The sequence below is a fragment of the Microtus oregoni genome, unplaced genomic scaffold (assembly GCF_018167655.1).
Source record: "Microtus oregoni isolate MIOR12 unplaced genomic scaffold, Mior012 000010F_ref0000083, whole genome shotgun sequence".
NCBI classification, from domain to species: Eukaryota; Metazoa; Chordata; class Mammalia; order Rodentia; family Cricetidae; genus Microtus; species Microtus oregoni.
Genome location: NW_024543069.1, coordinates 20290175 through 20417093, shown reverse-complemented (window position 1 = coordinate 20417093; position 126919 = coordinate 20290175). Strand labels below are relative to the sequence as shown.

At 40.7% G+C, this 126919-nt stretch overlaps 2 protein-coding genes across 4 annotated transcripts; one reads left to right on the top strand and one right to left on the bottom strand.

Moving 5' to 3' along the window:
* Nucleotides 1-5610: 5610 nt before the first annotated feature.
* Nucleotides 5611-80323, top strand: Rnf13 (ring finger protein 13). Of its 2 annotated transcripts, none has more exons than XM_041659342.1 (10): nucleotides 5611-5761; nucleotides 28771-28896; nucleotides 32521-32601; nucleotides 35058-35183; nucleotides 48462-48549; nucleotides 53659-53749; nucleotides 58180-58285; nucleotides 68114-68207; nucleotides 78055-78135; nucleotides 78594-80323. In XM_041659342.1, the coding sequence occupies exons 2-10, from the start codon at nucleotides 28783-28785 to the stop codon at nucleotides 78953-78955; spliced, it is 1143 nt and encodes a 380-aa protein (XP_041515276.1). In that variant the 5' UTR covers nucleotides 5611-5761; nucleotides 28771-28782; the 3' UTR covers nucleotides 78956-80323. The 2 variants fall into 2 exon arrangements, with proteins under 2 accessions (XP_041515276.1, XP_041515277.1); XM_041659343.1 differs by lacking the exon at nucleotides 5611-5761 and adding an exon at nucleotides 20051-20094.
* A 4257-nt stretch (nucleotides 80324-84580) lies between these two features.
* On the bottom strand, nucleotides 84581-90689 carry Pfn2 (profilin 2). Of its 2 annotated transcripts, none has more exons than XM_041659304.1 (3): nucleotides 90281-90689; nucleotides 88110-88302; nucleotides 84581-86219 (listed from the first exon to the last, which is right to left on the bottom strand). In XM_041659304.1, exons 1-3 carry the CDS (start codon nucleotides 90410-90412, stop codon nucleotides 86122-86124), a joined length of 423 nt encoding a protein of 140 aa, XP_041515238.1. In that variant the 5' UTR covers nucleotides 90413-90689; the 3' UTR covers nucleotides 84581-86121. The 2 variants fall into 2 exon arrangements, with proteins under 2 accessions (XP_041515238.1, XP_041515239.1); XM_041659305.1 differs by having other exon boundaries at nucleotides 84581-85898.
* Nucleotides 90690-126919: the final 36230 nt, after the last annotated feature.

Here is a 126919-nt window from a genome sequence, read left to right as displayed (position 1 = left end):
AGAGAATTCATCTACAATGGAGTTGATCTTTATGCTTGTCTTACTAAGACCATCAAATTTTGACATAAAATTGTATTTCCCTCCTGAATTACACAAACCGATTTGTGAAAAGTAGACAATCCATTCCTTGGTTGTTTGATGAACTCACCTTTAAAAGTTTTTGGAATTGAGCAAGGCTTTAGGAGGAAGACTGCAGATTTCTGAGTATGCTGAGTACTGTTTTTGTTGTTGTTTTTAAATCACATACATATATACATATATTCACACATGCATGCTTGCTCCTGTATGTGGTTGCTGGAAATTGAACTCAGGACCTCTGGAAGAGCAGCTGGTGCTCTTAATCACTGAGCCCTCTCTCCAGCCCCTGTACGTGCTTTTTAGGATGGACAACTGACAGACACTAAGTTTGAAAATCTCACTTCCTCTTTTTTAATTTTAATTTTTTGAGGTAGAATCTTAACACATAGGTCAGGATATGCTCAAGTTGCTTAGCTGCCCCTTGGTGGAATTACCAGCATGTGTCCCTTTTAGATGCTGTATTAGTCAGGTTTCTCTAGATAAACAGAACTTAGAGAATGACACACTCTCTCTCTATAAACACAGGGGATTTGTTAGAATGACTAAAAGGCTGTGGTCCAGCTAATCCAGAAAGTCCAAGAATCCAGTAGTCTCGGCTGGTCTTCAGAAGACAGTGGAATTTCTAAGTAGGCTCTAATGCCACTGAAGGCATGGCAAAGAGCAAATGTTTCTTTATTCCATGTCCTTATATAGGCTTCTAGCAGAAGGGGTGGTCCAGATTAGAGGTGGGTTTTCCCAACTCAAGTGATCTGGATTAAAAGTGTGTCTTTTCCTCGCTCAAAGTTTCTGATTAGAGGGCTGGAGAGATGGCTCAGTGGTTAAGAGCATTGCCTGCTCTTCCAAAGGTCCTGAGTTCAATTCCCGGCAACCACATGGTGGCTCACAACCATCTGTAATGAGGCCTGGTGCCCTCTTCTGGCCTGCAGACATACACACAGACAGAATATTGTATACATAATAAATAAATAAATATAAAAAAAAGTTCCTGATTAGAAGTTGATCTTCCTAATTCAAATTAAGATGTCTCCTGTTTTAGATCAAGATGTGAGGCCGCAGCTTTCATAGACTCTAATCCTCTGTGATCGCTATTCTTTGTTGTTAACTTGGCTATATCTGAAATTAACTAAGATGCAAAAATTGAGCATACCTGTGTGGAATTTTTGCTTAACTTGAAGTGAGAATATCGACTTCTCATATGGATCTTTAAGGTGGGAAGATAACACCTTTAATCTAAACCACTTGAACTGAAAAAACCCACCTCTAATCTGGACCATATCTTCTGCTGGAAGCCTATATAAGGACATGGAAGAAAGAAGCTTTTGCTCTTTGCCTCCTTACTCTCGCCTTGCTAACAAGTCCATTCCTCACTGGCATTAGGACCCATTTCTTCAGGATTCTGGTGTATTCTAAAGACCAGCTGAGACTACTGGATTCTCGGACTTTCTGTTTCTGACCAGCCATTATTGGATTAGCTAGGCAATAGCCTGTTAAGTCATTCTGATAAACCCCCACTCAATATGTACAGAGATTTATTCGGTAAGTTCTGTTACTGTAGAGAACTCTGGTGAACACACCCTCTGAAACTGAAAGCCCAGTTTAACAGTCTCTACTACAAAAGTTACTTCGGTCATGATGGTTTACCACAATAACTAAGACAGCCTTATCGTTCCTGAGCTGGCTCCGTATGTGCTGTAAAACTGAAGAGGTCTTTTACTTCTTGTGGTACTTTGATTAGGAATGGCCCCCGTAGACTCCTGTGTGCTGTGCCCAGATTATGACCCCCAGAGAGGCCCAGACTGTAATGAGCAAGGTTTATTTAGCGTAATACAAACATGTTTGGAACTCCTGTCTACCTCATTGCAGGACTACAGTGACAGGTAGTGAGTCAACCTTTAGGAACGTGCATCTAGAAGCTCTGGGCTACTTAGCTCAATGAGAGTGGGTCATAAGGGACTCTGTCTGAATTCAATGGTCAAATCCTCTTGTGGCTCCATAGGCTGATATGGTTTCTGTAGGTGTAGTCCCAGGGTGGGCAGTCAGAGAGTGATGGCACTCCTGAAGGGTCCTTGTAAGACTCGGTATGTCCTAGGGATAAGGGCTTGTGGGGCGATGGGAATGGCTTCCTCCACCTGGAAGACTTACACCCACTGGGACTCTGGTGCCTGGATGTGTTGGTTTCTCTTCTGTCCGCTTCAGGTACTCTGTGTGATCTATACTCTCTGAGCTTTTTGACACTCCACTGTTACAAGTATCCTCTGTTTCACCTATGTCCTATGTAAACCTCTGTGTACGGCAGGGATGCTGACTGCCCAGCACTCTATGTGTGTGAGATGCTGTGCCTTCACCCTGGCACAGCTAGGAGTCAAAACAGCAAAATCCCCCCATGCGTGTGCTCCGCCAGCACAGCCCTGTCCCACTACTGGCTACTTGTCCCCTTTACTATCCAACTCACCCTTTGGGAACCAAAGCCAAGTTCTCCCAATTTTCCCACACCAAACCCAAAACCTGTGACAGACCATTCCTCTCATCATCTGGCAAGAGCTTCCCCAATTATTCATGTTTCTCAAATATCTCAACTTCAAAACCTACCTAAACACCCCCCCCCCCCGAAAAGACTATTCTGATGTAATGGAAGCCTCTCGATTTGTATTCTCTCCAACACAACCAGACCCAACTTTCAGATAACAGTTGTTCTCCAGTTAGCCTTATATATCCAATCAAAATTCCCCTGGCTCCTTGCAAAACTCTCAAACGCCAGATCAGTACTCCTGACAAGCAACAGCCCAAGTCTTCCTGGCTACTGCCTATTTCCAAAGGTGAGATCTCGCCCCCTTTTCCTGGTCTTGGGACTCCTCTTTCCAACTACCAGGACCTAGAAATTTCAAATGTATATCTAAGATAAAAATTTTTCTTTATATTCAACTTTACCCCTGTCTTTATCTCTTTGAACAGATTTCAAATCAGCTGCAGATTGCTCCAGCTGTTTCCTTGCAATCTATATCCTAGACAGTGCCAAAGCATCCAGCCCCAGATAGTGCAGCCACACAGACTGTTCCAACTCAGCCTACACTTCCATATGGTACAAGTGAAACGGGCTGCTCTTCCCAGCCTTGACCAGCAACCCAGTTTCCTTGGGTCCCCTAACAATGATGCCCCAATGTCATCAGGAAGCAGCCAGAGAACGGTGCCCACTTATCAAACACCCAGCGACTGAATAATAAAACAAAAAGGTGGGCATTAATTGACTCTGGCAGGCCCAAGAATGGCAAACACGGCTCTGGCAGGCCTTTCCCTCTTCTCTCTTCTTTGCTAAAAACCAGTACATTACATTCCTAAAACTGGCCATCAAGCTCTATTCTCTTCTTTGGCTACTTCCTCCTCCTGACCTAACTAGTACTGAAGTGTCGCAATCAAAAGTCCCCTTTTGGTCATCCTAATTAAGATGCCCAATCAAAACAAACCAACTCATCCTAATGCAGGGGTTTCCCCTTTTATGTTTATAAACTGCCATTTGTGATCTAATGTACAAGGGAAGTAGAAAAAGACAAGATCTCCTGAGTAAATTGGGAGCCTGGGGACCATGGGAGAGGGCTGAAGGAGAGGGGAGAGGAAGGAAGGGGAGCAGAGAAAAATAAATAGCTCAACAACAACAACAACAAAAAAATACCTTAAAAAAAAACCAAAATAAAGCTGTCATTTGCCTATGGGTTACCTCTGTTTCTTCTCTTTCTTCCCAGGAGCAAATATCCCTTACCCCTATTCCTTGTTTTTTTCCCCTTCTCCCTCCTATTTCTTGTCCTTGTCTCTTATTCCCTGCACTTTGTCCCTCTGGAGTAAATAAATCTTTGGACTGGGAACTTGGTCTTGGGTTGTCTTGTGCCAATGCAGGTCACTTCAGTGATCATATACCCTATTAAACTCTACATACTCGTGAAAACCACAATTAAAAATATCCTATTCCAATATGTCTTCTAATCTGCCTTCACTCAATCTAAGGGGAATATGTATTTATAAACTAATGACTAACAAAACTCATTAGTCTGCCCAAGTGCAACACAAACATATTGCCTTGTTTATTTCTGGGAGAACTTATACTTACCATAGTCTACAGAGGCTGATAATAGAAGCAAAATGTTCCTTCCTTAAGAGCCCTTATTTAAGGAATTAACAGCTGTTTTTTTTTCTGTGCTTTAAAAAACTTGTATTATGCAAGAAATTGGGTTTAATATAGCAAGCCATTTTGAGAATATTTAATGAAAATACATATAAAGAATGGCAAATCTATTTATACTAATTACTTTAGCCCTCATAACAATAGTCTCCTGATCTTTATGACTTTCGTCAGAGGAGAAGTAGGCAGTATTGAACGTCTCCTCAATGAATAAAAATACATTGACTGTACAGGTATGGACTACACAGGTGAAAATGTTTTTGGTGGTCTTTACTTTTTAAATTTGATTCTTTTGTGTTCCCTCTCTTTTCCGTAACCCAGATAGAGCCTAGTGCTTGCTAGGCCAGTGCTCTGCCCCTGAACTAAATCTTCGACACTTCAAATTTGTGTTTTGCTCGTGTGGTATTTACAGTAGGTTCTAATTAAAATGCCACAAAGAGATAGAGAACAGGAAATCTTTCTATTCCCGTTCGCCACCCACTGAGGCCTCCTGAAACAAACGAGGTTATAAACTACTGATCTCTCTTGTTATACCCACCCCAGTATTAAAGAATTTGTTGCTAGCATAGCCCTTATTAAAAATTATTATTTCAAGCCACAGTAGGACCAGTAGGGCATGTCAGGATCCTGCAATCTTTACATCAAACTACATTAAAAACAAACCGCAGCGGTTTAGGAGCTGTTAAAGCCGATGGCTCAATAGGTCTAAATCTAAGTAGTTGGTTTTAAGATTTAGACTGGGGGAGAAAATGTATGATAAGAGCCAAGGGAATGAGATTTTCGTTCCTCAGAATGTGATAAAGATTCTGGAAAGCTTTCGGAGGACTGGATCACGTGGTTTGGACTTTTGCTAGTCAAGCAGTGCGTTGGTGAGCGCGGCTCCCTGCCAGGCCTCAGGGGTTCCAGCCCAGACCTCAGGCAGCTCGCTCCAACCCGACCTGGATTCCAAAGCGAGGCGTCGCCCGGCGGTCCCCGCCCTCGTCGGCCTGCTAGCTGGAGGGCCGCGCGACACTTCTCGGCTCCTCGACCCGGGATGGGTGCAGGGAAGAGGCGCGGACTGCTCTGACTCGCAGCCTCTGCTGGGGCCTCACGCTCCGCACGTCCGTCCTCTGTCAAGCGGCCCGGAGCAGTCCCGGGTGGTTTCTCCACCGCACGCAAGGCTTCCGAAAGCCGGCCCTCCCTCATCTTCCCTTCCTCGACGGGGGATGACAGCTCACGCGGCTTAGAAAGACACTCAACAACTGGGCAGAGCTCCCAGGCCAGCCGGAGCAGGCGGTGCGACTCGGCGAGAGGGGCGGGGCCCTGACGGGCAACACTACAGCCCAATAGCGTCTCTCTACCTCCCAGTGTGGCCCAATGAGGCGCGAGAGGCGGGACTTCCGCTCGCCCTTCTGTTGTCGTCCCTGCTCGGACTAGCTTGGGTAGGGGCTCGGTGCGGATCCTCAGTCATGAAGTCCGGGTAGCGACTTCTCCCGGGTGCCCGCGAGCCTGGGTTCCGGGGCCGGACTTCAGGTAAGAGCCAGCGTGGCTCGGCCTCGGTGGGCGGGGGTTGTCCTCGGGCCTGGCCGGGAGAACACACCCCCTCCGGCCTGGGTGCGGTGGCCCGCGGCGGGGACTTGTAGGGCCCTTCGGTGTCAGTACACGCCCGTGCGGGACACCGGTTCTTAGCGCCCCGTCCTGCGGGCTTGTCGGTCTGAAGTTGTCGGGTCGTGGGTTTTGCTTTCCACGTTCCCTTCCAGAGGTGCCTGTGGCCTGGAAAGATACTTGGAAGACTTCCCTTGACCCAGCACTTGACTCTTAAGTCTTCGGAGAAAATTCTCCCGGGCCAGTTTTGTCTTTGGAAGAAAAAAAGAAGAAGAAGAAGAAAAAAAATTGCGATCGCTCGCTTCCTTTTTTTCTCACCTCTTCCCTCCCCCGCCCCCTTCCTTCCCTAAAAGCTCAGCTTTCAGGCTTAGACGTGACCTTGCTAGAGCTACACACTGCTCACCCCCCTCCCCCGCCCAATTTTTGAAGTTTGAACTTCGGCAAGGACGCTTATGAATTGATCTCTCCCCCCAGAGGGAAACAACTTTGGTAGCCTCTGCTGCGTGTTCTCTGCTGGCTTTTGGTAAATGGCTGTATTTTGTCCTAATCTGGCAGTAGTTAATTTCCGCAACTCCCGTTTTACCCTCACTTTCAGCACCGTGGGCAGCTGCTGTGGGCTGACGTCTGCCCCAAACCTGCCCGGGTGTTGTTCGCTCAGTGATGCAGCAGTTACGGTGGAATCTGCATTCCTTCAGGCAGTGACTAGAAGACAGCTGCGCTTTCTGACCCAACACAGTAAAGTTGGTCGCGCCTCCAAAGAGCCAGTAGAAACAGGCCATTTGCAAATTTCCGGAAGAGCGCTTGAGAGGTTTAATCTGTCATAGGGTCATGGTTTGTTTATTTGAGACAGGATCTCTGTGTAGCCCAGACGGACCGCAAACTGGCTATGCTTCTGACTCAGCCTACCGAGTACTGGAATTACTGGGCCATCAAACCTTGTTTAAAGATAGTTTTTAATGGGTCAAAAAGATAACTCCGTTTTAGGGGACCACAGCTGGACTTGAGTTGAGTGCAGGGCCACAGGGTTTCATGGATTGATTTTTCTTTTAATTTATAGAAAGTCAGTTTCAATTTTTTTTAAAAAAATGTGTGTCAAGAGGAAGTTGTAGAATGTATTATTGTAGATTTTGGGGAAAACAAATATTTCAAAAGACAGGTTGCAAACTGGGGAGTGAGACTAGACTTTACCCCTTGTGTTTTGGGACATCAATAAATATGGAAAGGGCTAGGGAGATGTTTCAGTGAGCAGGAGAGCTTGCTGTGCAAGCCCAGTGACCCGAATTAGATTTTCTAGAACCCTTGTAGACGTGGACGGGGAGAACGGACTCGGCCAAGCTGCCCTCCGCCCTCCACATGAGCCCTGTCGTGTGTGCTTTCCCTCCCAAGTCAAACACACACAATAAGCAAAAGTTAAAAAGTGAAAAAAGTGGGAAAGTTGTGAAGATGAAGTGAAACCCATCGTGTGATGTAGTTCAGCTTCATTGAATCGATTGTGCAGAACCCACAGTTTTCTCTGTGTCCGGAATGACAGTTATCCTAGCAGCGGGTGTGTGCTTCGCTCTGCCTTACTTGAAGTCAGCATGATGTCTGACACGTGGCAGTGTAAATCATGTGTACCAAAGCCATGGTTAGGGGAGTCGATTATGGAAGGGTTCGGGGCTAATTTCTCATTTATCCTTGCTGTTTCTGTGAGGGTTTTGGTGGACCCATGTGACTGGCATGCAGCTTGCTTCCTTTGATGTTTCTACGTCCGAGATGAACAGGTTCTTATCAGATTTCAGGCCCTAATTCAGCCAAGAGAGGGTGGGGTAGGGTTGACTCTAGGGGCAGGCGTATAGTGGCGGGCTGACTCTTTATGCTTTGTAGTTTCATTACAAATAGGTTGTAGCTGGCTTGATAAAAATATTATGGTATACTTACGTTAGTATTAACTAAAAAAATAGTTGGGTTTTACAATAAAAATTATGACTCTGAACATTTTAAAATTAGGAATTAATAATGTACAGCTGAAAGCAAATGAGTAAACCAAACAGTGATTTCCACTGTTTGAGTTGTTATCGCCTTGTGGTGCTGGTGTGGTGGTTTCCTGCAACATGGAAAGAGGAACGCACTTAATAAGCACGAGTTCATGCCTGTAGGAGAATAGATCGAATTGACACCCACTATATAAAGCCAGTCTCTGGGTGACATTCCTTAAAAAACGCACAGCGTGAGACTAAGAAGGTGGCTCAGTGGGTAAGAGCATGTGCTGCATAGGCATGAAGACTTTAGTGTAGATCCTAGCACCCAGGCGAAGAATCTGAGAGTGGCCCACACCTGGAACCCCAGCCTTGGGAGATGGTGGGAGACAGGAAGATGACTGGGCTGGCTGGCCATCAGGCTAGCAAAAAACCAGAGTAAAAGATCCTTTCTCAAGGAAATAAGGTGTAGAACTGTAGACTGATAAAGGATACCCAAATTCCCTTTCTCAAGGAAATAAGGTGTAGAACTGTAGACTGATAAAGGATACCCAAACTCCCTTTCTGACCTCTTAAGTCTATGCACATGTGTACACATGTATATACTACACACGTCATAATGCCCCGTAGACTACTCTTGGGTATTTGAGTTTTTCCTTGCTGGTGACTTTGGGTAGTTTGCTTAACTCTTTACTCATAATGCCTGGGCACTGGGACAGTTTGTAAATCCTTAGAGAGAATGACAAGCCTCAGGCTTGTTCTTACGTGGAGGATGTGGTTGTTTGCTTAATTGACAGTAAATGGAGGAGCAGGGGAGACAACAGACCCCAGGAGGACATTAACAAGGCAGAGGTTTAGAGAAAGAGAACATTTGCTAACGTCATATATTCAAGGAACAGCCTAATGAAGAGAAATGGTAGAGTGTGGAGACCCTCAAATGCCAGATTAAGGATTTTGCATTTGACTTTTTATTTATTTTATTTTATTGATATTTATTGAGCTCTGCATTTTTCTCTGCTCCCCTCTCTGCCCCTCCCCTCCCCCTTCAATCCTCCCCCAAGGTCCCCATGCTCCCAATTTTCTCAGGAGATCTTGTCTTTTTCTACTTTCTACTTCCTATGTAGATTAGATCTATGTAAATCTCTCTTAGTGTCCGCATTGTTGTCCAGGTTCTCTGGGATTGTGGTTTGCAGGCTGGCTTTCTTTGCTTTATGTTTAAAAACCACCTGTGAATGAGTACATGTGATAATTGTCTTTCTGTGTCTGGCTTACCTCACTCAAAATAATGTTTTCTAGCTCCATCCATTTTCCTGTAAAATTCAAGCTGTCGTTATTTTTTTCTGCTGTATAGTACTCCATTGTGTAAATGTACCACATTTTTATTATCCATTCTTCAGTCAAGGGACATTTAGGTTGTTTCCAGGTTCTGGCTATGACAAACAAAGCTGCTATGAACATAGTTGAGCACATGTCCTTGTGGCACGATTGAGCATCCTTTGGATATATACCCAAAAGTGGTATTACTGGGTCTTGAGGAAGGTTGTTTCCTAATTTTCTGAGAAATCGCCACACTGACATCCAAAGGGGTTGTACCAACTTGCATTCCCACCAGCAATGTAGGAGTGTTCCCTTTTCCCTACAACCTCTCCAGCATAAGTTGTCATCAGTGTTTTTGATCTTGGCCATTCTTACAGGTGTAAGATGGAATCTCAGAGTTGTTTTGATTTGCATTTCTCTGATGACTAAGGATGTTGAACATTTCCTTAAGTGTCTTTCAGCCATTTTAGATTCCTCTGTTGAGAGTTCTCTGTTTAGGTCTGTACTCCATTTTTTAAATTGGATTATGCGATCTTTTGGTGTCCAATTTCTTGAGTTCTTTTTATATTTTGGAGACAGGCCTTTGTCTGATGTAGGGTTAGTGAAGATCTTTCCCCATTCTGTGGGCTATCGTTTTGTCTTGTTGACCATGTCCTTTGCTTTACAGAAGCTTTTCAGTTTCAGGAGGTCCCATTTATTAACTGTTTCTCTCAGTGTCTGTACTGCTAGGATTCTATTTAGGAAGTGGTTCCCTGTGCCAGTGCGTTCAAGTGTACTTCCCACTTTCTCTTCTATAAGGTTCAGTGTGGCTGGCTTTAATGTTGAGGTCTTTGATTCATTTGGACTTGAGCATTTGACTTTTAATTGTGACCAATCCGTCTTTTAATTTGGGAACAGAGGTCCAGTGGAGAAGTGGGAGCCTGAGGTGGGAGTTCCATAGAGTTGAGACAAAGTGTGGAGGTTGTAATGAAGGGTAGGTTTGACATGTTTAGATTAACATCGGGAATGGACATGGCTTTGGGCGGATCTGGGGGAGTATTGATGCTAGTAGTGTAAATAAAGGATCTTACGATAAACACATTTAGTGGATGGGTTCTAGGGAGAGATGGAATGATGGAGAAGATGCTGAGCAGTGCAAAGGTAAAATGGATACTGGAAGCTGTTCCATGAGCAGAGGAGTGAGGCTCACACCATGAGGAAGTGGCCCAAACTGCCGTTCCTACTTGGGGCGCTGGCAATACCTCAGGCCTGAGAGTTCCCCACGTAGTAGGAATGCGCTGACGTTTTCCTGTAGCATGTCTCATTAGTGTTCTGGGGCGGCAGGAAAAGTGTAAACACACAAGGCTCCCATTTCTCAGAACAGTAAACTGGAGACCAGAGATTCTCACGCTAAGAATGTCGGAAGATGTTTTGAGTTTTGTATTCTGCAAGGCTCAGCAACATTTCCATGTTAGATCTAATTATTTCTTTGTCGATTAACTTGAATTGCTCATAGCAAAACCCTTATTCAGAGATGGGGTGAGACTTTGCGGGACAACAAAGTGGGTACACAACTACAGAGGGTACTCTGTTTCTTCCCAAGTTCACACTGGAAGAACTGCAAAGGGAGAAAGGCTACCTGGGATGGCGGGCAGAGTGAAGATCTGTGAGTAAATCCCTTTGCCTTCCATCCTCTGGCTTCCGTTTTCCCCTTCTGTGAAATGACGATGGTAACAGTTCTGAGTCGGAGTTGTTTGGAAAATTAGTCAATATGTGGAAAGTGGTAGAGAGTAATTGGGATGTTTGTGTTGTGATGGGACCTGTGGTAAAAAAGAAGGAGCAGTGTCTCAGAGCCCTCTTTACATCGAAAGGGCTCAGGATTAAGTAATAGAAGGGCCTGTAGGGTTTTTTATTTTTCCCCTTAGCAAGCAGATTTTCTAGGCTTACATGCAATTTCTTGATTTTAAATTATGCTGTGAACTTTCTCCCTGAATTATTTTTAGTTCTCTGATGTCATGTTAGGCCTGAGTGAGTGGCCAGTCGAACAAAAGTGTGTTTGCTGGTGAGCATGGAGAGAGAGCAGGCCTGCACATATGTCATCTCAGTAGAAACAGTACTCGAACCCCGCTGCTTGCATGGCTTTCTTCTTTTACCCAGCATCCTTTCACCCAACAAGTATTTATTCATTCCCTTCTTTGTCATGTGCTAGGCACTTAGTCAGCATCACTTAACTGAAGGGACAGGAGCCCTGTCATTCTGAAGCTGGCCTTTTTGTGGGAGAAACGGGTACCTTTTTATTATGGTAATTAGATTTTTTTTTCCTACTGTATGTTCAAGCCATACTACTTAAGCAGATAAGAATAACGATACCAGATCCTGGTGGGTTGTGAGGAGCACTCTGAAGGAAGGAATGGATCATGTCTTTCTTATGTTTCCTCCCCTCTCTCCGAGTCCCCCCTCCCACTACAATGTCTTACCTTTTGAACAGTGCCAAGGGTTATACATATGTTGAATGGTAAATTGTTGTGTCTTCAACTTTGCTTTTGTTATCTCCTTTGAGACAAACGGTTTAAAGTCAGAAAGCTCTTAATGCATGCAAATATAAGTGCACATTAAATGTTCATGATAGACAGGAAGAGGCTGTGCCCAGGCAGGGAGCAGGCTTTGAAGGAAATTTGTAGTGCAGTAAGTATTAAGGACTATGCATTCGCTCGATGAACAAAGAGAGACCTGCTGTGATTGTATTTCTGCTGATCTAGGAGACCAATAGAAATAAGGTTGTTGGAGACAAAAGCTTCAACATTAAGGGAACCTGGGTATTATTGTTCACTAACAATAACGATTTTTTTTACCTTCCAGTTAATTTTCCCATTGGTAAGGTAATTGGAATTTTTCAGCTTAAAAAAAATCAGCTTTTGAGATGTCTTGCAAAAATGTTGCATTAATATTTTGCTTTACTAACATAGATAAAATAGAGCTGATTATAAAGTTCCTTTGCAGCCGGGCGGTGGTGGCGCACGCCTTTAATCCCAGCACTTGGGAGGCAGAGGCAGGCGGATCTCTGTGAATTCGAGGCCAGCCTGGCCTACAAGAGCTAGTTCCAGGACAGGAACCAAAAGCTACGGAGAAACCCTGTCTCGAAAAAATCCAAAAAAAAAAAAAAGTTCCTTTGCATACAAATGAAGCTAAATAACTGCTTTTGGTTAATGACATAGGTTTAAGAGTGGATTTTTATCAAATCCACATTATGTTTTGGTGCTATTTGCTAATGACTGTTGTGTACACTTTAAAACAGAGTACAATGTAGTTACTATACAGTTGTCGGAGGAGAAGGAGCTGAGTGCTTCCCATTGAGCTTCAGTGCTAGGCCATAGTGAGTGGTTCCTCACCTTTTCGTGTTTACCTTTGTACACTGGTCCCTTGTGTTATTTCCTGGCATGAGATGCGAGACATACAGAATCAGAGAATGTCAGTTCCTAATCTGTAGATGTTTAAAGAAAAAGGATCCCTAGCATGAGGGGGTAACACAAGAATGATGATCAGTTGGTTTGGTTACCTTGTGGTGGTACCGACAAAGCAGAATGAGAGGCTGCTGGACAGTGTTTTCAGTGAGAAGAAGGGAGTATGGAGGATGGCAAGGGACTGAGTTCAGAGAGAGCGAGTGTAAGTAGATCTGTCTTTGACATCCGTGTGATCTGCCAAGGAATTTTACACAGGTCGTAGCATGATCAGGCATTTCCTTTTTTCCCACCATATATTAATTATGACATTTTCATTCATGTTTATTAAATGTTTTGAGCATATTCATTTACTTTCATTCTCTCTTGTGCTCCTCCTCCTCCTCCTACTTGTTGAGACATTTTTGTGTGTAACTTTGCCTCCTCTTACAAGAGGATGAGGCTGGAAGAAGACAGTTATGCTATTTCAATCGTGATCATAGATGTTGATGAAATCAGTGTTTGAAGGACAAAGTCTAAGAAACATTGTTAGTATCATGTTTTTTTTTAGGGTACTGATAATCATGAAACATATGTACATTAAGACATGTAAATATTCATAGCCACATTTATATAATTGAATGAGCAATAGATTTTGGGATAATTCTGTTCACTGATTTATGAGAACTTCTGGTTGGGTAAAATAATTTGAGAATAATTTCTAAGGAAGTTAGGAATGTGTTAATGTTTTATTGCTTAAGTGTTGTCTAGTTCAAGTTCAGTTTTTAATGATTGAACTATCCACTTAAACTTTGCAGAGGGAGTGAATCTCAACAGAGGGAAAGAGCTCTAATGAGCTGATGAGAAGTGAGTGTTTCTGCGCGGAGCCCTGGGAGAGAAAGCAGTCATTGATCTTTAACTCTTCTTACAGAAAGCACCTGTCAATGTTGAATTTATCCGGTTACTTGTCTTACAATTTCCGTTTTTGACCTTTCGAAAGAAAGTACTATATGCTCATGAATTATAAATACTAATTGATTTTTTTTGGCAGGGTAAGAATTGATATTAACCTAACAAATTAACTGTTTAGGGATTGGGAAGTTGATGTAGTGGATAAGAGCACTTGCCCTGCCACATGAGGACCTGAGTTCGAACTTGTAGCGTCCGCATGAAAAGCTGGGCAAGGCTGTGAATAAGGCGCTGATGCTGAGAGCTGGCTGGCCATTCTAGTGAGAGGCCCTGTCTGTGGCAGGAAGTCATAGAGTGATAGCGGAACACATATTCTCTGCCGGCCTCATATATGTGTGCGCATGCGCCACACACTCACAATGCCCCCCTTACACCAAAAAGACCTAATCGTTTAAAAAGTAGCAAGTCAGTGGCATTTTGTATATTTCAATGTTGTTTAGTTTTGAAATGTTTTCACCACTTCAAAATAAAAATCCTGTACCATTAGCAGCTACTTTTCTTTATTTCCTAATACCCTTAGCCATATCAACCGGTAATTATTTTTCTTTTTATGTATTTACTTACTCTGGTATTTTATAGGGAATCAAATGTTATATGGTTGTGACTTAGTAGCATTCACTTACTGACATACAGTAACATGTACTAGCACATTTAAACTACTGTGTAATATTCCTCTACAGACACAATTTATTCAGTCATTGATGGATATTTGAATCGTTTTAACCCTTTGCCTGTTTGTGTTTAGTGTTTTTGTTAGCATTAATCAATGAGGATGTGTTTGGGTACCAGTTTTTATTTCTTTGTACCAAGATTGTAATTGCTTATGGTAAGCCTGTGTCTAGTTTTTTAGGGAACCTGCGTAACTGTTTCCCATAGTGTCTAGAATAACCGATATTTACGTTGGCAGAGGGTGAGGGTACGAATTTCTCCGTGTCTTTGTAACAGTTCCTCTTTCTTTTTCTATTTTTCGGTTTGGTGTATGTCTGTCTGGTTTATGCCCATGCATGTGTGTGCATATGTTCGAGAGTGAGTGTGTGTGATGCTGGGTGTCTTCCTTGGTCTCTTTCCTCATTAAATTTTGAGACAGTCTAATCTGTAGCTTGCTGTTCAGCAAGCCACACTGGTCCTCCTGTTCCTGTTTCCTCAGTACTGGGGTGACAGCTGTTCACACCATGACCAACTTTCCGAGTGCTGGGTATCTGAACTCGATCTTTATATTTGTGTGGCAGCAAGGACTTTATCTACTGATTCTTCTCCAGCATCCTGTTTTCTGTCTTAAACATTATTATTGTTACTCTTGTGAGTGGTACGTACCTGTGGTTTTTGTTTGTTTGTTTGTTTGAGGCATGGTCTCACTATACCTGGAGCTCGCTATGTAGATGAGGTTAGTCTCAAACTGTCAGAGCTCTGTCAGCTTCCCAAGTGCTGGAATTAAAGGTCTGTGCCACTATCTATGCTCAGCCCTACTCGTGATTTTGATTTGTGTCACCCTGTCACCAGTGACCTTGAGCATCTTTTCATGCACTCATTTGCCATTTGCACGTTTTCTTGAAGACTTGTTTAAGTTCTTTGTCTCTTAAAAATTATCTTTTTGATACTGAATTTTTAAAAAGTGGTTTATATGGCCAGGCAATGGTGGCAAACATGTTTAATTCCAACACTCAGGAGGCAGAGGTAGACAGATCTCTGAGATTGAGGCCAGTCTGGTCTGCAGAGCGAATTCCAGGACAGCTAGAGCTACGCAGACAACAAAAACAACAACAACAAAAATGTGGTTTGTATATGTTGAAATTTATTTTGTTTCTATTGTGTATCTGTGTGTATATGTGTGGATCCCCTTGGAGGATAGAAGAGGGTGTTGGTGAGCTGTCTGAGGAGGATGCTGGGAACCTGGAATTGAATCCTGGTCCTCCGAGAGAGCAGTAAGCAGTCTTAACAGCTGAGCCCTCTCTCCAGCTCCTTTCTGTACTCCAGGTATTAGATCCTTATCAGATATACAGATGTACAGATTTTCTTTCCTTTTGTGTGTGGTTTCTATCTTAATAATGTTCTTTGATACATAAAAGTTTTCAATTTTGAGGTGCCGAATTTATATCTTTTTTACTCATGCTTTTGATGCCATTTCTAAGAATTCATTGCTAATATGGAAACTTACCCCTTTCTTTCTTTCTTTCTTTCTTTCTTTCTTTCTTTCTTTCTTTCTTTTTTGAGATAGGGCCTTAGTATGTAGTACTAGCTGGCCTGGAACTTTTTGTTTCTGTGTAGACCAGGCCGGCCTTGAACTCATAGAGCTCACCTGCCTCTGCTTCCCAGCTTCTTAGACTATAGGTGTCCCACTTTTCCTGGCTTTTTTTTTTCTTTTGAAATAGTATTTCAGTAACCGGGGGAAGCTATATGAATTTTGATGTTTCCTTCATCTTCCTGATTGCTGGTATTTACAGGTGTGTTCTGTCAGACCTGGTCCTGTATTTTCTCTAAAGTCTTTTCTCATTGAGAGCTCTTATTTTTTTTCAGGTCATTGATCCACTTTTCTGTTATTGTTTTGGTGTGTGTGAGTTTAGGTTACAGCTTCATTGTCATGTATGTTTGGTGTTTGCCTTCAGGGATGTTAAACATGCTGGAGTTTCCAGGTTTTCTTTAAAATTTGAGCTTTTATGACTTCCTACTTATTGCATTCTGCAATGCTGTAAAACTTGCAACCCATGGACGATTCCATTGTCTTCCAGGTTAAGCAGCAACTTGGCCTGTTTGTACAGATGGTTGCAGTTACCACTGATTGCTTGGGTACTAACCCTGGGAAGCACTTCCCTAGGTGGCCTTGTGCAAGCAGGCATCTTTGAGATCTCTTCTTCAAACAGAGGCTTTCAAATGAGTTCTTTTTTTACATGGTGATCGTGTGATGGGGGGCAGTATGCAAAACCTGAGATCTTCCTGTTCTCTTAAGTCTGTGGCTTCTTTGTGCTTGGGATGCTACCACTTCGACCTCACCTTCAGAAGTGCTTCTTTTCTGGCCAAACTGCAAGCTTTCCAATCTGTTTTACTTCTTGTTCCTGGTTTTCACTATCAACTTAATAAGCAAAGCTTCATATTTCACGTAAATGCTGTGCTGTATTGAAATTGCCTCTGCCAGGCCAGTTAATTTGTCTCCTTTAAATTAAGCCACAAGCACACCCAAGGCATGGACAGAGTGTAGATGAGTTCTTTGTCAGAATATCACACACGTCCATTTTCCAACCGAGTTGGTGTTCCTACCTGAAACCTCACGAGCAGTTTTCGCTGTGCACCTTTGTGTTGGCATCTGAGCAGTGAAAAGAAGCCATGTGCTGGTGTTTGGTAGCTTTTGTATCCTTCAGTCGTGACACCAATGAGTGAAAGCAGCAGGTAGGTGGGTGTAGTGGCAGGTGACATCGTCTAGTATTACAGCTCTCATGCAGGCCTCGGGTAGCAGGATGCTTAGCTTTCTACAAGGCCCTTAGGTCTTTGGAGGCCTAGGAAGGGGATTCTTTAACCAGTTCTCACAAATACTCCACATTCCATCTGTGTTGTGCAGCAATTCCTTGTTGCTATCCGTACACCAGAATTTTCTTGCCTGTATCACAAACTCTGGCTGTGTCTTGCTTTTTTTTTTTCTCCTGCGTTGGATCAGCTCTATCTGGACAGCCTACTGAAATTATCTGTGCCTAGTTTTCTTTCACCATACTCAGTTGAGGACTGGATCCCAGCTGTGGAAAAAGGATCCCTTTTCTATGTTTATCTTTTTGGGAGCCTCAGCCTTTTTTCTTTCTATCTATCTATCTATCTATCTATCTATCTATCTATCTTTAATTTATTTTTAAAAGAAAACAAACTATCTTTTTTTCACTATACATACCAATCCAAGTTCCTACTACTCCCCGCCACTTATCCCCTTCCCCTCACTACTCAGAGAGGATAAGAAACATTGCTTTGGGGAAGGTCCAAGGCCCTCCCTATTATATCTAGGCTGAGCAAGGTATCCATCCAAAGAGAACAGGTTCCAAAAATTTCAGTACAAGCAGTACGGATAAATCCTGTTGCCACTTCCAGTAGCCCCTCAGTCTGCCCCAGTCATGCAACTGTCAACCACATTCTGAGGGACTAGTTTGGTCCTACGCTTGTTCCTTCCCAGTCCAGCTGGAGTTTGTGAGCTCCCATTAGCTCAGGTAGACTATTTCAGTGGGTGTATCCATCATGGTCTTGACCTCTTTGCTCATATTATCACTCCTCCCATTGGACTTTGGGAGCTCAGTCCAGTGCTCTGATGAGGGTCTCTGCCTCTGTTTCCATCAGTTGTTGGATAAGGTTCTATAGTGATATTTAAGATATTCATCAGTCTGATTACAGGGCAAGTCAAGATCGAGCCTCTTCTCCCCTATTGCTTAGGGTCTTAGCTGGGGTCATCCTTGTGGATTCCTGGGAATTTTTCTAGAGCAAGGTTTCTTGCTAACCCCATAATGGCTCCCTCAATCAAGCTATCTCTTTCCTTGCTCTCATCTCTGTCCTTCCTCCATTTTGACTATTTAATCTCTTATCATAGTTTATCTATCTATCTGTCTGTCTATTTATATTTTGAGGCAGGGTTTCACAGGTAGCTCTGACTTGCCTGGAACTTGCTATTTAGATCAGAATGGCTTTGAACTCACAGAGATCTTCCTGTCTCTGCCTCCTGAGTGCTGGGATTAAGGACCATTTCTGGCCATCTTTTTCACAATATTAAAAACAGAGTTTTGACTAGTTGATTGAAAAAAACTTACAGATATTGAGTATAAACTCTGATAAACACTGACATTTTCGTAGCTATGAAACAACTACAATAATGAAGTTGACAAACATGTCCATTATTCTCAGCAGTTTCTCAAGCCCCATAGGCTTTCTACTCTCCTGCCTCTGTAATGTATATCTGTATGCTTATACCATAGTTTAGCATATTGTGTGGTCCCTGTTTCCTGATATAGCTCCCTGCGGCTACAAAATTGCTATTCGTACCTGAATAGTTCCAGGATGCTTAAAAAATTGAGGTAGGTTTGTTTGTTTTTGTTATTCAGTTTGGTTTACCTTTGGGTCCAAGGACAGTGCTGAGCCATTTGCCAGTTGGGACTGAATGCTTGCAATCACAGCATCACAGTTAACTAAGCTATGGGCTGTAGCTGATTGAGATGTATTGTCTACTGATGCACATGCCTGCTGCTTTTTCACTTTACAGCAATCATACTCATTGTTAAAGCTGCTGCATGGGACAGAATATTTTGGGAGCAGAGCCAGGGTTGCGGCTGAGCCCTTGTCAGTTGCAGAGGACCTAAGTTTAGTTCCTAGTACCCATAACTCACTCGTACGAGAGCTTATTGCTGTCAGTGTATTAGCTACTTTTCTGTTGTTGTGATCAGACACCATGGTCAGAAGCATCTTATAGAAGAAAGGGTTAGACTTAGGGGTCCAGAGGGATAAGAATATGCATAGCTGCAAGTGGCAGGCGGCAGGAACAGGAAGCTGAGAGCGCAGATCTTCAACTGCAAACATAAAGCAGATAGAAGTGGCACGAGCCGTTTAATCCCAAGGCCAAAACCTGTCACTAGCAAGGTTGCACCGCCTAAACCTCCCCAAACAGTGCTACCAACTGGGTTAAAATGCCCACATCTCATTCAAACCTCTCATAGTCTGTAACTCTAGTTCCAGGACATCTCGTACCCACTTCGGGCCTTGGTGGGAAGCAACAGTATTTGTATATATGTGAGCACTTACATATACACATAAAAATAAGTAATCTTAAAAAAGGGAATATTTTATGTGCAATCGAGTGCTTATATTGAAAAAAAAACATTTATTTTTCTTCCCAAGTTCTGTCCTTTTTTTAATTTTTAAAAGTATTAAAAATATTTTTATTTACTCATTGATCATTTCATGCATGATCATATTCACCCCAAGCCATCCTCTTATTCCTCATAGAACTCCCCCAACAGGTCCTTCTTCTCCCTCATGTCCTTTCTGTTTGTAAACTCATTGACGATTCGTGCTGCCTGCTGGTGCATGGGTACAGGACCTCCATGGAGAATGCACAGCCTACCAGCAGCCACATACCTGAACTATCATCATCATTTTGATGGTTTTTGAGACAGCATCTGTGATGTAGCCCTGGCTGTCCTGTAACTTCCTGTGTAGGCCAGAGTGGCCTGAAACTCACAGAGGTCAACTTGCTTCTGTCTCTTAAATGGTAGGATTAAAGGCAGGTACCACCATAAATTAATAGACTCTAGAAAGTTTTTCTCTGAAGCATGTAAATAGGTGTGAAGAACAAACTGAAAATGATATAAAGACCTAACACCCAGAGATAACATTCTAATCTATTAGATTATCTTATTGTTTCATAATAGTTAAAGAATTATTTATTTTGTATGTATGTGTGTGTGACATAGTATAAAGATGCATACCACATATGTGCAGGTACCTTCAGAGGCCAGAAGAGGGAAACCAGAAGAGGTTTGTGAGCCACCTGACATGGATGCTGGCATCCAAACCTGGGTCCTCTGCAAGATCAGCAACTGCTTTTAACTGCTGAGCCATCTTTCCAGCCTCCATAGTATTCAATGTATGTATATTAATGTGTATTTCTAATATAGGCATAAGACATTTTTCACTTAGGAATCTGAGACAGTATCTCACTATGCTGCCTATGTTAGTCTTGAATTCCATTGAGTAGCTGGGACTACTGTTGAAACCACCACACCCTGGTTTTAATGGAAACAGGATTTTTATTAATTTTTGGTGGTACTGGGGAGTCAGTGCCTCTTTGAGGCCCATGGTAGGCAGCTGCTCTGCTATTGAGCCTTAAGACAAGTTTAATGTTAAGTCTTAGAACTTTTTAAAGAGAGGTAAACCGGTAGTCACATTTAGAGGTTTTGTTGAAGATAATATAAAGAGAAGTGTTATGTAATTTGTTTTACAAATGCTAAGCATCCAGTTTTTGTCAAGCACTGTTGTCAAGCACTGTTTGCACATCTGTAAAGTAAATATTGATGTCCTTGAGAAGTACATACTCTTTCAGCAAATAAGGACACTAAACAGTAAAAATGAGAATTAAAAATTAAGATAGGAAGAAGTGAACATTTAAAAAAGCAGGAGATTAAAGGAGTAACTCATGGTAGATGTGTAAACTGACTGCAAACACTTGCCACAGGTGGGGCTGGCATCTAGAAAAGGAAGTCAAGAACGTAGCTGGAGAAACACTGTAAAGCTGGTTACCGGGCCTGTAACTAGCTCCATGGGGATCTGGTGTCTTTTACCTCCTTGAGTGCAGGCTCCTGCGCTCAGCTCAGGCCCACCTCTCCCCACGTACACATAACTAAAGTAAACTTAAAGAAGCAGCGTGTGACAATGCGATGATGTGACACGGCTGGCGTGACTGCCACCATGACCACAGCGTGAAAGAGTCCACGTTCATACACCCACACTCGTTGTCCATCATTACCGCATTATTGGTTTCCATCTAAGAACTGTACAAAAATTAAAGGAGGGATGAAGGTAGGAATGATGGGTAAGTAGATTTGTTCGCTTTTCAGTGTGTTAGTTCCTAGTTCTTACATATAGAAGTTCTGTCCCCTGAAAGAGTGACAGTACAAGTCACTTTCTCCTGTTGTGTTTTAAAGGCTGTGTAGAGGGTTAGGGGGAGTAACATTCCCATCAGATCGTTAACACAGAACTAGCATAAAGTCAAGTTTTCTCAGTGCTCGCTATAGTGATAGCATTCACATTTGTGTGGAAACATCGTAAAAATAAAACATTCTGGTTTAGGAGACATACTCTGAAACATGGTGCATGTTTTGATAACTACAAAAACCAGAATTTTCTGCTATGTTCCCTAGTGCTAAAGATTTCAAACCCCCTGAAAAAAGTTTCATTGTCAATTGTTCATTTCTTGTTTTCTGTGTGGTTCTTTGCTGGGGTTGACAGCCTCTGATATAGTTGACAATAGTGGCATTGAGAGAACTATGAAGTGTGTGTTTGTTAGCATCTCTCCCCCACCTTTTCTTCTTGTCTGTTTTGACCTATTGGTTGTCCTTTGACTTGGAAGAAGTTTGTGAATCATTGCATGGTATGTCACTTCTCAGTCTTGATCAAGAAAGTGTCTTCCAAGTAAATTATATTACTGTTTAATGTAAAAATTAGCAAAAAATGTGTTCAACATCTAAACATAGAAATAATATATAAAGAAATCAGGGAAAAGGTTTGCATCGTTGGATTTCTTATGTATGACACCAAAAACAAGGGTAATAAAATCACAAATAGGGGAGTTGGCATTAAAAGTGTTTGTGTATTGAAGGACTTGCCTACTTTTTACACAGTGAAAAAATAATGCTCCTAATGGGAGAAAACATATTTCAGTCCTATACTAGGCAAGGCTTGATGTTTAAAGTGTGTCAGTACCCCTATAACTCAGCAACAGCAATAGAGTTTGATTAAAATGAGAAGAGTGTACAGGGAAGATGTGCAAATGGGCATACAGTGCAAGAAGAGATGCTCAATATTACTAATTCATAGAGAAATGCAAACCAGAACCACAACTCTGTGCACTCTAGGGTGGCTGTGTCAAAAATAGCAGATAGCAGGTGTTATAGCTATGAGAAGTCATAGGAACCCTTGAACATTACTGGTGGGTGCGCAGGTTTCAGCATCTGTGGAAAATGGTCTAATATTCAAAAAGTCATTGTTCCTGCAGTTCTTCTTCTGGTATGTACCATATTAGATTTGGAACCCAGAGGAAAGTGACAAGGCAGAAAGGAACAGAGTCTAACCTCCACACATGATTGCATTTATTAGCGTGCATGGCAAAGGGGTCAGCCTGGAGGGGTCTGCAAAGGGCACCCTTTATAGGTGTGGGGCTTTGGAGTGAGGAACTTGATGCAGCTCTGGGGGGCTCTGTGCAGCTCCGTGGTCTTTCCTTTGTGAATTGTTTCCTTCAGGCAGGGCAGATGCTGTTTTAGCAAACATTCCTGCCTGGGCTGACCAGTGACTGTTGAACAAAGTCAGCTGTACTCTCAGAGGAATTCTGTTTTTACAACTAAGGCAATCTGTCATACCCAACTAAAAGAAGAAACACAATTAAATGTTTCTTAACAAGTCAAGAATAGAAGCAATTTAATTTTTGTTAATGGGTGAGTAGGTAAACAAGATGTGGTGTGTACAAGCCATGGGGCACTATCAGCTTGAGAAGGAAGCATATTTTATACTTCCATAGACACGCAGTGAACTGAGCCAGTCACAGAAGACATGCTGGATGATTCTACTTATGTGCTGCCCCACGTTGTCAAATTCTGACAGGAAGTGAATAAGTGTTGCTAAGGGCTGTGGGTTTCATTGTGTCAGGATAAGAAGGCTCTAGAGATATAAGATGGTGATCTAGTACAGACAGTAAAAATATAGTTACTAAGCTATTTTTGAAATGGTAAGTTTTATATATATATCACACCAAAAATAAGACAGGTGAACTTCTCGAAAGACCTCTCTGTCACCTACAAGATAGTCCATACAGACGTTCTTCACTGAGATTCTTCTCAGGTGATTTTAGGTTTTGTCAAGTAGGCAGTTAAAGCTGACCATCACAGCTACACTGTCCTTGTTGCCCCCAGGATGTCTTTATTGTTGGTTTGATGAAACTGTCATGTATTTAGTGTTTCTTATTATTTTAAAATATTTTATTCTCTTTATTTAAAATTAAAAAGTTTTTTTGGGGGACAGGTTCTTGAGATAAATAGCCCTGGATGGCTTGAATTAGCAGCAATCCTCCTGCTTCTGCCTCCCCAGTGCTGGGATTACAGTCATAAGCATTTTTTAAAACCAAAATTTACATTTTGTTTTTACTTATTGTATGTGTTGGTGTGTGCGTGCTCTAGGATGTGTGTGTAGGTGAGTCATTTCTCTCCTTCCATCGCTGTGGGCCCTGTGGATGGAGCTCAGATGGTCAAGCTCAGCAGCAACTGCCTTTATCTGCCAAATCGTTTCTGTGGCCCTTAACAGGACTCTTCTTACACTAATGTTTTAGGTTAGAATAAAAAGCAGTAGGTTTTGTCACGGTGTCACCATGCATTTGTGTCAGTGTGCATTGCTCCCATTCTTTTTCTCCCCAACTGTTTTATCCCTGCCCCCGCAGCTGATCCTTCCCTCAACTAGTTCCCCCTTCTGCTTTCCATTACCTGTATTTTTGTTACCCTTTCTGTTTCCCACTGATCTCATCCTTCAAGTTTTGTGATTTACATCTGTGCATGCATGCACTTGTACACACATGCTCACATGTGTTTACACACATGCAATTTTAAGTTTCTGCATAAGAGAGAAAACATGTTATTTGCTTTTCTGAGACTGACTTAATTCATTTAAGATTTCCAATTACATCAGTTTTCTTGAATATGTCAGTATTTCATTTTTCCTCATGACCCCATAAAGTTCCATTTTGTACGTCTGTTGATAGAAGTCTAGTCTGTTGACATTTTTTGATTTTGAGCAGTACAGACATAAACATGACTGGTGTATAGTTGGCAGGGATGTTTCTCCATTCTGTAGTCTGTTTCTTGAGTCTGATGATTATTTCCTCCACTATTGGACTCCTGTTCAGAAGTCCTTGTCTCATGCTTATATGGTGATGAAAAGTTTTTCAGGTCTTCAGCGTTTCATCCATTTTGAATTGAGTTTTCAGAGAGAAAGAGAGAGAGAGAGAGAGAGAGAGAGAGAGAGGATCTGATTTTGTTTTTCTACACGTGGAAATACAGAGAGAGAGAGAACAGGTCTGATTTTGTTTTTCTACACGTGGATATACAGTTTTCCCAGCACTATTCATTGAAGAGGTGGTCATTTCTCTGATTTATGTTTTTGACAGCTGTAGCTGTGTGGGCTTATTTTTGGATCCTCTATTCTGTTCCAATAATTGCATGTCAATTTTTGTGCCAGTACCATCCTGGTTATGCTATGATGGCTTAGTATAATTTAAAGATTATTTAATTGATTTTGGCCTTTTAACCTTTTCCCCCCTTTTCATTATGAATGGAATTTCTCCCTTATTTCATTCTTGCCAAGTTTGCTATTGGTATATAGAAAAACTACTGATTTTTTTTCTTTTGGTGTATGTGTCTTGTTACTTTGCGGAAAATGTTTTTTAGGTTTAAGCATTTTCTGGAGGAGTCTTGAAGGTTTTTAAGTATAGGATCATATTGCCTACAAGTAAGCATCGTTTCCCTTTTTCATTTCCTATCTGCATCCCTTTTTTAAAATCTTGTATTGATCTAGCCATGACTTCTTGCTGTGTAGTGACTAAATGGAGTGAGTGGGCACCTTTGTCATTCTAGATTTCAGAAGAAATGTTCTGTTTTCCCCATTTAGAATGTCACAGGCTATGAGTATGTCATACATAACTTACTATATTGCGTTTTTTTTTTTCTTTTTGTTCCTCATTTCTTCAGGGATTTTGTCATGAAGTAATGCCGGACTTGTGGGAAGCCTCGTCTGTAGTGATTGAGATGATAATGTGGTTTTTGCCCTTAGTCTGTTTATGTGCTGAATCATACTTATTGATTCACATATGTTGAACTGAACTTTATGGCAAATGTCATGTTAATGTGTTCTTGAATTTGATTCATTAGATTTTTTTGTGTCTGTATGCATGTATTCCTTGTGTGGTGTGGTGTTTGTGTGTGGAGTCTAGCAATTGATATCTCTCTCTGTCTTTGTCTATTGTTCTCTGCCTTCTTTGTTTATTTACTGTTTTTGAGTCAGGATCTCACACTGACCATGGTGCTCATTAATTGGCTAGACAGGTGACAAGTGAGCCCTGTAATCTGCCTGTCTCTCCCCCACCCCCACTGTTGGATTTCAGATGTGTGCTGCCACACAGACATTGTGTGGGTGGTGATATACTCTCTCTGTAGGAGTATACAAACTGAAAGCACAGTATGCCAATATAAAGTATATGGTCATGGAGAAGTCTTCTGTTATTCAGGTAAAGCTTTCATACTCAGATAGATGATACTGAATGAGAATCATGAGATCAGGTTGTGGAAGATCTTGGTATTTGAAAGGAACAGCTTCCTTTAACAGCCATTTAGTAGCTTCCAGGTTCCCTTGAAAATCATGTTCAATTTTTAGAAATGGTACAAGTAAACCCTTTTTTTAAAAAAAAATGTCATTATCTTTTCTTCTTCCTCCTGTAAGACTGGTATAGGGACTGTGGAGTAAGGGTGGATGCTGAGGGGTGAGAACCTCACTGTGTTGTTGTTCAGGCTGGTCTCTGTTGTGGTCCAGCCTCGATGGGGTTCGCACATTCCAGGGTAGGGGGTGTGTGGATTAGACAAATTAGGTAGGAGGAACAGAGATGAAAGAAATACAGAGACATAGAACTGGGAGGGCTATCTGGTAAATACTGAATAGGCCCGTGTTTATTTTCCATTGCTTTTATACCCCAATCCAAAAAGGGGGGGAAGAAGGCAAAAGGCTGCCTTAATATGACACAAAGTAAAAAGAAAACAATGATTTGTTTCCATACTTGACACATCAAGCCACTATTTCCTGAGTTAAGCATTCTGGTGTTTTAGGCAGGACGTGCAGTGACTATTCTTTAGACTAAGTATCCTGTGGGCAGCCACTCCCTGGGTCAAGCCTCCTGTCTTATCCTTGAAGGAGTAGAAATAGGCTTGAATTCTCTGACTTTTGATCAAGGTGGAGTGGATCCACCTCTGTGGGCCATCTTAATATCCAAAACATTAAATGACCACACCCTAAGTCAGGGTATCTTGTTTGTAGCCACTCCTTAAGTCAGACTTCCTATCAGTACTTTCTAAAGCTAGAGTAAGCTCCAGCTCTCTGACCTTCAGTCAAGGTGGCCCTCACAGGTCTGCAGTCCCCAGCTCAAGTGGTCATCTCACAGCAGCTTCCCAAGTAGCCGGGACTACAGGTTTATGTCCTTGCACCTTTCTTGGAAAAGGTTTATAGCAAACTTAAGAGTCATTTCCTTTTAAATGCTTTTCTCTAGTGAAGAATCATATACAGCTGAATGTTGTCTAGTAACATGATGTATTTTTCTAGTGAAGAATCATATACGGTTGAATGTTGTCTAGTAACATGATGTATTTCTCTTCACACAGTAGGCTAAGTGCTAGGAGGAGCCATTAAAGAATTAAAACTTTTCCCTTTAGAAGGCTTCTTGATGAAGCAAAGTCATTTTAAACTAAAATGTAGAAACTTTCATGCTTTCTTGAGAATGTATTGATCACAAAAGTCATGGAGATGAAAACCATGACCACAAACAACTTGGAGGAAAGGGCTTATTTGGCTTACACTTCCATATCACTATTCATCATTGGAGAAACAGGAACTCAAGCTAGGCAGAACCATGGAGGCAGGAACCGATGCAGAGGCCACAGAAGGGTGCTGCTTACTGGCTTGCTTCCCATGACTTGTTCATGTCATAAGTGCCTCGCTGAATGTTATGATAGATGGAGATACAAAAGAAATAAAGAGACATTGGATAGTACCAGGAAGGCAACTCAGTGAATACTGAATCTGTTTGCGTCTATTTTCCATACACTTACATACCCCAGTACAGAAAGGGGGAAAGAAGACAAAAGACTGCTTTAACAGGACACAGCCAGAACAGTTACTTGCTTCAATACTTGAGACATTAAGCCAGTATTTCCTGAGTCAAGCATTTTGATGTTTTGGGCAAGATATGCAGCGAATACACCTTAGACCAAGTGTCCTGTAGGCAGCCACTCTCCGTGTCAAATCTTTTATTTTAAAATGAAGGAGCTGGAGTAGGCTTGAATTCTCTGACCTGTGGTCAGGGTGGAGCAGATTCACCTCTCTGGGCCATCTTAATGTCCAAGAAACCAAGTAACCACACCCTAGGTCAGGATCTCTTGTTTGTAGCCACACCTGTTGTCAACAACTTTGAAAGAGTAAAAATAAGCTCAAACTCTCTGACCTTTAGTCAAGGTGGAACAGACTCACACCTGTGGGTCCCCACTCATTCAGCCTGCTTTTTATGGAACCCACAATGGGCTGGACTATCTCACATCAATTACTAATTTGAAAAATGCCTTACAGGCTTATGCATGGCTCAGTCTTATGCTCTTAGAGGGGTATTGTCTCAGTTGGGATTCCCTTCTCTCAGATGACTTTAGCTTGTGTCAAGTTGGTAAACTAGTCAGCACAACGAGCCTTGTTCATAGAAACTGCATATATTCACACACACACACAAAGTTAACATTTGCTTCAGATTTATAGTTTTCCTTCAAATTCTTTTTTTTTTTTAAACAAAAGCCTCACAGCATTTATTGTCACCTGTTAATAACACAAGGGTCATCAAAATGAGGTGAAGGTAAATAAATGTTTTAGAAGCACCATCTCATCTCCATTCAGATTGTTTTCTTGACTTTGTTTTATGAATCTGTCCCACGTTGTCTACTGTGAGGGTCATATGCTCATCAAGGCCAGTAATCTGTTGGCACACTCACTTGCTCTCACAGCCACATCTTCGTCTGAGATAGACTGCCTGGACCATCACTGTCTGCACCCTTGACCCCAGCCATTGCACACTGAGGCATCCATATTGACCATATGAATGTGTGTGCTGCCCAGTGTCTGAATAACACACCGGTAAAGCTACTTTATCTTAAGAAGTAATTTCAACAAAGTTATACACTTATGTTTTTTATTGTAGCCCAATTCTCAATATAAAATTTACTTCAGATATACAGTGCAGTGATTTTAATATATTTATAAAATTGTGAAACGAACACCAAAATCTAGTTTAGAACGTTTTGCTAATCTTCCTCCCTGTCCCTGTGAGCAGTCACTCTCTGCTTCCACTTGCCCCCTTGTCTTCACCAAACCTTCTTGTCATAGGCTCTGTCAACACCCAGTCAACTCTAACACATTTTCATCACCAATGTTAATGGATTTGTAAAATGTTGTTTCAGAAACTACGTACAGGTGTTTTGCTTTCAGTGTGTGAGTCAGATTCAGACTTTGGATCTGTCTCATTCCCCACCAAGAACACTCACTCAGTATCATCAATGTTGATTCTCTGTAACTTGTTGGTATTTATTGAAGCAGGAGTAAAGGTGTGCACTACTATGCCTGGCTTCAAAGTATTTCTTAGTTTTATTAGCACATTTATAATTAATTTTAGCACATTTGTAATTAAATGGATATGTGGGAAATGATTTCTTCTAGGGGTGAAAGCACCAGCATTTCCAGTTATTCTTTCTTTATCTCCTAGGTGATTTACGAGATGCTGCTCTCCATAGGGATGCTCATGCTGTCTGCTACACAAGTCTATACCATCTTGACTGTGCAGCTCTTTGCATTCCTGAACCTGCTGCCTGTAGAAGCAGACATTCTAGCAGTAAGTGTAATACAATTTATTTATGTCTAAAAATAGCAATGCTTTAAAAACGCCATGAATGGTGGCTCTTATAATGTGTTTATAAACAAACATGCTGAACTACATACAGTTACTTGAAAATTACTTGAAAATTGAGTGAGTCTTATTTTCTTTTGTTTGCTTAATATCCAGCATAAATTTCTTGTACATTTAAGTGCCTTATAAATGATGTGTTTGTTTCTGAGACTATGAGCCCATACCTACATCCTTGTGTTATATATGAGACAGGGTTTCTTTGTGGTTTTGGAGCCTGTCCTGGAACTAGCTCTTGTAGACCAAGCTGGCCTTGAACTCACAGAGATTTGCCTTGAACTCACAGAGTGTTGGGAATAAAGGTGCGCCATCACCAACCAGCTCTTATGTAGAATCTTACTGGTTTCTTTACTACCTGGTATCTTTTATTTCCTTTTTTTTTTTTTTAAGATGTTCTTGCTATCATAATCCTGGCTGTCCTGAAACCCGCTGTGTAGACTAGGTCGACCTAGAGATCCACCTGCCTCTGCCTCCTGAGTGCTGGAATTACTAGAGTGTACCACCTCACCTGGTCTCTTTCTTTCCCTCTTTTCCTTTCTCCCTCCCTTCCACACACCCTTTCCGCCCTTCTCCCTTCCCTCCTCCCTTCCCCCTTCCCTCCTTTCCCTCTTTTCTTTCTTAGCAAACATCATGCTGTTGCGACTGTAGCAGCATTAAACATGGATGTACCACTGCATGATATTTTGTTAATTACGGTTGAATGACATCATTTTAGCTGATCCCAATTTGCCTTTGATTTCATTGTTTGTATTTGTCAGAGAGGATTGGTTACCTGATGGTCAGCAGGGTGAGTGTCAGAATCACATAGTAAGAAGTGGCAGGAATGGATAGATTATATGTAATGGTAGTCTAGAGCTTTGGCAATAGCGTTACAAGGTGAGTTAAATTCTTGTGCATGTGGTAAGATGACCTTGAGCAAATTACCCAGTCCATAGTTACCTGACAGTGAAAGTGGAAGTATAGTTGTACCTTGTGATTTAAGAGCCAGGGCTCTGACTCCTGCTCCTTCCAGTGGTGTAAATGGTGTAAGTTGTTTTAGTAGTCTGTGTTCATCATGCAGAATGAGGGTGATAGTAATAGTTTATATTATATGGTTGTAAATCAATGAATACCTGTCTTCTAAGCCCCGAAGGATGTTACAAGTACTGTTCAAGAGAGAGGTTTTAGTTCCAAAAATTTAGTCATTAAAGCAATCCAAGAACCCTTATTTGTGGCTTCTTCCATTTCCTCATTTTTAAAGCATACGTTTTAAAGTGCTATCTTTACACACTTGTATTTTCCCTTGCTCTTTCTGCACTATTCTAAATCAATTTCTTCATTTTACATTGGTGTCTTTAGGAAGGGTTAAATGACCTCCTAAGATTCAATGCTGAGTTGAGTAACTAAAATAACGATGCTTTAGGAGATTAAATGTGAATTGTCTTAGTTGATTTGAAAACACTTGGTGTCGAAAGTATTTTGTAAATCGCTCTGAAAGTGTGAACACTGTTGCAATAGGAAGTCAGTGTAGAGCAGTTACCATGTGTATTTGGTGGCTCACAGGTACAATTTTGGACTGGGTACCCAAGTCAACAGAATGAATGATTGTCTAGTGAGAAGAAAAGGGAAAGCTGGGTATATGCAGAGACATTCAGGCACTGGGTCACCCCAGTCCTGTGCTCCCTGCTGTGTTAGCCTGAACTCTTGTTTGCTGCCTGCATCAGCTTTCACTGTGACAAGAGCTGAGGGTGAGGCCGAGAGACTTGGCATCTGGCAGCTGTCCTGATTGAATGGTGCTTATTCTGTAGGGGAGAGAGACACGTCTGTGCCTTGGCATAGCTATGAGGATAATGTTGCTCATCTGCAGTACTCCTTATCTCATGCCTCTGGCAGATGATGCTGGAAGAGCAGGATTGTCCAGTAGGTGATGGATTCAGGGCAGCACACCTGTCCCCCTGGATATGTGACCTCTATGATTTGTAACTCCCAAGGCTTACTTGATGTTTACTTTTAAAAAGGTCTTATTTATTTTTATTTTATATGTATTTGTGAATGTCTGCATGTATGTATATGTGCTGCATAGTACGCATGGAGGCCAGAAGGAGGTGTCAGTCTTCTTAAACTAGAGTTAGAGGTGATTTTAAGCTACTATGTGGGTGTTGCTAGGATAGGAACCTGGGTCCTCTGAAAGTGCTCTTAGCCCCTGAAGACTTTTCTGTCTTGTGATTACTATCAAGTAATTCCCTTACTTTGTAAATATGTTTTCTATTTATGACTTACAGCTTATGAACAATTATCTTAAATTCTGCTATAGCATAGATTTCATCTGTGTTACAAAAGTTACTTGTTATTCTTTGCTTTTTTCTATTATTCTTTTTTTCTCTTGTTTTCTATATAGTAGATTAATCATTTTAAATGATACAGCAGACTTATCTCACAGTTAGGTCGGTACTGTTATCATCTATGAGCTTTTTTGTGGTGTTGGAAGTGGAACTCAGGGCTTCATGCATGCTAGGCAAGGCCCTACCACTGAGCTATGTCCCTAGTTTTACTGTTATCTCCTAAGAGCACACTCCCTTTTATTATAGTAGAAGACTCAACACTGTAGCACAAGAACCAATATCTGTATGGAAAATGGAGATTGTTTGAATAACTTGGGATATTGAGATGGGTAAAGTGCTTACTTCACAAGTTTGAGACCTGAATTCAATCCCTGAAACCCACATCAAAGTGAACGTGAAGAACCATCTCGACAAAATTATCTTCTGACCTCTGTATGTCCTTTATGGCATGTGTGTACCATTCTCAACAATAATAAATCAAATCAAAATACTTAAATAGCTTTAGCTTTCCCTATTATGTGCTCCGCTGGATTTGGTCCTTAAGTCACTGGTTCTCAAATGGTTGTGACCCATTGTGGGGCAAATGACCCTTTCATAGGAGTTGCCGAAGGCCATCAGAAACACAGATGTTTATATTGCGTTCATAACAGCATCAAAATTACAGTTATAAAGTAGCAACAAAAATGACTTTATGGTTGGGGGGTCACCACAACACAAGAAACTGTTTTAAAGTGTCACAGCATCAGGAAGGTGGAGAACCCCTGTCTTAAGTGTTTTTTTATGTAAAAATTGACAGTACATCAGAGTTTGAGTTGATGTTACTTTTGCTGGGAGGAAATGCCATCTTTCGTAGCTTTCACCAGAAATCCTGTAAATTTCTTCTATTAAATGAGACCCTTAAAATATAGAGAAAATAAAAGGGAACTCATCTGCTGGAATTATATATCTAGAAAATTTGTTGCCGGGGAATTATCTTTACCCAGAAAACAGTAGATGTGTAATGTTACAGAAATATTGTTCGTGTTTGATAATACATGAAGTCAGAATCAAATTTAAGTGATTTATGTAAATTATATTTATTCTTGCTATCTTAATTGATGCTCTTTCTATTTTGTGATATGTTGCACTAGTAAATCAGAATTACAGAAATGATAATTTGTGTGATTTAATAAACTTTAAACTGTAATATATAAATTGATTTTAACTTGATTTTTTTCAATTTTATATTTAGTATAATTTTGAAAATGCATCTCAGACATTTGAGGATCTTCCAGCAAGATTTGGCTATAGGCTACCAGCTGAAGGCTTAAAGGTGAGAAAATACTAACATAGAAGATTTATAACATAGGTTTAATAAGGTGCTTTCAATGGTCATTTACTGAGTGAAAACATTTCTTAGTATTTATTATCATAAAAACTGAAGTACTCATTTGAGAAGATGAAGTTATTCAAGCCATTGTGTGCTATGTATGCATTTTATACAGGTATGTATACGTGTTTATGTAAATACTAGTATATACAATAAAGCTATATTTAACACTAATAGAAACTTGCTGCTTGAACCCTGCCCCATAATTTTTTCTCTATCAAGTTTTCTTGCTGATAGGGAAAGATCTTCGATATTACTTTTAATGATTTCTTGGTTTTGCAATATCATGAAATGCTATGGATATTGAACATTTTAACTTTTTGAATTGTATATTTAGATCTTTTAGCCTATTACTAACATTTGCTTTCATGATTTTTTTTCTTTTTCTTTTATTGTTTTTGTTCTTTTTGAGAGAGAATCTCACTATGTAGCCTTGGCTGGCCTAAAGCTTTCTGTGTAGAATAGGCTGGTCTCGAACTCACAGAGATTCTCCTGCCTCTGCCTCCTGAGTGTTGGGGTTAAAGACATGCATTACTGGTCCTTGCTTAATCAATGTTTTCATCCTGCTGAATTTATCTCTATAGGGTATGTCTTGAAATGTAAAATTGCTTTCTTTGTGACATAGCATGTTTTAAATTTTGTTATAGATTTCAGGTTGCTCTATAGAAAGTTAAGGGCAGTTTAAAATTCTATCATTTTATTTGAGACCATCCTTTTTCCTATGCTATCTTCAGTATTAGATACAAAATGTTCACTAATTTGTCAGAAGTATCTAATAAGATTAAATATCTTGGATTTTCTGCTTGTATAACTCACACATGCGTATATGCGCATGCATACACAGACACATTAAGAGAGTTAGCTGACTATAAATACTCTATGCCCACTTAAAAACCAATGCATTTCTCTTTTGCCAGAGTTTATTACATATTGGAAGTATCAATTGTTTTTTACATATGCTTCAGGATATTTTTCTCTTGAGTTTAAGTAATTTCTCTTGAGTTTAAGTAATTGTTTCAGTGATTTTATTAGGTGGTTAAAAATTAGTGTATTTTCCCATTTTCTCTGGCATAATAGTTAGAAATTCCTTCCTCATTCCAAGATAGTGTGCTCTTAACTACTGTGCCCTGGGAGACCAGAAGTGTTGAATCTCCCTGGAGCTGGAGTTGCAGGTGGTTGTGAGCCACTTGGTTTAGGGTTTAGGAATTGAACTTGGGTCCTCTGCAAGAGCAGTGTGTGCACTTAGCCACTGAGATATCCCTCTACCCTCTTCTATATTTTTTTCTCTGTGTAGCCTTGGCAGTCCTGGAACTCTCTTGGTAGGCAAGGCCAGTCTGGAACTCAGAGATCCACCTGCCTCTGCCTCCTAAGTGTGGAGATTAAAGGTATGTACCACCATGCCCAGCTCCTTCTATAATTTTAAAATGATTTCTTGTGCTTTTAGCATAGAATTCTTGTGTGCCCATAATATATAGATTTTTGTGGTGTCCTAATGATTTTACATGTTCTGTTCATGTGCCTTTAAAATGTTATCATATTTTTTTCTGAATATTCAACTCTATCTTGTCTTCAGGTCTCAATGTTGTGTCAGTCACACGTTTCTATTGGTGAGGCTTTCCACTCATCTCAGCTTCTTATTCGACTTACTGAGTTTGTCATTTCTAGCTTCATTTCATTGTGTTTTCTTAAGTTTTTCTGTCTTCTTATTGAAATCTGTTTCTGTGTCCTGAGTTGAGATCTTGATTTCATTAATCTGGTTATGACTTGGATTCATTCAGCAGTTTACTCTTATGCATTTAAAGTTCATCCTGAATGTTTCTCTTGGCCACTTTGAATTTCTCAAGCGCAGTACTCAGGAGGCAGAGGCAGGTTGATCTCTGAGTTTGAGGCCAGCCTGGTCTACAGAGAGCCAGAGCTACACAGAGAAACTCTGTCTTGAAAAACAAAAACAACAACAAAAAAGAAATTAATGTATTTGTACATATGTCTATATATACTCAGGAGAGTACTGATATAGAAAACCATTTTATTTATGATGTAATGTGTGCCTTTTTCTTGTTTGTTAATGTAAAAAGTAAAAACTAACCTAAAAAATTTCTTGGTTTAGAAATGTCATTGTTGGGAAATAGTACCAACATGTTAGGAGTGGCTATCTTTGGTGTAATTGTCTCATGTGCAATCCTAAATATGTTAACATTCTGAAAGGCTGGACCTGTTTAAATGAAATGGTTATGAACACAGATTCTACTTTAAGAGTTCTGGGATTGTGAACAACTGTAGCTTCCAGAAGTAAATGCAGAATAGCGTCAAGCACAGGAGACTAATGGACGCCGTCTGTGGGATAAGCTAATTGACCTCTTGAGTGAAACAGAAATAACTTACTACTGATTCTTTTTCAGGGCTTTTTGATTAACTCGAAACCAGAGAATGCTTGTGAACCTATAGTGCCTCCACCACTAAAAGACAATTCATCCAGCACTTTCATCGTTTTGATTAGAAGACTTGATTGTAATTTTGATATAAAGGTAATATTTTCCTTTTGATATTATCATTATCTTTTGTTATCTAATTTAAATTACTTTCTTTTTCAGGAAAGATTTAAGTCAGTGTATGAAATTATTCAGAGTATAATAAAAATGGAGCCAGCTAAAGGAAATTAAAATTAAAAAACTTTGAAGAGAAGATTAGGAAGAAATGTTACTTAAGTCTCATTTGTTACAAAATGAACTATAAACATTTAGTGGCCAAAGGAGAAAGTAAAAAGTAAAAAGGATGCTTTGTTTTAGCTTTAACTTTTACAGTGCAGACAAAATGTTTACCCTTTGTCTCGATCAACACTTACATTGCGATATTTGTAGTAATAGTCTGTCCCTGAAATTGGGCTTTGTCTCCCTGCAGTTGGGCAAAGCTGACATTTCAGGTAGTAAAGCAGAGCTCCCCACAGAACTTTTCTCACTTTTATATTTATAATAATAATAAATAGTAATAACGTTTTCCCCCTTAGATTTCACCATATAGACAGTCTCAATGGATAAAATTTTAGTTGGTTATACATGTGCACATGTTTTTTTATTTTATGAGTTTTTCTTCAAAGATATGCTTAATGGCTTTTGGTGATTTCCTGATATTATCTTCTTTGTAGTTGTGTTAAATACAGGGGTGTCACTTTAGGGGAAGAAGTGATTATAATCAACACCTGAAAATAGATTACATCCATTTGAATCCCAAATCCCTGCCAGTGCCTTGAATGTCAGATGCAGGCAATAGGTGTTTGCAGTTGGTATTGCATGGTTTTTCCCATTTTAGGTAAATATAATAATCATAAAGACAGCAAAAATGAGAGTTTTAAAGAAATTTAGGTATTGGCAAAGGATATTGATTTAGTGACTTGATATCAGTTATAAAATTTGCTATTGGTTTCAAAAGGCAGTTTAGTTACATTAGGATGTAATGTACAAAATACAGGCTATTACTAATAGTAATAATTACAGACCACCTGTCACAGTAATTTAAGGAAGGGTAAAGTCATCTTAGTTACTGGAGAAGCAAGTGTAATTTCACCTTGAGGAGAATTTCTGATGATTAGGTATCAGCCTTCGATTAAAAATCACTGTACTTCTCTGAGCTTCCAGATTGATTATTATATACAGCTTTATGTTACATTCAGCATCTCATGATTTACAATGTAAATACAGAAACTTTTTCTGAATTTTACATAAATATATTTCAAGTAGTCAATAGCAGTCCATTTATGTCTATTTGTAATTTTGTATGAATGCATTAGCTTAAGCAAATGTTAGGAACCTAGCTTATTTGCACGTTCTTCAAACACAGGATACTCTGATTACTGTGATGTGCCATAATGAATGGTGTTTAGGCAAGAAGAAAACGTGACCTAAGAGAAAGATGACTTATGTCACCTAACTATCAACGAGAGTCAAACATCCTGTTAAAGCTGCTTACAGGGATGGGTCCAATATTCCTTAGGGGACAACTTGTAGGAGTTAGTTCTCTTCAGCACCATGTGGGTTCTAAAGGTTTAGCCCCTTGTCAGGCCTGGCAGCAAGCACCACTCCTTAAGATGAGGTCTTACTGTACAGCCACACTGGCCTGACATTGGCTGTGCAGTCCAGACTGCTCCTGGTCCCTCAGTGACCCACCCCCTGCTTTTACCTTTATCTTGTCTTGAAATGTCTTGTGAAAAGAAACGTTTTTCAGGTTGGGGAAAACCATAACAAGGCATTGTTTGCTTCTTTTTTGAGACAGCGTCTCATTATATAGCTTTGGCCAGCCTGGAGCTCACAGAGATCTGCTTGCCTCTGCCTTTTGAGAGCTGGAATTAATGGCACGTGCCACCATAGCTGGTCCTTTTGTACTTCTTTTTGTGGATAAAGAATATTTTTTGTTCAATAGTAATATTTTCCACCTTCTTGATTGATGCTATCCTAAAAGTCTATGGGTTTTTTTTTCTTTCTAAATTTGGCTTCTTAGCATTAGAGCTTATATTTTATGTAGATCTGGGCATTAAGCCTTAATATAGGGCTAGGACACCATAACAGTGAGAAGCCTAAAAGGACATGTGTGCTCGAGATTTATTACTGGGTGGCACTAAGAACCAACATTCTAATTGTAATTGTTCTATCCAAGTTATTTGTTCTTTATCAAGGACAAGGTGAATCCTTGTCATCTGAGATGGTCCTAGTGGGCAGATAGCAAATACAGATAGATATCTTTCTGCTGTGATAACGTACTTCTGGAAACCATGTGTTCAGTGATGAGCATGTTGGAATGCTACCTCTGCTGTGTTAGGTTGAGAAATATTAAGATTGGTTGGAATACGAATCCTTTCAGCACATGAAAAGTGATATAAAATATCAGCTCAGAATAGACATTTCATTTTCGTGTGCATTTTAATATGCACCGTACCCTAAGGGATGCCATTTTTAGACTTGCAACCCTAACTTGAATGTTGAGGCAGCTTTCTCACTAGAGTTGCTAATTTGAGCTGCTGGAAAATTGCTGAATTCTAAATGTCAGGTTGTGAAAAAGCTTTGTGTAGAGTGTGTGTTGTGTGTATGTGTGGTGTGGCGTATATGGTATGTATGTGTGTGTGGTGGTAAAGAAATATTGATTTAGGCTAACTTTTTGTTCACATCAATGAAATAGACCTGAACAGTTGCAAATTCAAAAATGTTTTTAATCTTTAATTTAGTATCAATTATTACCTCCCAATATTTAAAGCTTTTTGGCCTATGAGCCACATTCTGACTTTAAAGTATGGTATTGGGACATAGCATATGATTTTCACTTTTTAAAGTTGAAAGTACCCCAGTGTCTCTTTTCTGGCTTTCTCAAAATGAATAAATAGGTTTTAGTACAGCAAAGAAGCTTCATCAGTCTTACTGAAAATATGCTCCAGAGAAATAAATTCAGTTTATCTCTGGCCCTTCAAACCATGCGTAGTGGGGACGCCACTTAGCAGCAGACTGAGTCCCACCCAAATCATGACCGCAAGTGAGGGACTATGCGTCAGACAGCCTTTCTTGGGGCTTTCACACACTTTTAGTTTTAGTTTTTTGTTTTTTCCATACAGGGTTTCCCTGTGTAGCCCTGACTGTCCTAGAACTCACTCTTTAGACCAGGCTGGCCTCAAACTGAGGTCCACCTGCCCCTGCCAAGCACTGGGATTAAAGGTGTGCGACACCGCCTGCCTTTTTTTTTTCTTTTCTTTCTAGAAGAGTAATTCTTCTTAAGTTAGTTCTTCCTTTCTCTTCTGCGGAAGAGAGTGTGCGGGTGGAAGGAGTCATGATGACTTAGCAATCTGCCCGCAGTGAGGGCTGAGGTAAGCAGGCTGACATTCAACACTTACTGAAGAGGGCAGGCCTGCTTGTTCACCACGACCCGTGACTAACTGCAGAAGTTCAGGGCATGTTTGGTGCCCTTTACTTGACAAAGCTTGGAAACATCAACATACATGAGGAATATTTCTGTCTACAATGAAAAAAACTTGCTCTGGGCAGAGCAAAATCACATATCAAAGGGAATTTTTATTTTCCTGACTTGTATCCTATAGAATAAGCACTGGATAAATAGTTATCTTAGCTGCAGTTAAGCAACTGTGTGGTGGATATTCTCCTAGAATTAAAATACATACAAATAATCAGGTATTCCTTCCTCATGAAACTTAAAGTCTCATATTCACGGTCCTGCAGGCCAGCTGCAGCTCCGCACCTGTAGTGTCCAGTTTCTCAGGAGGAGTGGTTAAGATTAGGAGTGTGACATCAAATAGGACAACATAGTGGCCTCTCATCTTACACAAAAACAGAAATCCCCAGGAAAGCATCAATAGCAGGGTAATAATAGTTTTGTAGAAAGAATGTGGCAATGTTTTTTTCAGTTCCTATCTTGTGGAATAATTGAGAAGTATTGGAGTTCTTTGAAGGTCTGGTAGAATTACTTTGCATTTGGTCCTGGTTCTTTTTCCCCCTGTTTTTGGTTGGGAGATTTTAATTACTACTTGTTTTTCACTAGAGGTTGAGAACCTGTTTACATTTCTTATTTCATCTTGATTTAACTTAGGCAGGTTGTATATATCAAGAAATCCATCTATGTCTTTTAGGTTTTCCAGTTTGGGGGAATATAGATTTTTAAACTATGTCCTTATAATTTTGTGAGTTTCCTTGATGTCTGTTGTGGTGTCTCTGTTCTCATATGTAATTTTAATCGGGATCCTCTTTCTCTTTCTCTTGGTTAATTTGGCTAAAGCTTTACCAGTCTTGTTGATATTTCTTAAAGAACCAGCTCTTTTTTTCATTGGATCTTTTTTAAAAATTTGTTTCTATTTCATTAGTTTCTGCCCTGAATTTGATTATTTCTTCCTGTTTATTCTTTGAGTGTTATTGCCCCCCCTCCCCCCCCCCCGTTTTCCTGGAGCTTTCAATTGTATCATTAAGTTCCTAGTATGAGAACGTCTCCAGTTTCTCGATGTTGGCACGTCGTGTTCAGAGCTTGCCCCTTAGATCTGCCTCTCCTGTGGCTCATAGGTTTGGGTATGTGGTTTCCATTTGCATTCAATTCTAAAAGTTTTAAATTTTCTTCTTTATTTGTTTCTTGACCCAGTCTTTGTTCAGTAGTGAGTTATTTAGCTTTCATGAACTTTTACACTTTCTGCTGTTTCTAGTGTTGATATCCGACTTTAAGCTGTTGTGGTCAGATAAGATGCAGGGTGTTATTTCAATTTTTCTTTTATCTGTTAACACTGCTTTGTATCCTAATATGTGATCAATTTTAAAGCACCTTCTGCCTGTTAGGTTCATTTGATTTGTGATGCTATTTAATTCTTTCATTACTCCACTTAGTTTGAATGACTTGTTTGTTGATGAGAATGAAATATTAAAATTATCCACTTTTCACTGTGTTAGGATCAATATGTAATTTTAACTGTAGTAGTGTTTCTCTTATGAAATCATGTACCCTTGTATTTGGTGCATAAATGTTTAGAATTATAATATCCTCTTGGTGGATTTTTTCTTTAATGAGATATAGTGCCCTTTATTATCTCTTATGATTACTCTTTGTGTCAGTCTACCATGCCAGCTATAAAAATGGCTTGCTTCTTGGTTCCATTTGCTTAGAATGCCTTTTCCAATCCCTTTGCCCAAACTGATGTCTGTCCTTGCTGGTAAGGTGTGTTTCTTGGAAGGAGCAGAAAGATGGGTCCTGCTTTCTAATCCAGTCTCTCTGTCTGACTTATGGGGTATATGAGATCATTACTATTGAGTTATTAGCCATGTTTATTAGTTCCTGTTACTTTGCTGTTGTTTTATTCATCTCCCCCTTTTTAATTTTAAGATTTAGTTTGCTTATTGATTTAAGAATACATCAATTTTAATGTCCTTTAATTCTTCCTGAAAGGTGTAACAACTCAGTGCAGCACACTTATCTCTTTTCCGTATAATTTCCCATAGATACTAATTTTCTTCCTTTTATTGAAAATACATTATTTTCTTACATAATATATCCTGGTAACAGTTTCCCCTCTGTCTACTTCCCCCAGTTGCTCCCCACCTCCTCTCTCACCTGGATCCACTTCCTCCTCATCTCTCATTAGGTTTCTTAGAGATAATAATAAAATATAACAAAATAAAATATAATAAGGCAAAACAAAAATTGCCACATTGAAGTTGGACAAGAGAAATCAACAGAAGGAAAAGAGCCCAAGAGAAGGCACATGAATCAGAAACCAACTCGTTTGCACACTCAGGAATCCCATGAAAACCCTAAACTGTAAACCTTAATATGTAGGCAGAGGTACAGACCCATGTAGGCCCTGCCTGCTGCCTTAGTCTCTGAGTTCATATGGCTTTGCTCACGTTGATTTAGAGGGCCCGTTTTCTAGGTTTCTCCCATCCCCACGGACTCATATTCTTTCTGCCTCCTCTTCTGCTCCTTTATTTTTTTTAAATTTAATTAATTTATTATTTTTGTTTATTTGTTTGTTTTCTGAGGCATGTCTTCTCTGTGTAGCCCTAGCTGTCCTGGTATTCACTCTGTAGACCAGGCTGGCCTCAAACTCACAGAGATCAGCCTGTCTCTGCTCCTGAGTGCTGGGATTAAAGGCGTGTACCACCACAGTTAGTTTGAGCCTTATTTCAATTTGCCTTTTCTTTAGCAATTCTATTTCTATATTAAATTCTACTTACATCTCTTGCATTGTTTTCTTTATTTCATTCTGCTCTGTTTTCATGGTTTATATTTACATCCTCTTTAAGGGTCTTGAACATACTCATAATTACTATTCTGAAGTCTTTGTCTTGTGCTGGAGCTAAATTGCTTTGCTTGGTATCTATTGCAATAGGGTTGCTGGCTTCTGGAGGAGGCATATTGACTTGCTTGTTCATATTTGTGGTTTTTTTTTTGCTAGTATTTAGACATCTGGAGTTGTAACATTTTGGTGTTTATTGGTGTAGATCTTGTTTTTTGGTCTCACCTTTGTTGGGTGGGGTGTGTAGTTCTTTGTTTGCTGTTGCTGCAATATAGACACTCTTAACCTAAACTTAAGAGTTGTGTTAATATTATAGTTAGAAGAGAGTACATTTAGAACAATGAGTTCTTTGTCAGACATCTTTTTGCCAGTTGTCTGAAGCCCATTGGTCTCAGAATACTAAGCATGTTCTGGGGGTGCATGGATAATGTTCATGGAGTATCACCTGTCTGTCTGAGGTAGTCTTCTGCTTTTGATCTTTTTCTCCCTCACCTGTTACAGTATGAGAAATTATTATCTATGCAACATATTTCAGACAACAGTTTTTTTAAATTTGAAATGTCAACTTGCATTCAAGTAAAAAGGATTCTAAGTTTGTTCAGTCTGACCCAGTAATTGTGCTCTTTTAAAGAGATTCTTTTCTACCCCTGTTATGCTTTTATGATTTTTGCAGGTTTATAATATAGATGTGTATACATGCTTCCTTATTTTTGTCTCTTGATAGAGTAACAAAAATTATATTTAGCTGTATGTATAGCTATTCGAGGAGATTAGGAATGATAGGAAAGATAAAAATGTGGATTATGTTTTTTTGACGTTCATTTTGAAAATTATAGTGAGTTTTATTCAAAACACTGAGTTAATAAATGAATTTATTTACTGAAAATCTTTGAATATTTGCCTCTAGTTTGACTGATGTAATCTTTCACCTAGTAAACCTTGGTGCCTCTCAAATTCAACATGTTCAAAGCCAGTTCTAGTTCCCTCTATCAAGTCAGGCTTAGTTTTTGTGACTTTTGGTCAAAGACATCTTCCAGGTTCCCAAGGACAAAAATATAGTTATGAAAAAAAAATTATGTCATTGCCACCATCCTACTTTGTTAAATCCAACCACAGCTGATTGCTCTGAAATTCCATTGACACCCCATTTATCCTTTTTCAAGTGTCAGCTTGGCATTCACAAGAGGAAACTCCAAGTTTGCTCTTCTCAATGGCCTTCATGGGCTCCATAACCTGCTTTTCCTTTTCTTATTTCTTCTCACCCCTGAGTCTATATCAGTAATAATCAAATGAATTGCCATGCATTAATCATAACAAGAACACATTTCCTGTGTGTCGGAAGCTGTTTGGGTACTGGTTTAAGAGCTTTGTATATATAAACTTGTTAACTCCTGAGAACAATCTTTTCAGTTGAGTGTATTATATTAATTGGTATAGAAGTTACTTATCTAAATTAATACATTTTGTAATAATAAGAGAAGCTTTCAAAGCTAGGTTATGTAGTTATGAGATTCTGTTCTTGGGTCCCCTGCTTTCCAGAGGCACCTTTCTTTTCAAGTAGCTCTTTCTGTTTCTAATTTTGTTTTTAGCATGCTATTGGCTTGTTATTGCTGTCTTCTCTGCAAGAAAAATCTCTTCTCTTTCTACCGTGAAATCAAATTTTCACTTTTGTAGAGAGTCAAGTTCCATAAAATCAGCCATAGGTATTTCATGCCATAGTATTTTCTTTCTTTTTTTTATTAATTTATTAATTATTTATTAAAGATTTCTGCCTCCTCCCTGCCACCGCCTCCCATTTCCCTCCCCGTCCCCTGATCAAGTCCCCCTCCCTCATCAGCCCAAAGAGCAATCAGGGTTCCCTGCCCTGTGGGAAGTCCAAGGACCACCCACCTCCATCCAGGTCTAGTAAGGTGAGCATCCAAACAGCCTAGGCTCCCACAAAGCCAGTACGTGCAGTAGGATCAAAAACCCATTGCCATTGTTCTTGAGTTCTCAGTAGTCCTCATTGTCTGCTATGTTCAGCAAGTCCAGTTTTATCCCAGGCTTTTTCAGACCCGGGCCAGCTGGCGTTGGTGAGTTCCCAATAGAACATTCCCATTGTCTCAGTGTGTGGGTGCACCCCTCGCAGTCCTGAGTTCCTTGCTCGTGCTCTCTCTCCATAAAGGACATTGAGCCTATAATTCGTGATCCTAGAGAAGCTAAATAAGAAGGTGAACCCAAAGAAAAACATATAGGCATCCTCCTGAATATTAACCTTCATCAGGCGATGAAAGGAGACTGAGACAGAGACCCACATTGAAGCACCGGACTGAAATCTCAAGTTCCAAATCAGGAGTATTTTCTTCTCTTGGGTTTCTATTTACTTTACCCCAGTATTTTAACACAGTTTTTCTTGGCACACAGTGTTTATTTAATAAGTTTGGCTTTTCCTGTAGGATCCTAATATTAGTGTATCCAAGTCTTTCTCACTTCTGTTTCCCTTTTCAGCCTTGGTGAGATGCTAAGTGCTGGTCAGCAAATCCCATTGTGCTGTTTAGCTTTCCTTTACTGTTGCTTTAAGGTGCCTATCTGAGATAGGCAGTCTGTGAAGAGAAAAGGCATTTTCAGCCATAGTTTCCAAGGATTCTGCTCATGATTCCTTGACTCTGTTACTTCCGGCAGGGAGCATGTGTCAGAACAATCTGCTTACTTGACAGTGGAGACAGAGCCCGAGGAACAGACTGGTACCTACAGTCCTCCCAAAGGCAGCCTCCCTCCCCACCTAAAACATCCCATTAAGTTTCCACCATCTTCTAATAGCGCCAAACTAAGGACTTAGCATTCAACGTGTCTTTGGGATACTACAGATCCAAACTATAGCCCCAAGCTGCTCTCTAACCTAACAAAATGTTCTTCCATCTCAGCTCTGCCCCAATGTGACTGACTGTGGGGTCAGTCTAAGATGTAGAAAAAAATATCTAGATTTAGAACCATGCTGAGCATTGGAGATAATGACACAAATGTCTAGCAAGTCCTTTTGTTCTTATATGTCATGTTCTAAGTCATGTTAGTGGCTTCCTGACTTCTAATGCCTCTGAGTCCTTCATTCATGGTCATCTTGAGAGCACAATCTCTTCTTTCTTCTTATAAGGTTATGATCAATTTGTTCAGACGGAAAAAAGATGAACTATTGTTTCATTTCCAGAATCTCTTTTACACCCTGTTTCATTGGTGCCACTATCATTAGCAGTGTGTTATCTTTTGACATGCTGCCTATTTATAATAGCAAACCAGCAGTCCCTTGTTCCCTCACAACTCTTTGTCAGATGCCACCTGGTCTACATAATGCAGTTTCATCTAGTTCGTTGACTAGATAGATGAGAAGCGTTCAGTGTATATACTGCAATTTGAACTAATAGCTCTGACCAGTCCCTTAAAAGGTAGATTGGTAATACAGTTCAATAGGTTTTTACTTGCAATTGTAGCTTTGATAGCTGTTTTTCATTTAGGTTTTTGTTTACCATGTGTGCTTTTTATTCATGAATCTTTTCATCCTTTGCTTCCATCTGACACCATGTGTTTGAGGTTGCATTTTATGAATGTAAAACCATGAACATAATTACTAAATGATTTAGGTTTTATTTCTGTCTCATGTGTTCTTAAAAATACCAGCTGCTGCTTAGTTGAAATGTAATTTAATTTGACTGACACTTGAGATTTATAGTTTCTAAACATGAATATATTTTCCTTGTTTGTTTTCATAAGCATTTTGGTTCATATGTTAATGTGTCTCTTGATTTCACTTTTCTTCTTCATCAATAAAACAACAAAAGGAAACCTTGAAGGGAATTGTTAAAATTTTGAAAACATTTTTTTAGAGTTCACACTTAAGCTCACAGAATTCTTTCTCATTTTGGTAGTTTTACATGTTCTATTTTAGGAACTTTCATTTTGTTCACAGCTTCTGATAGGAATATAAAGTTGCATTTTATTTGTGGAAACAGTTGCATGCTAGATATGTGAAGTAAATATTTCTCCTCAATTGCTTAATGGTCTTAAAAACTTAATGGGTGCTTTATTTCTGTGTACACCTAGCATGTCGTTGTTACTGCATTCATTCATGTTGGTGTGTCAATGGCTGACGCAGCAGGTAACCTTACTTGCGAGCCTGGCACCCTGAGTTCCATCCCCTGATCCCATGGAAAGGTGGGAGAGAACTGCTCCTGAGAGTTGTCCTCTGACCTCACAGGTGTACTGTGGCACGTTGTGCACCCACGTTCACACGCAACATCAGTATCGTCACCACTACCACCAACATCACCACCAACAACAAGGAAATCTCAAAAATAATTTTGGAATGAGAAAGCATCTTACAAAACTGATGATACTTTGGCTCTTCTCACCAGAAAACTTCTTAGGTAGATAGCGTCTAAATATTTAAATAGCCTTTGAGAGCCTGTTTTGGAATTGGGATGATACATGTGGCTTGGTTTAAGATGAATAGAACATTAGTACTTAAGAGGTAAATAGAGAGGTTAAGTACTCTAACCTGAGAACAACTGGTGAGGGTGGAGAAGGCGTGTAGATGGGACTTGAGGAACAGAGTCTGCTGGAGACATGGGAAGCAGCAGGACCGAGGCCTCCATAGGGGAACAGTGCTTCTGATCTTTCTCTGTCGCTATTGTGCATGGCATTCAGTGTCTCATTTGCTCTTTATTGTGGCTTCCGTGGTGGCTTTGTCAGCCCTAATGTGCTATCAGAGAAGTAAAGTTAGCTTCAAAAAATTAAACCTTGTATTTTAGATCAGCAGGAAATGGCTTTTGATATTGATTTAATCTTTTGTTTCTTAAGTGTGTCTGTGGTAAAAGGTGTTTCTTGATGTAAAAAGAAACACTTCTTGGTTACTTGGCTAGCTTTTAGGGGAAGAATTAAAATGGTCTCTGAAGTGTCAGAAAAACTAACAGGAACACCACCTACTCATGCTTTTATTAAATAAAACTGTAGAAGTCTGTATTATCATGGCAATATAATGAACGAGTGATAAGTTAACATGGAGTGAGAGGCAGAAACTGTGGTGCTCCTCAGGAAGGTTCCGGACAGCTGCAGCTTCTGTGAGGAAGAGGCCCGCGTGTTTTCTTAGGAACTATTAGTTAGACAGTGAAATTAGGTGGGAATAAAAATCCACCTGAAAATAAGATACTGCACTTGTGTGTAAAAATGATAAACTTTTGTTTCTTTTTTGTTTTGTTTTGAGACAGGGTCTCTCTGTGTAGCAACCCTGACTGACTGGCCTTGAACTCACAGAGATCCACCTACCTCTGCCTCCCCAAGTGCTGGGACTAAAGGTGTGTGCTCCACCACCACCCAGCAAGCTATTTCTTTTAATTAGTTATTCAGATAATCTTTCTGCCCAATATTACTATTTATGTGAACTTTTAATCCAAATGAATGCTTTATTTACTTCACTCATTCAGTGACATTTATTTAATGATGTTCTACTTTGTATTGGGCCATTTTATAGATAATGGGGCCATAAATACGAACAGAGTATTACTGGCTGAAGACACTCATATCTCTCACATACTCAATTTTTAAAAAATGAGATGACAAAATTATTCAGACTTACCCACACATTGGGTAGTTTTAGAGAAGTCATGGGTAGCTCGAAGAGACTTTGCTGTGCAAAGCCGACCTGGCATGCACACATAGCCTCATTCTGTTAGCTCGTTTGTCAGAGTCAGAGAATCAGTAATGGGGCATTGCTTTGACTCCTCAGAACTCAACCTGAGGTTTTCCTTGACGCTTTGGAACTTGATATAAGTTTTATTTCCATTAATTACAGCAGTTTTCAGTATTTTTAGTTCCGCAAACGAAGTAAAACTAATATTAGACCTGGAAATTAAAAGAAATTATTTAACTGTATATAGAAAGCATTAATTATAAGGTGATGTATTTCAAGAGATTCTTGCCATATTAAATATTTAATATATAAAATTTTTGTAGTTTTTAAATGTAATTTATGTGTTTAAACATTCAAAATATTGAAAATATATATAAACATATAGCATTATTATCATGCATATATTTTTCTACCTAATAGGATGGGGACACTTTTCAAATCTTTCATGTTGCAGACTTTTGCCACACAACTAGCTGAATCCTCGTGGTCATCAGTTGCTATTTTAGAGGCTTTAGAAAATATTAAGTAGCTCTCTAGTTTTGGAGGTTATCTGGCTGGAGGTTATTTTTAATTTTTTTTTTGAGAGAAATTTTATGTAACTTGTTGAGCAAGTTGATCTAAGTTACTTTCATATGCCATGTTTCTATGTGTAAAGCATGGTTTTAAGCATTTAAAAATAAATGTAGGAAACCGAGAATTAAAAAAGAGAGTTAAGTGGGTAGAGATGACTCAAAAGATACATCCCTGTCCCCCCCACTGTGAAGACTGATCTTAAGCACCATGCAAATTAAATATTGGGTAGGTGTGGCAGCCAAGGAGGAGACAGAGAATACCCAGGGCAAGCTGACTACCTAGACTAATTAGATCTGTGAGCTCTGGGTTTAAAAAGAGACTTTGCTTCCGAAAGTAAATAGTGATCAAGGAAGACAACGATGTCAACCTCTGGTCTCCAGCGGTAGTCACATAGAGTTATACCTGTGTACATGTATGTGAACATGCATACTGTATCCACCCCCTCAGATACAGAGAAAGTACTCAGCCTGAGTTTATACCACTAGTAAGTATTGTGATGGGATTTGAATGCCTGGGGCCTAGTGATTACTCAGCCTGCTCACAGCAAGGTTCTGTTTTGGAAATAGACTCCTTATAGCTTTGCATCCTCTTAATACTTGTGCCATATCTCCTACATTTATTTGCTGTGGATTCTCCTAACGCCCTGAATGAATTAGGAAAGTATCTAAAAAAACTCTTCAGTGGTCCCTTATAGACATCCACGTGTTTGAAGAACATCTGTGCTTTATTCCCACAGAGGCACAAGATAGGTTTCTAGACTTGTTGTAGTCATTTTTCCTCATCTTATGACTGTTTTCTCGTCTGCAGGTTTTAAATGCACAGAGAGCAGGATACAAAGCAGCCATAGTTCACAATGTAGACTCTGATGACCTGATTAGCATGGGATCCAACGACAGTAAGTACAGGTATCACTTTTCTTGTCTCCTGATTGACAGATCATTTGAAATTAAAGTTAACAGAATTTGTTCTTTCATTTTCTGTTCAAACAGTAAAGTTTCTTTTTTTATTATCAGATAATTCCCAGTTGTTAGCCATCATGGGATTACTGTGGGGTATTCACCAGAGAAGACTGCTCAGACATGGGTTTAAGCCAATAGAATGTCTTTATTAGCCAGCTAGCAACTACACTGAATGTTCAGATCCCAGTGTAGCCCTGGATCTTCCTCAGGATGAGCTTTTAAACACGTAACCCATGTTCTGGGCTGACATATTTCAGTTAATGAGAACAGTTAGCCAGAAGCAGAACTACAGTTAGAGACTTTCCCAGAACCATGGGCTTTGATGGATTAGGTGTTTGTTTTAGTTTTGGCAGGGAATGCTGTCCATGTGCTTAGTTTTACACCCTGAATGACACTTCCATCTTGGAGTCATTTGTGCTAAAGTTTCTAGGCTTACTAAAGTCTGGGGCCCTTTAGAGGATAATTTTAATTCCCAAATGAAGTAGAATTGACTTCTCCTTTTTCTGAACAGGGAATGGTTTTGTTTTGTTTTGTTTCATTTATGTGTTTATTTATTGATTTGTAGATATTTTCTTTAAAAAAGAATTCAAAGGCCATAAACAGTGATTTCATTACTTGTTAAGAATGCCATGGAAGGCCTGTGAGAGCGCTTAGTGAACAAAGACATTGTTGTCAGGACTAATGACCCAAGTTCAGTCTTCTCAAACCACATAAGGAAGAGAATCCATTCCTGAAAGTTGTCCTGTTAACTCCACATGCATGCTGTGGGATACACACATACACACACACTAGAAATGTAATAAAAATTAAGGAATGCTGTATAAGCATTTTTTGGTAATTATTTAGATATATACAGCATTACATTTTAAGATGTATAGAGTATTTACTATATTCTGGTAAAATTTCAAAGGCTTGTACATTATTCTTTCTTTCATATGTTTTGGGCATGTACATGCATTGGTGTGTATGTGTGTGTGTGTTAGTCCAGCAGTCCAGTATCAGGTGTCTTTTCCTATTGCTCCTCACTGTATTTTACCTTATAGATTTGGTGCTTTGCTGCTCGTGTGTCTGTGTACCACGTGTGTACTGTGTCCACAGAGGCCTATAAGAGGCATTGGATCCCCAAGAACTGGAGTGTAAACAGTTTTGAGCTGTCATGTAGGTGCTAGGAATAGAATATGGGTCCTGTGGAAGAGCAGGCAAGTAGTCTTGATTGCTGGGCCATCTCTCCAGCACTTTCATCTTATTTCTTTGAGATTTTCCACTGAACCCAGAACCTAGATTGCTGCCCAGAAAGCCCCAGGGATCCTCCTGTTCCTGTCTTCTGCTGCAGAAACTACAGTACTGAATTAGACTTTTTATATAGGTGTTGGATACCCAAACTCTATTTTTTTTTTTTTGGTTTTTTTTTGAGACAGGGTTTCTCTGTGGCTTTGGAGCCTGTCCTGGAACTAGCTCTGTAGACCAGGCTGGTCTCGAACTCACAGAGATCCGCCTGCCTCTGCCTCCCAAGTGCTGGGATTAAAGGCGTGCGCCACCACCGCCCGGCTCCAAACTCTATTTAGATCTTCCTAAATAAAGCAAACCCTTTATCCATGGAACCATTTTACCAGTCCCTGTGTGGCTGCATGGCTGCCTTCTTCCCTCTGTCCCTTCCTTCTTTCCTCCCCTCTTCCTCCTCCTTTTTTTATTTTTTTGAGACAGGGTCTCTCTGTATGTCTTCCTGGCCATTCTGGAACTCACTATATAGACCAGGCTGGCCTAGAGCTCCCAGAAATCTTCCTGCATCTGCCTCCCAGGTACTGGGATTAAAGGTGTGTGCCACTATGCCCAGCCTCCAATATACTTTGTTGTATCAGTTGGTCTTTTACATCATGTGGACACATTCATAATTTATTTGAAATGAGAATATTTTCTTATTCTGAATATTAGTTCACAGGAAAAATGAGCCAACTTTAAGGAGCTAAAAAGACCTTTGCAATGATTTTGTTTTTTTTGAGATATGGTACTATGTAGCCATAGTGAACTCTTATGGATCTACACCCACCTGTCTCTCCTTCAAGGTGCTATGATTAGAGGTGTGTAACACCATGCTCATCTACCCAGTGAGTTCTTTAAAAGCTGTATCCTTCACTTAATCTGTGACTGCTAAAGCTCTGGAGGGAAAGACATCCTGGCTTGTTGGGAAGTCAGACTGTCCCTGAAGCTGGGGTGCAGTGGGGATATAGCAATCCTGCTCCCCTCCTAGAGAGAGCCGTCACAGCTGAGCTCTGTCCAGTTTCCCCTGTGGGAACATCCTAGCAGAGCTCTCTGTTCCTTCTTCTGCTCCCACCCAAGATGTTACTTCTGTTTTACTCTGCTCAAGGGAAAACCCCTGTAGAAATGTAGCCCTCTCCTCCTGCTCCAGTGATAGGGGAATGCCTCAGCAAAGGTTCTTCTGCTTCGAGCTGATGAAAAACTCTTTTAAGAAAGATTTGTTTGTGAAGGAGGAGTCCAGGAGAGTGGCTACCTCTGCCAGGGTGGGAACGGACACTTCATAGGGGCAGTTTTCCCAGGGAGAAGATTTTTCTGCTCAGATATTGGCTGGTTTAGTTGGTAAGGGGCAGTGTTGGCTCTGGTTTCAGGGCCAAACTGTGTTTCTTTCACTGTCCCTTTGTTGCCTTTTGGCTCTAATTTCAGGACTAAAGCATATTTCTTTCATAGACTTTGGTTCTAAGACGAAGTATGTTCCTTTGGCTCTGCTTTCAGGGCCAGGGTGGGTTTCGTTCGCTAGCTTAGGTTTCAGGGGCAGGGTGGTGTGTTTTGGCTGGCCCTTTTCCCCTACACGATGTAGTTTCCACAATTCAGGACTATCATATATATATATTTTTTATTAAAAAATTTTAAGAACTTCATATATGAATTCTGTTTGCATCATTTCTATCCCTCCCTCTCTTCTCTCCAATGTCTCTTATGTTCCCCTCTCCCTAATTATTTTCTCTCCTCTAATTGTTATTGTTTCACACACACAACCTGCTGAGTCTATACAGTGTTGTTTTTATGTTCATGTGTTTAGGGCCAACCACTTGGGAATTAAATAGCCTATTGACCTCATGCTGGAGAAAACTTATTTCTCTCTCTCTCTCTCTCTCTCTCTCTCTCTCTCTCTCTCTCCCTCTCCCTCTCTCTCTCTGTCACTCTCGGCAGCCATTGATTTCCTACAGCCCCTTGTGATCTTTTCTGATCAATGCTGACACGTCAGCTGGGGTTGGGGTTGTCATTGTGCAGGTCTTGTTTGGACGACCATATTTGTTGGGTACAGTTTTCCTGTCTTGTCTAGAAGATATTATCTTGCATCAGGCATCCCGGTCCCCTGTCTTTTAGAATCTTTCTGCTCTTTCTTACTCAATTTTCTTGTACCTTAGGCATAGGGTTGTATTGTAGATGTATCAGTTGAGATTTGGCATTCCAGTCGCTTGTGCTCTGTGTTTTGACCAGTTGTGGATCTCTGCAGTGGTCTCCATCTGCTGCAAAGGGAACCTTCTTTGACAGGGTGAGAGCTTCACTGACCTGTGGGTGTAGGGATAAGTATTTAGAATGCAGTTAGGATTATGCTGCTTTAGGAAAGTGGCCTTAGTAGGTTCTCCACCAGAGTCCATCACCTCACCAGCCGTGGATGGTCTGGGTTTGCAGTACTGGGCCCGAAGTCTGTCCTATTGAGCAGAAGTCCAGTTAGAGAGCTCTCGTTATCCTGACGCATGTGCCTTTGCTGTGCAAAAGACTGGAGATTTGACTTTTCTTTTCTCTCTTTAAAATTCCCTTCTTTAAGTTTTAAAATCTCAGTTGATACATCCTAACTCAGGTGATATATGTGATTTGTGTACATTATTGAGGACTGTTCTGATTCTTTCTTGATCTCATAGGTCAGTAGATGTTATTACTAACAATTATAAGTCAATAGCTTCAAGTCTCTCTCACACTTTATCACAGTATCTTCATGAAAGAATAAAATCTCTTACAAAGGGAATATAATTCTAAGTTTTGTCAAAAAAAATTTAGGGCTGGTAATGGGGCTCATGGGGTAAAGTACTTTGTCAGCCTGAACAATCTGAGCTCCACCATCAGAGAAGTTCTTGCAGGAGGTGGGACAAATATAGAGACCCACAGTCAGACATTATGCAAAGATTGAGAGACCCTTGGAATACTCAGCCCTAAAGGGCTGTCTTCATCAAATCTCCTTGGAATATTCAGCCCTAAATGGGCTATCTTCATCAAATCTCCCCCTGGAGAAGATTGTTTTTATTTGTGTTTCCAATTATTTTATTTCCAAACCTGAGTAGTAGATAATTTTAAAAACAAAAATCTTTTTTTTTCTTTTTGTGTGACATTTCATTTTGGTTTTAAATACAGAGGTCAGAATCCAGTTTCTGGGAAAAGCAGTCAGAAGCTAGCTCTGCTGTAACCTCTAGGAGGAAGTCGGAACTCCCTTAGCTCTTTGCTTCATGCCAGTTAGTCCCTGTCACCATTTCCCGCTTGAGAGCCAGGGTCATGGTGCTGTCTCTTAGACTCCTTTAAAATGGTTTTACATCAGTGGCTTGTCTCTGTCTTGGAATTGGGTATGTAAAGTAAAAATTTTCCACTTTACTTAGGAGTTAGATAATTTGTGGGAAGGAAGGTTGAAATATTGCCATCTTCTTTGTTCTTTGATAGTTAAAGTTTTATGTATTTAGGAGAGTAAGTAAAATGGAAATATTAAAGATAAAAACTTATGTTTCTGTTCTGTAAGATGTTGAGAGAACTGAGTGTGTGTGTGTGTGTGTGTGTGTGCGTGTGCGTGTGTGTGTGTGTGTGTGTGTGTGTGTGTGTGTGTGTGTGTATGAGCATCATTGCCCTTGTCTCGTCGTGCGGTGCTTCTGAACACTGCTGTGAGTATAAATCTGCAGTCTGGTAGGCCAGATAGTAGGCCGTGGACTCTGAATGTGATTGCTTCCAATTTTATTTGCTGCTGTTAGACAGAACCTTAAATGCTACCTTTTTACAAATAAACTTACTGTTCTTTTACACAGTTGAAACATTAAAGAAAATTGACATTCCATCTGTCTTCATTGGTGAATCATCAGCTAATTCCCTGAAAGATGAATTCACATATGAAAAAGGGTAAGTAATGAATATCAAAAATATCATGTAACTTCACATTGTTCCTTATATTAGACTAGAATTATATAATTTTAGTTACATTGATAATAATTTATTTAGAGATAAGATCTTACTATGTAGCCCTGGCTGGCCTGGAGAAGATTATTTTATTATGTGCTCATAGATTGCACTAAATTATCTCTTCTTAATATAAATCACTGTATTGTAAGCAATTGTTTCTTTTGTATTTGATTATGTATTAAAAATATGTTCATGCTATAGAGATTTGCTGGTGTGGCTAAACATAAGTTTTCCATTTATGGCTTCTTTTCAAGTTTCTGATGAGGTATTTTATTGGTTACAATTATTGATAGACTTTACTCTGTCATTACATTTTCTAAGGAGAGTTTAATTTGCATAAATGAAAGCTTATTTTATATGGTGATGTTAATCTGTGATTGCCAAAATTATTTTATGGTTGATAATAATTTTTCTATTACACATGTGAACGGCTTTGCCTTTCCTTTCTAATTTTTCTACTTGGGGTGCTTTCTGTCATCTAAATGCACTGACAGTACCTTTAACACATGGTAATCAGTAGAGATAGTGGGTATCTTTACTTTGTACGTTAGTGAGATAGTTTGTTTCAAAATAGAAATCTAACTTTTAATCATATTAAGAATAAATTTCACTTTATTTTTTTAAACACTGTCTAATTAATTTAATCACTGTGAAAAATAATAGCACATAGGGGCACTGGAGAGATGGTGCAGAAATTAAGGGGGTATACTGCTCTTGTGGAGAACCTGAGTTCAGTTTCCAGCATGTGCATCTGTAGCCAACATTTGAGCTCATCACAGGTTGTTTCTTTGATAATTGGACGGATCAAAGACTCTGGTGTGTGGTTCTGAAAGCTCTGTACTTTATTGGCTGTGTGTGTCAGCGGGGAGCCTGAGAAATTAGCAATTTGTTTTCACATGTAGGCCTTGACATCACGTTTGAAATTAACCTGAAAATACAAACACAGAATAAACCTTATTTCCTCCATTGCACATTTCTGTGCTTCAAAGGTCAATATTAGCTGCATGGCCATAGAATGTGATGTGGTAAGAAATTACTAGAATTGCTTAAGTACCTCTTTGTTGTTCTTGTTCCCCAAATTGAGATTAATCTGGGGTGAATCTGTAGGTTCACCTGCAATAGACACAAAATAGGAAACAGTTCTCAGCCATAGGTAGTCACTGTCACTACCTCTACCATTAGCAGTCTGGCTAGGAAAGGGCAGTAATTTGAAAGTGTATTGAATTCGTGTCTTAGTTAGGGGCATAATCGCTGTGATAAAGCACCATGACCAAAAGCAGTCTATGGAGGAAATGGTTTATTTTGTTTACATTCCCAGGTAACAGCCCCACATTGAGGGAAGTCATGGCAAGAACCTGGAAGCAGGAACTGAAGCAGAGGCCATAAAAGATCAGTGTTTACTGGCTTGCTCCTAATGACTTCCTCAGCCTATTTTCTTTTAAACCCCAGCTCGGGGGTGGCACCACCAACAATGGTCTGAGCCCTCCCGCATCCATCACTAGTTAACAAAATGTCCCACAGGCTTGCCTATGACCAGTCTTAGAGATTTTCTGGATTGTGGCTCTCTCTTCTCAGATAACTAACTTTTATGAAGTTGACAATGAACTAGCCAGGACAACCTGTAATTCAAAATGCGTAAAATACTTAATCAATTTCAGACTATTTATACTTATCGTAGAATGTCTTGACCATAGCTAAAGTGATTTGAAATGTGGCAGGCTAGCGTGAATAGGACATGTAGAATTTTAGGTTTAGAATCCAGACCACTGAATCCCAGCAGTGCCTCTGGGAATGTCTGTAGTGAATTCCAGACCATGTTTATTCTAACATGTGTTAATTTTACTTTATTGGAACTTCCTGATGTGCTTTTTTATAACTTATTTCTTCTTGCCTAGCAAGTTATTTCTAAGCAAGTCATCATGCTAAATCACAGAACCGTGTTTGTTTTGTCATATGGGGGAATGTTTCTATGTAAGTCATAAACACGAAGAAAAGAGGAACTGGAGTACAGGAAGTATAAGCGAACTGCTGAAAGATGAAGAAGCTGTCATCGGTTAGCAGAGCAGTCCAGCGTTTGGACAGCAGCACTGTTAATTGTAGCATGTCGGTGGGGATGTGGCAGTGACGTACCAGAAGATGGATGGCTCACACAAGAGGCACCATTGGTGTAGTGCAGAGGGTTTGTGCCCAGATGAAATTATTTTCTGAAATGGCCTTTTGCTAGAAGAGAGATGAGGCAGGTTCCAAGCCTGCTGCTGGTTTCTTCTTTCAGCACCAATGCTATTATCACCTAGGTATTTTAAACAAAGCTACAAAAATTCATGTGAAATAATTTATTATCCTCTATTCTGCTGAAAAGTTACACTGTATTCTTGCAATCCTTGCAAGTTTTTGGAGGATATTTGCATTATTTGGGAGAAATCCCTGGTATTGTTTATACTTGTTACAGGTTAATTGAATTCCTTAGATGCAGATTTGACAAATGATAGTAGTAAAAACAGTTTGGAAGTCAAAATAGTTTATTTTTTTTTCATAAGTACTGTGAATCCTAAAGACCTCTGTTAGTGGGAAAAGAAGCCACTTGTTTTTTTTTTTGTTGTTGTTGTTTTATACTGAGAGTCATTACTTTACCTGAACTGAGTATGTGGCATTATTACCTTAAAAAAATCACCTAGCAGTGAATAGTAGGGTAAGATGGCTGCCTCTGCTCTGGTCTAGTACCGCAGTCCTTCCAAAGGAGAGAACATCCACACTGCTGAGTGCTGTAGGCCCCTCCTTAGCCTAGGGGACTTGTAAAGCAATGCTTCCATGCTGTGTAAAGTGTGGCCTCACGTGACATGCACATCAGTGAACTCAACTCTGACCATAGTTTGCATCTAGTAGGGTTCCAGCTGTTTAGTAATAGTGAAGTCACAGCTCCAACAGCACGGTTGTAACAAAGAGGAGTGAGAGATGGAATACCTGCTGGTTTCCATTCCCACAACATACATATTTCTGCAGCCAAACTGTGGAGAACATGGAAGTGTACAAGAAATCACTCCTAGAAATTTCTTGAGATGTTTTCATGGCATATCTCACAGATGAATGCAGGGGCACAGGGACTGTGTGTATTGTCCCAGGTAATTTCTCTAGAGCAGTGGTTCTCAACCTGTGGGTTGTGACCCCTTTGGGTTCAAACATCAGATATCCTGCATATCAGATATTTACATTATGATTTATAACAGTAGCAAAATTATAGTTATAAAGTATCAATGAAATAATTTTTTGACTAGGGGTCACTACAACATAGGAGCCGTATTAAGGGGTCACACATTAGGAAGGTTGAGGATTACTGCTGTAGAGTGTCTGTAAAAAAAGGTGTGTTTATTTTTATTTTATACTCATGAGTGTTTGTCAACATATATGTATGTGCACATGTGCATGTCTGATGCCTGCAAAGGCCATAAGAGGGCATGTGATCTTTTAGCTGGAGTTAGACGTGGTTATGAGTCACCCAGTATAGAAAGTAGAAGTTGAAGCCAGTCCCTCTGCAAGAGCAGCAAGTGCTCTTAAGCACTGAGCTGTCATCTCTCCGGCCCAAGTCTATAGAGTTTTTATGTTGGTGGGAACAATGAATGAGGTAGAGGTTCTTATTATGCATTACTCAGATGCTACTTTTTTAAAAAAGCTTTATTATTTTGTTTCTGTGTGTTTTTTTTTTCTTTGAATGTGTATATGCTCACCATGTGTGTGTCTAGTGTCCATGGAGGTCATAAGAAGGTGTTGGGTCCCCTATAGCTGGAGTTATGAATGGTTGTGGACCATCTTGTGGATGCTGTGACTCAAAACCAGGTCCTTGCCAACATCACCAAGTACCCTTAACCACTGAACCATCTCTCTAGCCCTACAGTTTCTGTTATGCTGATGTTCCAAATAAAATACAACTCTCCTATAGTTCACTACATTCAGTAAATAATATTCCTTCAGGGGTTATTCTGAAAAATATACAAAATAGACTTTAAAAATATAAAAAATATCCTTTAAACCAGTGGTTTTTTAACCTTTCTAATGCTGTGACCCTTTAATATTGTTTAATGTGGTGTCTCACAACCGTAGAGTTGTTTTTGTTGCTACCTCATAATTGTAATTTTGCTTCTGTAATGAATTGTAATGTAAACATCTGTGTTTTCTGATGGTCTTAGATGACCCCTGTGAAAGGGTTGTCTGACCCACAGGTTGAGAACATCTGTCTTAAATTATGTAAGTCATATCTTAGAAAATGAGATGTGCAAAGCAGATTTGAATTTAGTGGCTATGTCATTAATCTTTTTAAAATAGCATAACTTGATAATTGTTACTAACTCTAAATTATTAATTTTTCTTTCTTCTAGGGGCCATGTAATCTTAGTTCCAGAACTGAGTCTTCCTTTGGAGTACTATCTGATTCCTTTCCTCATCATAGTGGGCATCTGCCTCATCCTGATAGTCATTTTTATGGTAGGTCAGTTAACTCCTAATAATTATGAAAAATACTATGGGTAGATCAAAAAACTATTGACAAATTAAGAAAGAGAAATTTTATAAGTACATATGGAATATGTCTATTTATGTAAAGTTCTAGAGAAGGCAAATATAGTGTGAATGAATGAGAGAAAGAAAGAACGAACAAACAGTAAATGTGTATGAGGCCCTGGGGATGGGTAAAGGATTACTGGAACAGTAGGAGGGAACTCTCCCGGGTGAGAACCATGTTCTGTATCTAGATAGAAATTTGCGGTACACAAATGCATAGCATTTGTTTGAATCTATTAAATTGTATATGCGTGCATATTGTATATGTATACACACAGTACTTGGGGGGCATATACTGATATCTATAGCTTAGCTTGAAATGGATTATAAAAACTAAGGAGGACTGGAGAGATGCTCAGTGAGAAAGAGCACTTGTTCTGTACAGAAGACTGTTCAGTTCCCATCACCTATGTGATTCACAACCATCTGTAACTCCAGTTCCAGGGGACCTGATACCCTCTTCCGACTTTCTTGGGCACCAGGCATGCATGTAGTGCATACATACATACAGACAAAACACTCATACACTTAAAAAAATGAAATAATGAAAAAAAACTATGGAGAAAAAAGTAAGATGTATGAATTCGCATACAGAAATGAAGTATCATTTGTAGAGTCTAGGTAGTGGTATATTGATATCAGCAAATTCTCCAAGTTCATCTAGAAGTGAATTTGAGAAAATTCATATTAAAATGTAAAGAAAAAACATTAGGAGGGCTTAAACTAAAGGGATGATGCATGGTTGCTCGAAGACCATCATAAAGAGTATGGTTGCAGAACTCTAGAGGTCCAAGTTATTTTCAAAATGATACTAAAATAATATTGGCCCATGTCATGCTTAATTCTTCTTCTTCTTTTTTTTTTTTTAAAGAAAAGATAGTGTTTCACTGTGTATCCCTGGCTGACCTGGAACTCACTATGTAGACTCAGAGATCTGTGCACCTTTGCCTCCCTGGTGCTGGGATTACAGGTGTGCGACACCACACCTGGCTAAATCCTAATTCTTTTGGGATTATGTTGAAGACATTTCTAGAGGCTCTATGATATGTGATATAAAAGTATTTGAAGAGAAAATAGATATACAATTATTCTATATTCTTTATTCAAATATTAAGAGAAAAATTCAAACAATATAAAAGCCTTTCTTGTTCTTTTAGTCTGTTAGCAGCAGTGGTTACCTGTACAAGACTGGGTCTGTCAGCATTCCATCATGGAGTGTGGTGGTCTCGTCTTGTTGAGGGTTTGTAGGCAGTTAGCAGGTAGGGGAGAGGTCTCATTAGGTGTCACCCTCCCTGAGGTTTGCATGTAGTTAAAAGAGGAAGAAATGTTTCTTCTCAGTGCTATCTCCACTGGTAAGTTGCCCATGCTGCTAGAAATAACCTGTACCCACAACATGAGGAACTGTGTTAAAGAGTTAAAGGGTCGCAACATTAGGAAGGTTGGGAACAACTGGTATTAAAGGGTCAGAGCGTTAGGAAGGTGGAGAACCACTGGGCTAAACTATCTCCCCAGCCGTTTTCCTTGCAAGAGTTTCAGAATTTCAAGTTTTACTTTAAAGTCTTTGATTCAATTAGAGTTGATTTTTGTGCAGAATGAAATCAGAGATGCGGTTTCGTTCTTCTACATATGGATGGCCTGGATTCCTTGCACTGTTGGTCGAAAAGGCATCTTTTATTCCAGTATTGTTTTTAAAACATATGTCAAAAATCATGCAGTTGGTGTTGTGTGGGTTTGTATTTGGTCCTCTGTTCCATTGATGTGTTTGTCTGTACCAGCACCATGCTGTCTTTGTTGCTATAGTGTTGTAGTATAACTTAAAACCAGGGATGGCGATGCCTCCAGCATTATTTATTTTGATCAGGATTTCTTTGGATTTTTATTTTTTGTTTTCATATGAATTTTAAGTCTATTTTTTCTCTTTCTGTGAACACTGAGAATGGCATTAAAATGTTGGTAGGCTCACATTGAGTCTGTAGCTTGCTTTTGGTGGAGTGACCATTTTTCACAATATTGTTTCTCAGTTTCTCTAAGTCCTTTATCTTCACTTTCTTGTGGTGTGCACACATCACATTCCCTGTGCCTTAGTTCTTATCTCAGCCCCTTCCATCCTGTGGACTTTAGGCTGGCCTCTTGAACACTGTCATGCTAATTTGTTTTTTCTCATAACGTTTGAATGTCCTGATTGCTCAACTGCATCCTCATCCTTTACATTCTTTCTTCTGGTTGCTCAAGTATCTTATTGGTGCTTTCCACGGTGTTTTCTTTCTTTCTTAAAAATTTCAACTGTTTCTATTTAGTTTCTGAAATCTAGATTTTTTTCTGATCTTGTTTATCATATTATGACTTTTCATTCATATTGTTAACTGTCTGATCTTTCCTCTCTTGCTGATTTTCCTCCCCAGATTCTGGACTGAGTTAATCTGCACGCTTGTGTGGTATTCCAGGTTACTGATCATCTCCACTACTGAACTTCTGACATTTTCAGTCAGCAGTTTAATTAATCTTTCAATTCAGTGGCTGATGATATAGGATATTTTAATGGAGTCATGCTGCCTTACTATTTCTTGTATGTATGTTATACATTTGTTTGTGTAGATTTCTAGTTTTATTTGGGGATTTTTTTTTCTTGAAGGCTCAAACCTCAGTACCACTCAGAGGAGAAAACAAGCAGCATCAAACCATGTAAGATGTAGACATACACTAAAATAGGTTAAACCCTGTCCACTTGATCACCAATGATTGTGAAACAGTGAATGGGAAAACTAGTTCTGAAAGTACCATGAAAAATTGTTTTAGGTCAGGCGGTGGTGGCGCACGCCTTTAATCCCAGCACTTCGGAGGCAGAGGCAGGCGGATCTCTGGGAGTTCGAGGCCAGCCTGGTCCACAAGAGCTAGTTCCGGGACAGGCACCAAAGCTACAGAGAAACCCTGTCTCGAAAAACCAAAAAAACAAACAAACAAACAAAAAACCCCAAAAATTGTTTTAGGTAATTATAAAAAATTATAGATGAATGAAATGAAGAAGACAGGAAAAGGGGGAAAATGGAGGAGAAGCAAGATTAATTAAAAGGGAAAAAAGAAAATAACGGTTCTAGAAGGGAAGAGGACAGAGCATGAGATTACAAACAACCCAAGAGCATCAAGATTTTACAATAATGGCAAAATTAGATAAAAGAAATAAAATGTAAAAGCTTGGGTGGGCAAGATGACTTATAGAGTAAGGCTACATGTTGTAATACCTGACAATCTGAGTTTGATCTCTGCGACCCATATGCTGGAAGGAGAGAACCAATGTTGTGTGTACACACACACACACACACACACACACACACACACACACCACTTAAATGACAGATACATGTGAGTTTTTACAACAAGATAAAATGGTATTAAAAGTACAGTAGAGAGGGGGAAAGGTGGAAACATGGTAGGAGGGGACAAGATAGGGAAAGGAAAAGATTATTCAACAATGGAAAAAGCACAAACAAAACTTAGAAGAATGTACAATGGGGAATTTAAAAAATGTCAACTTTTACTGCTAAAACTGATGTGAAAAGGAAGGAACTAAAAATAAAAATGGGCTGGGGAGATGGCTTGGTTAGCAGAGTGCCCAAGGTCCAAGTATAAGGACCAGTGTCATCTCCAGCATCCAGAAGCTCTTGCCTGTAGTCCCGGTGCTGGGGGTGAAGATGAGACAATCCCTGAGGTCCATCCATCTTCACCTCATGTGTGAGCTCCAGTTTTAGTGTGAGACCCTGACGTAGAAAAGTAAGGTAGATATTGAGGAAGACACCTTTCTACCTCTGACCTACACACATTCATACATGTGCACCAGGACACATATGCATACATATGAACATGTACATACAGACAAAAAAGCAAAGAAAACTCAGAAGCATGGTGGGGGGAGGGATGAAGTGCTGGAGTTGTAAAACTTGCAGACTACCAGTTAAGTGCATGAGATGTGCAGGTGGGTGGGGAGGCATGCACAGAGGGCCAGGTGAACTTGCCTCTTGTCAGTCATGTGATTTCTGCTGGTGTTAATCTGTTGTTCAAGTGTCCGTTATCCACCAAAAATGTCTCTACTAATAGAGCTTTCTTTATGTACCAGGGGCCTCTGCCGGTCACAGTTAGCTTAGCAGTCTGTGGGCTAGCCAAGTCTTCTCACTCTCTTGAGTTTCCCTAGATTATATCCAAGGGAGTAGCTAATGTTCTAGCAGGGGCCATCTCTCAAATATGTTAAATGCATAAGAATCAGCCACAGCTTTGAGATGTGTACAGACGAAGGACCTGTGTTCTTATGTTTATGATCTAAGTCTTAGTCCCCATGCTGGTGGACTTCAGAGTCCTTGGGTTCTGCAGTTATGGATAGCAGATAGGCAACTAAAGAGTCAGATCCCATGCCCGAGCTATCAGACAGTATGGTTATTTCCAGCAGTGTGCCTGTTTGGGCCAGCAAAAGTGGGCTTATTCATTCAGTGCTCTGAGCCAACCCTCCTGTAGGTTACAATTTCAGCTCGTCAGCATCTGGCCCTCCTGCTTTTTATAAGTGTCTTCCTGCTTTTTATAAGTCTCTTGCCCAAGGGCTGTGCCATGTTAAATTATAACTCCCTGGCTTGTGGTTGCTCTCTATTCCCAGGCCCCTAATCTTGCTCAGTTTTAAACAGATTCCCTGTCAAAAGCTCACCCTCTAGTCGTAGTGATAAAATGGGGTTCCTCTCTACTACACTGGCTACCAGAGGGATCATTCTTACCTAAACCAGAAATTGCACTGCAGGCTGGTGAGGGCTATAAGTTTGTCTCCTAGGACAAGTCTCTTTTCACCATGGTCACCCAGCTTATTTTTAAGAGATGGGGTGGTTGTGTCTTCTCTCCTCACCAGTAAGCCATGATTGGGATTGTGGTTGGTGGAACTGTGTATCTGTGTGTCTGTGTATCTGTGTGTCCCCATCTGCTTCTCTACGTTGTCCCGGGTTCTGTTGCCGCCATTCTGAGTTTCTGAAGCTGACTTCCACTTTCTTCCTCTCTGCTTGCTTTCTTGGAAGCAGCTCTACTCTTTGTCATCCTGATGACTCTCCTTAACAGTCACAGGGAGGCAGCGTAAAGGCCTCCATTTCTCCTGGAAGGCCTCGGCTTCTTACTACATTATATTTTTAGGAAGCTATTCAGTGTAGTGAGACAAAGTGATTTCAGTTCTTCATATACTTCACTAACAGCTTTAAGACAATTTCGGTCACATGTGGAATGAGTTTTGTGTATTCTTAACCATCTGTTGTTGTTAGGTGTTTATGTGATTTAATTGTCTTTCAGAGAAGTAGAGTTTCATTCCACATTTATGATAAACCAGGTCCACACTGCTTTGGGATTTATATATTTATCAGTGAACAAAACACATAAAAATATTTTTTCTTATTCTTTCATTCATTCATTTTTTTTGAGATAGGGTTTCTCTGTGTAGCCCTAACTGTTCTGGAACTCTCTATGTAAACCAGGCTAGTCTTGAACTTGCAGAGATTTACCTGCTTCTGCCTCCCCAAGTACTGGGATTAAAGATGTGTGTACTACCATACCTGGCTTTCCTTGCTTCCTCCTTCCCTCCCTCCCTCCCTCCCTCCCTCTTTCCCTCTCTCTCTTTCTCTCTTCTTTTTTTCTTTTGTTCCTAAAGTCATTTTTTTTTCACTGCCCTTATTTACACTGTTGTCCCTTAGGGGATTTAGATGAAATAAAGTCTTTTTTTTTTTTTAAAAAAAAAGATTTGTATTTTATTTTTGAGATTATAATTTGGTTACATTTCTCCCTTTCCTTTCCCCCTCAAACCCTCCCATATACTCCTCCCTGCTTTCCTTCAAATTCATGACCTATTTTCTTAAAGCTAATTGTTATTGCATGCATATAAGTATGGATATAAGTAAGATATATATATATATATATATATATATATATATATATATATACTCCTAAATATAACCTGTTAAGTTCATATAATGCTACCTAATACGATGTTTTGGGGGCTGTCTGTTTGGTATTGGACAACCAATCAGTGTGCTCTTCCTTAGGGAGGACCACTTCTCCTATTCCCAGCTTTCCTCGGTTGCCTGTAGTTCTCTGTTAGCCTCATGGGCTTTTCTCCATCCAGTTTGGTATGTTCATTGTTGTCATCTTTGTTCAGCTCACATTTGGGCAGTTGTCTTGGTGAGACTTCATGGGTGTATCTTCTGGTGTTACTAGGGAGCAAACTCCCTAATCCTTGGGCTCTTAAAATCTTTCTGCTCCCTTTTCTGCAATGTTCCCTGAGACTTAAGGGAGGGTTTGTAGATAGATCCCCTGGGACTGGGCTGCACAACTTATTTAAGGCTTCATCCCTGTGGAAGACATTTCTGATTGTGTTAATTTCTCTTTCTATGTGAAGGGAACTCAATTCCAGCCTTTTCTCTGTTCTTTTGCCCCTTCTGTCTTAGGAGAGAAGAAAATTATCCCTGTGGTTCATTTGGAGGATTAAGTAGGCGTACTTGGCTGTACTCCAACCTACTATCACCTGTGGCTGTTGTTCAGCTCCTCAGGGTTGGCTCCACAGTAGCCCACACCATCTCAAAGCTACCATCAGATATTTGAATGGTTAAGGCTGTCTAATTGTATGGCTCAGTGAACAGCTCTCTTCCTCCAGTGAGTTAGTGTTTCACCTTCCTCCATAATTCATGGTCTTTTCTGGGCTGCTGAGATTCTAGGTGGTAAAGAGGCTTCACCAGAAACCTGTTACCCATTGTGAGTTGCTTTGTGATTCACGGATTACTTTACTTAAGTTTTAAGCTTCAGACATGTTTTTTTCCCCCCAGTGTCTTTTCCTATACATTTCTAATTTAGTTGTATTAAGGTCAGAAAACATGTTATGAGCTCTTATGTAATTTTCAAACACCCGCCCTGTGGCATCCTTTTGTAGTCAAATTTTATAAATGTTATTCACAGATGTGGAGAATGCCAGGTTACATGTCCTTTCATTTAAGTCTGTGGGTTTGTCTAACTTAAAAACAAATTTCTGTAATATAAAATTGACATATTTAAAATGCACAATTTAATGATTTCGATATATTCACAAACTGTGCAACTTTGACTATAGTTATCTGCAGTTTTACATTAGGTTTTCTAACACAATGCTAAGCAATAGAACACTATTATTTTTAATCTTCTGGTAGCCAGATTCAACAAAGTAAGAAGAAACAGGTGAGATTAATTTGAATACTTTAAGCTTAAAATGTTTTGAGCCCTCAGTCCACATACACAAATGTGGTTTTCATCTCAGTGCTGCATCTTGTGGGCTGCTGTGTGTCTATTCTCAGAGCATACCCTCACTTGGAAGGGTGGCGCTTTACGGGCTTTTTGTGACATGCGGTGACTAGTGCAGCCCTACTATTGGGATGTGACATGCAGTGAGAGCTAGTGCAGCTCTCTATTGGGATGTGACATGCAGTGAGAGCTAGTGCAGCTCTCTATTGGGATGTGACATGCAGTGAGAGCTAGTGCAGCTCTCTATTGGGATGTGACATGCAGTGAGAGCTAGTGCAGCTCTGCTATTTAAATGTGTTTGATTTAGATACAGATCCCTGAGGTTTTGAATTTTCATATGGCTCCCACAGTTTTCAGCATATTCATGAAGAAATATTCTTTTTACTATTCGGCTTTTTTAACCTAATGTGCTTACTGCATAGGTGTATTCATCCACCCCTTTAAACGTTAAGGCATCATTCAGTTTTAATAGTATCTTGTAAATAGTATAAAATTGGATTTTTTTCTTATTATATAGTCTCTTTAAGATTGATGAACTTTTTCGTTTACATCTATTGTATTTATACATAGTTGGATCAATGAATGCTTATTATTCAGCTTTTTAATGTAAATTTGGATTATATAATTTTTTTTATCTTTTTGCTACTTGTTTAAAGCTTATACCATATTGTTGGAGTTTTTTCTTCTTAGAAAAAGAGCCTTGTATAAACTAGTCAACCATTCTACTACTGAGTTATATGCCTAGCCTCATACTGTTATTTTTAATATTTTAAAACATTTATTATTTAAAACACTTAAAATATTTATTAAGGTATGGTTTACATAAAATAAGCCACACATATTTAAGTTGTACATTTTAGTAAATTTTAGCACATATATATATATATGTGTGTGTGTACACACAGGCATAAAAATACCACCATTATAGTCAAGATAATGAGATGTCTATCACCTTAAAAAATGTCCCTATGGCAGCTCAAAGCAGAGCCTGGAGAGGTTCTATAGAAGCCAGAGTTGTCATTCCCCAACTCATGTTACATAATCATCTGCTGATTCTTTAAATCTTTCAAAGTCATACAAAAATTAAAAACTGCCACCCCTTAAGCTTGCCTGGCATGATGCACTGAAACTTCTGTAGATTGTTAGCAGTAAAAACACCAAATAAAAATCTCCCAGATATAACTCTCAAAAAAAAAATGTCTCTGTGTTCCTTGGTAATCTTGATGTCTCTTGACTCTGAGGCCTAGATATCTACAAACCTGATTTTAGTCACTGCAGTTTGTTTTCAGTAGCTTTAAATGGAATTATGAACTAGGTTGTCTTTTATGTCATTTTTGGCATCATTTTTGAGATTCATGTAAATTATTGAATATGTTGATTATTCATTCTTTCATTCTGATTTATATTCCATACCAACTTACTTGGTGCTCATGGAGACCAGAAGAGGGTGTTGATTCCCCTGGAACTGGAGTTACCAGTGGTTGTAAACATGTGGGTGCTGGGAACTGAAACTGGGCCCTCTGCAAGAGCTGCAGGTGTTCTTACCCGCCGACCTATCTCTGTAGCCTCAATTTCCCATTGTTTTTGACCAGTTAAAGTATTCATAATCTGTAGCCTACTATTTGTATTTTTGCAAACACTAGTTATAGACTATTTATAATGTCACTACCAGTAAGTTTGGGATGGCAAAATGGCCCAGAGAGTAAGGCTTGCTGCGGAGCCTAATCACCTGAGTTGGATTCCTGGAACCCCATGGTAGACGGAGAGAACCCATTCTTGCAGGGTGTCCTCTGACATCCACATGCTCCTGTGTATGCCACACCATACAGAACAGATACTTAAGTAAATAAATGTAATAATTTTAAGAAGATAAACTTCATTAATAAGAAATTCAAAGAATAATATGTAAGTTAACTAATCACTTTTAACTTAATTTTTAATTAATAATATTGTCATTAGAATTGAATAAATGAATTGTTTTTACAGCAGCTACCCAGAAATGTAAGTTTTTTTTTTTCTCCAAAACTGTCACTTTTGGGCTTTTCTGTTAGGATCTATCTATCTATCTATCTATCTATCTATCTATCTACCTACCTATCTAATCTATCTATTTTTATTCTTTGTGTCTTTCACATCATGCCTCCCAGTTTCACCTTCACCCCCAGAAAAATAAACAAAACAAAATAAAATTTAAGAGAAAAGGGGTGGGGGAGAAAGGGAAAACCTCATCATGGAAGTTACGGTGGAGAGATTGTCCAGAGGTTAAGAGCACTGACAGCTCTTCTGGAGGTCCTGAGTTCAATTCCCAGCAACCCCATGGTGGCTCACAACTGTTTGTGGTAGAATCTGATGCCCTCTTCTGTCACAAAGGTGTACCTGCAGATAGAGCACTCATATAAGTAAAACTTTTTTTTTTTTTTTATTTCAGTGCCTATTTGTATATGACCTGTCCTTTTTTCACCCTATCTTTAGATCACAAAATTTGTCCAGGACAGACATAGAAACAGAAGAAACAGACTTCGTAAAGATCAACTTAAAAAACTCCCTGTACATAAGTTCAAGAAGGGTAAGTGAATATTGTTATTTTCTAAATAATAACATTTAGTATGTGTCAGAGTACATGAGGGCCATACTTACACTACATTCTGAGTCTCGACTATATACCATGCCCAAGAGTGATTTCTTATTAATAAAGAAACTGCCTAGACCCATTTGATAGGCCAACCCTTAGGTAGGCGGAGTAAACAGAACAGAATGCTGGGAGAAAGAAGCTGAATTGGGAGTCGCCATGATTCTCCCACTCCAGGCAGATGCAGGTTAAGATCATTCCTGGTAAGCCAGCTCGTGGGCTACACAGATTAATAGAAATGGGTTAGATCGATATGTAAGAGCTAGCCAATAAGAAACTGAAACTAATGGGTCAGGCAGTGTTTAAAAGAATACAGTTTCCGTGTAATTATTTAGGGTAAAGCTAGCCGTGCGGGTGGCCGGGTGCTGGGGACGCAGCCCCGCTGCCCTTATTTCAACAATGAATGTTTATGAGAGATATTTTTATCCTCTGGTAGCCTGGTAAAGGCAGGAACAAGGTATGGAGTTGACAGAAAACGTAAAATAGTAAAAATGGAAAAAATATATTGTCACTGCCATGTGCAGTAGTAGATAATGTCAGAGAAAAAGGTAGTCTATCCTCCTACGTTCTCATTTGCTGTGTTATATACTGCATTGTGCTGGTAAAACCATAGGTCGCTGTTAGGTGTTTGCACTTTGCATGCCACTTAATTGTTATGCTAATATGAAATGGGTGCTATCGTTATCCTTCCATAATACACAAGGAAATGGGGCTTTACTGAGGCTTGAACTGTATTGGCAGAGCTGGAGAGGAGTCCAGGTTTTGTGTTACAGCCAGCATAGTTTCCTTCTCTGTGTTTAGAGAGCTCCATATATATATATATATATATATATATATATATATATATATATATATATATAGTGTAGGTATATACCTGTTAATCCTTTTGACTAGTACTTCCCAGACTTCATTCTTTATATCAATATAATGTTTTATTTAACGAGGGTAAGGAACATAAGGTGAAAATAGAAAAGGCATCCAAACATAGTTCTAGGGGATGGAGAGAGATGGCTTATGGATGGAGAGCACTGGCTTCTCTTCCAAAGAACTGGGATTCAATTCCTAGGACCCACATGGTGGCTCAAAACCATCTGTGACTCTAGTCCCAGGGCACTCCAGCACCCTCTGTGGCTTTTATGGGCACCAGGCATTAGACATATGCACAGACAAAATTTGCCCATATACATAAAATAAACAATTGAATGATTAATAAATAAAAAGCAAAGTTTCATTTTCCACATAACTAATGTTTTATTTTCCACATAACATAAATGTTTTATTGTCATTTACAATTTTATCTTGCTAAAAATATAACAATAAGAAAGATGTAAGATATTGCATTTCAATTTTAAAAGGGACAGAGAAGCTGTAAACTGCTAGCATATAAGGTGAGTTATCTAAAAGTTCTTTACAGATCAGACCCAGTATTAAAGACTAGCTTTAGGAATCTCCTTTTAAAGCTCTATTTTATATGCTTAGTTTTGTATTTCTTAATCCCTAGTTTAAAGATATTTTTTTTTCTTGAATAATGTGAGATAATCCAGGTCCTCCCAGAGCCTCCTCACCTCCCCACTGACCCAGCTCCATGCCCTTTCTTTCTTCAAACAAAACCCAAACCAAAAAAACCCCAAGAAACACACACACTGAAAACCCCCACAAAAACACACATGAAAAAGGAAACCAAAATATACAAGCAAAAAACCAATGAGACAAAAAAATATCCAAAGAAAGCAATGTGAACCAAAAAGTCTATGAAAATACCATTGAGTTTGCTTTGTGTTACGAACTACTGGGCATGAGGCCTGCCCTCAAGTATGGTTATATCCATTGAGATTCCATTGGAGAAGACTTTCCTCTTTCAGTGTTCAGACCTACTTTAAATTTTTTTCCCCTAGGGCTGGGGAGATGGCTCAGAGGTTGGAAGCGCTGGCTGCTCTTCCAGAGGTCCTGGGTTCAGTTCCCAGCGACCATATGGTGGCTCACAACCATCTGTGGTTTGATCTGGTTCCCTCTTCTGGCATGCAGACAGAACACTGTATAAATAATAAATAATTAAAAAAATAAGTAAATAAAAAATAAGTAAAATCTATTTGTTTAAAAAAAAATTTTTTTTCCCCTAAAACAAAATATTTTTAGAACATGACATTGAAGGCTGACAAGATAGTTCAGCTGGTAAAGGTGCTTGCTGTCAAGTCTACTGACCTGAATTTGATCCCAAGTACCTATGTGGTGGACAGGGAGCGTTAACTAAAAACATGCATGTTTTACATGCATGCAATAACGAAGAAGGAAGAAGAGGGAAATAAAGACAAGGATATTGAGACTACTTCGGGTTAAAATGTTTAGAAGAGATTTGCAAAGTTGGCTTTTCCTCTCAGAAGAGCAGCCATGTGGAATTTTGAGCAGAAGTAGCACCTTTTTTCCCTTTTCTCTTTTCTTTTAGCATTCCTATAATCTTAGCACTTGGGAAGCAGAGAGAGGCAGGTGGATCTAGATGAGTTCAAGGCCAGTCTGGTCTCTACAGTGAGTTCCAGGTCCAGTCTGGTCTCTACAGTGAGTTCCAGGTCCAGGGTACATAGCAAGACCCTGTCTCAAAAAACACAAAACAAAAAAGTTCTCCCCCCCCCACCCCCTGGCTGTATTAAGAATAGGGGTACAGGGTCAAGGATATAAACAACTAGCAGATAGTAAGTTACTGCATTAATTATAAATGTGCTTGGGTCACCATTAGGGAGGTAAAGTCTTCTAATTTTGGATACATCTGGAAGATGGGATGCAGTCGGTTTATTGATGGACTAGAAGTAGGGAAAGGATGGAGTCTGCTTTTTTGTTGTTGTTTCAGAAAAAGGACAAACAGACCTTTATTTGAGAAAGATCCTTACTGGACACAGGCTGGCTAATCTCTGGCAGGCTGGGTATGGGAGAATATCCCACCGCTTTTATATATTCTCTAATCTCCAGTTTGTTGTTGTTTGTTTGCTTTAGTAAGTAATGAGAAATAAAATTTAGTTTGCAAATGAGAGGGGAAAAAAGAGAATTTTTATATACTCTCAAGAGCCCCTTCTGGATTTGTTTGACAGTTCAGCCCTACACTGGTTTTACATGCTTTATCTGTCATTTGTGAGCTTGTAACTTCTATTTTCATAAGACTGTATTCTTGATTTTATTGTATAATCCTGAATTTCTTGTTTAAAAACCAAAGCCAATTTAAAACTCCCCCCATCTTGATATTTCATATAAATTCATTTACTTTTTGTATTTGGTCTGAAGTGGGTTCTAATTTCATTTTTGGAATATGGAAATCCAATTGTTCAGAATCATTTATTGAAAAGAATAGTCTTACTGAATGAATAGTCTTTTAAAGAGAGGAATATTTTGTTCTTTGAGAATTTTATATATATAAACAATTATCTTGACTGTATGCACCCCACTACTCCCTCTCACATCTCCTAGGCACCCCAACATGTGCATCTGTCCATCATGCTCCCCTCTCCCCTTTTAAAGCCCATGCTGTTTAGGGGCCTCTGGGCCTCCCTGGCCAGTAGCTCAGAGAAAGGTATCCCACTTCTGGTAAGGAATTTTCGTTTAACATTTGATGTCTTCTCGGGGAAGCATTGTCCACCCATGCAGGGTATCTGTATTTTAACTCTTCCTCTTCTTCCCTCCCTTCTTTCCTTTTGTTATTTTCTAAATTTAGTTTAAAAGCACTAGGCTTCTATAAGAGTTTCTCATACATCTTAGCTTGATTGGCTCACCCCACCTTCCCCTCTCCCCATCAATGATTATTTCTTCATTTCCTCAGCCATGTTTTGTTGTTGTTTGTTTATAAAACCAATCATGGATTCTCAACTGTGGAGTAGTTTTTAAATCTAATTTTAAAAAGCAGTCAGTTGTACCCATAAAAGTCAGGCCACTGTTGCACCTGTATGCTCAGCGTGCTTGCTGTGCAGTTAGTGCAGTGCACAGCATCCATATCTGAGCAGAACTATCAGCAACAATTCTTCCCTAGGAATGTGCATAGTCTGCTACTGTAGCGAAAACGGAGGGGACTTTCAGCTTCATCTCTGCCTCATTTCTCTATGTCCTACAGCCAAAGTGTGTGCCATCTTTAGAAATAGGATCTTACCATCTAGTGCTGGTGTGCAGCCAACGGCAGTGAGAATAACTTTATGGTTTGTGGAGTATCAGGGGATTCCTCTGCCAGTAAGCCATAGGAAGACAACCTACTCCTGGGACTTAAGGTTTTTACCTAGCAACCTTATGGCTCCTGGGAATATTTCTTCCTACCTATTCACTTCATTCAAACACTTGAATAGGGACAGTTTTACCATCCTTCTAGGCACCTTTCCAAATCTGTAAGACACACAAGGGTTAGCATTTACAGAAGGTAGGCAGTCTCTGAAGGCCTGCTGCTGTCCTGGGCTGCTATTAAAAAAGTGTTCACAAGATCCAGTACTGCATGGAAAGATCCTATCACTTGTATCAACGGTGTTGTCAAAGAGCAGTGTTCTGTGCAGCAGCATGGATAAGGACACTAATCCATCTAACTCTCGATAACCCACAGTCATTTTCCATGAGTCACTTGATCTCATCATAATGTGCTGCTGCATCTGCCGTGGAGTCTCTGTGCATCCTTCTAAACACCCAGCAGTCTCAGTGAGGCTGGATCAGGCCCAAGGGGAAGCGAGAACAACAGTCTCCTGTGCCTGCCACAGGAGTCGGCTTCCCAGGTCTGATAAGCTCAGGCTGGCACTGTGTCCCTCTCATTTTCATTGGCACAGCTGGCTGCCGAAAGCCCCAGGCTAGGCGATAAATCTCCAACTCCAGTGTACTTTTTTTTTTTTAAATAGGGGAAGAAATGTATACAGAACACTATGGTGTGTGTGTGTGCGTGTGTGTGTGTGTGTGCGCGCGCGCGCGCACGCGAGAGCACACACACGTTTATGGGTAAATACTGTACACCCTTTTCATTTGCACTATTTTTATCATTTATATTTTCTCTGAACCATTGCTCAGGCAACAGTTTCCTGCCTTCCAGAAACTAACACAGTTGTCTTTCTGTTAATGTTTTGTTCAGGAAACCAGGACAGGTCTGACCACACTGATCTTCTGAATGGCCCCGATAGACCCTTCTGATTGTTTTGCCCTTCTCAGCTCCTCTGGATTGCTTCAGGAATTTAAATTCAATTTACATGCTAGACTGCAATTAAGATATACCAGAGCTCCTTCTACCTTACAAAGATTACATCTGCCATGGAGCTTGGCAAGTCCACTAAAGCCCTATCTACTCCCAAGGTCTTTACTGAAAAAAGGAAAAACTTATTTTTTTCTTTTTACATTTATTTGTATTTATTTGTAGGGGGAGTGCAGGTGTCACAGGGCACATATGTGAACATCTAAGTTGATTCTCTTCTTCCACCATGTGAGCTTGAGTATCAAACTCAGGTCAAGTCTTTGGTGGCAAATCCCTTTAGCTGCCTTTATGTCAAACCTGACTGGTATCTTCCATCACTTTTACTATACTCTATTCAATTTTTGGACACCCAACAATAGCTCTTTAGCAGAGAAATAATTTTTATTCTTTTCCTTGTATCCTGCCAACTCTAGGAGATAAAAGGCCAACACGTCCATCTTGTTTTCTCCTTTTTCTACCTTTCCTACCAAAGCAGTGGTTAATACAAGGATAATACATGACTTTTTCCCACTGTAATTCCACTTGTAATCTCACAATGTCCTTCTGGAAGATAGCTGAGCCTTAGTTGCATGTCTTATTGCCCACGGAAAAACCATGCAACTTCTGTCACAAACTGCTTTTGAGTTCATCTCACCTTTGCTTTTAGGGATTGCAACACATTCTTTAGCCTGTCAGCTCTTTGGGGAGAGAGGTGGGCCCATATTCATCAAGGAGGCATGACACTTCATTCCACACAGAAGATCGTCAGTCTAAGTGGCCCACTTTCAGGTGGCTTGGCGTTGGTTTTATATCTTGTCTCTCATTGTTTAGAATTGCCAGTTTAGCACAGCAAGGATACTCTCCATCCATATCACACAAGGAAAATGGCTCTATCAGGATTATCCCACATATGCTACACCCTCAGACAGGTCTACCTCAGTTAGATTTTATCGTCATACCATGGGCCACACAACTTCTCCCCAAGTCATCTTTGGTCATATCAGTCCCTATTCAGGTGCCAATTGTGTTGTGCTTTTCTTGGGAGGTCATGAATAAATGTTTATTTACCCTAGATAGGGCACTGATGACAGACCCAACAAATAACTCCACCTTAGTCTGGCTTAGTGAACGAATGGAGTTATTGAGGTTACCTAAAGGAGTACGGGCAACTCTAGGGAGTCACTTCCCCGAGTGCACCCCAGCATGGGTGATGACTCAGAGGAGCTGCATCCCTGACGTGTCACACACAACCAGCAGAGCTCCACTAAGGTCTCTTCTCTCCCACAGTAGTCTGCAGAGTATATAGAATCTTTGAGAAGGGTCATATGAGTCTTTTAAGTCTTAAGAGCTTCTGGAATAGTATGAGTCTCAGTCTTCATGCAGGGATGTTCCAGTTCAGAGGAAATAGCTACAGAGCACCATGTTTTCAAAACTCCACACATTTAAAGAAATAAACTGACATGGATCTATAAGTATCTTAGTTATTTGCTGTTTCTTTGATAGAATACCATGACCAAAGCAGCTCAAAGAAGAGTCTATTGTGGCTTGTGGTTCTAGAGGAAAGAGTCTGTGATGGCAGGGAACGTGACAGCAGGCAGCTGGCCTAGTGGCAGCAACAGGACAAGGCAGGACAAAGCCCTGCTTTGGACAAACCATCTAAGAAAAATTATTTTCAGGACAGTTGATGAAATTTGAATTTACTTTGAATGATATTAATTCAGATATTAAGAAACTGTCATTCATTATTAGGCATGATAATAGTGTGATTATGCTTTTAAAACTCTTGATATATAGTAATATTTAATAAAATGATATGACTGTATTGTCTTATTTTTTTCAAGACGAGGCCAGTATCACTCGGTCAGGCCCCATCCACCTCTTAAAGTGTCTACCACCTCCCAACAGTGCCATGTTGGGGAACAAATCTTTAAAACATAGGCCTTTTGGGGGGCACTCACTATTCAGATGATAGCATGCCCTTTGCTAGGATGTTTCTACTCGGGTGTTAGTGTTCTCTTCTTAATTTCTACCAGTGCACTTTCTAGAAGGAAATTTAAGTTTGAATTTTTTATAGTTACTTTACCTGAGATTAAACTAAACACACAGATAATCTATCCAATAAGTACAAATCATTTAGAAGCACTATTGCTTTATCCAAGAGTTAATATAGGCCTAGTTCCTCATATGTACTGAAGTGGAGCAGGCTTTTAACTTTATATTCTTATGAGCCACCAAGTGGTGCTGGGATTTGAACCCTGGTCACCTATCTAGCCCAGGATTTGTATAAATTTAGGTGTCTTGAAGTCAGCTCTGGAAGGGATTTTAACCCTAATTTCCTAGATGACTGCTTACGAATACTTCAAAGCTAGGGAGGTGACTCGATGGGTAAAGCACCTGCCAAGCAAGTGTGAGAGCTGTGTTTGGAATCCATAGCCCCTCTCCACCCCCAAGCCAGCATTGAGTCTTGTAATCCTGGAACTTCTCTGGCAAGATAGGATGTGGAGAGTGAAGAATCCTCAGAAGCTCTTAGGTCAGCAAGAGACCCTGTTTCCAATAAGGTGGATAGCAAATACCAACACTCAAGGTTGTTCTCTGACCTCCATGCACATGTACAAACAAAAATATACTACAAAAAAATCCAGGTACTACAAGTCTAAGGGGAATATTTAAACGTGACTAGAAATCTAGGTACATATGCTAGGAGACAATAGAACATAATGGCTGAGACAATGCAAAGACTTTGAAGTATACAGCATTCTGGAATTCTGGATTTCTCCATATATTATGTGTGTGATCTTGTACAGTTCCTTAACCTCACCATACATTTAATGTGTAAATGTGACCAAGAGTACCTACTTTGGGGGGGATTTCTTCTTATTTTAAGTTACCAGGCACCTAACTACTGTAGCTTTAAAATTTTATTTTCCAAGGTAACACAAAAATAAATAAACTTAGAAGATGGGATGAGGCAGTGTTTTTGTCACTTCATAACTAGTCCAGGACTACAAGGGCTTTCTACAAAGTGTATAGAACACTCGGCTCTATTCTGGTCCATGCCACAAACTACATCCTTGAATCTTATGTGCAAAGTAAGTATTGTAGCAAGAAGTACAGGTCACTATGAAGTCATCACTTAGAACTGTTCACAGGACATGAAAACCCAATGACTCTAAAATACCAACTATATACATTTACTGATAACCCAGAAAACAACATTTAGTTTCTTGGGTTACAAATGACAAGCACAGCATCTTAGAACACTACAAATATATTACCTGTAGTTCTGTATAAGCACTCTTGTGACCATACTGAATTCCTGTGAAAATGCCAAGCTATTCTTCCTACCTAGCTTGACCCTGCTAACTACAGCTGTTTCTAAGAGACCTATTACAGGGTGATGAGACTATTTGACATGTATGATAACATCAGTCATGATTTAATTGCTTAATGTATTCAAACTCTACCTTCAAAATTCATGTCAGTGATTCATCTGTATAATTATGTTATCATAAATATGTTGGAGATCTTTAATATTTCTAGTTAAGACCCATCTAATCCATCTGACTAAACTCCACAGGAGAGTCTAACATGTATGCACATGAATTTGTTAGAGTATATTTGGTAACAATAAAACCAAGGTACTAGCAAAACAAAAATACTAATTTTTCTTAAAGCTTTCTATTTCGGATTCTTCGTCCTGTGTTTAAATGACCAGAGGATATTGAATTGAATGACTATCCTCAAGAGTCATTTTCCCTTTGATGTCTAGTGCTCACCCAGACTGTCTTCCCAGGTAGCAGCTTATTTCTGTTACCTTCCAAAGTCATTATACCCGTGTAGCTCAGGCAGTGAAACCCTCTTTGTTTCCTAAGGTTATTTTTTAAAGTAATTGGAAAATACTGAACTAGTCAGTGGTAACAAAGTATTTTTAAATAGACCCTCAAAAGCATCAGTATTTAAGAGTACTGTTTTGCTTCCTTTCAAAATGTAGCCTTTGAATCCCAGAAGAGCTAGGAATTAAGGAAACTAGATATTATAAGGCCATAAACAAGAGTAAGACAAACTAGCATTACTGTCAAGTAGCCATTTGGTGAATACCCATTTACCTGGCTGCTAGCCTTAACACCACCTAACTGGTACATATGGGTTATTTGAAACTAAAAGTATCTTCCCTTCCAATCTGTTTTTATTTTATTTTATTTTGGTTTTTCGAGACAGGGTTTCTCTGTGGTTTTGGAGCCTGTCCTGGAACTAGCTCTTGTAGACCAGGCTGGTCTTGAACTCACAGAGATCCGCCTGCCTCTGCCTCCCGAGTGCTGGGATTAAAGGCATGCGCCACCACCGCCCGGCTCCAATCTGTTTTTAATGAACATATTGAAAGTATTTGAATGTTTTGATATTGTTTGTGAGGGGGGGTAGGATAGGGTAGAGATGTAGGTCAGTGGTAAAGTTCTTGTTGTGTGCCTGAATTTAATCCTACCATCAGCCACAAAAATGGCTCAGAATTTGAGAAGTTTGAAATTTTATTTTTTAGTATAGAATATTTCAGAACATGCTAATGTTTAAGTAATGCTCAAGTCTACATTTTCTGTTTACAATTTTCTGTTACAGGAGATGAATATGATGTATGTGCCATTTGTTTGGAAGAATATGAAGATGGAGATAAGCTAAGAATCCTTCCCTGTTCCCATGGTATGAGTAAACCACATGCTGCCTTGAGTTTGTATAGAATTTGGTCTTGAGTTCTGTCTGTATCAAGGGAGAAGACACAGAAATACAAAACTAATGGATAGATGTGATCTATAAAAATGTACTAACTTTTTACGTGTGTACACAATTTGTACAAATCATTACACTAAATGAACACAGCAAGAAATTAAATATAACAGTCTCTGAATACTACAGTGCTAGGCATAATCGGCTCAAAAGCAGTGTCTATGGACCTTAATTTCTGTATTTCGGTATCATCCTTTTGTGTTGTGATAAAAAGAAAATATTGCATAAAATACCAGATTTCAGCAACTGTTAACTGTGATCATATCTTTATAAAGAATATCTTAGGCTCTGTGGAGCTAAATCAAGTATTGAATTTGAAAATGAGTGCTTTTAACGGAACTGTTGTACTGAAGATGTATATTTTGCTTCAACAGCTTATCACTGCAAGTGTGTAGATCCCTGGCTAACTAAAACCAAAAAAACCTGTCCAGTCTGCAAACAAAAAGTTGTTCCTTCCCAAGGTGATTCGGACTCTGACACCGACAGCAGTCAGGAGGAAAATGAAGTGTCAGAGCACACCCCTTTGCTTCCGCCTTCAGCGTCCGTCAGGGCGCCGTCATTTGGGTCTTTGTCAGCATCCCACTCACATCAGAACATGACCGAGTCTTCCGACTACGAGGAGGATGACAACGAGACCGACAGCAGTGATGCCGACAACGAGGTCACTGAACACAGTGTTGTGGTCCAGCTGCAGCCTGATGGTGAACGGGACTACAACATAGCAAACACTGTGTGACGTTCAGGCGGCTGGTTCATTTCCCTTTCAAATGTTTATTTAGACATATGAGTTGATTCTTCTGCTCCCTTTAGAGGTTTCTGTAGGAATAACTTATTTTTTAGTTTTCTAGTGTAATCACGTTCCTGAAATAGACTGTTTGATCTATGATACTTATTTCCAGTAGTATACATCCATCTCACTAACAAGTAACAGACTGGTGCTGTAACTCAGGCAGCAAACGAGCTCTCTGGGGATGATGAAATGTAGCCAGGACACTTTTAAAATCCTCAGTACAGCTTGAAGTGAAGACCTAGATCACAGTATGCAAATGTCTTACACATGAAGTCGGTTATGGTCATCTAGCATGAGCTAAAACCACTCTCACTTCCATAAAGTTGCCTACAATTGTTGGGTTGGCACATGTCTGTTCTGATATTTCCCGTCATGATTAGTGAGTGGCAATGGGCAATTTAGGATATTTCTTCTTAGAACCACGGAGAAACTAAAAGATGTCATTTTCCTCCCTATTCCCAAGTAGTTTTCCCTTATAGGAATAGTCTACTATAAACTTCAAATATTTTATGTTAAGGTTTTTAAAAACACTATAGTGTTATGAGTTTGATTCCACAGGAACGTCTCTGGATCTTACTTTCCATATTTCAGTATCCTTTTGTGTTGCAATAAAAAATGCTGCATAAAAATACCAAATTTCAGCAACTGTAATATTGAGATTGTATACCTCTTCATAAAGAACATCTTATGCTAGTTAGCCCTACTGAACCATGTGCAGAGGAAATTGTTCAAGTATTGGGTTTGAAATAAGTGCTTTTGCTTAACAGAACTAATGTACTGAGGCAATGTATTATGAAAGCTAAATTATATAACTGTAACTATGTAGAAAATATACTTAAGTATAATCAGAATGCTAAGAATTTTTATATGGCCTTGTATGATGGGAGCTTCAATGTTAATAAATGTTTTCCACTTGAAAAGCCACAAGTATTTGTTCTGATGAACTCTTACCACATTAGCCTTATATGCAGGGTGCTATAAAGGAAAATGATGGCGATCATACATCACCTTAGGATTTTATACAAGGTTACTTACTAGCTACTCACAGGCTTTTAGGCATATCCACCAAAGTTAACACTGTAGCCAAAATTATCCCCTAAATAGTGTAAATTAGGGAACTCTGTTGTAAATTGTGGCACATGCTTTACAGTAGATGTATGTAGTGACATGGGAAACAGAATAAAATTATGTTATAGAATAAGTATATCAGGTGAGCCATTTGTTATTGTTTAAAAATGCTGTATTTTAAGAGAAATGTAACACTAGGAAAAGACACTTTTAATTTTTGAATTCTCTTTAAAAATTTATACCTTTGTTGTTGTTGTTGTTTTGTTTGTTTGTTTTGAAACAGGTTTTTCTCTGTGGAGCCCTGGCTGTCCCAGAATTCACTCTGTGAGCCAGGCTGTCCTCAAACTGTCTTTGTCTCTAGAGTGCTGGGATTAAAGGTGTATGCTACCACCTCCACCCTTTAAAAAAATAATTACTTACAATAGTAATAAAAGCACATGATACTGACACAAAAATATACATAGATGAACAGAGTAGAACAGAGGATCCAGGTATAAGGCTACAAAATTACAGCCACCTGATTTTGAAAAGGATGCTACAAATACACAAAGAAAGGACAGCATCTTCAACAAATGGGCTGAGAGAACGGAACTTGGTATCCACATACAGAAGAATGGAACTAGAATCTTATCTCTCACCCTGCACAAGATCAGTTCTAAATATAGTGAAGCCTGGAGTGTTAGGCCTGCAATTCTGAACCACTAGAGGATGAAGCTGGGAGTAGACTAAATACGGGAGTAAGTAATGACCATGTAGACTCCAGTGTCTCAGAAAATGAGGCCAGGAGAGGAAACCGTCAGTCAAGTGAAGAGGCAGTCTAAGGGATGGAAGAAACTCTTTGCCAGAGATCTGAGAGAGGATTGCTGTATACAGAATATTTAAAGAGCTTAAAAAGCTAAAAATCAAAAATGGAAACAACCAGATTAAAACAGTGATCTAGAGAACTAAACAGAGTTACCGACCAACACAGATAGTAAGTACTTTAAGTGTTCAACATCTTACTCAAAGGCAGGATCGCTATTACCAAGGCCAAATGCTGCCAAACGCTGGCAGTGTTGTGGGGAAGGATGCAATGGGAGTGTAAACTGGTGCAGCCTCGATGAGGATCAGTGTCAGTGTCTCAAAACCTCAGAGAGAATGGTGCTCTGTGCCCAGCTGGACACACACCCTCCAGCAGAGATTCTCGCAGTTCCATCTTCATTGCTGTTCTGCTCACAATATAGAGGAAATGGAACCAGCTTAAACGTCAATGGATAAAGAATGGATAATGAAAATGTAATATACACAATGGAATTTTATTCAATGGGAAAGAATAAAATTATTAAGCTTTCAGGAAAAAATGGACGCATCTGAGAAAATATAGTGGGGTAACCCAGGTCCACAAAGGCGAATACTACATGTTATCCCATATATGATGATACTAGCTAGAAATTTTAGAACAGCGTGCTTAATGTTGAGTCTTGGTAAACTCTGTTTCTCTGTTGAGAAAGAGGTGCATGTGCATGTGTTACGTTATTATTAGTTAAGAAGGATCTAACACAATGGGCATGAAAGTTAAGTGGTCAGGTTACTAGGGACAGAAGGTTTGAACAGGGAGAGGGGATGGGAGCACAGGCAGAGGAGGGTGGCACAGAGAAGCATAACAAAGAATATATAGAAAACCCATATGGGTACTACTTTATAAGGTCTTTTAAAAAAATAAAAACTTTGGTCTTCGTTATCCTCTATGGATGGTTAATGTTCCTCCAAAAGTAGTATGTTATTAAATAAAAATCTCAGTGCCAGATAGGGGCATAAGTTGTTGATTGGGACCAGGGGCTTAAACATTTCAAGGTCACTGAGATTGATTCTGGTTGCCCACCTGAACCTGATTAAGACTATTGCTGGAGATGTGGCATACTCTGGTCGTAGACAGACAGAACCAGGCTGGAGCTGAGCTGGAGATTCCTCCCTTCTGAGTAGCCTTCATAGTGCACGAATGTGCTGTGCAGGCTGCTGGGAAAGAAGTCATTAATGGTGTTACTTGGCTATGAATCCCGAGAGCTGTCATAATGACCTACCAGGCAAGATGTGCTAACCTATGAACTAGTGCCATGACTGCTATGGGCATACTGGCTGCTGTACAAGAGGGAAATTGTTCTGTAAAGCTGGCCAAGAGCCCATGGCTGGGGATGTCCACAGCCCTATGGAGATCCTACTACTATTGTTTAACTACATGGTTATGTTGACAAACTGGTTTATAAATACTCAGGTTCATACCTATCTTAGTGCTGCTCCCAGCCTTCAGAGGTGCTCAGAGCAGAGGTCAGAGGTTAATGTAGACACTCTAACGTAAATGCCACAATGCTGAGGATAAGTGCTAGTGGTGTGCTCAGTCCTAAATGGAACAGCCAACATCACCTCCTTCAAGGGTCAGGGAACACCATGGAAGAGGGTAGAAAGACTGTTATAAACCAGAGGATGGCGAGAGTCAAAGCAAAAAGATGACTTCTGAACATGACACTCTCATGAAGTCACTGCAGCTCTGGCTTATCTGCACATGACAGGCCCACAACATTGTCCTCTGGACGGGGGAGGGGACCCATTGAAGCCCCATCCCTCCCCGAGGGACTATTGGCAACCAACAGTGTTGGAGGAGGTGTAATTTTCTCCAGTGGTGTAGACACTAATAAGTTGCCCTCGCTCTAGTAAGTAGACTCCCACTTATACCTGAGCAAGAACTAAACTAAACTCAGAAGGGAGAGGGGCATGGAAGTAGGAAGGATCTTATTAAGAAGAGTTCCAGTGGAGAAGGAGGGGAAGGTTAGGGAGAACAACTAAGATCTATTATATAAATGTATGAAACTGTCAGGCAGGCAGTGGTGGCGCATTCCTTTAATCCCAGCACTCGGGAGGCAGAGGTAGGTAGATCTCTTGAGTTCGAGACCAGCTTGATCTACAAGAGCTAGCTCCAGGACAGCTAGGGCTGTTACACAGAGAAACCCTGTCTCGAAAAACCAAAATAACAACAACGATGATGATGATACATGAAACTATCAAAAAAAAAAACAACCTTAAAAAAAACACAGAAAGCTAGCTGGGCATGGCATATACCTTTAATCCCATCACTGGGTGGTGGGGTAGAGGCAGGCTGCCAGACAGGACTACATATGAGACTCTCTCAAGATAAGTTTTACCATGAAAAATTAGATTTAGTTTCAAATTTTGAGATCTCTATTATAAAAAAATTTGTACTCAATGTACAAATTTATATACAAATATTCTGGCATTTGGAAAATTGATTCACAGAATTCAAGCCATCAGTCTAAAATAAATAAATGGGATAGAAAACTTACATGAAGGCTACTTGGTTTCAAGACTGAAGTACTCAAGAGGTCTTGATCCTGTTAAGTGTGTGTCTCTTGGACAAAAAAGACAGGATGTGGTGGAGAAGACGAACCATCCAGAACTCCATGTACACAGCTGCTGTACATGGACAGACATTACTAAGAGTGACACACTAAGGCTGAGCACCTAGGATTTTCTAGTACCCTGTGAACTACGGCTGGGCAGTAGCTATACCAGAGCTTTGGTCTCCCTGTGGGGGACTGTACCCATAATACAATCCATCTGCCTTTGCTAACTGACAGCACAAAGTGTCACAGCTAATCTAGCAGACATATTTTGAAGAACAACTTAAATACTCAACCCCTTAGAATTTTAAATTAGGTTTTATAGTGGTTCTTCTATTGACATTTTTACTAAAAATATTTTAATTATGGAAAATGCTATTCAAATTAAATTCCTATACTTACATGATTTTTTTCAAAATAAATTTCCCAATTCAAATTATTTTGTCATAAAATAGTATACTCTGACCTTAGAAATTTTAGAATATGTAAGAAGAACACAAGAACCTAAAGTCATAATATTAAGAAACTAGCATTAAAATACTTAGCTGTGGTCAACATGTTACTCTGAAAACCAGAAAATGTAAAAGTTTCCAATTCTCTTTAAATGCTACCCAAGGAATGGCATCTGCTCTTTTATGAGAGTCACTGGTAACATCACACTGCCTATCTAAAGTCACTGATAGTTCAAATCCAAGAACCCTCAATAACGGATTCCTGCTACTGGGGCCTCCAAGTGCTTATGAGATTGAATTCATATCAAGAAATCAACCTAAGTTATTTATTTCCTTGGAGGCTGGTTTTCTTCATGTAAGTTGAAGGTGATCATGAAATGAATGACCAAAGCCATGTTTAGTACACCAAAGCTTAATGAGAAGAAATCTGTAGGTACTTCTATGTGCTTGCAGATGAGTCTGGCCACTTCTTATACTCCCTTGTGTCAGGCAGAGATGGGTGTGTGCAACATGCCACCACTGTGAAGGCTCAGGCAGGAGCATTCTGAGCTTAAGATCAACAAGGGCTACACATAGAGCCTCCCACCCCATCCCACCCTCAAATCAACAACAGCGAAGCCAACAACTTATAATTTTTAATAACAACAGGAGTCTATAAAGTATTTGGTTGGAATAAATTTATTTCATCTGTCTGTAAACAAGGTGTTTAATAGTTATGGCATTTTTTTAAATGCATATTAAATCAGATGAGTTAGACTGTATCCCAGATGTAACAAAGTGCAGGGAAAGAAATGGACAAATCAGCAACAAGATTTGTTTTAAATCTGTACATTATCCACAATGCCCAAACAATAGAAGCAAATACTAGAATGTCCCTAAAGTAGTGCCATTCGAAAGAAAACCCATCTCACAACAGCAACAGTTCATTTTAACAACAGTATGGCACAGAATACATATGAAAAAAATACATCACAAGACAGCCAAGTCCACAATAATGCAACTTCATATAAAAACCTAAGCTGCAAATAAAAATTGGTCCTATGAAAAATAAACTGGACACACTCCAGATGGTTATGTTGGGAACCTAATATCCATAATGGCAGCCTTTTACAATTTTACTCAAGAAGACAGCTGGTGTGCAAAGAAAAGACAAGAAGTCTGAGCTACTGCAATGACAGAATGTCCCTGGGAATCTGATCGGCGTGGTTATTGTAGTAAGGTCATGGGAGGAAGTGCCTTTGCTCTTGACAGTTGCACTCTTCCTATCCTATAGACACTACAAAGAGTCTGTCTCAAGTGCAATCATAGTATTAAAAGCAAATCACCACAGCTCTCGATAGCTCGTCAACAAAGGAGGTATTAATTAAGTTAAATAAACCAGGCACTACACAAGAGAATGGAAGCAAACCAATTACCTCAAGTTCTAAGGGAGGGGATGAGAAGAGAGTAAAGTAAAGATGCATGCACTTTTTCCTCCCAACCATGCGCTACAAAAGGAAGACTAAATGAGCCAAGTAAATGCTCAAAGTGCTGAAAAGACATTGATCAAATTAGAGATTGTACAACCGGCACCTTGCTTAATATTAACTTATTTTAGTAATCAGTATCCCATTAATTAATTGCTAAGACAAAGTGATGCCCAACTTGGCATGCCCCCTTCCCCCAATTTCAAGGTATCATGCAAATCATTATTGTGCTGCAATTATGATGCCAGATAAAGGTTGGTTACACACAGTGGTTAACATACAAATGACCCTTTGGGAATCATGACATTAGAAAATAGATAAAGAAAAACTAGCTACCATCTACAATCTGGTAGCACTGTGACCGTAATTGGGGTGGTGGTGAAGACAGTTGGTAAGTAGATGGGAGAGGCTGCTTACACATCAGACCTCCTCAGGTATAAAGCGAGTTCATACGCTTTCTTGTTAAGTGTGCCTCCGTGGACACCTTCCTTTCCCATGACTATAACCAATGCTGGAGCACACAAGGAAACAAAACAGAAGTGAACACAATTATTTCAGGGGAAGGGGCAGAAAGAAAGACACCTTTCCCCACCAACAGAGGGATACAAAGGAGACATGTGTTCATATCCCATCACCCTGCATTGCTAATAAAATTTCCAGAATTAAGACTTAAGCTTACAGCTAGGAAAATTTAAGAGCAATTTTCCCCTAATACTTAACAGTCTGCCTAGCAGCTAGAACCCAGAGTCTCTCAAGTATTTTGCCATTGAGTATGCCTTCTTATTCAATCCGCCTCCATGGACCCCTTCTTTTCCCATTACAAAGACCAAGACTGAAAGAAAAAGGAAAAAAGTGTTTCAAAAGAAGTGTTAATCAAGAGAATCACATAAGTTTAAGCAGACAGACCCCCAATTAATAAGTTAACATTAAGTTAGTTTTCCATGAACTGTCAATCACTGAACTCCATTAGGTCTCCAGAATGGAGCTTTCAGGCCAGTGTAACTGAAATCAGAGCGCACTACTGGCTGCACCTGGGATCTCTGAGAGCTAGGAGAAAAGTGATCCTTTACCTTGCAGCCTAGGAAAAATATCCTGGTTGATATCAGTATTTGTTTCCCAAAATATACTTTAAAAACTTCAGTATAATCCATTGACAAATTCTCCCCAAATCTAACACGCTTGATGAATACAAGCTATTGTCTTTAGAGTATGACTATAAATATGAGTAAACATGTCCATTCCTTCCAGAGGAAAATGAAAGCCAAATTTTAAACAGAAATTACAGTGCTGGTCAGAAAATGCTACATTAGCAGTATCTGTCTCATCCAGATGCTTCCCTTTGCTAGGCGTTTTCTGATATAAAAGTCATAAACCTTGTTTGCTATTTCTGGTACCTAATTCTGCACTGAAGTTCAGAGGTCTATCTCAAATACATGGACAGGTGTGTGTCAAGTGTTGCGCTGACTGCCACTAGATGTCAGCAGTGTTCTGTGGTGTACAAGTCTCATTTGGCTTCATATGTGCTGATTTTTTGTAATGCATATGGGTGGTTTTTTGATATGCAGATCTATAAACTGTACTTGTCTGGTGTTCTTGCAGGTCAGAAGAGGGCATCACAGCCGCTGAGACAGTAGTTATAGACAATTGTAAGCTGCGGTGTAGGCATAGGGAATAGAACCCCAGTCCTATAGAAGCAGGTCATTGCTATTAACAACGGAGTCATCTCTCTAGCCCTTCAGCTGATGTATTAAACAAACAAACAAAACCTCAACCATATGCATCATATATATCTGGAAGCAGCTAAAACGTAAGATTTATGTGTTTTAAAGTCATCTTGTTTTCCAGAAACCCATGAGCAAACCACACTTGAATCAGATCCCCACAGGGAGTTGGTAAAGCCACAGCAAGAAATGATAACTCACTGTAGGCTCGTGTAGCTGTAGAGCTGCTCTGTGTGCCAGCTCTGCCAAATGAGGCAGTTATACAAGTCAAATTTAAATGCAGTTACGAGTCAGTGAGAGGTCAAAATAAACTTCAATTTCCAAAGTTCTCTTTGAAATATCAGATTTCCGTATGCAAGGTTGAAACCAGAATTTTTATATAAAGTCTGGAGATTGGCATCAGGGCTGTTGGCCAAGTGTGGGAACTACATGTAGTTTGCCACTGTTAAAGTTGGAATCTTTGGAGGTAGTTCAGTAAATGGAGAATGTGCTCCAAAACCCTCATGTAACTATTCCTCTCTTCAGAAATGTTCCTGGCAGAAGAATCAACCACTGTGATTTTTTTTTAATGATGAGCAGTGAATTGGTTTCAAATCTAAGCAGACATGTAGGGGAAGCTCCACAAGTAAAGACTCACTAGGGATCAAACAGCCAGCTGACTTGGACAGTCCAGCCGCCATATGAACCACAGGATTATGACATACTGGAGTGTTGAAGAGGCGACTTTTCATTTTGAAGTTTACTAAAGCTTATGATGCGGAGCTGGCATTAATAATTTAGAGTAAGTCAGGGTGAAAGAAGCGAGGCTGAGTGTGCAACCATTGTAGCATAGACAAACGAAAAGCAGGACCTCCCTTCAGTGCTGAGCAGTTCACAAAAACCACCTTCACAGACATTATGAACTAATGTTTAATTTAAACCATTAAAGAAAGGCAAGTTGTAATATGGCATGCAACTTTAGGCACACACACACACACAAACAAAAATAATTGCTTGCTTACCTCTACCAGCTCTGCCAACAGCAACATTGTATGTTGGCTCCCCACCTTGACTCTTTGTCCGGATATCCATTGTGCAGTCACCATCAACGTATAGGCTATCTCTGATCACTGAACACTTCTTTGCACCAAGAGTCAAACCGTTGGTAAAGAAACCTTCCCGGTCTTTTCCTACAATCATATCTATTTCTACTGGCTGGCCACCCAAAAAAAAGAAAAGAAAAAACTGCAGTTAATTCTTTTCAGAGTTTGATACAACAAACTGTGCTGATGTAAAATCAAGACAGCATTTTCTGTTATTGCCTGTTCTTACATGATTGCATGCTTTACATTAATTAGTTTGCTTTTGCAATGATCAGTGAGGTCTGCTAAGTAAAAGCTAGTGTACACCAACCATGCAAAAAGCCTCCCTAAATAGTTGGCAGTTGACACTAGGTACAAACGAGTTATTTATAAGCCGTATCACGTCAGGTGGTGCTTGAAGGTGCTTATGTAATTGCAAAGAGTCGGCTATAAGCTCTTCCAACAGCTTGTCTATTATATTCAGCCACATTAGTCATGCTGCAACAAATTTAAAGTTGGGTAAAAAGTCTCCCCAGACAAGCTTGCTCTCGTCTCTCCTTAGAGCAGCTTGAATTATCCCTGGTAGTATGAACCTCAATCATCAGACTGCCGGACATTTCCAAATTCGTATTTCCCTCCTGTTTTTTTGGTCACTACTCTTTTTCTCTCCAGCCTGCTTTGCCCTTTCATTCAGTAATCAGCTTTCTTTCTGGACAAATGCAGACTGGATTCTGTCTACAGCACTGCCGTAGGCGATAGTAAAATTATACAGAAAAATGAAAGGGCATTGGTAAAGAAAAGTGAGGTAGCCACCAGAACCGGAAAAGAGAAAACGTGCTTAGATTCTAACATTCCATGAATAAGAAGGAAGGCGTCGCCCCCATCAGAACTGCAGAGTCATAGCAGGCCCCAGCCATTTCTAAGCACACTCCCGCAATCTTCTTAGCCAGACAGCGGGAACTCACACACAAAGACAAGACTGCAGAAGAGAAAGTTGATCACCAAACGTCAATTCGCTACAGGAACTGCAGTCTTCCACATCGGGACAGGAGACCCTAAAGCACTCCTACCAGGGGCTGAATCGACACTAGAGTGGCAAACCATGTGAAGTAGTAAAATGCTGAGCACCTGGGATGTGAGACTTGTATTCTGCTGTGTGATGGGGAGGGCGTGGGAGTGTAGGGCTAAGGGAATGGTCTAGTGCTTGATACCGGTGTCAACATTTTAAGGAGACTTGCGTAGAAAAGGCCATAACAATTAGCAGTGCTGGGGGCTGATTGACGAATATTCCCCAAATGTATGGCAAGGGAGTCAAAAGCTATCGAGACACATGAATATGAGACAACGTGAAGCATAAATCGGTATTAGTTCTTTTACTACCATCACTAAAGAGGGAGTGACTTGGAGAAGTGTCACCCCCCTCCCGCGACTTCCCAGATAAGATTTTTTTTCTCTCTTTTAATCACCCTAAAACCATCCTTTTAGAGCTATGTTGCGTAACTGGGGATAACGGTATATCGATGAATCTCTATAGGTGGAGAAGAGAAATCAATGGCAGTTCGCCATCTTGGAGGAAAAAAAAAACTATAGAGCCACAGATGAAGTAAATTCACGATTCCACCTACGTGGTCCGCGTCCCCTTCTCGCCAGCCCAGGAGGCCTGGGCACCGGCAAGCCTACGCCAATTCACTCCATTAATTCCCGGGACCCGGCCACCGCCGCCTCCCAGAGCCCGCGCTCACCGCCGAGCCAGGGCCAGCCGGCCGCCCAGGACCCCCGCCCGCACCCGGGGACCCGCACTGCAGCCCACGGGGCTCCCCGAACGCCGAGGGGGCCTCTCGGGGAGACGTCCCCTCCTCCACCCCGCGGCAGCCGCAAGCCGGGGCTCCGCCGGGGCTAAGAGTCCGGCCGCCCCGCCCCCGCGCGGCCTCGGGCAGCATCCCCCAGTCTCAGCGGCCCACATCCAGGGCCCCGGCCGCCTCCGTCCCCTCCCGCAGCCGGCGGCACCCCTTTCCTCGCGCCCCGGCCGCATCCATCCCCTTGCTCGCGGGCGGCGTCCCTTCCTCGGAGGCCCGCCGCACACCTGCCGGCTCGGCGCCCCCGGGCCTCACCGTGATGCTCTGGAAGACGCCCCCGGCCGTGGCTGCCCAGACGTATTTGGCGTCGCAGTAGCCGACAATGGCGGCCTCCTGGCAGCAGCCATCGCACATCAGGTTATCCACGTAGCTCTGCCAACCGGCCATCTTCGAGCCCTTCGCACTGCAGCGGGGACGGCAGGAGCAGAGGCGCAGCGGCAGCGGCGGCGGCGGCGGCGGCGGAGGCGGGGCGGGGGCGGGGAGGAGGCGGCTCTGCGCAGGCACCGACCGCCCCTCTCCGGGGAGCTGCGGCGAGCGGGCGAGCGGGCGGGGACTGGACCCGCAGCGGGGCGCGCCGGGGCGGCCGCGGCCGCGGGGCTCGGGAGCCGGCGGCGGCGGCGGCGGAGCGACGCGGGCAGCGGGGCTGGCGATGGCAGATTCTCACTGCGGCTCCCTCGCTTCTCCGCGGCCAGCGGGACGTGAGCGCGCGTGCGTGCGATCCTTCCGCAGCGCGGCCGGCGAGGGTCCCGGGAAGGGCGGGGGAGCCGAGGCGGGGGCGCGGAGGGATACCGCCGGGGACAATCACGGCGACACGTGCGGGAGGCGAGCGAGCGAGCGAGCGGGCGGGCGGGCGAGCGGCTGGGGCCGGCTGGGGCGCGGCGCTGGAGCCTCAGGCCAGGCGAGGCAGCTCGAGTGGGTGCCGTGGGGTGCCGCTGGCGCTCCGCACGCGGGGCCACCGTGCGCCCTCCTCCAGCTCCGGCTCTGGACGCGGTATTGACAGCCTCGGTGTCGGGTGGCAGGGTTGCCCTGGTGACGGATGCGGAGGGTTTACTCTTTGTGGTGGGAGCGGCCAGTGCGGGTTGCCCACGCTTGGAGAGGAATCTCGGAGAAGACCTCGGCCAGCTACGACAGCACGCTCCTGAAATCAGAGCCGCCGCAGGGGAGCGCGCACCGTGCTCTTTGTTGCCTCCTTTGGGTACCAGGGACGCTAGGGTTCTGTGGAACCTTTTCCCTGAATCCAGTGCTGCTTGCTGATCATGCCTGGGGCTCGTTTGATCGCCCAGAAATTCTAAATGTAACAGGCTTGCGTGCACTTGGTAACTGGGAAAGTTGCCGTGCCAGACATCACTGAGAATACAGAGTAACTGAGCTAGGAAAAGGTTCTAGAGCAGTGTGGTTCTCAACCTTCCTGATGCTGGACCCTTTAATACATACAGTTCTTCATGTTGTGCTGACCCCTAAACCATAACATTTTGCTGCTACTTTGTAACTGTACTACTGTTATGAATCATAATGTGAATATCTCGTATGCAACCCTAAAGGGGTCATTACCCACAAGTTGAGAACCACTGTTCTAGACAGCGAAAACATTTAAGAACCCGAATCTGAGAAAGACTTGTACTTAACAGGGTGGACGATGATTAAGAGTCTCAGAACTCTCTCCTACATCTTTATTAACTTTAGGTGCTGGGTCTAAACCCAGAATCAAATGTTCCCCAACAATGACCAGTTTTAGACGGCAATCCTGACCTGCCTATTAGGGAAAAAAAAGCTCCAATACTTGCCAACTTTTTTCAGTTTTAAAGTTGTCCAGTACACTGAGAATTTTATAACATTACCAAACTTTTATTTTTTTTAATTTTTTAATATAAAAGTAATGTCTCAGTCAGCATTCTGTTGCTGTGAAGAGACACCATGACCAGAACAACTCATAAAAGAAAGCACTTAGTTGAAAGTTACTTACATTTTCAGAGGTTTAGTCCATTGTCTTGATGGCAGGGAGCGTAGGAGGCTGACGTGGTGCTGGCGAAATAGCTGAGAATTCTGCACCTGGATCCAAAATGCAGCAGGAACACAGAAACCTCAAAGCCCACCCAGTGACACACTTTGTCCAACAAGGCCACACCTCCTAATCCTTTTCAAGTAGTGTCAGTCTGGTGACTACCCATTCACATACATGAGCCTATGGGGGCCACAAGTAGGATGAAGGCTGTGGAAATTAGGATGAACTATAGATCAGACAGCTGTCATGTTGAGGCTGTTCTCTCGTGTTGGGAAGACAGAGAATCCTGTTCCTTAAAAAGAAGTCCTTCCACTTCTGCAATGGGTCCTCACCGGCTTTAGCTGCTCCTTTGTATTTATCCCTCTGCCTTTGTGTAGTCTCAACCGTTTTATTTCTTAACTTTTATTATCACCTTAAAAATTAAAGATGGGAGGGGGCCCTGGAGAAACAGCTCAGTGCTTAGGAGCTCCTCTAGAGGACCCAGGTTCAATTCCCACCAGTCATATGTTACAACTGTCTATAACTCCAGTTCCAGGTGATTCATGTCACCAGGTATGTGTGTGGTACACATATACACACACACATATGCAAAATACTCATAAAATAAAATAAATCCTTTAAAAAATTAAAGATGGGATGGGGTGTGGTGTGGTGTCACATGTCTTTAATCCCAGCACGGGCAGACTCAGGAGGAACTCTTACATTAGAAACCATGTCTCCATAGTGTGTTGCAGGCTAGCCAGGCTATGTAGTGAGACCTGTCAAGTTACGGTGACTCCAGTTTGCCAATAATATGGATGTGCTTTACATTGTGAATATTCATAAAGTGATAATGCTTAGTGTTTGTCTTCTTTATGTGTGTTATAACCCAGAAAATTTAAGCATTTAATAAGATAATAGGAAAGATCGTGATAACTTACAGAAATATAGAAACTGGTTTATTCATTCCTGTGGTGCAGGGCAGGGGGTGGGGTGGCCAGCAGAGGTAATGATCCCACAGAGGCAAGAAGGCAGTTCTGCTCAACATGACTGAGTAGCAGGAGTTGGTTCAAATTTGGAGACTCCCACCCTGAGTAGTTTAAGCATATTTAAGCACAGCACAGTTTACCAAAAAATTTCCTTGATAAATAGCTCAATTCTGTGTGAATAATAAAGCTTACTACATAACTACATCGAAACTCTTTGTAAAGTACATGTGACATCTTCCATACAAATGGGTTATATAGATTGACAGGCTCATGGTAAGACTCTGGGAGAATCTCATGTGTTCTCGGCCACACAGATAGTGCAAAGGTCACCAGGCTATCCACCATGTCCACTGCTAGTCTTCTTGGCAGAAAACAGGTTGTATATGCATCCCTGCCTTCAAAGGGACCACCCCGTGTGCTTAAGATTTGTGGTTCCCCTAGTGTTCATCTCTGAGCACAAGGACCTCAGCGACTTCCACTCGCTGGCATTTTTTAAGACCTTATTTCTGGACTTTATTATTTCATTTACATTTATTTGCTGTTGGGAGGATTAGAAAGACTGAGTATTTTGGAAATCCTAATCTACAGATTCTAAAAATGTATGTCGCAAAGACATAAAATGTAATCGTCTCTCAGTTATTTTGTTGTTTATGTTTGCCTAAAATCACGTGTAGAGAAACCTAAGGGTTTAGAGTCTGTCATGTTCTCATATTTTCCAAACTTTAACAATACATTTTAATTAGTTTTACTTTTTCAACGCCATATTTCTATAAAAATGCCTACAGTAAATTTTAAACAGCTATGAAAATTATATTCTGTTAGCTGCAGTTTAAATTGTAGCTCGTATACTCAGAGTCCATTTGTGGCTGTGTTTTTCGTACTATGAGGAAGTTGCCCTCTGCTTGTCTTCTTTAATGTCAGCTTCCCTGGCATGTTGCCTATAGGCTGGATACAACGGTCTGTTCCTGGGTCAGCTCCTGTGTGCTTGTCACATATTTCAAAAAAAATGTCTGTAGAGATAGACTGTTGGGGCTTAGGAACAACAGTACAGGTCAGGGGAGCATCAGTACGAGAGGGAGAGTCACCGACATGTGCCTTCCTCTCCTTCAGAGTACCAGTGTCTGAGGAGAAGCCTATAGAGTTGATTCTGCTGCCGACGCAGACACTCAGAATAGTGTGTGGCTAACAGATAGTGACATGTTTAAGTTTGGTGTGCTTGGCTGTGCTCATTGTTTCCAAAATGCTTTCATGTAGAACAACTGAAATGGAGAAGTGACTAATAATGTAAACTATGCAAGTTCAGAAATTAATAATTAGGCCAACAAAATTGTTATTATATTTCACATATATACAATTTGATAGTAGAGTAAAAACTAAAGACATAGATTCTAATAACCCAATTACAAAATTCAGAGTTGAATCTATTTCAGTCATCTAAAATTTTCACCCCCATTTTTCATTTTAGGGGAATGATAATTATTAAGGTAATATAGTAATCAAAAATATATAAATTAGCTTTTATCAATGTCTTCTGTAACTCCTATAATATTTTGTCTTAAGATCTATTTTTACGATTATTAAGATCACTATCTCAGCTTTTTCTATTAGCTTTTACCTTATATATCTTTTCTCTTCATCTTTTTCTGTTTCATTGGTTTTTGATACAAGATCTCCTATAACTCAGGCTTCTCTCAGACTTGGTATTTAGCCAGTTTCACAATGAACCCAAACACCTAGTCCTTTCTTCCTCATCCCAAGTAAAAGTATTTGAAGAACTGAATATTTTGGACATCAAATCTCAAAAATTCTGAAATGTGTATTGCAAATAACAAAAGCAAAATATGCCTAGTTTAGCTTGTTTTTAACCTTTCTCCCTCTTTACATTATAGATGTAAATTCTGCATAATGTTTTGTGAAAATTTGTTATTTTACGCAGTATGACACTATATCCTTTAGTTGACAAATTTATTCCATTTATATTCATTGTAACCACTGACATATTTGAACGTATGTAAATAAATCTATCTGTGCCATTTTATCTTTTTTTTCTCTTCATTTTAAAAAATGTGTGTGAAGAGGATCTTTTATTTTAGGTATTTTAAAAATTTCATTGGAGCTTATATGCTCAATTTTATTATCTTAGTGTTACTCTGGAGACTTCTACCTTGTATATTTAACATAGTAGAACTGTAAGTACTATTGTCATGGGTCTCTGCATACAGCCCAGGAACTGAGAGTGTCTGAAGTCTGGTTACCCTGCAGACATTTATCTTTACACGCACACACTTGCCATTTACTTCCTTGTCATATCTCAGATGGTCATTATTACCACTTTCCTCTGTCATTAACTACATCTTAAAGTCTGTCTTTGCTGGTAAATTTTGTGTTTCTGTTTTTCATGAAAACGTCTTTATATCATTTTCATTCCCGAAAAGAATAGATTCTCCCAGTGTGCTTTCCCCACTTATACTTCCTGTGACTACGGGCCAATCAGTATTTTAGTAAACCGATATGAGTAACAAATCTTTACAGTGTACAAGAGCATTCTCCCACAGCAAATTGTAGAAATGTAGTAATATGAAAGAAAGTATTCTCTAATTCTACCATCGGCTAATTCATTTAACCTTCATACATATACTTTAGGTTTTTAATGCAATGCAGGTGGGTGCTCTAAGTCGACTTCCAGTCTATCAGCTACATATGACCTTTTAATTCAGCTCCACTTTTCAATTCCTTCAAGGACCTAGTCATTGTTCCGTTGTGCATGGTTGAACCTCCAAGAGTTTGTATTGGTTCTAAGGCTTCTGTTGTTAGCAGATGGAATACAAAGAATTCTTTCAATTTTTCCTGTATTTAATGAGATCTTTGTATCCCGAATATATTATCTACTTTAGACAGACATTGGCTGCTAAGAAAAGTGTGTATTCTTCAGTGTTTGAATAGAGGGAATCTATAGATGTCTCTCTAGTTCATTTGATCTATGATGTAATTCAATTCATATATTTATGCTTTCTCGTTGTTGGGAAGTCACCCAATACTACTGTGCTCCTGTTAATCAGCAACGTTACCTCCAGCCGTACATGTTATATGAAATCGGATGCTGCTGTGCCCAGGGCAGATCTTTAGACTCAGTGTCGTCGTGATCCACTATCCCCAACTGATCATCTTTATTCTTTCTCACTAGTTTTGGTTTGAAGCCTAGTTTGGGGGACATAAGAAGAGTGGCACCTGTGTCCCAGGCCCACTTGCCTGGAATACATTTCCCTACCCTTTTACCTTAAAGAAGCTTCTGTCTTCTGTGGTGAGGTCAGCAAATAGATGACTTCTACTTTTTAGTGCAATCGATTATTTTGGGCTTGATTGGGAAATTAAAACCATTAATATTCAGGTTTTTTTAAAATGTGTGTATTGCTTCTCACTGTTTTGTTGATCTTATAGTGTTTGGATTTTCCTTATCCCTCACTTGTTTGACTATTATTCTAGCATTCTATTCTTTCCTGTGGCTTCCTGGATAGAATTTTTTTCTTCAGTTCCAAGAATCCTGATTTCTGTAGAACTAGTCTAGCAATCATAAACTGTTTTACTCTATTTTTATCATAGAAAGGTTTTACTTTTCTTAATGATGGCGGTTTTGCTGGATGTAGTAGTTGGCAGGTGTAGTCTTTCAGAATCTGAAAGAAGTCTGTCCTGACCCTCTTGGCTTTTAAACTTACAGTTGATGGATCTGCTGGTATTCTGGTGAGTCTGTGTTTTACCTGACTTGGTGATTCTTGCCACTTTCAATATAATTTCTTCTTCTGTGTGTTTAGTGTACAACAAGAGGAAGTTCTTTTCTGGTCTTCCTGTTGGCCTGAATGCCTCTTGTATCTCATTTTCTAACTCTGGGAAATTTTCTGTTGTGGTTCTTTTGATGATTTTTATATGCTTTTAAATTAAGATGATTCTTCTATGCCCATGACGTGCAGACTGTTGGTTTCCTTGCCCAATATAAACTCTTATTCCTTACTAACTGAGATCATGAATTTGGCTTAATGACAACTCTAATTTGAATTATTTCTATAAATGTCATTCTAGGTAGAGTAGGCATTAGGTTCATTGGCCAGTGGACTTGATGAGAAAGTCACTCCCTGGGAGACTCTTCCCGTGTCTAGTCATAGACATAGAGGATAGAGGGCTGTTCTCTGGGAGCCCTCTTTCTGCCCTAGCCCGTCTTCCCCCTAGCACTCGGTGCTAAGGAAAACCAGTCCTTTGTCCCTGCCCTGTCCTGTGGGTCAGCAAGGCAGGAGTCTGTTTTCTCTGGTAGTTCCTCTAGATTTCTGTGGCCGACTGCAGAGTTTTGTTACAAAACTCAGCCTGTGTTATGTGCAAACAAACCCTGTCTGAACCACAATCCTCCCCTCCTCCTCACCCCCGCCACACACACTACTGGTCCATAAACCTTGTTAGTTTATCCACAGTTGCTTTTCTATGAGAAATTAAGCACTTTTTCCCCCTGTTTATTCTATGTGTCTTTTACATCATGTATCTTGATCCCAGTCATTTCCCTGCCCCTTCGCACCCGCTCTCCATCCTGCACCCCTCCCCACAACATAAAATTTAAGAGAAGACACGGAAAAGGAAAAAGAGGGGAGGGGATTAAAAATCTCATCATGGAACCTGCAGTGTGACACAGAGTCACACAGTAAACCCCGTCTGTATCCATATATTGTTACTTGCAAGTGTTAATTGTGGAGTCATTGGTCTGGTTTGAGGCCTCTGGTTTCTATTACACCATCGATGCTGGACCCTCACTAGGTCTCTTCTTGGATATCCTGTGTTGTGGAGATCCTGCAGTTTTGGGTCTGTGGGTCAGGTCCCTTCCTGTGCTCCAGCAGATCACTAGAGAGGAAGATAAATCGGGATGACACAGGAACTCACTCTTTTCGATCTGAAGATTTCATAGAGGTAAGAGCTCTCTAGTGGCTTAGCTGCTTTGCTTTTCTGATTGTCACGTTGATATCTGTCTCTGAATCGTGAAGTTTGATTCCCTCTTTACCAGAAAAATATAGACTTAAGAAAATACAATCACAAAGCATACATTTGACATATTACTCATTTAGACTCTAGAGCTGCAGAATGTAGATAGAAACTTTGGTAATAGAACGTGGTAGATGGTTTTTAAGCCAAATGGCAAGGGCTTTATAAAAGAAGTCCTAAGGCAGATAACTACTCAACTGCATCTGGCAATCAGGAGGCAAATTCACAGCAATGCTATTTAACAAACAATAAATTTTTGGTAAGAATGCAGACAAATTTGAGCCCCAATTTTCTTGAAATCAAGAACTCAAATATGGTATACCATGTTCATGGCTACTGACATAAATAGGAAAACTGCTATGTGCTTCCGTACAATACAATGTCATGTTGCCTAGAAACAAGGGTGCCGTGACACAGTAGATGTCTATGTAGCTTGATATCATTCAAAGTGAAGCCAATCTAGAAGACAATTGTGTGATTCCTACGCCCACCGAGATGAAATACTTCAGAGTAACCAATAGTATAAAAACAGAGTGGTGCCTGGAATTGAGGGACAAATGAGTACTTAATGCTCAGTGTTCCGTGTTGACTTTTCCTGGGATGATCCGAGCAAATGTCCGCTCACCTCAAGTGGGGTACCAAAGTAACAAACCTGCCAAACTCCCAATTTGCCAAACCAACGAGTTTCTTGGATTACTTACAGTGGTGTGGGTGTGAGGGGTGGGTACAGAAACGCAGATAATCCAGAAACCACTGCATTATCAAAAGCAAAAGCCCAAGCCAGCCCAGGAGACAGCTCACAGGCTGTATTTCTGGAGCTCTCTGCACAGGTGGCTGAGAGGTTGGAGAACCCCCTCCAATGGTTGTTGCTGTTCCCATAACCATGAGGAGGGGCCTTGCAAACCATTTAAGAGTCTTCTTTTCCTGAATAGGTGGCCTCCTTCCTCAACCTCCCTCCAGTAGGGAACGTTCCCAGGAAGTTGCCTTCCAACAAATAGGGTAAGGAGCTTCAGTCAGAGAGGAAGAGCGTTCTGTGAACAGGTGGTAGTGATGGTGGTAACGGAAATAGGAATCGACTGTCACTGTTCTAGAGGCCGTGGGACCTGGGAGAACGGAGTCAATAAATGAGGCGGACTAAAGTCTCATGCAGTAGCCGCCTTTGTTCAGAGCCTCAGGCAATTTATACTCCAAGGATTAAAGGTCACATGAGTACAGTTCTCACGAGTTCATGCTGTAGACAGTAACAAGGACAAGCACATGGCAAAATCATAGTTTTCACATTTAAATGAATAACAGCAGCAAGCAATACTGAGTAATCAGAAGTAAACTCACTCCTCTCTGATACGCCTGGGAGGAGCACAAAAACACATTCTAAGAACTTCTGTGTTTTGAAGAAACTGAGGCTACAAGATCCTTGTTTTGTCTTCTGAGAGTGTTCTCACAAGCGTGCAGAATTCTCCTACGAGTCCATTCCTGGGCCATGTTCTGACAACAACACACTGTCCTGTCTGTGTTGGGGTAATGGAGATGCTCCATATGTGTATTTTACTACAGAACTGAAAGCCACCGGACAATAACTACATGCTTATTAGATTGCAAAACCTAATAGTAAAAAAATACTGTTATAAATGGAAAGATGCCCATGCTGCTGTTAGAAGTGTAAGGTAGTCTAGGCCTTTTAGAATGCCGTTCGGATTAGAATGTCCCTCGTCCATTCAGGTGTTTGAAGAGTTGGTGGTTTTGATTGGAGGATGGTATTCAGTAGATGTGGCCTTTGCAGTGGTGGATTTCCAGGGTTTACAGGCTTACTTCACTTCCTCATGGTCTCATGTCCCGTCCCCCACATCTCTCTCTTCTCTTTCTCTCTGCTTCATGCTCTCAGTTGAGAGTGTGATCTCTCAGCTTCTTGCCCTAGCAGAAATGTCTGTCTGCTGCTGTGTCTCCCTGCCGTGATGGACTCTTAGCCTTCTGGAACCATAACCCAAATAAACCCTTCCTTGTGTAAGATGACTTTGGTCATGGTGCTTTATCTCAGCAACAGAAAGGTAGTTAGTTCAGATGTCTGACCGGAGACTACAAGAGTTTTGACAACATCATTCACAATAGCCCTATTCTAGAATTATCCAGCTCCCCACCAACAGAATGCATTAATAAATTATGTATGGGATCTATATTACTGAGCAAAACTATGACTACACCTCATATATATATATTTAGGAAATTGGAGCAAAATAAATAGATCCTTTTGAGGTGGATCATTTGAAAGACGCCCTAGGCTGCTATCACTGTCTGTTTCTTGATCTGGATACTGGTTATAATGGAGTTCTGTGGATTTATGTTTCTTTATGTGTTTTAGTGTTCTGGAACTGGTGTAACTAATTGTTCTATATGTAGTAGCATAAAACACAAGAAGTTTCTTCTCTTGCTATTTTGAAAAAGAGAATCCCAACATTAATGGGTTTTCAGGGCTTCAGTCTTTCTGGTCTCTAGGGACCAGAGGTTTTAGCTTCTGGTGATTCCTAATACAACTATATCAATACAGTCTGTCTTTATTGTTACATGGCTCCCTTCTGCCTCCTCTCTGCCCCCATATGCTCTGTGTGCTTTTGCTAAAGTCAGTTGTCACTTTTCATGTAGACCATTCAAGGTAAGGATTTTGAGTTCTTTATTTTTCTTCCTTCTCTTTATTTTCTTTTTTTTAAAGATGGGATCTCACTGTGTAGTTCTGGCTATCATAGATATACTGTGGAGACCTATTGGCCTTTAATTCATAGAGATATTCCTGTTTCTACCCTATGAGAGTTAGGATTGGTCTGCATCACCACAATAGACAAATCTTTATTTCTATGAAGAATCTCCCTGCCCCCCACCGCCAGGTGGTGGTGGCACTTGCCTTTAATCCCAGCACTTGGGAGGTAGAGGCAGGCAAATCTATGTCAGTTCAAGGCCAGCCTGGTCTACAAGAGTTAGATCCAGGACAGGCTCCAACTACTGGCTAACATATAGACATATATCTTTTGAGTCTTACCAATTGACAAGGAAATATATTGTAAATAATGAAAGCCACATTTCTTGCTGTCAGAGATAAATAAGTGAAAGAGGAAGGCTAAAATGCATTCTGTTGTAGTACTTTGGAAGTTCCCCTTAGTCGTGGGCATTTGAGAACTTGGTTGGTCACCCATTGGTGGTGATCTTTGGGAGGCTTAGGAGGTGCAGCCTTGTTAGAGGATATTCGTCACTGAAGGTGAACTCTGAGAGTTTGAAGATTCATACCATCGTTGAGTTTGTTCACTTTGCTTCTTGCTTGAAGTTCAAGATGTGAGCTCTCAGCTGCTGCTCCAGCCACCATGCCTGACTTCTATTGTCTCCATTTCATGTGGACTCCATCCAATTATCATGGGCTCTAAGCCTCTGGAATGGTAAACCCAATGAAACTCTTCTAGAAGTTGTCTTGGGCATAGTGTTTAAGCATATCAATATAAAACTAATATATCGAAGGTATCAGATTAGAACCACAGATATGGGTACTAACTGAGCATATAGATAGGACCAAAATACAGATAAAAGCTGTGTTGGTTACTGTTAATTACTGTTGCTGTAATAAAACACCATAACCAAAGCAGCTTGGGGAGGAAGGGGTGAGGCCGGGGCTGATGCAGAGGTCATGGGGGAATCTGCTTTCTGAATTTCTTCCCATGGCTTGCTCAACTTGCTTTCTTAGAGAATCCAGGACCACCAGCCCAGGGATGGCCCCACCCACTATGGACTGGACTCTCCCCCATCCATTACTAATTAAGAAAATGTCCTACAAACTTGCCTACAGCCCAATCTTATGGAAGCATTTTCTCAACTGAGGCTCTCCACTCTCTGATGTCTCAAGTTTGTGTGAAGCTGACATAAAAGTAGCCAGCACATAAATACATACACAAATAGATACACATGTATCACCTGCCTCTGTTTCACTAAATGAAGCTAGAAATAATGTACTTAAGTAATACAAGCATGCCTAACACCCACATCTTGGATTAATTAACTGAATGATTGATTTTTTTTAAGATAGGGTCCTGCTGTGTAGCTCTCGGTGACCTCAGCTTTCTGAGTTGTAGGATTACTATTATGTGTTACTATGTCCAGTTTAGGTCTTAGATGTTATTGAATAACATCCTCCTAACAACAAAGTAGTGTTCCTAGAGTAAATGGTCATTTCTAGGATTAAGGCATAGAAAATATGATCAAATCCTGGAGTGTCTTACAGTGCCAGGAGGTAGGAATGTGACCAGTACAAACACATTTATAGAGACAGATTAGTGATTGTCTTGGTATGAGGTTTGGAATGAGAATTCACAGCAGATGGAGATATGATTTATTTGGGGTGGGATGGGGGAATAGCCTATAATTAGACTGAGTTAATAGTTCACAGCACTGTAAATTACTAAAGTATCTTATATCATATATATCATATTTGAAAACTGAACTGGTATATATGTTTAGGGAAATTTTATAACGTTGAAGTTAAACTTCAGTTGATTAAGAAGAAATGTCCAAAAGGAAGCAAAAAAGAGAAAGTTTGCCATAGGCTTCTAAGAACCAACAGAAAGGTCCCAATGATCAAAGTTTGAATAGCTTAGCAAAAAATCAAATGATTATATTGTAATATAATCCCAAAATAAATAAAACATTTTTGACAGTGAGTGACATACATAGATAAACAGAGAAGGCTAAGTCTACTTTGCAGAAGAATTATAAATGTTGAGTGCAGAGGGAATGAAGGAAACAGAAGTTCACTATCAGAACATCACAGTAAAAACTACTGTAAGTGCAGTTATAAAATCAGATGCCAAAGTGTGAAAGCATTTGCATTAAGCAAGGGATCAACTCAAAATATGTATTGCTCATGGCATTTTAACATAAACATATCAAGTCTTCCATTATCTGTCCCATATTGAACATGGGCTAGGCTTAGTCACTTGCTTTTAACAAATATAGAAAGGAAAAAGGAGCAAATTCATTGAAAACTGGCAAACATGGCCATATTGTGTGATCAAAGTTGAACAGAGTCATGCTGAGATTGTCTTCTCACCTCTGTGAGGCAATATGTATGTAACCTAAAGCTGCCGTGGCTGCCTCATGACTTACCCATGGTGGCTTCAGCTATACACACAACAAAACTGTCTTTTAAAAAATAATCACCTGAATGCCTATCAATAATGGGATGAAGATGAAGTGTGCTATCATATCAGACAGTGACTACTCTCTAGTGAAGAGAATATATAAAGTATTGTTCACAACTCACCAAGAAGAGTTTACAGACCAGAAAGATAGCTCAGGCAGGAGAATCATTTGCCTGGCTAACCTGGCGGCCTAGGCTGAGTCTTCAGAACCCACGGTGGAAGGCATGGAAGGCGAGAACCGACTCCTCTAAATCGTTCCACACACTGAAACGTTTTTGAGAGCATCTCATAAAATGATGCTTCATGCAAGAAGTGAGGCACAGGAGAGTACATTCAACGTGGCTTGGTTTCTGGAAGGACAGCACAGGGGAAGCGGTCTTTGTTGTTAGACATGGAGGCAGGTTTCTGGAAGGACAGCACAGGGGAAGCGGTCTTTGTTGTTCATGGAGGCAGTGGCCGTCTTTGTGGGAGGGGACTGGTGATGGGGATGAGAGAAGCTCATCTGGGGTGCTCTTTTTTCCTGATCTGCTTAGTGCTTATACAGGGGCTCCTCTTCGCGGTAACTCATCAAGCTGTTTGTAAGAGGGCTCATTTCATTATGTGCATTTTACTAAATAAAAATGAAAGATTTCTGGCTTTTAGTTAGATACTTTGGAGTGAAAATTACTGCTCGCCGGCTTGCTGGAGATCTAATTCCCTACCACAGCAGTTTCTTATGTGCATGGTAAGGATACATAATACCGAATCAAAAGACTCGAGAGGTAATTAAATGAAATGGCTTATCTAGAGATTCTGAGCATGGAGTGTGGAAGTAAACAGAGAAGCAGAAGCTGTCATTGTCTCCATCCCATCAAGGGGCATCTACATCTCCTTTGCTGCCCGTGTTTCACTCAATGTCTTATAGTCCGCCTTAACTGTTCCCCTTTTTCTCTTCAGAAGTGTTCAGGACAAGATAAGGAGGAAAGATGCCACCCATTTTCTGTACATTGGCACAACGCAAAAGTTCCTGTGTATGTGTGGCCAAGACTGCCAAAAATATCATACAAATTATCTGAAACAAGTGGAGTTTCTGAAGGGATTGGCTTCTGAATGATAACAGAAAATGTAGAATCCCTGAAGAGTTAACCAGGACTAGGGGGTCAGCTGCAACATTCAAATACAAAAAGTGTTCGGCAGCATATTCCCAAGTGGTAAATCTAGATATCCCATAGAAGGTTGCTAGGTTCACAGACTTGATTCCCAGGAAATTGTAGTTCTGGAGGGTCCATTGCTAGTAATAGTAACAATTATGTACACCATTAAGAGTATGATTAGTTAAATTATATTAGGTGTTTAGATTACATACATAGATTTTAATGGTGCCTGTCATACTTAAAAAATGCTTGTGAGTGTATGTTAATGTATGTCACTTTAATCACAATGTTGTTATTCATTGTATAATATCATTAATATGTCGTAAAACTCAAATATACACAATAAAATTTACTTTTAAATGTGCGAGTCCATGTGGAATTAAGTAAACGATTGATAGACAGATATAATGGTAAGATAAATACAATTACTGTGTCCTAGTTCCCTTCCTACTGCTATGATAAAACACCATGACCAAAAGCAACCTGGGATGGAAGGGGGTTATTTCATTCATGATCTGAATTTTGGTTTATGAGATGGGACAACTCTGCAATCATTAGAGGCTTCCTAAAGATGGAGTCAACTCCATAAGGCGACTCTCTGACCTCCACACAGACACACCATGTCACATGTGTTCATACATGCATCATGTGTGTTTGGTGTTTGTGAGGCCAAGTCTTACTTTTTTTGCCTTAGCTAGTCTAAAACTTACTATGTAGGTAGACCAGCTGTCCTGCTGGCTTCTGCCTCTCCCATACAATTACTAACCAGACCCTACCCTGCTTAGCTTCTGAGATCAGACAAGATCAGGTGTGTTCAGGGTGGCATGGCCATAGAGGGCTTCTGCCTCTCTAATGATTAAAGGTATACATTTCCATGCTTGGCCTGTACAGACATCATGTAAACATATGCATAATACATGTGTGCACACACACAAATGGCAATAATACAAAATTTAAAAAGAATTATACATATTAATTATGATGCATGTAATATACACCTTATTAACATTTAAGTTGGATAAAATGTATCAGTATTTTCAGATGTTTATGATTTTTTCATGAACCTTTAAAATATTTTCTTTTTAAAAATGAACAGAATCTTATTGTTCTCAATTGTTACCCTACTGTACAGTAACATGCCACAGCTTCTTACTCTAATAACAAACTTAATACCACTGATAGCTTCTTATGAGGTTATCTCAGGTGCCTCATTAATGGTCCTATCTTTAGATAATACCTGAGATGGAGTTCCTCTGTATTAAAACTTCCAGCATAAGACACTTGGGGAGAACAGTCAACCCATAGTAATTTCTGAGACTCAAAAGATTAAAAACGCATTCACTGATCAGAAAGACCCAGGCTTAGAAAAGAGCTGAAGTGGGTAGTTTGGGGAGACAAAGAAAGAATAAAGGGCAATGTGAGGACCAGAGTTGTGGCATAGAGACCCCCAGTTCATCAGTGGTCGTGTGGGGCACGGTTAACCACCACAATAATGAGGTCATACATTCTGAGCAATTCAGTCAGAATAGCAGGGGAGAGATGTGAGCACCAGTGGCTTTTATAGCTCCAGACCTAGATGGCTCCAATCATGTAGCTGAGACTGAAAACCGGAATCTGATTATGAAGCCTTAAGCTCTAGTACTTTCCGCAAAGAAAATTAGACTATAGGGTATAACGTTTTGATTGATTGCTCTGCAAGATGTTGAGAATGGACCTTCTTCCCACCGAACCCACAAAGTCAATGGCAGGCAACTTGGTCTTTTTCACTTTAATCTGGAGATCATCTGCAGGTGTTGGGGAAGGCTGCTTGTTTGTTCCCGGCTGCCCAGAACCTAAATAATCACACAGAAACTATATTATTTGCAGTACTGTTTGGCCAATAGCTTAAACGTATTGCTAGCTAGCTCTTACATCCTAAATTAATCCATCTCCATTAATCTGTGAATGACCATGAGGTTGTGGCCTACGGGCAAAGTTTCAAAGGCCTCCAGTGGAGGTGTCTGTCTCTGGCGGCAGCTACATGGCTTCTCCTTGACTCTTCTTACTCTCTCTCTCTCTATATCTCTTCCAGCCTGGCTATATTCTGTTAAGCCACTGGCTGAAAGCAGCTTCTTTATTAACCAATAAAAGTAACACAAAGGCAGAAGGATTTCACACACCCTGCAGGAACCATGAAGACACATAAATCCATATTTCCCTAGATCTTGACTCCTACAGTGCTTCTATAGCTCTGTCCAACCCGCACTTCCTCCGCTCTCTATCCTCCTCTCCCAAAATAGACCAACATGAGAATCTATGCGTGTGCAGACATACATATTACCAAGTATGACGGGAATCTTGAATCCCGTGTTAATAGTGTGAACACGTCTACACCATACTTCAGGAAGACGACATCATGGAAAGACGGTACTTAGAATAACTGTCTTTCCCACAGTCTTCCCTACCTTTTGCAAATATTTGCCTTTAACCCAGAAATAATCCCGAACAGATGTTTTATATTGGGAATGTTTGCTTATAGGCAGTTTCAACAGAAATAGTTTAGCTCTTCAAACACATCCAGATAAAATATTTGGTCTTGAAACATTCTATTTTAAATCTGTGAGTTTGTTATCACAGAAAGCAGAATGAGTCAGAGGCTCCTGTTCGGTTCTTGTCTCCGGCTGAACATATAGTAAGTAACAAGTTTGTAATCCGAACTTCAGTGGTTCTAACATGACTTGTGTGATAACACCAAGAAATAAAAGACCTGAGTGGTGGTTCCTCATGCAGATTCACTTTAAAAAACCAGAACAGAGTTGGGTCAGAGAATGCGGGTAGGCTGGATCAAAATGTGATGTTTGCATATTTGATATTCTCAAAGAATAAATAAAAGATTTTAAAAAGCCAGAAATGAAACTTTGTCTCTGAGATGTAATAAGATTTCGGATCATTGCCAGATTTAGTCATGTTTTCAGGGAGAAGTGTATCAGTAGGAAGACTCGGTAGTACTCAAATCTCTACATCACTAACACACATTCAAAACAATCCCCAGGAGGAAATGCTACAGCAATACTCAAAATTTTATTTCCCTTTTATTATTTGTGTGTGTGTGTGTGTGTGTGTGTGTGTGTGTGTGTAGGGGTACACAGGCCTTCAGGATTGGTGGCAAGCACTCTACTTACTGAACCATCTCCCGGCCCTGTTTCTCTTATTTAAATTTGTGTAAGAATCCAGGAGAGACACAGCCAATTCTGGATCTGGTAGAAGTCTACTGTAGATTTCTGACAGGCTCCTGCCCAGACAGTGCTGTTGCCGACACACTGCAGACCAGCAGCCTAGAAAGTCTGATTGCTTCCTGCATTAATTACACCCACCACAAACACGACAGTTCCTGAAGCACAGAGCATCGCTAGACCCGTCATTAGGCTCCGCCCCCCCCCCCCCCGTCATTAGCTTTGAACAGTCTAGACAGCTACAGTTTTATACCTATTATGTATTTATAACAATTTTCTAACGTTTAAATTCATATCAAATATGTTCAAGTACTCTGTTTAGAAATTCTGTTCTCGTTCCATTTCTGTTGCTATGGTGAAGTACCCTGACATAAAGCAAGTTAGGGGAAGAAAGGGTTTATGTGACTTAACCATTCTAGGCTGTAATCCTGCATTTCAGGGAAGTCGAGGCAGGAACTAAAGCAGTTAGTCACATAGCATCCTTCGCCATTAGCAAGGAGAGAACGAACACATCCTTGCTTCTTTGCTCTCAGTTAGCTTTCTCCTGTCTTACACTGTTCAGAATTCCCTGCTTAGGGAGTGGCGGAATGGATTGGGTCTCCCTATATCATCCCCTTATCAATGAACAACAAAACAACCCCCTCTACGGACATGGCCACAAGACAACCTGATTTAAAGAATCCCGCAGTGGAACTCGACTCGCAAGTGATTCTAGGTTGTGTTAAGTTGATAATTAAAGCTAATTAGAGCAGATACGTATTTATATTTTGTTACTGATTGCTCTAAGCATTACTCTCTACACCTTAACACCAGCCCACTTAGTATTATGCTAACTTCTGCGGCTTATATCAGTTACTTGACTTGTTGCTATGATCAAATACCTAACACAAAGAAACTTAGGAAAGAGGTGGTTTATTTTTGCTTGCAGTTCCAAGGAATACAGCCCGTGATGGAAGGGAAGATAGAGCGGCAGGAGTAGAGGCAGCTGGTCACAGTGTGGCCATGATGGCTATTCTCAGTTAGCCACTTGACCACGTCTGATATAACTAAAGTCCAACAACGGGGGCACACCTGTGATGGATGTTTGCTTAATTTGAAGTAGATAGTATCCCTGGTCTCTCTAAGACCTTTATCATGAAGGGTTGTTGTATTTTGTCAAAAGCTTTTTTGGCATCTATTGAGATAATCATGTGGTTTTTATTTTTCAGCTTGTTTATATGGTGGATTATGTTGATAGATTTTCATATGCTGAACCATTCCTATATCTCTGGGATGAAGCCGACTTGATCATCATGGTGGATGATGGTTCTGGTGTGTTCTTGGATTGGATTTGCCAGTATTTTATTTACTATTTTTGCACCAATGTTCATTAGTAAGACTTGTCTGTAATTCTCTTTCTTAGTAATGTCTTTACGTGGTTTGGGTATCAGGGTAATTGTAGCCTCATAAAATGAGCTTGGCATTGTTCCTTCTGTTTCTATTGTGTGGAACAATTTGAGGAGTATTGGTATTAGTTCTTCTTTGAAAATATTGTAGAAGTCTGAATTGAAACCATCTGGTCCTGGGCTTTTTTTGGTTGGGAGACTTTTGATGACTGTTTCTTTTCTTTCTTTCTTTTTTTTTTTTTTTTTTTTTTTTTTTTTTTTTTTTTTTTTTAGCAGTTATAGGTCTGTTTAATTTGCTTATCTGGTCTTGATTTAATTTTGGCAAGTGATATTTATCCAGAAAGCTGTGCATTTAGGATTTGCTGCTGTGAGATCATTAATTGTCTGTGTTTTTGTTGATGTAGCCAACTTCCTTGGGCTGGAATTTTCCTTCTGATACTAGAATATTTATCATATTAAAAGATCCTGCCTAGGATGCCTTTCTAGTTAATAGTTAGCATCGTGTGACTTCTTAAAGATTGCAGAAGGCTTGAGACCATATATTATTGTTTTCCAGTTCTACAAAACTTCATGCACTATAAGTAATTGCTCAATTAGCAATTTACATTATTTAGTTTTTTTTCTTTTTGACATGATTGAAAAGCACTAATTAGACTTCTTCATCTTTGCTAGTTTTGTGGGCTCTTTATCCCGACACAGGCCTCATACATGGCTGATTACTTTCAATGTAAACAAAGGGATGGCTGGTTTCAGGCTTCCATTTGAGCCTCGGACCAGCAGTGTTTTTTTTACATTCTGGGCTCCCAGGAGCTTCATAGACTTTAGGTCATGTCTGGTTTTGCAGACATCTTGATGATCCACTGTTCTTGAACTTCTGGTCATTGCTTTGAACTCCCCCCTCCCCCCCAGACCAACTTTCTTCAACAAAACTCCACTACCAACTTTAAGTTGTTTCTAGACATATAATATTTTACTAATAAAATCACATCCATTCTAACACACTAGGTTCCCTGCTCCCTTGTGGAATTCTGGGACCTAAAGAATGTGTAAGATTACCTTCAGTGACTCCAGAGTTTAATTTTAAAATACTCCAGTCCTAGCAACTTTTCTTATTATTTATTTTAGATGGGTTTTGCTATATAGTCTGGGCTGGTCCCAGGCTTACCATCCTCCTGCTGGGATTACAAAAATGTGCCAACACAGCTGGCTAGTCCAGGTAGCTTTTGTATGAGATTTATGATTGCTATTATAGTTCTCTTTCTGTCTTATTCAATAAGTCAAGAGCATGAGTTAATAATCTTACATTAGCCCATCTCTGTGGGTGGGTGAGAAAAAGAAACACTGTTTATAAAGCATGAGAGGCTGAGATGGAGTGAAGCCTGAAGCCAGCAAATGAAAACCAGAGCCTGAGTACATCACCGATCTATCAAAGGGCTCGAGGGGAATGAGAGACTTGGGGGAGAAATGCCAAAGAGAGGGTCCTCCATCTTCACCAAGTCCTATCTCAGAGTGTTGGTAAAACACGAAGATCCTAAGTGAGAAGGAAGGCTAATCACAGGAAATTATAAAGCAAATAGAGTAGCATTACTAAAATTTTGTGTTGGCTCTTGTTCTGAGACACTGGAAATGTACTTTGAAATGAGTTGGCACTGTCTTGACTTTGGCTGAGGCTGGCTGAGCAATATGGAAAGGACTTCTCAGTTACTACAGTGTCTGCTAGGAGCCACATTGCATACTGTCCACACCATCATTACTAGTTTAAAGGAAATGAGGCTCAATAGAATTACATTATTTATGCATATTGTAGGCCTATTTTATTTGTCCTTCTAATGGAATTAATACACTACAAGCAAACTTGCATTTGCATTCTTTGTTGTATTTTGTATATCTTGTATACATCACAAAGCATTTTAGAGACAAAAATATGAATACTGTATTTGATTATTTTTTTAAAGTATGGAAATTAAATGTAGTTTTCTTCCTGTCCACAGACTTTAGAATTCTTTTTCTAGGTAGGACAAGATTCTATTCTAGACTGCTCTTTAGAAGAAAAACAAATATGCTCCATTTATATTTTATTTTATCATTACATGGTGGTGGTGGTGGTGGTGGTGGTGGTGGTGGTGGTGGTGGTGTGTGTGTGTGTGCATGGTGCTAGTGACCTAATCTGGGGACTTTAGTATTCTAATTAAAGACTCTACTACCTGACCATCCTCACCAAATTCACTATAGATTTCTTATACCTATTTAGTATAATAATAAAGACCACAGTAGCATCACAATTAATAATTTTCACACTTATATTTATTCCTCTTGAGTCAAAGAAATCCACTTTGTTTGCCTTAAGATGTTGGAACCTGTCATAAAGCATTTTTTCAAATTATAAAATTTTAAACAAAACATAATAAAGTGAAACCAAACAAAGGACAAAGAATATTTTTGACCTTGGCAATAGTGATGGATGCCATTAATACCAGAACCCAGGGAGGCAGAGGAAGGCTGACCTCTGTGAGTTCAAGGCCAGCCTGGTCTATAGACTGAGTTCCGGTACAACCAAAGCAATGCAAAGAAACCCTGTCTTGGAAACAAAACAAACAAAAATATTTTGAACGGTGAGAGCAGCTAAACTTTTCTTTAGGTTTTCCAAACAGGGACTAAGAGAAACTAGTGCGCACAGAGCCAGCAGCCTGGACTAGTGAGCCTGACTTCTTACAGGAAGAAGAAGAACATGGATGCAAGCTTTGAAACCTTGGATAACTGTCCAGAAACTGCCTCCTTGGTAGAATGTTTTCTTCTGGAGGTAAATAGACAAAGTTTATCTTTAGATAAATAGACGGCAATTGTCTTTCTCACAGAGGAGAAAAATTGGCATCACCTAGAGTTAGACCACCTTTGAAAATAACAACCCCAGGGGGCCAGGACACACACCATCAGGACTGTGACAGGGTCTGCCTGCTGTGCTCCTACTGACCGGCGACTGTTCTAAGGCTTATATGAATTTGTCTGTGCACCTTGAAGGAATGTGTTTTGGAGCACATATATTCAAGACAACTTTAACACATCCCTAAATCAGATTGGGGGAGCGTGTTAGATAGCAGAATAGTTAGACAGCAGACAGCATGAGAGTTGGCGAAGCAGAGGTAGAATAATGGAAAAGAAAAAAATTGAGATTATGAAGAAAAACAAAACCCAGAAATGTTGGAAATTAATGACTCAGTAAAATAGATTTGAAAAACCACAGTGGAAAATGTGACCGGTAGACTGGATGGAGCAAAAGAAAATCAGGGACAAAGATGGTCAAAATAATACATTCAAGTATTGATAAGACAAAAAAGCATGACCACAACATTGAAGAGCCTCTGGGAAACAATGAACAGATTACACCTAAAAGTTTCCTAGCTAGAAGGAGCTGAGATAAGTGCTGATGGCCTAGAGAATGTAATTCAATACAATTAAAGCAGTAACATTTAGCGTTCCCCATTACTATAGATTTTGATGGGTTACGCCTTTGTGTTCATTTTGGCAGGTGGTATTGTCTACATGTTGAGTTCTATGGCCTGAATGACACTTCCATCATGGAGTCAGTTGTGCTAAGGTCTCAGGGCTTACTAAGGTCTGGGGTCCTGTTGGATAAGTATCTTCTGCAGTAGTATTGTAGCAATGGCCACCTTGGATTTTGCTTGTCTGTAATGTACTTATTTCTCCATCAATTTTAACAACAGCTCTAGTAGGTATATATATCAGGGTTCTCTACAGTAATAGAACTTACAGAATGGGTCTCTCTCACACACACTATAGTCACTATATATGTACATATATATAATTCCATATGTATATGGAATTTATTTGAATGTCAAACAGGCTGCAGTTCAGCTAACCCAACAATGACTGTCTATGAATGGAAAGTCTAAGAATCTAAAAGTTGCTCAGTCCACAAGGCTGGAAGTCTCAGCTGGTGTTCCGTATATGCTGGAATCTTGAAGTAGGCTCTAATTCCAGTGAAGTAATGGACTATCTATAAGGGCAAGAGCACACAGTCAAAGAGTAAAAGCTTCCTTCTTCCGTATTCTTATACAGGCTGCAAGCAGAAGGCATGATCCAGATTAGATCTGGATTAAATGTGTGTCTTCCTGCCTCAGGATCTATATTAATTTGCTCAGCTATGTTTATAGCAGCATTATTTGTAATAGCCAACACCTGGAAACAATCTAAATGCCCCTCAGCTGAAGAATGGATAAGGAAAATGTGGTACATTTACACAATAAAGTATTGCTTGGCTGTCTGGTTTTTCTTGGTTTTCTTGAGTTCCTTTAAGAGATTCATTGATTTCTTCCAATTTTTTGTTTGTCTTTTCCTCCATTTCTTTAAGGGAATTTTTCATTTCCTCCTTAAGGGTCTCTATCATCTTCTTAAAGTTACATTTAAGAGAGTTTTCTTCTGCTTCTTCTTGATTAGGATGATCAGGTCTTCCTATTGTATGACCACTGGGTTCTAGCATTACCACATTGCTTTTTAGGTTGTTGAATGAATTTTTTGCATTGGCGCCTACCCATCTCTTCCTCTAATGGGTACCAGCAGTGTCTTTGCACCTTTTTCCAATCCTTGCAGTTGCTGTCTGTGTCTTGGGGAGCTGCTCTTAGTCTGCTCTGTGCAGTCCCTGTCTGGGTCTCAGGGAGCTGCTGGGGTCTCTCTGAGCCCACTCTCTTGGTTCGCTGTGTGCAGCTGCAGCCTGTGGTTCAGAGTTCCTCTGAGGTAGCAGGGGATGAGTGGGTTTGGGGCAGAGTAGGCCTTGTACCTTACAGGGCTGGATCGATGGGCCGAGGGGGGCGGTTGGGACAGTTTACCTGCAGGAAGCTTGCCTAGGCCTGGGGTTTTGCCCCACTCCTAAGGGCCTAGAGAATGGGGTGTCCAGCTCACTGGCTGATCACTCACCTCTTGGCCCTCTCTGTGCAGTTGCAGCCTGTGGTTCAGTGTTCCTCTTAGGTCACAGGGTTTGGGGGCAGAGTAGGCCTTATAGCTTACAGGTTCAGATTAATGGGAAATAAATAAGTAAACCCTTTTGGTTTTGCCATAGGGAAGCCACTTGCAGACCTCCATATCAAATTTGTTTCACTCATTCCCTGTCACTGAGGGGGAAACTCCTCCCCAGAACAATTAAATCATCTAATGTCCAGTGTAAAAACCCATACTGCTCTGGATGAGACAGTAGCTTTAGAAGTGACCCAGAGCTGGAGGAAGGTTAGAAGTTCACTGTGCTGGGCCATGAAAGTCATGGCCTTCATGCAGATCCTTGGCATGGCACTGTCTTCACCCCACCTGAATTTACCCCAGCCTTTTTTTCAAACTTGCCATCTCTTATTCATGTAAGAGCCCTGGTGGAGGGGAGGTCCCACTTTTTCTCTCAGGGGTTTCTTTTGTACCGTAATCTTCATGTCTCCTTTGTCCTACTACATAATTGGAGTCACAACTCATGCAAATCGTTGGCTTTCAATTCTAAGATTAGATCTAGTATTGGGAGGATGTTTGGATGTTCTGGTTCCGGTAAAGGAAAGTAAGTCTTCCCTGTCTCAGCAGGCAGGCTTTGACAGTACACACAGACACAGACAAGCACACACATACACAGACACACACATACATACACAGACACATACACCACACACACACACATATACATACCACACACAGAAATACACACAGACACACAGGCACATACACATACCACACACATAGACACACATATACATATCCCTCACAGACATACATAAATTTCTCAAAGACACACCCACATCCCTCACAGACATATGCATACATGTACAGAAACCACACACATGTACCCCTCCACTTATACACAGAAACACACAGGTACACCCCACAAAGGCATAGCACACACACATAGATACACCCTATAAGGCATACACTACACAGATACCCATACCCACATACACACCACATATGCAGATGCACATATTCACACATACCACAAAGACACACAAACATACATTCCCTCCCACATACGTACACAGACACACACACTGATACACCTGGGTTCAACAGATGCTTTCTCTGTTGACTCAGGTGAAGAAGGAAATTCATGGATCACAGTGTTGAACTTTCAGAAGTTTTATTATAAGACATTTCAGAGAGGGAAGGCAGAGCTCTGTGGAGATGGAGCAGGTGCCACGGAATGGGATAGAATTCTGCCTCTAATCCAGGGACTTTTTATGGGACTGAAGGCAAAAATTGGGTAAAGCATGAAGGGTAATTAGTCCATTGGCCCACTCACGAGGTGTCCAAGGCAAGATTGCTCCCTTAGCAGGGAGATAATAAGGAACCAGGAACTAGAACTCTGTTCTGGCCTCTAGTAAGGAGGAACTGTTCATAGGTCCATGGCCATTTCTAGAACTGCTGCCTTTTGTTTCCCAGCCCTAAAACTACCTGACGAGTTTTTCATTTCCTGTTCTCATCAGGAAAACACGGGGAATGAAAGTTTCCTTGCCAGTTTATTGAACCCCAAAATATCATGTGTTGCTCTGGTCGTTGCATTTAATGAAACCAGACCAAGCTGAACAGTAGCCAAGAGTGGAGATTTCCATGTACAGAGAGTGGGAATATGCGTTCCCCACCAAAGGAAGCATTAGACAGGCGCAGGATTGAAATTCATGACAGGAAGTGAAGCAGGGGAAACATAGGTTTAGGGAAAGGCCTCTTCCAATTGTTCCACTTATGTTCCCTGTTAGTCTAAGCCATTTCTACACAACTCTGGGTATACAAGTATACAAATAAAACATTTGCCAGTAATCAATCATGAAGAAATTTATTTAATGCAATAATTTGGCATATATAGTTTTACCATTTAAGAAAGATGAAGGCAAATTTACATTTGACCCAGATGGATGTGCTGATTTCTTTTTCTGTAAGAATTAGATTTTGACTATTTGGTACAACAGACCTAGAAGTATCTTCAATAGCTTTTCAGAGATGATTGATAATTTGATTTATAATTGTTAGTGCTAACAACACTGGCTTGCATAACTAGACAGAAGCATGCACTGCGGTACACCATCCCAGGGATTGTTGGAAATCCTACCATTATGCAGAGCCAAAAATTCATTTAAAGATTTTAAAATGGAACTGAGATGAAAAACTGAAAACAGTGATTTTTAAAAACAAACCTTTTAAATATTCTATGACAAAATTGCCCAATCTGATACATGCTGAAGAACGGCAAAAAAAATTCTTTTAAAGGCTTTGTTCTTCATAACTAGATAATTATGTTTCCATGAGAGCAGAAAATGGTGTATAGAACAGGAAAATACAGAAATTCATGGCATGCTGTATTGGATTATTGGGTGTGAGGGACTGCAATGTGTCCATGTTACATGTTCAGAACCAAACTAGAGGCACGTTAATACAACACGAGGGACAACTGCCTTCGAGCCTTGGATTAACAATGCATTTGCTTTCAAATTAATTTTTGAGTTCTTTTGTAAGGTAGACACTAACTAGTTTTTGAGGTCATTGAGGTTTAGCTTTGGACCCCTTCCCCCATTCCTGTCAAAACACTAATTTTTAACAAAAGATTTGTTTTTAATTTTTTTTTTATCTGTGTGTCTGCATGGGTGCTCACAGAAGCCAGAAGAGGGCATTGGATCCCCTGAAACTGCAGTTACAGATGGTTGTGAGCTGGGAACCAAACTCCGGTGCTACAGAAGAATACCAAGCACTCTTAACTGCTGAGGCCCCCGAATGCTGATTATGTTTTTAAGGAAAGGAAACCATCATAATTGCCTACTTTCCAATTTAAAACAGCACGTGAAAGGAGGAAGGAAGCATCGTAGATTCCCGAGGATGTAAAGTCCCTGCAACAGGGAGGCACATGGAGAAAGCACCTTGGTTGAAGCTCCTCAGAAGAAGCTATTTCTTCAGGGGAAAACATGGCTGTTTTGTAGATTTGTTTTTTTTTTCCTTTTCTTTCCTTCTTTAGCATCTACTCTGTTACATGATTTTTGCCAGAAGATTACAGGATGGCACAGCAATCTAAACTATTCGAAAGATGGCAAGATTGCAAAACCAGATCGTCATCCCTTCCCTTAAGAGTTAATTTAGATAGGCCTGCCAATAACTTGGATATAAAAATGATCCATAGGAAATCTCTCTATTTTATCTGCAGTGATGTTAAGAAGATGGAGCAGGGGACCAGGGACTAGGGAGATGGCTCAGTGTCTGCTATGGTAAGGTGTCTGCTATGCAAACACGAGGGGCTGAGTTCAGAATGCCATCACCCACATAAAACACTTCGTTTGGTAGACTGCATCTGTAATCCCAGCCCTGGAGTCCCCAAGCTGGCTGCTCAGCCAGTCTATCCGAATTGATGTGCTCCAGGTTCAGGGAGAGACACTGTTTAAAATGTGGGGTGGTGGCCAACTGAGGAAGACACAGGGGACAGGGGTAGTTTATGCTGGAGCTAATATGGGTGTTTATGGGCCATGAACACAGACTCAGGGTACCCCAAATTCTATGTTCCAATGTGACAGTTGCTTCATGAAAGTTTCATGGTAACAGAACAAAAAGGGTCATAAGTCAACATACTTTCCAAACATATTAGTAGGAATGTCAGGCAGACAGACTAGAGCAAAGTGGAGAAATGTCCACTCTAACTTAGATGGCTTTGGGGTTGTTGGTAGGAGCTATGGGTCTGTTTATAGGTTTCAAAGGGCTTCTATAATAGTTACAAAGATGTTAGGCCACATATAGAAGTTGACAATAGCTATCACGTAAAGGTGCTAAAGGTCGCAATTTTAATTAGACTCTGGACCTGTAACATTCTGACCCTCCCACAATCATTGCAGCTCTAATCAGTTAAGCAGTTTTTGTAGAAGTCTGTTGTTGTTGTTGTTGCTTTGCAGCAACTTTCACTGCCCAGTGCCTCCTTTAGAAACCCTTTAAAGACAGTTACTACACACCACAATGGTCTGATGTCCGACTACTGAAGAAAGAGAAACACAGCCAGAGATGGGGGAAGGGGGGGAGATAGAGAGACAGAGACAAAGACGGGATGGAGAGAGTCGTGACGACTTTTCTCAAGGAGCTCAAACCTACCTCGAATCTGTCTTCCGTCCCATGACTTTCTCCTGAGGAGCCCACGGCCATTTCCAGAGCATCAGATAACAAATGCAAACACCCAGCACAGAGCCCAGATGGTATCAAGAGATGAACTGATGTCGACTGGTAATTCACTTCAAGAAGAGGAGTTTAATGATGGCAAAGGAAATGCTGAGCCTGTGTAGAAATGCTTCTGTCGGTGATTCTCAATCTTCCTCGTGCTGTGCCCCTTTAATACAATCCCTCATATTGTGATGATCTCCAACCGTCAAATTATGTTCGCTGCTGCTTCATAACTGTAATTTTGCTATTCTAATGACTCATAATGCATATCTGTGTTTTTGGATGATCCTAGGTGAGTCCTGTGAAGGGGTCATTTGACACAACTCACAAGTTGAGAACCACTGGCTTATGCCCTATGTAAGGCAGTCCAAGTGTTTTCTGTAAAGAGTGGACAGTGAGAAGATCAGATGGGCCAGCTGCCCATGGATCTCCCCAACTCTTTCATTTCCTCAGGCAAATACCCCATGCCCAACCACAGGGAGAAACGATTGGAGTCAGGAGACATTTGGAGGTGGTGTGGACACCTAGTGCAGTGGAAGCTTCCTGGAACCTATGGGGGTGACACTAGTGAGGCCATCTAGTAATGGAGGGTGCAGAGCCTGAACTGGCCATTGTCTGTCACCAAGTAAGGTTATAGGGCTTATAGGGGCCCACAGAGACCGAACTAGCAATCATGGAGCCTGCATGGGTCTGTGTTATAAATGTGGTTGTTTAGCTCGGCATATTTGTGGGACTCTTAACAGTGGGAATGGGGGTGAGGGTATCTCTGACTCTTTTGCCTGCTCTTAGGACCCTTTTCCTCCTACTGGGCTGCCTCACCCAGCTTTGATATGAGGGTTTGGACCTAGTCTTAAAGCATCTTGTTAGGCCATATTTGGTTGATATCCCTGGAAGGCCTGCTCTTCTCAGAAGGGAAATGGAGGAGCAGTGGGTCTGGGAGAGAGGGGAGGTGTGTGTGGGGATGGGGGACTTGGAGGATTGAGGGAAGGGGAACTGTGATTGGGATGTGTTGTATGAGAGATGAGTAAATAAAAAGAATACAGAGGAGCAGACAGTATATAATGTAGCTTTGGGGGCCATTCTGTCTCTACTGCAATTGCTCATCTCCACTCGTTGGCTTTAATGCCTAGATGCCCTGTTAACAGACTCACTGGTCATGTTCTGAGTTAAACTTCATGTAGGCTAGAATTAGAATTCACATAATTTTCCCATGTCACTGAATATTCTTACACCGTAACTTGAGCTTCCACGATTTTCACCTCTCTAAATAGTCTTCCCCCCCTTAACCATTAAAAAATATGAAGATTACCAGATCATCATTATTTCCCGGGCTGTGTACACACAGGTGATTAGCCAGGTTCGGCCTGCAGGTCATAGTCTGCCTACCGTGCTCTAAGGTGAGAACTTAATCCACTTAGTTCTGCTCCAGTAAGGACAGTAGTTTTCAACTTCTGGTTTGTGATGCTCCACCCTTGCGTGAAGGCAGAGAATCTTCTGCTGAGTGTGCAGCTAGGCAGCTCTCTGTGAAGTGAACAAACCACTCTCAAAAGCCTTGCAGGACCCCGTGTTAGGCTTGACTGTCTGTAGAACAAGGTAGAAAAAGGGGAAATAGACCACACTAACGAGTGCTATTGTAATCACCTGACTCCTGGTGCAAAAGTCAGGAACGGCAAGTGCGAACTGTGGGAGCCATTACCAATCTTACACAGGTCCCTACTGGGTGTCCTATAAAACTGGATACTTCCTAACTCCCTAGCTAAACATATATCATGACGGTGCATCCCAGTTCTGTTGGGTTGCTTTGTAAACGCCCGAAGCATTTGCAAATCGTCACAGCTTTGCTATGACATTTCCTCGGCTAACGCAAGGGTGTCTGTACCAGTGTCTGTAATTGTCAACCTGACACACCTGGCTAGATGGGAACCCGAGTAAAGAATTGCCTAGATTGGGTTGGTATGCAGGAAAGGGGGTAAGTGGGAAGTGCTGCTTCTCTTGCACACGCCCATCTTCTGAAGTGAATTGTATATCTAGGATTCATCATGTCTGAGAGCAGGAAGCTCAAGGCAGGATGAGTAGAGAGAGAAAACGAGGTGAAAGATATTCTTAAATACCTAGCACGCTTTGATATCATGCTCTTACCACTTAATATTAACTTCTATACACACACACACACACACCATCACCACCACTACCATCACCATACCAGACACATACATTTTTTAGACAGTATATTACTATACAGCCCTACAATTGTCTCAAAACCCAAGTTCTTAAAATGTCTGACCAGCTACCTTTCATTTTTACCAGAGTTACCATCCATGAGGCATAGTTAGCACAGCAGACAGGATCTACGTTATTTTATGGGGCTATTTTATTTTACGAAATCTTTAACTTCTTTTAAAATTGAAAGAGGTTAGCTTTTAATTTAAATAAGGTTTTAATATCAACATTTTTGTCTTTATGGGACTGTAATAACATAGTAAAATAAAGTTTTGCATTTGTTTCTATGGAGGAAGGATCTTATGCAATAAAAGCCCTAGGGTCCCAAAGTCGTCATGTGACCCCGATTCTGAACTATCAGTTCTCTGAAACCTGCTGCAGAGAAAACGGAGAAAGCACAATTTACTAGTTTTTTTAAAATTAAAAACATTAAGTTTATTTTATGTGTATGTGTGTCTTGCCTGTGGCCTATTTGGGTACCACTTGAATGCCTGGTCCCTCTGGAGGCCAGAAGAGGGCAGCAGATACCGTGGGAACGAAGTTATAGATGGTTGTGAGCTGCTGCGTGGGTGCTGGGAGTTGAACCCTGGACCTCCGGAAGACAGGTCAGTACTCTTAACTGTTGAGCCATCTCTCTGGTCCCAGTATGTCACCATTCCTTATCCCTTCTGTTTCAGTCTGTTCTCTTCTGCTGTGAGAAAATATTCAAGACTGGATAATTCACTAACAACTCCTGATTCTAGCGTCTACAACGCCTAGGAATGTGGCATAACCACGCGCTCAGCATCTTGTGAGGGCTTTCTTGTATAGCATCATGGAGATTCTCACACCACATGGCAAGGACAGATGTGCTGGCTTGGGTCTCTTTCACTACTTTCCCTCCCTCCTTCTCCCTCTTCTTTAACAACTAAAGCAAAAACAACAACAACAACAACAAAACCCAAAAACAAAACGAAACTCCAACCACCTTTAAAAACATAGGTTTGCTCATTGGCCTAGAATTTGCCAAATAGACTAGTCTGTCTTACCAGTGGGCCCAACGAATCTGCCTATCTCTGCCTCTCCAGTGTTGGGATTACCAGAATTCACCATGACAATCACTTTTTTAAAAAAATGGGTTTTGAGGAGCACACTTAGGTTCTTGTGCTTGCAAAGGCTAGCTCCCCAGTCCACCTGTAACTTTCAAAATACCTACTTTCTGAGAAGGGGCATGATTTCAAATTTCTTCCAGGAGGTAGACTATGCTCTTGCCAGACAGGAATATTCCTTTACCACTGTAAGCAATGCCATTACTCCACAGTTAATTTGGGGGCCTCCTTTTCCACGCTTCTCCTTAGGATTTGGAGGTGGGGTCTTTTTCCTGATGGCTTCCAGTAAAGATGGTGCCATATTCCTGCTTCTGCTTCTCGGAAGGGGAGTTTGCAGCTTAGGTTAAGTGAAAAGCATCATCTGTCACAGGTTTGCAGCCTCCCCCTTCCTTTCTGAAGGGGTTTTTTTTGTGCTGTGACTTGCACTGGCTTTGTTCTGGTGTTTGCAATGAATGAGTTCAAAGAGGCCTCCCGAAGCTAGCTGTGTTTCCTTAGTGAAGGGCTGCCCAGCAAAGGGGAGGGGAGTGGGAAACCGCCAACGCTGGGGGAGTTTGGACCAGAGTTTGCAAGAGAGTGGGGAAAGGAGCCAGGAGGGCTTTCTGAATGGCTGCTGTGGAAGGGTTTTAGGGCAGGCGGCTGTGAGTCATGCATTGTATATTACTTTAGGCCTGTTTAAAACAAAACAATACACAACAAAATAAAACAAAACAAAAAACCAGAAAAACAAAACTCATCATATTCCAGCAATCCAGACAGGATGCAACAGAGACCACGATGGACATGCTAACACTGAAGGGAGAGAGGAGATCCAGGATATGTTTGAATGCAGTCAATAGGCCGGCTCACAGGATTGAATACTGGTGTACTGTCCTGGCAGAAGAGGTGTTCAAAAGAGAAACCCTCCTCCTCCCTTCATCTGGCAGACTATTGAAAGCAGGGAGCGAAAATTTCCACGGGAATCCCATGCGGGAGGAAGGGTAGGAACGAAGTCTGCAGGCCTCGCTAGCAAGAAGAGGATGGTGCCTCCAGGGAAGCGTTTTTTTACGTACACTCTTCTGACCGCTGAATGTGCGGGCCGGGTATTTCCTGGCCTTTGTCAGTGTTTTCTATAGAGCTGTAACGCTGCCTCTGCCAAGGACAGAGAGAATGTCTTTCTCTCCCCACTTGGTCCAAACTGTAAATGAATTCATTTGCCTTTGTCAATCTGCTCCTCCTCCACCCGTCTTCATTAGCAGAAAGAGACGTATATTAAATGCACTGCAGGAGGCAGCAGGCTGGGCAGGAACAGGGACCACCCTGCTCTGATCTTTGTTCCATTGGGTTCTTGGGTTTAGGGTGCCCTGTGGGTACTAGGTAAGTGCTCTACTGTTAGGTAGCGACTTAGGGTTCGGAAGGTTTGAAGGATGGACCCCCCCCCCCCCCCCCGCCCCCTTCATTATCAGCCTCAACTGCCAACTCCTGTGTCCCTGGTAACACTGAGCTGAGCTGAGAGTCATGCCGAGCTTCAGAAACAAAGTTCAGAACTGTGAAGGCTACTGAGACGCAGTGCAGGAGGGTCCGTCTATGCGGGGGAATGGGAAGATGGATGGACAGGGGTGCGCGCCGGCAACAGTTTGAGTAGGCGACACCAACAGTGGGAACTGAGCTGGGAGTTCTTGGCCCTTGATGCACATGACAGGCGGTCACCTAGGCTGTCCTCTTCTCTATGGGGTCTAGGGACCCAGCTGTACCCTTGCCTCAGTCTGGTGTGTTCTGTCCGTTGTCAGGCTTGGCTTTGCTGATGAGAGTCTAATATGGCCATCTGCTTATCTGGACCCCGATTTACTCTGATAAATTATAAATTATAGGGTGTCATCATTTTTCACCTTATTTTGAGACAGACTCTTGACCTGAACCTGGAGTTCACCAGTTTGGCTGGGCTAGCTGGGCTCCAGAGACCTGTCTTATTTCTGCCTCTCCAGTGCTGGCGGTATACGTGTGTGCCATGCCAAGGTGTTATGTATGCTAGGGATCTGAACTCTGGCTCTCGTGCTTATGTGGCGTGCATTTTCCCAGACTCTTTTGATTCACTTTAATCTGTTCTGTTGCATGGTTTTTGATCAACAGGAATGGGATCTAGGCAGTGGCAAGATGGCTTGGGAGGGAAAGACCCTTGCTACCAACCCTAAGTCAAAATCAATTCCTTCATGGTTTTCATTTGCTGCTTATTCTGAGCCGGTTGTTTAGTATCCCATTTGCTGGATTTTTTTCCTTCCAAACAACCCATAATTACCTAAGAAAGGAGCCTCAATGAAGGATTGTCTCCATGAGTTGACTATGGCTGAGGATTTATTTATTTATTTTTTTAATTGGGTGACTGAGGTGAGGAGGAAGAATCAGTCCACTGTGAGTGGTACCATTCCCTTGGTTTAGGTCCTAGACCGTATGAGAGCAGAGACAGCGAGCTGAGTGCTAAGCATAGACAAATTCCTTTTTCTCCGCTCTGACCTGTGGCCATGACGTGACTGGTGGCTTTGAGCTCCTGTGCTCGGACTTCCCTTTCATAATGGACTGAAGCCTAGAGCCGGCAGCTAAAATGAGCCCGGTTGCTTTTTGCCACAGCAAGAGAAACGAGCAAGGACACTGAGTAACTAATCTGGCGGTGTGAAGGGGAAATTTGCCGCGGCCAGTCTCTTATGCCACTGGCTGCACAGCAGGTGGTTTCCTCAACGGAATGACCACTGGCATGGATAAAGGTACAGAAAGATGCAAAGACGTGGCAGACCCCAAACACACTCGAGGTCTGAAGCTGCTGATACGTTCCTCTTTTTTTTTTCCTTCTCCTCTTTGAGGTCCTCTACCGCACATCGTCTCCAGGCTCTGCCATCAGAAAGAGTCTCCGTTTTTCTCCTGTTTCCTTTCTTCCTTGGATGCACGTTTGTCATCGCTTTTGTTGGTGGCTAATGACATTTCCAATGGCGGCGTGTCTTACCTGCATCTTCTCGATTGTTTCGTCCCCCTGGAAGAAATGTCCTAGGCAAGGAAGGACATAGTCTAAAGGTGTCTTTAGCATCAGGTGCTGATGCAAGGGCTGTGTTCAAGATGAATTCTCTACTCCTTTCTAAGCCAGAAGCAAGATTCCTGGTAGAGAGTCTGAGCAGAAAAAGGGAGAAAATTCTCTTAGGGGGAGAATACGAAGTTTCTCACACATGGGCCATTTTCCCCAGTATATAAATACTACGGTCTTTTTTTTTTCTCTTCATGAATCTTCTGGGGTTGGGAAGGCAAAAGTGGGACAGATAGCATTCTGTGATGCCCTCCGGCTCCCACACTGAGACTTTTGCTATGGTACAACCAATTTAATTCACTTCAGGACAGGACCCGGTCTATGTCCTTACTAGACAAAGGTTATGCCAGGTTAGCTGATCAGCTGTACAAATAAGATAGGCACAAAGAAGACAATCATTATGTATTTTCTGTGTATGCGGTTTCTGATAGAGGCAGATATATAGAGGCCGTAAGTAAATGAAAGTTAACAGGGGTTGGAGAGAGGAGGGAACAGATAACTACCACAAAATCCATAGATCCCAAAACTAACTGGCACCAAAGTAGTAATTCGCTTCAACTGACTCCTGAAGGGTCAGATGTATAAATCAGAAGCTAAGACATGTGGGCTAGCTTGGAGGTTGCGGTCATGAGCTCAGGCCTCAGGAATAGCTACCATTGCATTAGTCAAGGCTTCTATTTCTGCCATAAAATGCCATGTCAAAAGCAACTTGGGAAGGAGAGACTCTGTTGGACTTAGACTTCCAGGTAACAATAGTTCATCACTGAGGGAAGTCAGAGCAGAAACTCACATGAAGGCCACGAAGGAGAGCTACTTACTGACTTCTTCCTCCTGGCTTGCTCAGTCTGCTTTGTTATTCCATCCAGGTGGTACCACCCACAGGAGGCTAGGCCCTCCCACATAAATCTTTCAAATGTCCCACAGTCTTGCCTGCAGTCCAGCGCTGCCACCGTCTGACTTTCTGCCCTCCCCATCCAACTCTCTCCTTCATAGTTGTTTTTACTCTTTCAGCTCTTTGAGGGCCCTGTGCCCTTGGGGGGCCCACCACCCAGCTCCCAAATAAATCACACACACACACACACACACACACACACACACACACACAGAGAGAGAGAGAGAGAGAGAGAGAGAGAGAGAGAGAGAGAGATTGAGAATCTTATTCTTTCTTATAAACACCTAGCCTTAGCTTAGCTTGTTTCTTATCAGCTTTTCTTAAATTATCCAGACTACCTTTTGACTCCAGGGTTTTTTCTTTTCCTACTTCTGTATATCTTACTTTCACTCTTATTCCACGATGGGTGGCTGGGTGGCTGGGTGGCTGGGTGGCTGGGTGGCTGGCCCCTGACATCTTCCTCCCTTGTTCTATCTTGCTCATTCCTGTTCTCCTCCCAGATTTCTCCTCCTATTTATTCTCTCTGCCTGCGATTCCCCACCTATCCTTTCTCCTGCCTCACTATTGGCTGTTCAGCTCTTTATTAGAGCAATCAGATGTTTTAGACAGGCAAAGAAACACAGCTTCACAGAGTTAACAAATGAAACATGAAAGAAAGCAGCACATCTTTGCATCTCTAAACAATTGTAACACATCTTAAACCAATAATCTACAGCACCCCCTTCCTCCCTTTCTCTCTCTCTCTCTCTTTCCCATTTGATCACTCTGAATTCCAGGATGTCCTGGAACTCGGTCTGTCACCCAGGCAGCAATCCTCCTGGCTTGCCCTCCTGAGTACTTGGATTGCAGTGTAAGTCATCACTTCCCTGAGTCTTTCACTTTCTGCAGCAATATGATTTGGGGAAAGTTTTCTAACCTCACTGAGCCTCAGCTTCCTCAACTGAAAAGTGGAACTAGAATTACTTTACTTCTGAGAGTAACTGTGAAGATCTGATTAGAATGCCCTTGCTGCCTTTCTGCCTGGTACAGAGGAAATCCTGGTATTGCTCTTAGTATGTCTGAAAGGTGGTTGTTAATGCTGATAAGAATCATGAATAATTCAATAGAAGGGCACAAATTCCAAGTTACCTCATAAATATGGAGTTTGACCAAAAGGCCATATGTTGCAGAATATTTAACTATGCAAAGATGTGTTGCTTTTGTTTAACTATGTAAAGATGTGCTACATTTGTTTATGTTGCGGAATGTTTGTTTAACTATGTAAAGCTGTGTTGTATTTAATTATGTAAGCATGTGGTGCATTTGTTTCATTGTTTGATTATGTAAAGACATGTTGCTGTTTTGCCTTGCCTGTCTAAGGCACCTGATTGGTTTAATAAAAAATTGAATGGTCAATAGCAAGGGAAGAGATATAGGCAGAACTTTCAGGCAGGGAGAGTAAGTAGTAGGAGGAGTTTAGGTTTGAAGAAATAAAAAGAGATGCCAGGGAGACACCAGGGGCGCGGCCAGCCAGATACTAAGGAAACAGGAATGTAGGACATACAGAATGAAAAGAAAGGTAAAAAAATCTCTGAGGCAAAACATGGATGAATAGAA

Coding starts and splice junctions, on each gene's coding strand:
- Pfn2 (XM_041659304.1), bottom strand. CDS start 90,412: ATGGCCGGTTGGCAGAGCTACGTGGATAACCTGATGTGCGATGGCTGC. Junction 88,303..90,280: donor GCGTCTTCCAGAGCATCACG/GTGAGGCCCGGG, acceptor TTGGGTGGCCAG/CCAGTAGAAATAGATATGAT. Junction 86,220..88,109: donor TGTTGGCAGAGCTGGTAGAG/GTAAGCAAGCAA, acceptor TTTTTCTTTCAG/TCTTGGTCTTTGTAATGGGA.
- Rnf13 (XM_041659342.1), top strand. CDS start 28,783: ATGCTGCTCTCCATAGGGATGCTCATGCTGTCTGCTACACAAGTCTAT. Junction 58,286..68,113: donor TCCTGATAGTCATTTTTATG/GTAGGTCAGTTA, acceptor CCCTATCTTTAG/ATCACAAAATTTGTCCAGGA. Junction 68,208..78,054: donor TGTACATAAGTTCAAGAAGG/GTAAGTGAATAT, acceptor TTTCTGTTACAG/GAGATGAATATGATGTATGT.